This window comes from Phodopus roborovskii, unplaced genomic scaffold (assembly GCF_943737965.1).
Source record: "Phodopus roborovskii unplaced genomic scaffold, PHOROB, whole genome shotgun sequence".
Lineage (NCBI taxonomy): Eukaryota > Metazoa > Chordata > Mammalia > Rodentia > Cricetidae > Phodopus > Phodopus roborovskii.
The window spans coordinates 23,986,559-24,126,315 of record NW_026126540.1 but is presented as its reverse complement, the minus strand read 5'-3'; the positions used below and the strand labels follow the sequence as shown (position 1 = coordinate 24,126,315).

Sequence of the window (139,757 nt, the reverse complement as noted above, 5' to 3'; positions counted from 1 at the left end):
GCAGACCTCTGTGCTGTGGTCACTGCCTCACACCAGCCTGTCCTGGGAGAAAATCCTCCTAGTGGCTGGATTTTCTCTGGCATTCCAGTCTCTCCATTCTCCAGCCATTCCAATCAGAATTGTCCATTCTGTCATTCACTTGCTTAGGAGCCGTCTGGGTCTTCCTATCAACTTCAGCATGATTTAAGCCCTGAAGTGTGTCTCTCAAGGATATAATTTTTGTTACGAGTAGTTTTCCCACAAGTCTAGTCCCACAGTCCCACCAGCCCCAAATAACACACAGAGACACAGTATTAGATATAAAGCTGTTGGCCTGTTAGCATTTCTTATTGGCTAGCTCTGTCTTAAATATTAACCCATTTCTACCAAAGTATTTCCATGTAGTCTTATCTTACCGGAGATAGAGTCTGGACCTCTACTCTCTTGATCCTACATTTTGAATCTCCTCCTACCTCTCCATGAATCCTCCTTGTCTCCTAATCCTGCCTATCTTGCTTTCCTATTTGCCAACAGTGCTTTATTCATTAACCAATACAAGAAACATAATTATTTACAGAATGACATCTCCCATCATTTTAAAACATTCTGTAAAACATATTTATAGAATGACATCCCATATTGAGGTTGGACTAGTCTTGAACTTCTGGGACCAATTCACCTTCTGGGACTATAAGTGTGCACCATTATGCCTAGGTCTAATTCACTCTTTATTTATGTGCTCAACAGATGCTTGTAAGTACTGACACTATATATAAACTGATGACTAAATAAAAAACATGCATTCTCTTTGTTAGTGAAACATTCACTCACAAAAAAGACAAGAAATAAACATTCAATAACAAATTATAACAAGTGCTATAAACTGAGGCTGAGGTGTCCTTTATTGGTCTTCCCTGGCTCACTCAGGGCCTGGGTTCAGTCCCCAGCACTGCAGAACAAGGACTGTGAATGATGGCAGCCACCAGGCACCATGGCCAGGAAAGGACTCACTTAGGTCTATACAGTGGCTTGCATTAGAAGTGGAGCACAAGAACATTCCTAGCAGTGACCCAGAGATGAGAGTTGCAGGTATAAAGAGGTCAAGAACGGTAATGGGAAGAATGGCGGGTGTGGGACTTAAGGTCAACATGAACAAAACAGAGCCTTTGAAACAATACAGACAGAGCACAGAATATGGGAGGGAAGGAGGAAAGGAAGGAAGAAACAAGCAATCTCCAGCCCATATCTGTGATCCCAGTGCATACCAGGAGACTGAGGCAGAAGGAGTGATAGTTTCAGGCCAGCCTGGGCTACCTAGTTCTCTAGACCCTGCCGCCAAAAAGAAAAAGAAATCAAACATGTAATTGATATCCCTGAGCACAGATCATAAAGGTAATAATCTAAAATGAACACTTCATTATTCAGAGTTAATGGGTACACCATATTCCAGAAAAAGGAAATTATCCAGATTACTATGACAAGAAAATAAAGTTAAGAGCTAGAGCAATAACAGCATAGTTAAGAGTAGGTACTGCTCTTGCAGAGGACCTGAGTTCAGCTCCCAGCACCCGCAGCAGGCAGATCACAACTCCAGCTCCAGGGAGACCCAGTGCCATCTTCTGGCCTCTAAGGACCCCCGTACACCCATGCACATACCGACACACAGTCACATGTTTATACCCATGATGAAAAACAGAACCTTTAAAATAAAGAAAAGGGAAAATAAAACTTACCCAGCAGAGGAGAAACCATTATCAGGAAGGTAGTTTTCCCAGGATGAGGCTCATCCTGTGCTGACCTCTGCAGTGCTGTGGAACATTAGTTAAAGATGTGCTACATTCATTTATGCTGTGGAACATTTGTTTAACAATGCAAAGATGTGTTGCATTTTCTTATGTTGCAGTTGTTTAACTGTATACAATGTGTTACTTTGCCTGTTTAAAACACCTGATTGGTCTAATAAAGTGCTGAATAGCCAATAGCTAGGCAGAAGAGAGGGGTAGGCAGAAGAATAATAGTGAAGAGGGAGGAATGAATAAAGGACACCAGGGATCAGCCACCCAGCCACACTACTGACCACAGAATAAGAAGGAAAGAACGGAATAGAGAATAGAGAAAGATAAAAGCCCACAGGCAAAAGGTAGATGCGATAATTTAAGTTAAGGAAAGCTGGCTAGAAATCATTTCAAGCCAAGCTAAGGCCAGGCATTCATAAGTAAGAACAAGTAGCTGTGTATTAATTTGGGAACTGGGTGGTAGGCCCCCAAAGAGCAAAGAGTAAAAAAAAAAACAACTACACTGCAACTTTCCCAAATGTAGGGAGATTCAACTGCATAATCGTGTAGAGGGGGGACATTGGTCTCATTCTCCCCTGCAATAAAAGAAAAAAATAAATTTCCATTACCATCTGGTTAAAATATAACAGTGATGCCATTCTTTAGTCAGTAGCTAAATTCAGATGAAAGTCAAGAGGGAGCTATAAAGCACAACATTGTGAGTGTATGCGCAAACACTACAGCTGCACTTGGGGAGGCGTGGCTCTAGCTTTAGGAGACAGAGGGCTTCAGTTATGTCTTCAAGCAGCTGGGAAATGGAAAGCCCTCTGCATGATAAGGGAATCCTCAAAGAGGGGCTAAAGAGATGGCTCAGGGGTTGAGAGCCCTGGCTGCTCTTGCTGAGGACCTGAATTCAATCCCCAGCTCCCATATGGCAGCTCACAAATGTCTACAATTCCTGTTCCAGGGGATCTGGCATCCTTACACAGACCTACATGCAAACAAGCCACCAATGTACATACAATAAAAATAAACTAATAAAAAAAAAAAGAATCCTCGAAGGACTGTCCCTGTGTGAGAGACTGGGCTAAAAGAAATCAACAGCGAGGAAGTCTGTACACCAGTAGAAAAATAGTTTTTCTAGAGAAAGTTAAACCTTGACCCACCTTCCAAGGTATCTGAAGTTTTGCTTGCATGGCTTATGTGGTTCAGAAAAGCCAAGAACCCAGTGTAGAAGTGGCTCAGTGATGGGGTACTTACCTGGCATGCCCTAGGTTTAGTTATGTGCACATGTAATGCCTGTACCCAAGTACTGGGGAGGTGAGGGCAGAGGATCAAGAGTTCAAATCCAGCCTCAACTACATAGAAAGTTTGAGGCCAGTCCCAGCTACCTGAGACCCTATCTTAAAATAAAATTTTTAAAATACTAAAGTTAGTTGTGTTAAGAGATGCCAAACTGGTTTCCCATACCCACGTGGCAGCTAAAGACTGTCTGTAATTTCAGTTCCAGGTGATGGATCTGATGCCCTCTTTTCTCCAGAGGCACCAGGCATGAATGTGCACAGACATTCGTGCAGACAAAACACTTATACACATAAATAAGTAAAAGACAGACATTGAAATTAGCAAAGCCTGGTTACACAGGGCTGTAGTCTGAGCACTTGGATGGCATCCTGGAATTATCTATTCAGCTTTCATTTCAAAAGCAGCTTGGGAGAGGATGATGCCTCAGTGTCACCCTCCCACTCTGAGAATTTGCAGGAAGATGCTTGGCTGCCAGGCCAGCCCCCTCCTCTGTTCTCAGCTTCTTATCCCGGGAGGTCTTGTATCCAGTTCTTTTTGTTTTTATTACAGAGGTGAAAAGAGCTTCTTTCAAATTTTACCAGTCACTAGGATGCCACCCGTCAAAGTGGGAGCAAACAGGCTAGACACGGGTTCTTGATGCCTTTGGCCATCTATTACCAAATTTAGTCGACGATAATGTCTCCAATGCCAAGTCCTAACACACCTGTTCACCAGTCAAAATAACAGCCTGAGATGTGCAGCAATGTCATTGGAATATGTTTAAGACTGTTATAAATTATGTGGAGCAGGATTATAGACACAGTTGAACCTCAAAAGATGAAGGAGAAACTAGCGACGTCATGAAAGAGAGTGAAATGAGGACAGGGGAGATGGCTCGGTGTGTAAAAGTCCATGCCACCAAGCCTGAGGATCTAAGCTCAGTACTGAGGAAAGAGAGAGCCAACTTCTGCAAGCTGTTCTCTGATCTCCACATGCAATTGCAGCATGCTCATGTGTGCATGAACACACACATGCACACTAGTGTTGTGAGTATCCCACCATAGAAGTCTGCTCAGACAAAATAATAAAATTACAGCTGGCATAAAGAACACAACTGGAAAGAATATAAGGGACTATACACTGAGAACAAATGAGTAAACAAGGATACTCCAGAAGGCAGAAGGAAATTGTAAGGAGGTTAATTTTTTTTTTTTTTTTTTTTTTTTTTTTTTTTTAAGAAGGGTTCTCATATTGCTCAGGCGGGCTTTGAACTTTCTGAGCAGCAGAGAATGACTCTGAACTCCTGCTCTTCTGCCTCTGCCTCTCAGTTGATAAGAAGACAGATGGGGGATACTATGCCTGTCCAGACTGAATTCTTTATTTGTCTTGTTTTGTTTTCCAGGACAGGGTTTCTCTGCGTAGCCCTGGCTGTCCTATAACTCACTCTGTAGACCAGGCTAGCCTTGAACTCACAGAGATCCACCTGTCTCTGCCTCCTAAGAGCTGAGATTAAAGGCGTATGCCACCAACACCTGGCTAGACCCATTATATTTAAACTGAAGAAGAAAGTCAGATAAAACTCTAAAACAACAAATGTCCTACAAAGGCACGATGAAGCAGGTTCACTGTGCTTCAGCTTGTCTGAGTGAGATGGAACACTCAAACCCAGGCAGCATAGATGATGGATTAGAGAGAACACGGATGGCAAAGCCTGAAATTCGTGGTAAGCCTGTTCCCCACAGCTCCAGAGGTTGCTGAGTAACTCCAGCTGAGAAACCCCAGAAAGTATCCAGGTTTGGTCTTATGCATCATCTTGGCACTTAACAGAGTTTCCCTCTTGTGGGCGCTGAGCCACAGAGCATTTACAATGCATGTGGAAGCTAAAGTCACACTTCCTGCAGAGCTATACCCAAACCAGCAGCAGCTGTTGCAGTTTGGTGGTCCATACCTCTGTGAGATCAAACAGATTTGGGAGTGTGACCATACACATTACACTCTGAGAGGAGCTAAGACAGGACAGACTTGCAAGTGCATTTGTCTAATTGAGTTCAAGTTAAAGACATAGAAAATGGGATCTCATGATTCAATGATGTCAGCATTTAACAGTGAAAGTACCAATTCTAAAGCCACCAGTGAGCTAGCTCCTGTCAGCCATTGCTTTCTTGCTTCCCAGTAGCCATGGGACAGGGTAGTCCCACCACACAGGAGTACATTGAGATGGTATAAAATTTGAGACTGGGAGAACATCCCAGTCTATCCTCAAACTCACTGTGTAGCTTAGGATGGCCTTGAACATCTGATTCCCCCTGTCTCCACCTCCCAAGTGCTGGAGTTGCAAGCATGCACCACCATACTGGTTTACTAATACCATTCATAAAGAGTATAAAAACATGCATTGTAAAATAATGTGTTGCTTAGGAATATGTATGTGTGTGATCCAATCATTTTTTTTTCTTAGAGATAAATGCACTTGCCTTAGGTTTTCAAGACCCTGGGTTCTAATTCCGGTACTATAAACATTTTTTTTCAGTAATGGAATCATACACACATTATGTTTGAGGACAATAATCATAGATGTAGGAATCATGAATACAATATGTAGTTGTATACACAAAAGCTTTTAGCTGGATCTGTGAGCTTTAGTTATTTAAGTGGTTTGAAGCAAATACAGAAAAGCATTGAAATTCAACAAAATTTGTCTGAATATTGTATTTTTGTTTTACTTTTCTATACAACTAAAATATTTGATCACTAACATCGTAGAAAAAGGTGAGGAGGGGATTTAAGAAGAGAGGATCAGTGGAAAGAAAGACAGCTGCATATAGGAAGAGAAATCCAGTTAGTGTGAGCCTTTCCCAGGAAATGCCTGAGGGCCACAGACAGTGCAGCAGTGTCTACAGGGAGTAGAGAAAAATGAATGACCAAGAGCTGCCTTCCTGCCAAGCAGCAACAGTCCCAAGCTCAAAGAACGCTGAGCCAAGAGCCTTTGAAATCCAACCAACTAAATAATGAATCAAATAAAGGATGCTGGGATGAAGAAGCCAAGCTAAAAGGTCTGCCTCTGAACGCTGAATTCAGAGAACTGAGGTTCAACATATGAGCACACCATGGTGGCAAACAGGACATGAGAGGTGTATGCACCAATATTTTAATCTTAACGAGCACAGTCATCAGAATGTGGCAGATTGAGTCAGGGGGGACAGGAGTAAAAGTAAATTTACTATTTCCCCTGCTTCCTGGAAGAGTCCATATACAACTGTCTAAAAGGAAGCATGCTAAAGAGTTTTCTCTGCTAGGTTTTTGAGGAATTAATGTTTCTCAGTATCTGAAGTTCAGATATTTGTTCACTTTTCTCTCCAGGTAAAGTACAGATAAAATTTAAACGGAGCTCTTAAAAATGAATAGTGTGCCCCACAATCCTATGTTTGTACCTTCCGTTGTGTAAATGTATCTCATAGCATATTTGATCATACTCTTGTACTCTTTGGTACCCTCAAAGAACTGGTTCTTAGACCCTTGAAGAACACCAAAACCCACAGTTGTTCGAGTCCTTTATGTGAAATGATGTAGTGTTTGCATATAACACACATGTAGATTCACATGTGCTATAGGTTAACACAAGAGTCCTTACAATAGTACATGTAAATTCCACATAAATAGCCATTATACAGTATTATTTGGGGAATAATAATAAGGAAAACTTTTATATTCAATCGAGGAAAATGCTTAACATGTCAACCTACATTTGGTTGCATCTGAGAATGCAGAGCCCTCTGTTATGGGGGCCAAATGTCCACTCAGAAAGAAACTCAAATGATGGTTGCTTCTGGGGGCTGGAACAGTGAGTCAGGTGTCTTAGCCAGTGTTCTGTTTCTGTGAAGAGACATCATGACCACAGTAACTCTTATAAAGGAAACCATTTAATTGGATCTGGCTTGGTTTCAGAGGTTTAGTCCATTATCCTCTGTAGGAGGAACAGAGACTGACGGCCTGATTGGCTGTGGCCGCCCTTGCATAGTCTGCTCTGTGTGAACTCGCACACTAATGACTTCCCCTTGGGCCAACCTGGAGTCTTTTACCATGCTTGGAGACTGCTGATGTATGGTTGCCTGATCCACAGAACCAATAGAAGGAGGCCAGCACCATGACTCATTCACTAAAGCCGATGGGACGCAGGGCAGAGGGTATATAGACGAGACTGATTTCCGCAATGAACAAGTCTGCAGCTACTTGTTTTAGGACTCACCTGCCTCCCATTGTGTGTCATTGACTCTGAGCCTTCTCACCCCCTCCTGCTTTCTCACTCCCTCCAGCAAGGGGTGTCCAACAGGGTCTCCTGCAACAATCCTCAAGACAGGGAACATGGTGGTACACAGGCAGATACGGTGCTGGAAAAGCAGCAAGAGTTCTACACCCTGACCTGCAGGCAACAGAAAGAGAAAAAAAGCCACTGGGCCTGGCTTGGGCTCCTGAATCCTCAAAGTCCACCCCCAGTAACACTTCCTCCAACAAGTCCACACCTACCCCAACAAGGATCTTCTAATAGTGTCACTCCTTGATGACCAAGAATTCATATCTATGAGCCTACTGGGGGGGGGGTCTTCAAACCACCATATTCCACTTCCTGGCCCCCAAAGGCTTGTAGCCATATCAAAATGCAAAAATGTTATATCAGGTATGGGTTCTCTTTGGTTCATGGAAGGAAGACACAGAAACACTCTAAGAATGATTTTTAGCCTTTTCAGCTGCAGTGGGATCAGCCTCTGGCAGACTGACAGATTGACTCGCTGTCACTTAGCAAAGGGTTTTTTTAAATTATTATACAATTCACAACTTTAGCAAGTCAGTTTCCGTATCTAAGCTTCCCAAAGAGACAATGCCAATCCAAACTCTCAGTTAAGGGTCTGCACAAGCTTTGAACCATAGGAAACTCTCAGATAAGATTTACATACTTCAAACAAAAAGTACCAGAACCCAAAAGGTGGCACTCACCAAAGGCTAACACTCAGAATCAAATCAACTGCACTCTGCAGGAGCTTGCCCTATACAAAGATGCATTCAGTCCAACTTCAAAGGTCCCCATAGTCTACAACAGTTTCAATAGGGTTTTAAAGTCCAAAGTCTCTTCTGAGACTCAAGGCAGTTTCTTAACTGTAACTGATTAGTGTTGTTCCACCCCAACATCCACCCCATCTGTGACCTACTGGAGTACAATGGTGGTAGTAATGTGTGTGTGTGTGTGTGTGTGTGTGTGTTTCTTCAGACTCAGGGCCACAGGATCTTCATGACACAGGGCAGCAATGGGATATCTAGAAAAATGTCCCAGTGAGAGCCTAGTATCAATAGTGTAGCAGAGACCAAGGGCTTTGAACCAAACCAATGGTTCTTTTCAATAACTGCTGCATGTAAAAAGATACGGATAAAAGGACTTACTGCATGATTGTCACACTGAAATGCGATGACATTTTCCCTTCCTTTTTGTCTTTCTTTATTTCTCTTTATTTTGTTTTATATTGAGGGGAAGTTACAGAAGCAGAGGCAGATGCAAGGAAACAAGAAATGGATGGGATCGGGATGCATGATGTGATTTACTAAATTATTATCAATAACATAAAAAATAAATAAAGGTGTGTGTACCACACCCAGCCCTGAGTTTTGTTTTTTGGGGGGAGTTTGTTTATTTGTTTGTTTTCGAGACAAAGTTTCTCTATGTAGCTCTGACTGTCCTGGAACTTGCTCTATAGACCAGGCTGGCCTTGAACTCAGCCGTCTACCTACTACTGCCTCCTAAGTGCTGAGACTGAAGACATGTGTCACCACCACCCAGCTCCTTAAGCTTTTCTTTAATTCCTTTTCACAAGCTGGAAGCTGAGCTGGGTGGAGTCTTGCCCTGAGGTACACCACTCCCTTTATTCCATTAGCATCAGTCTTTTCTTTAAACTTTTTATCTCCCTGAGCACTGGACTTAGCTCCATTATTTTTCTTGGTGTCTATTTCCTCCTCAAACTGTACATTTTGTATTTTTCCTTGCTCAGCTTGCTCCTTCTCATTATAGATCTGCATAAAACTGGCCAAGCAACACAGTCCATAGGAGGCTGTTTTGAAATCTCCTCTGCCAACACCATTAATCCAAAATCCTTCAATTCTGCCTCAGGCAGACTTTTCAGACTAGGGCAAAAAGCAGTCACATTCTTCTCCAAGATAACATAAAAATAATCTATAGGGTACTTAACAACGTTTTTTCCACTCTAAAACACCTTGAGCCATGCCATCATAATCTACAGAACTGTCTGAACCACTGCATTCCACGTCCCTACTAGTATGGCCCATTAAGCCCCAGTTAAAGTGTTCAACTGCTTTCCTAATCCAAAGTTCCAAAACTCCGCAGTCCAGCAATAAGAAACATGGTCAGGCCTGTCACAGCTACCAACTTCTGTCTTAGTCACTCCTGCTGTGAAGAGACACCACAACCATGGCAACTTTTATAAAGAAAAGCATTTAATTGGAGCTGGCTTACAGTAGTTCAGATGTTCAGTCCATCATCCTTAAAGCAGGGAGCATGGTGGCATAACTACCCTCCCCCAAGTGACACACTTCCTCCAACAAGGCCACATCTCCAACAGTGCCACTCCATGGTGACCAAGGAATTCAAATCTATGAGCCTTTTGCTGGGGGTGGGGGAGGACATTCTTGTTTAAACCACCTTAGTAGGGTTCTTATTTAGTTGTTTGGGTGGGGTTGGTTGGTTGGCTGAGGGGTTTTTTTGGTTTTGTTTCTTTTCTTTTTAAGTGTCTTATTTTTGTTTCTGTGCTTTGCTCCATTTGTGGCTGCTGATACTAATGGCATGGCCCTGAGTGTTGCACAAAAAAAACAGAAAAAGTGGTACATGCCTTCAATCCCAGCATAGTAGAAAGGCAAAATCAGGCACACATCTGTAAATTCAAGATCAGCCTATTCTATTCTACATGTGAATTCCAGGACAGACTGAGCTACACAGTGAGATGCACTCACTGTGTAGCTCAGGCTAGCCTTGATTTTTTTATCCTCCTGCTTCAGCCTTTCTAGTGCTGAGTTAACAGCATGCATCACCACACTCAGCCTGTCAGTTACTTCTACAAGAGTGAAGTGAGGCTGGAAAGATGTCTCAGTGGTTAAGAGTACTTGTTGCTCTTGCAGAGGACCAAGATTCAGTTCCCAGCACCCATATGGTGAGTCACGACCATCTGTAACTCTAGTTCCAGAGCATTCAACTCTCTCCTCTGGCCTCCATAGGTAGCAGGCATGTATGTGGTGCACAGACAGACATACATGCAAACAAAACACTCAGACATATAAAATAAATCTAAAGAAAAACTTAAGAGATCTAAGTACACTATGTTGGCAACAATGAAGCTGTCTTCTGCGACTATAGTGTTCTGAATAAAGTGCTTTAAGATGGAGTTAGAGGGGCAGTAGAGATGGAAAAATGCAGACATTTGTAGCCCTGGCTAGCCTCAACTCATGGCAATCCTCTTGTCCTGCCTCCCAAGTCCTTGAATTATAAGCATGTGTCACCACATCTGGTCGAGTTTTATTTTTTTGTTGGGTCCCAGAGACGAGCAAATAATGGGGAACAGACCACTGAAGTCTATCAACCAGAAGCAAACTTTATTCCAGACACCGAGGAGCAAAAAGACTTCCAGCTAGCTGGGGTCATGGTGAGAACTTCCAGCTTCTGACACTGATAATGGGAGCAGGCTTCGAGCCTCTTTTTATAGTGAAAACCAAGCACCAGATTGTGAGCCAAGGAGATTTTACAATCTTGAGGTTAGACTCTGAAGAGAATTAAAGAAATTTTTACAGTCTTGAGTTTAGTCACGTTACATTTTAATATTTGCAGTTTTTGATTACAGGGTATTAGTTCAAGATACTTGCAAAAGCCTGTGGTTGTTTTGACACAGATGCTTTCCCTGTAGCTGGAAAGACTGCAAGGCAGAGAGTCACGTAGAGGGAAGGGTTAAGGTTAAAGGTTAGAGGAATGTAAAGTGGAAGGTCATGTAGAGGCAACTGTTAAAGGTTAACCTTTGTCAGCAGTAGCTGCTGGCTGTAAGGCAAGGAGCAATTGTTAAAAGTTAACCTTTGTCCACAGTAGCTGTCAACTCCAATTCCACCAGAATAGGTGTATAGGCTTACAATTTTTGTATTACTGGGCTCTTCACTTTTGAGATAAAAGCAGAAGATCTTGTTAATCAACCGGACATGAGAAGTAAGGGCTAAGGAAGAACTCAGGATGACTCCTGAGACTTGTGATGGCTAGGTTTATGGCAACTTGACATGAACTAGAGTTATGCTGGAAGAGGGAACCTCAACTGAGAAAATGTTCCCCACAAGACTGGCCTGTGTGCGTTTTCTTGTTTGATGGTTGATGTGGCAAGGTCCAGATTATTGTAGGTGGTGCCACCCTGGGCTGGTAGTCCTGAGCTTTATAAGAAAGCAGGCTGAGCAAGCCATGAAAAACAAGCCAGTAAACAGCAGCCCTCCATGGCTTCTGCATCAGCTCCTACCTCCAGGTTACTTCAGGGATGGATTATGATGTGGGAGTGTAAGAGAAATTTAACCCTTTCCTCCCCTTGTTGCTTGTGTTCATAGTGTTTCATTACAGCAATAGACACCCTAAGAGAGATGTAGACACCTGAATGAGACAGCAAAGAACATGGAGAGAGAAAGGATGGATTTGGGATGTAGTAAAATTCAGATACTTCCATGTGGGAGTCCATTTATCCTTCAAATATTGAGCATTGACTATATGCCAGGTACTGGGAACAACACAGTAAACAAGACAGGAGAAAAATATTCCCTAGTGGAGATTGTGCTGTAATAAAGAAAAGCAATGAACAAGTAAAACACACAACATTTTAGAGATTTATAAGTGCTGTGTCAAAAAAAAAAAAAAAAAAAAAAACAAAGCAGATTGGTGGCACAGGCCTGTGATCCCAGCTATCGAGGAGGCTGAAGCTGGAGCATCATGCTCAAGGCCCTCCTGGGACCCTTCAAAAGAGCCTCCTCAAAGTAAAACTTAAGACAGAGAGTGAGAGTGCAGCTCAGTGGGAAGGTACTTGCTTGGCATTTGTACAGCCCAAACATAAAGAAAAACAGACAGCCAGGCCTAATGGCATATGCTCTACCAGTGATGCTCCAAATGAGAAAACACACCTGACAGGACAAGTGGGGACTTCTCAGGTGAGTCACCATTGTGCTCCTGAACAGATGGTGTTTATGGGATCTTGGTGGCCCTCAAGGTACATCTCTAAAGCTTGCTAAGAAACCACTTCCTTTCTTTCTGACTTTGCCTAAGGAGTGTAATTTGTATGGAGGTTAAAAGTTAAACGGTTTTCTTAGTAAACAAAGTGGTAAGGTGGGTTGATGAAGAGCAGCAAGTAAGTCTAGGAGGAAGCAGTACCAGGATAATAATGTCATACGTCATTTTAGCCCTAAGTAAGCCTAGTTACTGTCACTGATGTCCTGGATGGTGGGATCTCTGCAGAGGCATCATCTGGCCCTAAACAGGAGCAACTTATTTATTGCCTCTGACAGGATGCCTTTTGGAAAACACCGACTGTCTGCTGCCATTAGGCCTTCAGTGGAGTCTGAAGTCCCTGCCTTTCTCAGCAGTAAAAACAGATGAGGAGCCTGCTTCCTCTCCCAGCCCTTTCTCTGTGTGTCACCATCATTCCCTGTCTTTCTCTCCTGCCTCAGCTTCTCCCTAGGTAAACTGGGAAGCACTAAGGTTTTGAGCAGAGTATGCATGTGATCTAATGTACTCAGATCTGGGTGTAAGAGAACACACTTGTAATCCCTGTGCTTGGGACTGCTGCAGATCCAAGGTCCAGGCCAGTGAGAACTGCACATCTACCTATCTACAAGTCAGGCTCACTCCTGCTGCTGTGTGGATATAAAGAGAGTGTGTAGCATCTGACCACCCTAAAGGGACAACAAGGGCTAATGCTTGCTTTTCTGAGAAGTGACTGTGATTCTGACTGGTGTGATAATAATTGAGGTGGTGAAATAAGGGACTGACTGACTCTGATGCATGTGAGGGCTAACTGGAGAGACCTGAAAACAGACTCTCAGGGGATGTGAGATAGGAAAAAGAGCCGGAGGCAGCTCCAGACCTCCAAGGTCAGCATTAGGGAGAATGGAGTTGGTACAGAGGCAGGGGGACATTTGGAGCTTGGATTTACACATGTTCATTTTGAAATGCCTTTATACAAGAACCTCTATGCTTCTTGCTATGTTCTAGTCCCTTGGCAAATCCATCCATGTTCAACACTTAGGTTGCCATCTTTCTTGGTTGTCCACTTAATTGAACACATGGGTGAGGCTGAGGGTAATTCCTAGAGTAATTAACTGAGAAGGGAAGGTCCTCAGCAGAGTAAGCAACACCTTCCAGTAGTAACCCAGATACAAAGAGATCCAAAGGAGAAATAGTGCTTTACCTCCTGGCCTTCACTCCTTGCTGGTGAGTGCATCAACTCTGTAGCTGCTGCTGCTGCTACTACTGCTATCCTTCCCTGACATCAGAACCCATCTTCTGGGTCTGGAGAAATAACTCAGAGGTTAAGAGCACTGGCTGCTCTTCCAGAGGATCTAGGTTCGATTGATTACCAGCATCCACATGGTGGCTCATACTTCAGGAGTAGGGGGGCTGTGGTAGTTTGAATGTAAAAGGCCCTCATAAGCTTATAGGGAGTAGCACTACTGGTAGGTGTGCCCTTGTTAAAGTAGTTGTGGTCTTGGTGAAGGAAGTGTGTCTTTATGGGGACAGGCATTGAGGTCTCTTGCATAAGCTTCATTCAGTGTCACAGTCCATTTCCTGTTGCCTTCTGATCAAGATGTAGTCAGCACCGTGTCTGCCTGCATGAAGCCATGCTCCCAGCCATGATGATAATGGACTGAACCTCTGCACTGTAAGCTGCCGCTACAATTAAATGTTTTCCTTATAAGAGTTGCCATGGCCAATGGTGTCTCTCTTCACACCAACAAAAATCCTAAGACAAAGACTGACACCATCTTCTTGCCTCCCAGGACATTGCATACAGGTTGTGTACCGACATACATATAGGAAAAATACCTATACACATAAAATGTTTAAAAAGTAAAATAAATTCAGCTTCCAGCTCCTTTGGGTAGGGGAGCTGACACAAGCTATATAGTTGGATGTTCTAGAGCTTGCTATGTAAATGATGCTGGCCTTGACCTCATAGAGCTCTGCCTTACTTTGCCTCCCAAGTGTTGGATTTAAAGGTATGGGCCACCATCCCACTGTTCCAGATTCTTTAAAGGGAAGGAAGGAAGGAAGGAAGGAAGAAAGGAAGGAAGGAAGGAAGGAAAGAAGGAAGGGTGTGAGTGTTTGTATGTGTCTGTATTCTGCTAAGTCATATGCACTCAAGTGCCTGAGGAAACTAGATGTGCTAAAGGCCCTGGAGCTGGAATTACAAGCAATTGTAAGTCACCCAATGTGGGTGATTATGAACAAAAGTCAAATGATGGGAGATGTCATTCTGTAAATATGTTTCTTTTATTGGTTAATGAATAAAGCACTGTTGGGAAATAGAAAAGCAAGATAGGCAGGACTAGGAGACAAGAAGGATTCTGGGAGATGTAGAAGATTCAAGATGTAGAGACTGGAGGGAAGAGGTCCGGACTCTCTCTCCGGTAAGAGAAGATCATGCAGAAATACTTAGATTAATAGAAATGGGTTAATATTTAAGACAGAGCTAGCCAATACGAAATTCTAGTAACTGGCCAACAAATTTATATCTAATACAGTGTCTCTGTGTGTTATTTGGGGCTGATGTGGCTCTGGGACCAGGTTGGTGGGAAAGCTGCTCATAATAGTCAAGTTCTCTGGAAGAGCAAGAAGTACACGCTGTCAACCACTGAGCCACCTTTCCAGCCCACAGTCCAGTCTCCAGCCTACAGCCCCATCTCCAACCTACAGTCCAGTCCCTAGCCTACAGCCCAGTCTCCAGACTACAGTCCAGCTTCTTCAAGCTTCCAGGGTGGACTGAAGACCAGCAGCTCTCCAGTAATGCTCTGGTCCTTCTGCACCAGAATGGAACTGCAGAGACAACAGCCTTGTGGACTGCGCAAAAACTGGGTTCTAAGCCTGTCCAGCATGCAGACAACCACTGCTGGACAACCCAGCCCATATCAGATAACATATCTAGTAAGTCCTCTTTGTAATAAATGTTCATTCTATCAGTTCTGTTCCTCTGCAGAACCCTAATACACCATCTAAACATTTTTGACTCCCAAACTACCAATACAGGTGTAAATATACCACATGTCCAAACTAGACTTCTAATATTCACATACCTCCACCAAAGGAAAATATCACCAAATCAACTGGACAGCCTGGACGGCAAGTCCTAGGCATCCTGCTATCTGCTTCCCCAGCATTGAGATTGCATGTACACACCACCATACCTGTTTGTTTGCTTGTTTGCTTGCTCTTAAATACATGGTTAATTCCCATTCTCCTGCTCATGCAGCAAACACTGAGCTATCTCCTCAGCTCCTCAAGGTTACCAATTCTCATCACCATGCAGAGCTTGTAGAGAACACTCTTGGCTCTCCATTGTATTGGTATCAACTATAGACAAGTGTTCCCAGCCTCTGCTCAATGCACAGAGAGTTAGTTCTTTTGGCCATAAGCAACACATCTTTGGATAAATCACATCATGTCCTGAGCCTCAGGGTCTTCTACTATGAAGTGTGAGCACTGATTCCTGCCTCCCCGGGCTGCCAGAAGGAACAAGTAAGCTTAGACTCGAAAAACAAACTTTTAATGCTGGACAACAGAAAGGGTTGTAGTTTTCAAAAGGGATTTCACTACGAATCTAAATGGAAAACAAAAGCTGATGTAAGGGGCTGGGGAGATGGCTTGGCTGTTAAGCATACTCATTATCTTGTAGAGGATTCAGGTTAGGTTGCCAGCACCAGGTACTAACTCACAACATTCTGTAACTCCAGCTCCAGGGAATCCAACATCATCTTCTGGCATCTACAGCACTAGACACACATATGGGGCACAAACACAGAGGCAGGCAAAACACTTATATACATCAAAGTAAATGAATAAATAATTTTTAGATGCTGGCATAAGGTTTTTGGGTATTTTTTCCCTCATGCCACACAATATTCCAGGTTTTATAGAATGACTAATCAAGCCACTGATGGTTTCAACAGACATAATTGGTTGGGCAGCCACCAACCTCAGTTCTAAGTTGTATGGACACTGAGAAAGGGCAGTGTGAAACCACAGCTTGCCCAGGCTCACAACTGGTCCTCTGGCCTGCTCAGTTTACACTACCAACCCTTTTCTCACCCCACATTTCCCAAGGAGCCCTAAGTCCTGCCAAGCGGCTTGACCTTGTCTTAGCTGTCTTTACCCCTCTGGGACCTTTCTGGTTCAGGCCCTAAGGCAAAACCCAGACTGCCACTGAAGTTTATGACCTCTACAAAAATTCAGCATCCTCTCCATAACTCTAGGTTTGAACTTAGATCCTCTAACAACCGGTTTCTAAAGTCTTAGTAATTGTGAGTATGGTGACTCACACTTCCAGTCCGAGCCCTCAAGAGGCTGAGAGTTTAAGGCCAGCTTGAACTGGATTGAGATCCAGGATTGACATCGGAACAGGGGTGGAGGAGGGCATGATGCCACAAAAATTAAAAGGATTATAAGAGATGTCTGTGAATAATTATATGCCCAAAATGGGCTGGTGTGGCCAAAATGGCTGGGTTACATAGGAATCAGAGAAATGGGGGGGGGCAGCCCAATTCCTGGGCTGGAGTTTAGAGTAGGGTGCAGGTACTGGGGGATGCTGGGAGAGCCTGGTGAATAGTGTCGGTTTTGATAATTTACTAGGCATCTCAGCCATTTGTCCTGGGTTTGAGACCTAATATTAACAAACTAAATGTCCTTCAAGAAATAGATAAATTTCTAGAAACATATAAAGCACAATGAAGACTGAATCATAAAGAAATAGAAAATTTGCTCCTGGGTGGTTCCCACACCTGTAATCCATGCACTTGAGAGATGGAGGCAGAAAACTCAGGAGTTCAAGGTCACCCTCAGCTTCATAGTAAGTTTGAAGCTAATCTCACATACTTGAAACTCTAACCAGAGAAAGGGAGGGAGAGAGAAAGGGAAGAAGAGAGAGGAGAGGAGAGGGGAGAGAAGGGGAGGGGAGGGAAGGGAAGGGGAAGGGAGGGGAGGGAAGAGGAGAGGGGAGGGGAGGGAAGAGGAGAGGGGAGGGAAAGGGGGAAGAGAAAGGGGGCAGAAGAGAGAGGGGGGAGGGGAGAGGAGAGGGGAGGGGAGGGAAGAGGAGAGGGGAGGGAAAGGGGGAAGAGAAAGGGGGCAGAAGAGAGAGGGGGGAGGGGAGAGGAGAGGAGAGGAAGGGAGGGGAGGAGAGAGGGAGGGCAATATACACTTAGATACCTAGCACTTGGGAGGTAGAGACAAGAAGACCAGGAGTTCAAGCCAGACTTGCAAAGAAAGATCCTACCTCAAGAAAAAACAAATAAAACAACTGATATTTTTCAAGAGCTTTCTAAAAACTGAAGTAAAGGGAAAAGCTCTGGCTCCATTTTATGAAGGCATCATCGTCTCTGATCCATAGCCAGAAAAAGACACTGCAAGACAACAAGAGACTAAAATCCCTAATGAGCACTAATGCAAAAATAATCAACAAAACCCTAGCAAATTAAATTCAACAATACATCAAGACAGTTATAAACCATAACTAAGTAGATTCATCCCTGGAATGCAAGAATTCAACATATGAAAATTGATAAGTGAAATGGAACATATAAGCAGATTGAAGAACAAAAACCACATTATCGTCTCATATTGAATAAAAAGCATTCAATATAAATTCAATGCCTTTTCATGATAAAAAAGAAATCACAACACTCAAAACTGGGGACAGAAAAAAACAACTTCAACATAATATAGGCTCATAAATGCAAAGCCCACAACTGTCATTCTACAATGAAAGCCTTCACTTTCCTCTAAGATCTGGCACAAGGCAGGAAAGCTTTCTCTCACCATTCCTTTTTTGTTTTGTTTTGTTTTGTTTTGTTTTGTTTTGTTTTGTTTTTGTTTTTCGAGACAGGGTTTCTCTGTGTAACAGCCTTAGCTGTCCTGGAACTCACTCCTGGTCACTCTGTAGACCAGGCTGGCCTTAAACTCACAGAGATCTGCAAGCTTCTGCCTCCAGAGTGCTGGGACTGAAGGCGTATGCCACCACCATCCTGTTATTCTAACCATTTCTGTTCAGCATAGTACTGGAAGTCTTACTCAGAGAAACGAGAGTAGCTAAAAATAAATGATAAAAAAAGAGCATTCCATTGAAAAGGAAAAAGTAAAATTAGCTGGGGGTAGTGGCCCACTCCTGTAATGCCAACAGTTGGGGAGCTGAGGTGGGAGGATCAGGGTGTTGACCAGTGGCTAACATGTGGGACACCCTAGAGTCAATGCCCAGGGGATATATATACTGTTCAAACAAAAGACACAGACCTATGGCTTCTTCCTGTGAATCGAGGACACTGATAGCCACCTGGCTCTGGTGATTCAGAAGTGGGGAGCCCATTAGAGAAAGCGAGGCTCCTGGATAGAGACAGGCTTGTCAACCTTCACATATGTAAGTGTGCTATGAACTTCCTGACGCCTGTGGAGGCCAGAAGAAAACACTGCATCCCCAGAGATGGTTACAAGCCTGGGAACAGAACTCAGGACCTTTATGAGATCAGCCAGTGCTCTTAACCGCTAAGCCATCTCTAGCCCCAGCAAATCATTTTGGGGTTTTTGTTTGTTTGTTTGTTTTGTGATGCAGATGTCAGAGACTTTTTATGAGAAAATAAATCTGCATAGACATTTCTCTAAAGAGTGAACACAATTGGTCAATAAGCACCTGGGAAGACTCTCAACCTCATTGTTCATCAGGGAAATGGAATCAGATGTATTAGGAAAGATAGGGTCATGGTCAGACAGAAGGTCTCCCTTGTGAATTCCAAAATACACTTAAACAGGAGGATAAAGTACTAGTATTCTTAATGTATTTCAAAATGTCTTAGGGCTGTACTTGCTTCAGCAACACAATACTTAAATTTGAAAAATACAGAGAAGATCATCATGACCCCTGCCAAGGATGGTATGCAAATTCATGGAATGGTCAGTATTTTTTAATGTCTTGATTTTTGAGACAGTCTTGTATGTAACCTTATCTGACCTGGCTCTTGATATATGGTTTGGATGACCTCTCAGACTCACAGCAATCCTCCAACTTCCAAACTTCCTGCCTCAGTCTTAGGAATTCTGAGATTATGAATGAGCATCGCCACATGCAGATGCTGCTGCTGTTACTTCCTCTTCCTCCTTATCTTTCTTCTTCGTCTTCTTTTCATTGCTTTGAGACAGGGTCTCATTATTACTCCAGGCTGACTTCAAACTCATAGCATCTCCCAAATACTGGGGTTATACAAGCCATTAAATGTAACTTCAAAATATACAGTAGAGATTTTTTTTAATATTTCTAACAGGAAAGTGATAAGGGAATATTGGGTGTCTTTGAGAATAATGCAGCTTTTCTCTGCTTGAAGAACTAGGGCTATCAAAGACACCCCAACCATTAACATCCGAGTTCTTGTCTTGCAAACTCACAGACCACAGAGGGTAAAATTTAGAAAGAAACATTTATAGGTAGAAGTTCAAAAGGAAGATGCTGTAGGATTATTCTTCTGTACACTGTGAATAAATTTTATTCTCATTGGTTAATAAAAAAATTTGATTTGGCCTATAGCAAGGCACAATATGGCTAGGCGGGGAAGCCAAACTAAAATTACAAAGAAGGGTGGAGGGGTGTAGAGAGATGGCTCAGCTGTTAAGAGCACTGTCTGCTCATCCAGAGGACTCAGGTTCAATTCCCTGTATCCATATGGCAGCTCACAACTGTTTGTAATTCCAGCTCCAGGAGATTGACATACACAGATACACATATAGGCAAACACCAAAGAACATAAAAAATGATTTTAAAAGAGGAAGTAGAATAAATTTAAAAACAAAAACAAAAGAAACAAAGAAGGGTGGAGTCAGGAGAGTCAGGAGATGCAAGCCAGCCACCAGAGGAACAAGACCTGCTAGAGGACAGGTAAAGCCACAAGCCATGTGGCAAAATATAGATTAATGGAGTAATTTCAGTTGTAAGAGCTACTTAGTAATAAGCCTGAACTATAGGCCCAGCATTTTGTAATTAATATAAGCCTCTGTATGTTTATTTGAGACCAGGTAATGGGGTAAAAAAAAAAAATTCCTCCTCCTTTTACAGGAAGAGAGCAAGACAGAGACAGATAGACAGAAATGGGGGTGCATGTAGCATGAGGGGTCTCAGGAAACAGGACACCATCAAAATTCTAGTCTGGGGCTTTATTTATTCATTCATTCATTTATATGTTTGTGTACATTTGTGCACGTGAGTGCAGGTGCCTGTTGAGGCCAGAAGAGTATGAGATCCTCCAGAAAGCCATAGCCACTCAATGTCGGTGCTGAGAACTGAACTTGGTCCTAGCAAAGGCAGTATGTACAAAACACACACACAACAACAACAACAACAAAACAGGGTCTCAATATATGGTAGTGATTGGCTTGCTATGTAGACCAGGCTGACCTCAAAATCAATGAAATCCACCTGTCTCTATCTCCTCAGTCCTGGGATTAAAAGTGTGTGCCACCTTTAATCCCAGTGCTTGGGAGGCTCAGGCAGATAGATCTCTGTGAGTTCAAAGCCAAATTGGTCTACAGAGTGAGTTCCAGGACAGCCAGAGCTACACCAAGAAACCCTGTCATGAAAAAAACAGGAAAAAATGTGCATATCATTAGTAATAATATATTGTGTCTTGTATACTAAAAAGTAAAGAATGTTGATTAAAAACAATGTTAAACACATCTTCAATACTATCACTTGGGAGGTAGAGGCAGATGGGTCATTGTGAGTTGGAGGTCAGCCTGGTTTACATAGTGAGTTCTAGACCAGCCAGAAATACATACAGAAACCATATATATGCATTATGCTGTTTTCTGACAGTCAATGGTAGGTGGATAGACTGTGGAGGATTGGAACACAAGTGTGAGCAAGTTCTTTACCATTCAGTTAGACAGAGAATTACCTCTGAAGGAGGCAAATGTGTTGCCTCTTCCCTTGCTTTTGATTGGAAAAGGGTTATTGTGGCTCTCTGTTACCCTAACCCAATCCCTCAGACCACAAAACATCAGCTGCAGCCTCCCTTCCCCCATGTCCATGCCTCTATGGATCACACAAACCATCCCTTCATAACTTCCTCCCTGACTCATTGCTGCATCCCAGCCTCCAACATTAGTGGGCATTCCCTGTGAGCAAGGCAGTAACACAGACAAAACACAACCATAGACTCTCTGAAAATCCAGAGAGGAAACAGAAATCAAGGAACAGAAACCCACCCACCCAACAAAGACAAACCCAGGAATCAGCACCTACACCGATAATTCCCCAGTCTCAAATGCCTAGATGCCAGAGCCAAGAACACAAGATGAAGATGATAGGGGTTCCTAAAGAGAAAATAAACCCCTCAAGGAAAGCCAGGAAAACACAAGCAATTGGAGGAAATAAATGCATCCCTTAAAGAAAGCCAAGAAGCATGGCAGTGCTAGAGAAGCAGAGGCAGGCAGATCTCTGTGAATTCGAGGACAGCCTGGTCTACATAGAGAAACCCTGTCTCGAAAAAAAGAAAGAGAGAGAGAAAGAAAGCCAAGAAAAAACAAACAGTTGAAGGAAATAAATAAAACTGTTCAAGACCTGAAAATGAAAATAAAAACAATAAAGGAAACACAAACCAAGGGAATTCTGGAAATGAAAAATTAAGAAATTAAAACAGGAATAAAGAAGCAAGCTTCACCAACAGAATACAAAAGATGAAAGAGAGAATCTCAGCTATTGAAGATAGGATAGAACAAATGGATACATAGTCAAGGAAAATGTTAAACCTAAAAAATTCCTGACACAAAACATCCAGGAAATCTGGGACACTATGAAAAGATCAAACCTAGGAATAATGGGAATAGAGGAAGGAGAAGAATCACAGTTTAAAAACACAGAATATATTTTCAACAAAATCATAGAAGAAAATTTTCCTAACCTAAAGAAGGAGATGCCTATAAAAATACAATAAGCATAGAGAACACCAAAACAAATTGACCAGAAAAGAAAGTTCCCCTCACCACACAACAATCAAAACACTTGACATACAGAACAAAGAATATTAAAAGCTGCAAGGGAAAAGACAAAGTAACAAATAAAAATATATAAACCTATTAGAATTACACCTGACTTCTCGACAGAGACTCTAAAAGCCAGAAGGGCCTCTACAGACGTGATGAAAACTTTCAATTTCCATAAATGGAGAAAATAGGCTATCCTGTGATAAAGTCAAATTTAAACAATATCTATCTACAAATCCAGCCATACAGAAGGTGATAGGAGGAAAACTCCAACCTAAGGAGGTTAACTACCCCCATGAAACCACAGGAAACAAAATCTCACATCAGCATAACCAAATAAAGAAAAACACAGACACACACCAACAACAGCAACAATAAAATAACAGGAATCAACAGCCATTGGACATTGATATCTCTCAATATCAGTGGTCTCAAATCCCCAATAAAAAGACACAGATTAACAGAATGGATGTGAAAATAAGACCCATCCTTCTGTTGCATGCAAGAAACACAACTCAACATCAAAGATAGATACTACCTCAGAATAAAGGGCTAGAAAAAGGTATTCCAAGCAAATGTACATAAGAAGCAAGCTGGTGTAGCCATTTGAATAGCTAACAGAAACAACAGAAAGCTTATAAACTCATGGAAACTGAACAATTCTCTATTGAATGAAAAATTGGTCAAGACAAAAAATAAAGAAATTAAGGACTTTCTAGAATTTAATGAAAATTAACACACAGCATACCCAAAATATGGGACACAATGAAAGCAGTGCTAAGAGGAAAGTTTATAGCTCTAAGTGCCTACATTAAAACAAAAACAAAAACCTGGAGAGATCTCATACTAGCAAATTGACAGCATATCTGCAAGCTTTGAACAAAAAGAAACAAGCACACTAAAGAGGAGTAGATGGCAAGAAATAATCAAACTGAGAGCTGAAATCAATAAAATAGAAACAAAGAAAACAATATAAAAAAATCAATGAAACAGAGAGTTGGTTCTTTGAGAAAATCAACAAAATAGACAAACCCTTATCCAAACTAACTAAAGGATGGAGAAAGAATATCCAAACTAACAAATCATAAATTTAAAAGGGTATATAACAATAAACACTTAAATTCAGAGAAAACTAAGTATCTTGGTGTTTCTATTGCTGTGAAAAAGCACCATGACTCTTAAAAGGGAAAACATTTCATTGTGGCGGCTTGCTCACAGTTCAGAGGTTTTAGTCATTATTATCATGGTAAGACATAGCAGTGTGCAGGCAGACATGATACTGGAGAAGCAGCTTAGAGTTCTACATCTTACAGGCAACAGGAAGTAGTCTCAGACATTGGGTGGTATCTTGAGCATATATGAGACCTCAAAGCCCCCCCCCAACAGTTTCTCCAGTGAGACCACATCTACTCCAACAAGGTCACACCTCCCAATAGTGCTACTCCCTTCGGGGACCATTTTCTTTCAAACCACCACATAAAGACATACTTCAAAAACCTGTATACCACCAAATTGGAAAATCTAAAAGAAATGGATCATTTTCTTGATAGGTACCACTTACTAAAGTTAAATTAAGATCAGGTAAACAATTTAAATATACCTATAAGCCCTCATGAAATAGAAGTAGTCATTAAAAGTCTCCCAATCAAAAAAAAAAAAAAAAAAAAAAAAAAAAAAAAAAAAACAACCCAGGACCAGTCAGTGTTAGTGCAGAATTCTCTCTCCCAGAGTTTCAAAGAAGAGTAATTAATGCAATACTCCTCAAATTTTACACAAAATAGGAACAGAAAGAACAATTGCCCAGTTCATTTTATGAGGTCCCAGTTATCCTGATTTCCAAACCACATAAAGACTCAACAATGAGAATTACAAACCAATTTCCCTTATGAACATGACGCAAAAATACTTTTTTCTTACTTGTTTTTTATGATAGGGTTTCTCCGTGTAGCCCTGGCTATCCAGGATCTCACTTTGTAGACCAGACTAGCCTCAAACTCACAGAGAAACGCCTGCCTCTGTCTCATGAGAGCTGGGACTAAAGGTGTGGACCACCACAGCCTAGCTTAAGGAAGAATATCTGTTCTACAGTCTTTTCTTCTCTTTGATACAGGGTTTCTCTGTGTAGCTTTGGAGCCCGACCTGGAACTAGCTTTATAGACCAGGCTGACCTTGAGATCCACTTGCCTTTGCCTCCCAATTGCTGGGGTTAAAGATGTGTGCCACCACTGCCCAGCAAAAATACTAAATAAAGGCTCTCCACTCCTCCTTGTTCTAGAGACAGCCCCATCTTTCCATGCACTGCAGCCTCATTCCTGAGACACAATGGTGAAAGTCGGAGTGAACGGAATTGGCCGTATTGGACACCTGGTTACCAGGGCTGCCTTCATTTCTGGCAACGTGGAAATTGTTGCCATTAGTGACCTCTTCATTGACCTTAACTACATGGTCTATATGGTCCAGTATGACTCTACCCATGGCAAGTTCAAAGGCACAATCAAGGCTGAGAATGGGAAGCTTGTCATCTTCATCAGTGGGAAGGCTATCACCATCTTCCAGGAGCGAGGTCCCACCAACATCAATGGGGTGATGCTGGCACCGAGTATGTTGTGGAGTCTACTGGCATCTTCACCACCATGGAGAAGGCTGGGGCCCACTTGAAGTGTGGCATAGAGGGTCATCATCTCTGCTTCTTCTGCTGATGCCCCATATTTGTGATGTGTGTGAACATCAAAATTGTCAGCAATACTTCCTGCACTACCAACTGCTTAGCCCCTCGGCCAAGGTCATCCATGGCAACTTTTGCATTGTGAAAGGACTCATGACCACAATCCATGCCATCATTGTCACCCAGAAGACTGTGGATGGCCTTTCCGGGAAGCTGTGGCATGATGGCCTTGGGGCTGCTCAGAACATCATCCCTGCCTCCACTCGGGCTGCCAAGACTGTGGGCAAGGTTATCCCAGAGCTGAATGGGAAGCTCACTGGCATAGCCTTCTATGTTCCTACCCCAATGTGTCCACTGTGGATCTGACATGCCGCCTGGAAAAAGCTGCTAAGTATGAAGCCATCAAAAAGGTGATGAAGGCTCACTGAAGGGCATCCTGGGCTACACCGAAGACCATATTGTCTCCTGAGACTTCAATAGTGACTCCCACTCTTCTCCCTCTGATGCTGGGGCTGGCATTGCTCTCAATGACAACTTCGTAAAGCTCATTTCCTGGTATGACAATGAATTTGGCTACAGCAACAGGGTGGTGGACCTCACAGCCTACATGGCCTACATGGCCTCCAAGGAGTAAGAAGCCCACCCTGGACCATCTACCCCCAGCAAGGACATGAGCAAGAGAGAAGTCCTGGCTGCTGAGCAGTCCCTGCCCAACAACCCCCAACACTAAACTCCCTCACAGTTTCCATCCCAGACCCCCAGAATTAAGGGGCTTAGGGAACCCTACTCTCTTGAGTACCATAAATAAAGTTCACTGTACCTGTCCAAAAATAAAAACTCAATAAAATACTTACAAACTGAATCCAAAAATACATCAAAAAGATCATCCACCATGACCAAATTAGATTTCATCTCAGAGATTCGGGGATGGTTCAACATACAAAAATCATTAAATGCAATCCACCATATAAACAATCTAAAAGAAAAACTTCATGATAATCTCATTAGATGCAGAAAAGCCCTTTGACAAAAATGTAACATCCCTTCATGATAAAATTTCTGGAGAGATCAGGGATACAAGCAAGCCTACAGTCGACATCAAATTAAATGGAGAGAAACTCAAAGTAATTCCATTAAAATCAGGAACAAAACAAGGTTGTTCTCTCTCTCCCTATCTATTCAATATAGTACTTGATGTTTTAGCTGCAGAAATAAAACAACTAAAGGAAATCAAGGCGATACAAATTAGAAAGGAAGAAGTCAAAATATCATTTGCAAATATCATAAGCAATCCTAAAAAGCCTTCCAGGTAACTCCTACAGCTGATAAACTCAGAAAAGTGACTAGATACAAAATTAACTTTAAAAAGTCAGTAGCCCTCCTATATACAAATGACAAATGGGCTAAGAAAGAAATTGGAGAAACAACACCTTTCACAATAGCCACAAATAATGTAAAATATTGTGGGGTAACTCTAACCAAGCAAATGAAAGGCAATAACTTCAAGTCATTGAAGAAAGAAAGTGAAGAAGTTGGAAAGATCTCCCATGTTCATTGGTAGAGTTGGCAGGGAAGGACAGCTGGAATTGGGCCGCACTTGAGGGATGGTGTGGAACCTCGTGCAGTAGAAACTTCCTGGTAACTATGAAAATTATCCTTGAAGGACTCCTAGTAATGGGGAATACAGAGTCTGAACTGGCCATCTCTGGTAGCCAGCTAAGGCTCCCAGTGGCAGGACTAGCTTGCATTCAGTTGAATTGTTGGCCAAGGGAGTCTAACAGAGATTCCCCCCCTCAAACAGCTGAGGCTCATGCTAGGACAAAGGGATGCTGCCTACAAACTGCCAGCAGGGCCCCATTGCCAAAGATAACATCCACAGGTCATTGAACGTGGAGAGCTGGTACTTGCATGGAGCCTTCATGCCACATTCTAGTCTCTTTGGTGTAGGAAGATACTCTACAGGCACCAGAATACTTTCTCACCAAAAGAGAAACATGGACACCAATCCAACCATGAAACCTTTGTCCTTCATCCTGCCTACAAGATGTTCTGGAGAGAAGATGCCACAGAACTTGTAGACGTAGCCAATCAATGTCTGATTTAATTTGAGGCCCACTCATCGAGAGGGAGTCCATACCAGACATTGGTTGGCTGGCCAGAAACCAGAGACTTGGTGTCCCAGGGACCTAGAATAGAGCTAAACAGTTTTTAAAAACTCAGTTAAATAATTCAGTGACATCCTGCTATACTCATAGATTGGAGCTTTGTCCAGTGGCCATAAGAAAGGCTTCCTCTGGCAGCAGATAGAATACAGAGACCCACGGGTAGACATTATGTGGAGAGAGTCTATATTTGAGGCCTCCATTGGGTCCATCCCCTCAGAGCTCAGGGAATCACTAAGAGAGGAGGAAAGGCTGTAGGAGTCGGAGGGGATGGAGGACACCAGAAGAATATGGCCTAAGCAGGGCTCACATGGGCTCACAGAGACTGAGGTGGCAAGCTTGGGAGCTGCAGCAGGTCCTCTGTGTATGTTGGGCTGTCAGCTTGGTGATTTTGAGGGGCTCCTAACTGTGGGAGCAGGTGTGTCTCTGACTCTTTTTGTCTGTTCTTGGGACTCTTTTCCTCCTATTGGGTTGTCTTGTCCAGCCCAGGTATAAAGCTTTTGCCTTGTCTTATTGTATTTTGTTTTGTATTCTTAGAGGCCTGCTCTTTTCTAAGGGAGACTGAGGCAGAGTGGATTCAGGGGAGAGGAGAGGAGTGGGGAGGAATGGAAAGAGGGGAACTGTGGTATGGATGCATTGTATGAGAAGAATCTATTTTCAATAAAAAATAAATAGATATATAAATAAGAATTAAAAATATGTTCAAAAAGTAGAGTGCTATTGTGCAGCTGTGCAGGGAAAGGAAGGCCAGCAGGGCCTTGACACCAGCTTATCTGAGGCATACCAGTTTCACAAAGTTGAAAACCCTTAAGTGGACTCCAATAAAAGTCTCTGCACCTGGGCCTGGTGGTGGCACAAGCCCTTAATCCCAGTACTTAGGAGGCAAAGGCACTTGGATGTCTGTGAGTTCAAAGCCAGCCAGGTTTACATAGTGAGATCCAGGCCAGCCCTGGCTATAGACTGAAACCCTGTCTTAAAAGAAAAGAAAAGAAAAACACTATCTGCACCCGTGCTTCTCAGACACAATCTTAAACCGGGTTTCCTGCCGTGTGCCCAGTGAGGGCTCCTCCGTGCAGCAGCACAGGGAGCTGGGAAAGCTGGCATTGTTCCCAGCAGCTGAAATCTGTGGCTCTCTTTCTCTCTGTCTCTGGCTTCTCACATGTCTTCCCCTTTACACCCTGTGTCCACATCACACATCATCACTGCACACTAGAATTGTGCTCTGAAGAGGATCTAAGCCCTCCATGCTACTCATGGCGCAAGACTGAGGGTCATAGGCCTTGTTATTTAACTGTAGTGAGAACTAAATGACACCTATTATGCACCTAGAAGTTGAATTTGAGTCTGAGCCTAGGTTATGAGGGCTTTGGGGGATTGCAGGCAGACAACACCAAGCTGAGCTACGTATCCCAGGCTGTCCTCAAACTCCAAACCCTTGTGTTTCAGCCTTCAGCCTAGGATTTCACATGTAGGCCATTAACCCAGTTTAACTTCTGGCTTTTTTTTTTTTTTTTTGGCCCCTAGCTTTGTTTGCATATGAGGTTTGTTTGTAAGATTCCCTAGTGCCTCAGAGTCCAGATCAAAGACCAACAACATGGGATAAACGGCCAGGGAGTGTGGCAGAATTAAAGAACATCACAAAGGAGCCAGCCAGGGGTTACAAATTCCAAATCCAGCCTTTATTTCAGTGGCGGAGCAGAGAGGAGGCTCAACCTAGGTTAGGTCATTCCCAGACAGAGACGGCTGGACAGGAGCCCTGGGAATGCCTCTCCACCCAGCTAGGAGGTCGGGAGGGAAAGAAGAAGACAATACTGGTGCTGCCACTTCCACAGCTGCCACAGCCAGGAGCTGGGCGACCTCAAGCAGCCAGCTGACCTCCAGAGGTCAGGACAGACCCAGACTCAGGCAAGGCTCGGACAGGCACAGCAGCCATTTTGAGAGTGTACAGACTCAACAAATGAGGAAACTCAACAAATGGGGGCCCCCAAACAGCATCGATATTTCACAAAGGGGTCCCCCAGGGCCTGCAGACTGAATGCCCAGGGAAGCACAACCACAGTGAGACACTCAAAGAGGCCTCCATAGCCCCCACCCCCACCCCTTGTGCTGTGCAGCAAGGGTAGGAGCAGGTCTGGAGGGCAAAGAGAGGAGAAGGTCAATGAAAAGCATAGGAGAACACTGGCAGGACATGCATGGGTGAGGACGTGAAAAACGGCCGAGGGCCTCTAGCTGCTGGCCTGTGGCTCCTGCTGGCACTCCTGCTGGCGAATGAGGTTGGCCATGGGACTGGTGATACCGCCTATCATGGTCCAGTATTCATCAAAGCTGATGCGCCCGTCGTGATTGGCATCCAGGTTCTGGATGAGCTTGTCGGCTGCCTTTCGGTTCCCTGTGTCCTGCAGAAGAACCAGAGTCAGTAAGGCTTGGGGTGAGCCAGGCAGGACCCGGAATCAGCCCTGAGAGCTGCTGCCTTGGCCACGGGGGGAGGGGGAGGTAGCCGGGGGGTGGGGGGGTGGGAGAGGCCACTGAGCAGGGCGTGGAGGTGGGACGGGTGTTACTGTGAGGAGCAGAGTAGACAGGGAGAGCAGAAGTAGGGCTACCGTCAGCATGTGGTTCAGCTCTCTCTGGAGCATCTTGCGGAAGCTGCTCTTGCTGATCTTGTTCTTGACCAGGCTGTGCTTGGATACATATTTATAGAAGTTTTCCACCAGGACGACAACGGCCTTCTCCAGCTCTGTATAGCAGTCAGCCATCTCACTGCCTCAGTCCTGTCTGGGCCTAGGAACCATAGAGAGGAGATGAGAGAGGCATCCACACACACAGCCCCCAGCACCCCACAGGCTTGTCTTCTGGAGCAGGATGGGGAGCAGGCCTGGCACAGCAGAGTGTGGGGGTGGCCCCAAAGGGAGAGCTATGTGGCTCCTCTAATCCAGGTGTTCCCCAGCCAGACTGCCAACTGCCAAAACAGGTTCTCCAGGTCCTCTGCATGCCCTGGGCAGCCATGCTGCCTGTCAGAGCCCTCTGCGAGCAGGAGGCTCCTGTGGGAAGAGCAGGCAGGTAACTGTCCCCCCCAAGCACACCCAGGCCTCCTATTCTAAGGAACCATAGTGGGAAGAATAGAGACAGAGAAGTCCAGGGCTTTTATCTTCTATCCCAAACTGGCTGAGACCCCATCCCTAGGCCACAAACCAGGAAAATAGCCCCTGGCTCACCTCAACCCCTTGCAAAGACTCTAAGGCAGTGAGTTCTGGGGCCCAGGCCACCATTGCCCCTGTCTAGGAAAGAGCAAGGTCCAGCTCCATCAGTCCATCAGATTAGATTTCGTGTGGGTCCTCTCCTGGCCACACCCTGTCAGCCTTTCCTGAAACCATTCCTAAGTATACACCATGGCCCAACGACACCCTTCACCCCATTACCTAAGAAGATGCAGGCCCAGTTCTGCCCCAGCTGGAGACAGACTGGCCTCTGGACGCAGCAGCTGGCAGAGGCCAGACGCATCACCCCCTCACCCCAGAACAAAAGGCACTCACACTCCAAGCGGATATGGCCTTCTGAATAACAGGATATGAGAGGAGCAGGCGGGTCTACTCTGTGAGTGGCCGCCCATGCCCAGAGCCCCTCCATACCAGCCTGGCAAATTAAACTCCCCGCCCACCCTCAAGCACAAGAATGAAGTCCTGCTGCCCTCGCCCAGCTTGTCCTTGGAAGGGGAGGTGGACACGAAAGGACACAGCCACTTGGGCAGGCCTATCCACCCAGGTCTCCTGTCCTCAGCAGCTGCTCTCCATCCTTTGCTTAGTCGCCTTCTCCCATGCCCGTGCCATCCCAACAGCCTGCACACTCCCTTCAGCTGAGGGCCTGTCACTCTGGCCCTTCCCAACTGTGCCTGCAGGAAAACTTGCCTTGATCTCTGTCATCTCTATACTCTCCTAGGACTCCCACAGCCATGTCTGTCTTCACCACATCAACACCAGCGGGGGCCATTAGTTGGTTTGGTAAGTCCCCGGCTCTTAGCTCTCCATCTATTGAGCCAGCATTGCGTTTCTTACATTCAGTTGCTGCTTTCTGATCCAAATAGCAGAATATGTAGATTTGAGGGCAACGTTTTTTTTAATCCTGAATATACCACTACCCTCTTTTTAATCTCTGTAACTTGCCTGACCTGCAATGCCTGGCCAAGTGTCCTGCTCAAGGGACATGTTCCAATATTCCCAACTCCTTCCAGCCCTAATGCCCGGCAGCCAAGGCCCCTCCCACCCTTCTACACTTCTATGCATCTTTTTCTTAAGGAATGATCAGAACAGGAAGAATGAAGGACAGCTGAGGGGGAGTGGGGTCAGGCTGGGGCGTCTATGGTGGGAAATCCTTCCCTCCTAACCCTCCTGACCACTGTGGCCTGTGGCTGGAAGGATGACACACAGTGCCAGACCCACAGGAAACTATATTCTTCCCTATACTCTGTTTGTTAAGGGTGGAACAGTGTGGTTTAATGTTTGAAAGACATTCAGACAAATTCTCTAACATACACAAATAAGGAAGAAAAACGATTTTTTAACTCATGGTCTGTCTGCCCCGATGCCCTCGGGTGGGGTGAGGATGGCCTGTGGCCAGCGTTCTTGGGGATTCTGGAACCTGCACCAGGATCAGGAAGAGTGGCACTCAGGTTTCTCCCACCCTAGCTATGAGAGCAAGAAAGGAATTGGAGAACCCCACCAACCCCCACCCCTTACCATCCCATAGCCGTTCCAAGGGAGGAGTTCTGCAGGAAACAAAGAGAAGACAGGAAAGGAGTAGATAATTGGGGTGGTGTGCCTCTTTGGCCCTCCCCAAAGGCCAGTCCAGCTCTCCCTCTATCTGCCTTCAACCTTGTTCTCCCACCAGGGCAGCCTCCTCCTGCCCCTTAGTGCTGTACCCAGTCCCTACCTGGCCTCTTGCAGCAGCCAAGCAAACAACTGACAGAGAAACACCCAACAGATGATGCAGACACCTGCCCCAGGAGCACTGGGCTGACAGGAGATGCAGCTTCTGTGTCCTGACTCCTTCCCAGGCCTTCTTCCCAGGGATCTGCCTCCTCCCCACGTCCTTATAAGATGGACAGCTCTGAGATAACCATCAGGACAAGTGATTTTTCTGAAGCTTTTTCTGAAGACAGTATCAGAGTGAGGCAGTCAGGTGTCATTACTCTCCTTCTCCACCCTCCCCTGGGGGGCAGAAGACAAGCTCAGCTGCCCTACCCATTTCATAGCCACCTGCTCCTGCAGCTGTCCCATCCTTCAACCAGTCAGGCCTGGGGACCTCCAGGCATGGGGAGAGGGAAATGGTACTGTTCCCTTCCTAGGCAGACCTATCCAGGAGGTAATTTCTTCTCAGAGAAATCTTGGAAAGAGAGTTGGGGGTCATGAGAGCATGCAGGTATGCCAGTGTATACTGAAGTTTTCCCAAAAAGAATTAAAAAAAAAAAAAAAGTAGAATAGGATAACCACTTGCCCTCCAAAGGGCCCTCCCCTAAAGGGGCCATTCACCTTGGGTCCCACCCTTCCCCCAATGTTCTCTTAGTCTCCTGGACTGATTCATCATTGAGCAACCAGGAGGCTCCCACCCCCCACCCCCGCCCACCTGAGTCCAGCTTGCTGACTTTTCCAAAAGCCCAAATTGCCCTGACACCATGCCCCTGGATCTCAGCCACTCTAGCCCCACCCTCCCACCCCCAAGTTCTGGTCCCCACCCCTTTGGAAGTGCCTGCTCACAAATCCCTTAGTCCACCCTGGTCTGGAGCTCTGAATGTCCATCATACCCTTCAAGGTTCACCTCATATACACTTACACTGTAACTTATTTCCAAACACTGAATACGGCCCTACTCTTACCTCTCCAAGCCTACAAGATCTTCAGTTTTAACTCTGGCAGGCTCTGTGTCCCTCTCAGCTGCCTCTCATTCACTCATGATGCTCATTCACCAATAGCTTCATTTTACAGACTTTCATTCATTCTCTTATACAAATTCAGCAATGCATTCCTGCTGTCATTCATCCCATCAGTCCCTTCGTAATTTCCTCCCAACTGCTATCAACCTGCAGGGAGAGTAAAATAACTGAACTGGGCTAGGAATTTCTACTTTCAAGGCTCTTTGGTGATTCTCTCCAGCTTTCCAGGCCCAGTCTCTGTTCCCTCGTGCTTTTCCCAGTGTTGAAGGCTAATGGTTCACAGAGATGCTCCTACCTCTGCATCCTCACAGGACTCATGCCATCACACCCGTATATAAACATCCATGAGCTGAGCAGAGAACTCTGCCAGTTCCGATCTGCTTGGGTACCCCATTTGTCCTCAGCCAACTTCTGCTGAAGCAAGAAGTCCTTTGAATTTTTTCCCCAATTCGTTAAAGTTGTAAGTGGGTGACATGTGCGTGCATGAGCACACACCTCTACCCCAGGCCTCCCCAACATTCATAGGGTTCTCTGCTGGAGAGAGGCCGAGCCCACCTTGCCACCACCCCTGCTCTTGCCCCCACCTCAACTGGGCTGGGCAGGCAAATACTCCTACAGTGCAGGTGGCTCTGCCAGGCAAAGTCAGTCAAGCTGGGACCTGCCTAGGTCCTGGAATGGAGAAGCTGCCAGTTTGAAGCTCCACTCCTTCCTTTCTCTTTCCCTCTCCCCATCCAGGGGACCTCCCAGGCTTCCCCAGGCCCCTCCCAACGAACACCACCCAGAGCAAACCAAGGCCTGCACCTGGACCTTGCCTGTGCCTCAGGTGGAGAAGCCACCTTAGCCCCTGCCTCCCTTTCCTGGCTTCTCGTGAGCTCTGGGCCCTCTCCAGTTCCTCCTGGTCCCCATTATTTTTCCCAGGTCACAACTACCATAGCCTAGTGAGGCCTGTGGCAAGATTCGGGCCCCCAACATCCAACCAAGAAACACAATTCCTGTTCCCGGTTAGAGACAACGCAACAGCTGTGCGCAAGGCCCTGGAATGTTCTGCCCAGTGTCCCAGCCCCTGGAGATGAGCCAGGTCCGCTGCTTGGCCAAGGAGAGGGGCTTACTACCCTGCCTCTAAAGATTTCGCAAAGCCACTAGGGCTCCTCACTCCCTAACTAGCCTTTGGGGAGAATTAATTAACAAAACCTTCGGCCCTGTGTCTGGCTGGCACCTCTCCCCCAGTTCCCTCCCTTGACCCTTCTGCTGTCCCCCCAGCAACCCCAGACCTCCCCAGCTGGCCTGTAGTGCTCACCTGCCTCCACGTTGTCCACCTCCTCCAGCAGGGCTCTGAGGCCTGGGCTCTGTCACTGACAGCCAGGCAGCTCCTGCTCAGCAGAGCCAGGACTCCTCCCCACTGCACTCCCAGAATCTGTCCCACTCCCAGTCGGCTTTGCCTGGCTGAGCTGGCTGTGGGAAGGTAGTGACTGAACTCTTGACTTGGCCCTGGGGTTGGGCCCTTGTTAAAGGGGTACACACCTTTTTTTTTTTTTTTTAACACCCCTCTACCCTCACCCTAAAGGGAGTGGTAGAAGCTGGCACTCCCCCAACCCCACCCTCCTAAGCCCACAGGCTCTGAGCAGAGCTCAACAAGGTAGAGTAAAGAAAGGGAAGGCTCATCGCCTGCCCTTCTCACCCAGGTCACTGAAAGCCAGGTTTCAGGGCAGCCTACACCAAAGACAGACGAGTTCAGTTAGATTCCCAGGCAGTGTATCTGGCCACGGGAACTTCTTTGCTGTTGGGATTTCAGGAATCTAACACCTGATTTCTGTTGGCTGGAGTAAGAGGACAGACACAGTAGCTCTTTCTGGTCTTGCCTCTCCAGTTCAGCCACCCTGAGCTCAGAAATCCATTTTTAAGACCCTCCTCCACCTCCTCTGCTTACGCCTGACCCTGTACCCACCTTCCTGCAGGTACCTGGGGAAACTGGCCAGCTTGACCTCCTTCTGAGGGCAGCAGCCAAAACAGAGAGGACACGTTGGCCCACTCTCACGATGACTTCTGTCAGGTCCCAAAGAGTGCCCCCTCCAAAAAAAAAAAAAAAAAAAAAAAAAAAGTGGCTAACAGCACCTATTGTGGAGTCCTGGTTCCTCTCAGCACTTCTCACCCCACCCCTATCCTCTTCCCTTCCCTTCCCTTCTTCTCTTTCCTTCCCTTCCCTTCCCTTCTCTCCCCTTCCCTTCCCTCCCCTCCCCTTCCCTCTCCTCCCTTTCCTTCCCTTCCCTTCCCTTCTTCTCTTTCCTTCCCTTCCCTTCCCTTCTCTCCCCTCCCCTTTCCTTCTCTTCCTTTCCCTTCTTCCCTTCTCCCCTTCCCTTTCCCTCCCTCCCCTTCCCTCCCCTCCCCTTCCCTCTCCTCCCCTTTCCCTCCCTTCCCTTCCCTTCTTCTCTTCCCTTCCCTTCCCTTCTCTCCCCTCCCCTCCCCTTCTCTCCCCTTCCCTTCCTTTCTTCCCTTCCCTTCCCTCCCCTTCCCTCCCCTCCCCTTCCCTCTCCTCACTTTCCCTTCCTTCCCTTCCCTTCTTCTCTTCCCTTCCCTTCCCTTCCCTTCTCTCCCCTCCCCTTTCCTTCTCTTCCCTTCCCTTCTTCCCTTCTCCCCTTCCCTTTCCCTCCCTCCCCTCCCCTTCCCTCTCCTCCCTTTCCTTCCCTTCCCTTCTTCTCTTCCCTTCCCTTCTCTTCCCTTCTTCTCTTCCCTTCCCTTCCCTTCCCTTCTCTCCCCTCCCCTTTCCTTCTCTTCTCTTCCCTTCTTCCCTTCTCCCCTTCCCTTCCCCTCCCTCCCCTTCCCTCTCCTCCCCTTTCCCTCCCTTCCCTTCCCTCAGCTTCGGATTCCTATATAAGCCATCCATTTATCCATTTTGGTCGCGTGCACTCTTGGTCGTCTTCCTTTGGCTTCTCTTTTGGTCCTCCACTCTTGGCTCCTGGTCTTCTCTAGATAACCCTCCTCTCATGGCGGGGTCTATCTACTGCCATGTTCATTCTGGACTCTTCCCGTTGCTTCTGGCTGTACTGTCCCTCATATCTACAATAAAACCCTCTCCTCAACCTTACTTTACCTAGGAGCAGTCAATGTTCTCATTTTCATTCATCTGATGCTCGAAATCCAGGAGGGGCACTTAGGAGCCTCCTTCCAAAGGGCTCAGCCTCTCTCTCTCTCTTTATTTTTTATCTTTTTAAAAATTTATTAAGTTTTTTGTTTCAATCCCAGTTCCCCCTTCCTCCTCTCCTCCTGCTCCCCTCTCTTCCCCCTCCACCCCTCTTCCCATCTTCTCTACGGAGAGGGTAAGTCCTCCTCTATGAAGTCTACTAAGTCTTATCTCATTGAGGGACATCTCTCCATCCCCACACCCTTGTGTCTAGGCTGAGCAAGATATCTCTCATATAGAATGGTCTCCACTAAGTCAGTCTGTGCATTAGAGTTAGATCATGGATCCACTGCCAGTGTCCTCATATATTGTCCCAATCGCACCATACTCACCTATATTGAGAGAGTCTAATTTGGTCTTATGCAGGTCCCCCATTTGTCAGACCAGAGTCAGCGATCTCTCACTAGCTCAGGTCAGCGGATTTGTGGGTTTCCCCATTACGGTCTTGGACTCCTTTGTTCATATTACCACTCCTCCCTCACTTTGATTGTACTCCAGGAGCTTGGCCCAATGTTAGGTGTGCATTTCTGCATCTGATTCCATTTGTTTCTGGAAGAAGGTTCTAGTTTCTCTGGGGTTTTGGATTGTAGGCTGGGTATCTTTTGCTTTATGTCTGGTATCCACTTATGAGTGAGTACATACTATATTTATCTTTATGGGTCTGTGTTACCTCACTCAGGATGGTTTTTTCTAGTTCTGTCCATTTACCTGCAAATTTTAGGATGTCATTGTTTCTTACTGCTGAGTAGTACTCCATTGTGTGAATGTACCACATTTCTTTATCCATTCTTTGGCTGAGGGGCATCTAGGTGGTTTTCAAGGTCTGGCTATTAGGAATAACATTTCTGTGAACATAGTTGAGCAAATATTCTTGTAGTGTGTGTGTGCCTTCTTTGAGTATATGCCCAAAAGTGGCATTGCAAGGTCCTGACATAGGTTGATTCCTAATTTTCTGAGAAATTAACAAGTTTGCACTCCCACCAGCAATGGAAGCAATGGAAGAGTATTATTCCCCTTGCTCCACATCCTCTCCAGCACAAGCTGTCATCCGTGTTTTTGATCTTAGCCATTCTGATCAGTGTAAGATGGTATCTCAGAGTTGTTTTGATTTGCATTTCCCTGATGACTAAGGATGTTGAGAATTTCCTTAAGTGTCTTCCCACCATATGAGATTGTTCTGTTGAGAATTCTGTTTAGATCTATACTCTTTTTTTTTTTTTTTTTTTTTTTTTGGATCAGCCTCTCTCTTAACAGAACCAGTCTGCCAATTTGACTCTACTAAAGTATGTACAGATCATTTGTTTCTGATGGCTTCTGCAACCCACCAAATTTGACTACAAATTCTACAGTCTGCTTCTTCATCCTTTTCTTCCCTCTGCCTGTTCTAACCATTCATCTCTCATCAGTAAGTGTGTGTGTGTGGCTTCTGGAGCCCTCTATACCCTTGAGGGCAACCACCACATGGACATCTCTCTACTACTTACTCCTCTCCCTCTATTGTAGTGGTTCTCAACTTGTGGGTCACAGCCCTTCTGGGGGTCAAAACAACCCTTTCACAGGGGTTGCCTAAGACCATCAGAAAACACAGACATTTACATTATGATTCATTACAATAACAAAATTACAGTTATAAAGTAGCAATTAAATAATTTTATGGTTGGGGGTCACCACAACATGAGGAATTGTATTCTATATTAAAGGGTCACAGCATTGGGAAATTTGGGAACCTTCCCTTCTCCCAAAAGCCTCTCCCAGTTCACCTCCAGCTGTTTTCTCCTCTATCTGGCCTAACCCTGTGTCTCTTCTCTGCTGAGTGTCACCCTGGAGCTACCTAATTTGTCTACCTACAAAAGACACACTGGTAGGCCAGAAAGCGCCTCTCATCCTACTGAGCCCCTATCACGTGGGAAACGGTGTCTCTGCTCTGTGATTTGAGACATTTCTCTCTGACAAGGCTCTCGGTTCCCTTGGGGATGCCCCAGGTTGAAATCCTTATCACTGTGACACCTCCTCTGCTTCCTTTGCTCTCAACTGCTCCTGGAACTTGTCACCTCTCCATAGGAATTGCAGTCCCATGGCTTCCTTTCACCCACCTGGGCCTCTGTAGTATTAGAGTCCTCCCTCAGGCAGAGTTCCTGTCTGTGACCCTTGTTGCTTCTGTCTCTCAGCTCCCTCCCTCCTGGAAGTCCCACTGCTTCCTTATGCCCTCCTGGGCCTTAGATGACCCTTTTTCCTCTTCTTCCTCAGAGTCAGATTTCATTAAAGCTTCCTGTCTCACTGCAAATGGCTTGGTCTCAGTGCAGCTCAATAAACCTCCAAAACTTAACAATGTCATGGTTTTTCAAATACTCTCATATGGTAACAACCTCTGCCACTGCACAAACAAATGATCCCCCAAATCTCTTATATCTAAACTTTCTCTGCTCTATGCTTCCAAAAAAAAGTCTCATCTCTAAGGTTTTTCTATTTTCCACTCTTACTCAGCCAGTGGAGGACACACCTTTAATCCCAGCACTAGGAAGGCAGAGACAGGAGAATCTCTGAGTTTGAGGCCAGCCTGGTCTACAGAGTGAGTTCCTGAGCTACACAGATAAACCCTGTCTGGGAAAAAAAAAAGTCTCTTAAGACTATGCCGTAAACTACCTCAGAATTTGTAAATTCATTGGGTATGTTTTTAAAATCTGTAACAAAATTTAACATAAAACTCAAAACAAATCTATACATAGGTAATTTTAATTTGCTACAACTTGTTGCATACGCTTCAATTCTCTCTCTCTCTCTTTTTTTTTTTTTTTTTTTTTTTTTTTTTTTTTCCCCCAAGACAGGGTTTCTCTGTGTAGCTTTGGAGCCTGTCCTGGAACTCACTGTGCAGACCAGGCTGGTCTTGAACTCACAGAGATCTAGCTGCCTCTGCCTCTCAAATGCTGGGATTAAAAGCATGTACCACCAGAGACTGGCAATGACTCTATTCTTGTTTAGAATATACTGTAAGACCTGCAGAGCATGGACCTTCACACTCCCACTCAGGAAAGGCGACACCCCAAATCACTCACGAGAATCGGTCTTGATACAAATAGCATGAGGAGTGCACTGGGGTCCACAGTCATACGCCACGCAGGGGTAGTGGACTGAGGGCAGAATTGAGATAGCTTTTATAGGATTTACATCAAAGCCAACAAGGCCTGTTTCAAAGCTAGCCTGTTATTTTCACTAGGCCTAAAAGCAAGGCCATGGGATAGTTCAAAACTTGGAATGGTTAGTAAGGTTTCCTAGGTTACAGAGATTTAGCACACGGGCAAGGTTAGGGGGTTTTCTTTCTCAAGAACCAGCGGGCTCAGTGGCCTTGTCCTTGAGCGGCTGGGAGAATGTACTCTCCAGTCAGGGAGTTATCTATATCTTATTGGCAGAAGCTCTTGTTTTCTCTGTCTTTCCTTTTTTTGCTATGAGTCCCGTCTTTAGTTATTAATTTTCTTTGTGGACAGAATGGCCCATAACAGTTCCCAGACTGTTGTTGTGGATAACAACATTCTTCAGAAACTAGGTGGTTATGAATAATAATAATAATTTCCAGAAGCCTGTCATCGTGACCAAGCTATTTCATGTGTTTTTCTTTTTTCCTGAGCTTTGCATGCAGCTAGGGTGATTTTTAAATACATGCTGATATATTTTTTCTAAATTTCTAACTTTTAGTGGTCATTAGAGAGTTAAGCTGTATTTTCATCCTTTCAATACTATATATATAAAACTTTGATTCAACTCATGTTTAAAAAAATAATAGATCTACTAAAAAAAAAAAAATAGATGTTTTCAACAGCAGCCATGCGGCTCACCTTCACCTTGGCTGATTACCTCATCTGGATGGAAGGAACCATGTGTCTGGCAGCCATTTTTACCATGGTTAAAAGAGAGCACAAGCCTTTAATCCCAGCACTCAGGAAGCAGAGGCAGGCCGATCTCTGAGTTCGAGGCCAACCTGTTCTACAGAACTAGTTCAGGACAGGCTCCAAAGCAATAAAGAGAAACCCTGTCTCGGAATAAAAAAAGAAAAGAGGAAAGCACACGTGATGTAACTTCACCACCATCTTGATTAGGGTGACCACATGGTATAAACCAACTAAGGCAGATATAAAACTTCTTTGTCTACTGAGCCCTCTGCTTATCATTCTATCTCCTTTTTAGACTAAGGAGGCAACATCAGGTCTCCAGAATATTTTGGATTAGGATGGATTTTTATGTGATAATAAATTCCTGAGGTCATAAAGGTCGACCCAGGTTAACAGAAACTGACTTTAGAGACATAAGTCTAACCACTTATGTCTTTGCTAACTGTTCGATGGCAGACTTCCTAAGACATTTTAAATAATAAACAACATGTTTGATAAGTAATGTGTACTTGATAAATAAGGTTTATAAATTCCTAAGATTTACTCAGGCTAACAGTAGCTGACTTGCAGATGTCTGTCTCACCTCTTTGTCTTTGCTAACTTTTCTAAGCTTTATCTTCTGGAATAAACTGATTCATACAAGAAACTGATTCTGTAATCATTTGCTATAAAGGATCAAAAAGCCAGGATTAAGCATACTGTTAAACCCAGTTCTCAAGAGGCAGAAGCAGGCAGATGGCAGATCTCTGTGAGTTCAAGGACAGCCTTGTCTACAGAGTGAGTTCCAGCCAAAACTACACAGAAAAACCCCATCTCAAAAAAAAAAAAAAAAAAAAAAACCAACAACAACAACAAAAGAATGAAGAAAATAAGATTGCCAATCCCCCTTAAACTATATTTATGGTTTTGTAAAGTTCCCTTTACAGATTTTACAGTTCCCTCTGCAGATTTTATTTACAGTTTAAAGTTTTATTTTGATGCTAGAGTTTCTTAATCTCCAACTTTTAAGGCTCAAACTTAACAGGGATAAAATGGTAAAAATCCTGATCTTATAGAAAGTACTAACTTGTTGTACACTGTTAAATTAAGACATTCAAGTTAATGGTCAGCCACCTTATAAATGATCAAATTCTATAGTGTACTCAAAACTATGCTCATAAGCCATGTTAAGTACAAACATAATTTTACAGGGACAAGCTTTACTTAGCCTCCTGTAAATGATTTTCAAGGCTAAGCCTAAAGCAAATAACTAAAAACAAGTTTTCTTAACTCAGATATACTTAATAGATGATGGTCCTCAAACTCCTCAGAGATCTGCTGAATATGGCACTTAAAATGTTTAATGGAAAAAACTTCCTATGATAAGACAGTTGTAACACTAACCACTGGGCAAAGAACTGACCCATGCCTCACCCACCACCAGGGCTCTGCCGAAACTGTGGACAGTTTTCCCAGTTCCTCCTCCACAGGAAAATCTCTCAGGTCTCTGGGTCTAGCAGTCAAAGGCCAGTGCTGTCCTGTGTGGTAGCTGAAGATTTAATGCTGCCCTGTGTGACAGCCAAAGACCAAATACTTCTGTCCCCAACAAAGCCATCAAGACCACCATGGAGCATCTAGGCTAACCATCTAGGTAGCCAATAAGTCTATCATTTTAACTTGTACAGGGCCATCTGGATTAACTTCCTGCTGTAATTTATCCCTCTCAAGTCTCTGATACTGTTGATGACTAACTGTAGCTTTATGTTAACAGCAGCAAGCAAACTAGCTCCTTCCCTACAGCTACAGCTGCCTGGTCAGTCCATTTCATATGAAATGAGCTACTAGGTCTCCTACTGAGAAAAGTAGGCACAGACTTTACCTTCCTGGCTGACTTCACACTGAAAACAGGTTTCAGTGTAACTTTTTACTATTCCTTTATTTAAAGGAGCTTGCTTTGCAATGACTGCTCTCAGGAACCAACCATGTGTGTCTGTCTCATAGTAAATGACTGGGTGGAAAGAAAGGTTTGAAGTTTGTGTACATTGTGAGGGTCTGGGAAAGTGATTGAAGGCTATGCAAGCACAAATTGTAAAGGTCTGAGGATGTGAAAGCTTAAGTTAGTTGTGAGGGTCTAAGATGGTGTTTTGTTTTGATTCTGTTTGGCTTGGGTTTTGGTTTTTCAAGACAGGGAGAGTGTCTCTAGATAACATTCCTGGCTGTCCTGGAATTCCCTTTGTAGACCAGACTAGCCTCAAACTCATGAAGATCCACCTGCCTCTACCTCTGGAGTGCTGGGATTAAAGGCTTGTACCACCACCACCTGGCTGGTTGTTTTCTAAGTATGGATTTAAAAGTGCTTCTAACTGTGTTAAAACCATCTGTCCAATCTCTATACACCCAGTCTTCTGGATAGAGGAAGCATGTTTGTGCTTTTAACTCAGAATCATTTTTAGGGACTTCCCAAGCTTTTACTGTAACTTGAAGGCGAGAGTCAACTGCTTTTTCTACAATGTGTATTTTAGTACAGATTACAAAGACTGATAATGCTAATATATATAAAACTTTTATCTATAAACTTAAAATGTTCTTGTAAGCTTCAGGGAGTCGTGAGACTTGGATCCACTTCTCACAGGTCAAACAGACTCCAGATAAGTAGTTCTGTCAATCAACAGCCTAAGTTTCTCTACCTGCCTATTCCTAAGGGTGGGATTTCTCTCTCTCAACTGCTCTTGGTACCTACCCCTCCCTACCCCCCACCCCCACCCCCACCTCTCCCTCTACTACCACTGCAACTACCAGCATCATGGGCCTGGAAGTTTCAAATGTACACCCAAGATAAAATGTCCCCTAAGCTCCTTAACTTCACCTTCTGTCCCTAGTCTATACCTGCCCCAGACGATTTCCAATCAAGCTGAAGAGTGCAGGCTGCTCCAAAACTGCCTGCAACGCTCCAGCCCCAGGTGGCCCCTCAGAACCTGAGCTCTAAGCAAAACAGACAGTCCTCCAGCTTGTACTCTTCTCTTCCCAGCCTTCAGCCAACCTTCCAGCCTTCCAGGGCCCCCAACACCAATGCCCCAATTTCAACTAAGAAGCAGTTACAGAAGAGATTACATTGCCCCTTATCATCAACAAAAAGACTGAAATGTCAGATCTCAAAGAAACCCCCAGACACATGGCTAACTGTAGCCTATTTAGCCTACCAAAGCCAGGCTCTCTCATCGCAAGTACTTGATAGAGCCCTGGCTCCTCTCAGTACTTCTCACCCCCCATGTCACACCCTAAACCTCTCCAGCCCCTGAGCTTTGCTTTCCTTCCCCCACTTATGATTCCTATATAACCTGCCATATTTGCCTCAGGCTCACTCTCTTGGTCCTTCTTTGTCCTCTTGATCCTCACCTTTCCTGGTCCCCTCCCTTGCCCCTCTCTCTCCTTTCATGGCCGGGTCTATTCTGCTGGCCCTGTTCAGTCTGGACTCTTCCAGATGCCTCTGGCTGCTCTCTCCCTCATATCTACAATAAAAACCTTCGCCACCATATCAATGTCCTCATTTTTATTACTCTCTACTCACGGATTCTGGCTTTCCAGTAAGTACTTCACGTGTCACATCCTTCTCCTGTGAGAGGACTATTCACATCCCCATGAGGAAACACACTATAAGAGAGTACCCAGAATTCAAAGTCATAAGTGGCAGAGTTGAGATCCAAACTCCAGCCAGGCAACCTGTTTCTCGGTGCCTATTTCCCTTGACATTAGTCAGCTGTGCCCCAGGACACATGGTTCATCCCTTTCCCTAGGTATGCCTACATGCTTTCATCTCTTATCAGAGGACCAGCCCAGGCAAGAAGGAGCCGTTCTCTCTGAGAGGAATACCTTCTCTAACTTTTAAGACTGGGACCACCCTCAACCCAAGTCCAAGGAGAGAAGTGAGCTCCTAATCTCTTCCACTGCCAACCACTCCATCGTCACATCTCCCACCCACAAATGACTCTGCCATTTGCTCCAAAGAACCCCTCATCCCTGGACCCTGAATATTGGGCAGAGGAGATGAACAGTCAAGACAACATATTTTACTTTTTTCCAATATTTTTATTAATCAAATATTATAAAATAGCTATCATCCAGAAATGCCCAAGCACCTAGCTGGTCCTCTCACCCCAAAGTCCTGAAGTAACATCCTGCTCAGCCTCTTTTGCAACTCAGCTCCTGCTTTCCCTGCTCCTACTCAGAGACAGACCCTGGAAGGAGGGTGGGGCAGAGCTGAAAGCAGCAAGGATGGCACAAGGCAGAGAGTTTCAGTTTAAGTTGGACAAGATTAGAAGGGGTAGGTTCTCAGACACCCTTTCCAGAATCAAGTATCCAGCCAGCTTCCCAGCCCCATTCTTCAGATCACTTCCCACAGCCCAGTTCCTTACTGCCCTTCCCCTACTACCAAGGGCTTGGCCCTTACCCCACCAGGATCCCTGCATATCTTCTCCAGCCCCAACCCACCCCCTGAGCTCCCCTGGGATGAGAACTTCCTGACCCGGGAGCTCCATAGAGCATCCCAGATGAGTTCACAGAGCCCACAGGGAAGGCTGTCCTGAGCCTAGACCCTACAGATATGAGAAGAGGTGCAGGTTGGGGAATGGGGTGGTAGGGGTAGAGAGAAGTTTTATTTCCAGGCCCAGGGCCTCTAAAATCCCCTGCCCCCAACACCCACAACAAGTTCCAAGAAGAGGTCCTCAGCTCCGAGCGACAGGACTCTCCATCTTCACACTCCTGGCTGCTTCTCCAATCAGCTCCCAGAAGCTTCCAAACTCCAGCTTCGAGTCATTACAGTTGCCCAGGCTGGCAATTTTCTCTTCTAGCCCACAGTTGCTCTGAAGACAGGAAAGACACAACAACTCAGCAAGACAGTACCTCTAGATCTTCCTGCCCCACCCTGGCCTGGGGCGAGTAGGAGGACAGGAGCCTACCAGGTGTTGGCAAGAGGGAAAGGCAGGGTTACCAGTGCCAGCTCCAATGAACCCTGGAGCACTAGCTTGGGAAGTCAGGGGTCTGGATGGGGTGGGGTCCACTCCCTCAGTACCGGCATGAGGTGTGGCAGCTGCTGGGTAACCAGATCTCGTAGTTCAGCAGGGGTCAGTGTTTCCTTTCCACCCTCCACAGAGTACTGATGGAAGTTCTTGATGAGGGTCTCAATGGCCCTCTCTACATCACTGAATTCTTGAGCATCCTGAAGATAGCAGACACAACCCATGTCATGAAGGCCCACCCATCCTACAAAATCCTTCTCAGGAGCCTTGGAAAATCAACAAGATAGAAAGCAGCTAGAAGACACTCCAGAGCCCAGAATCCTGCCCCTTTTCCCTCTCCCCTAGCCCATCCTCCAGGCCACAGTGGCCTCTGCCCTAAGCCACAGATTAGGTAACCACCCCAAATCCCAGGCAGGGCAGGCCCCAGCATGTGCCCAGACATCCTATTTCCAGAAGAACCCCATTTGCATCACTCTGTGTAGGAATAAGGGAGGGAGGGGATTTGGGACTTTCTGGCAGTAGTTACAGGGCAAGGCCTAGAAAAGAAGCAGAAGTCATTGGGGGCATGAACCCTCATAATGAGAAGAGAAGAGTATAAGAACAGAAAGACCAGCCAGATAAATGGGCCCACCTCGGCATTGGCTGACCGACACTGTCCCATGGTGCCTTCTGTGAGTTAGTTTTGTCGTCTGTCCTATAGCCTGCCCCACAGGAGCTGATGGCTCATGATCTGCCTAGAGAAGGGAGAGGCTTGAGGTGAGGGGAGAGCTCATCTTTCTTTTCTTCATGGCCGCTTTTGGCTGTACCCAACATACACCTTCACCTAAGCAGTTGGAGTCTACTTCACACAGATCCCATCCGTCCCTGCCCTGCTAAAGTCATAGCTCCTAGGCCAACCCACTCAGAGGGAATCCCCCTGGGCCCCGCCTGCGCTTCATTCTTCCCACCTCCTCCAGCCACCCCTGTGAGACTCGGGCATGAGAGGCTTGGGGTACTCCCTGAAGAGAGATGCCCACCTCGGTTGAAGGCGCTGGACTTTCTTACCTGCTGGCAGCTGCAGAGACGGGATGGAGGAGCCAGCTCACCTGCGCTGGCTCAGCTCTTATACCTGGGGGAAGGGAGGAGAAGCCAGGGGCAGGGCCAGGGCCTTATCCCTCAGCCACCCCAGCTATTGCAGCCTCCTGGGCTGGGAGCCAGCTTTGTGAGCCCCACCCTCTACACTTCTAGAGTCAGTCCCCACCCCTACGGTGAGGAGGAAGCCATGGAGGGCTGGGTATGGGATACCCCTGGCACAAGATCACCTTCCAGAGTCCCAGGGGGAGAAGAGAAGGAAGGCAAGGAGATGCAGAAGGAATTTCACCTAGGAGAGTAGGAACCTGTTGCAGCTATGAGGCAGGGAAGCAGAGAGAGTCTGCACGAGAAGCAAAGGCTGATCAAGGTGGGGTTGTGGGATGAGGGGCTTGAAAGAGACCCCCAGGGTCTCTGGGCTTTGACTTTCCTATCTCCTCTCCCTCCTAACCAGAGCTGATTTGGCTAGTAACGCTCAGGCCTGATGAAACCCAGAGCCAGGCCTTTCCCAGTCCTGAAGCATGGAGGTGAAAAGGTAGAAGGGAAGGTCAGAGCTGTGCACCCTGACGCTGGGAACGCACTGAGCCTTCCCTGATGCCCTGCCAGCACCTTGCAGCAGCCCAGGGCACCCATGTGCAAGGCTCAAAGGAGTTGCCTGGCAGGTAACAACCTCTCCAAACTGGTTGGGCTGCCACCTCCTCCCTCCCTCCAACCCCTTAATAACATGTCAATACCAGCCCTCCAATCTACTACCCAGGAACCCCAGGGGGGAGCCTAAACCAAACTCCTGGCACTGTGACCAACCCAACTAGCCCTCCTCACCTGCCCAGGACCTAGGACCTAAACTCATGGGCAAGGACAGACCATGGTGGAAGGGCTGAGAGGTCAGTAGAAGGATTGCATGGGCCTAGAGTCAGAATTGCCTTCCTAACTCTGAAATCAGAGCATCTATCCAAATGGTCTTCCTGCTGGAGGTGCCCTGTATTTCAGGTCTCAATTGGGGACTCTTCCACAACAGTCTCATTTGGAGAGCTCCTCTGAAGGGCTTCTGTATGGAGACCCTTCAAAGGTCTCACCATCAGAGGGCTTCTCAGCGTCTCTCAGCCGGGAGTTCCCACTGAGGAGTCTGGAAGCCTCTCAAATGCCTCTGCCAACGTCAGAGAGCCCAGCGATCCCTTTGAGGTACCTCTGGAGCCTCTTTCCTGGCCTGAGATGGGGAATCTGTCTCTGCTGATTTTCCTCTGGTTGACTAGCTGCCCCAAGTGGACACTCACAGTTACAGCAGTGACAGCCCAAGAGGCTTACATCATTGCCACACCCCTACTCTCTCTAGTGGTGAGTTGTACAAACCACTTGCCCCTCAAGTCGGAGAATGCAGAGTGAGAACAACTCTGTCCCTAAGCTCCCTGTACTACCACAGCTCCCTCTCCCTGTCATATTTGAGCAGCACTTCTCCAGGCCAGTTCTAGCAATTCTTGTCTTTGTAACCTAACCTCCCTAAAAATGTTTCCTCAAAGCCAGGAGCAGTAGTGCACCTGTTACCCCGGCACCTGCAAAGTTGACTCTATCTTCAAACAATAACAAGGGGGCTGGAGAGACAGCTCAGCAGTTAAGAGCACTGACTGCTCTTCCAGAGGACCCACATGGCAGCTCACAACTGTCTGGAACTCTAAGATCTGACACCCTTACACAGAGATACATGCAGACAAAACACCAATGCATATAAAATAAAAATAAATAAATTATTAAAACACAACACAAAAAGAAAAAAAAAGCTAAAGGAGGGCTGGGGGGGTGACTCCTCTCAATTGTCTAACATGCAAGATCTTAGGTCAATCCTCAACACTGCAAACATTAATTGAATTAATTAACCTTAACTGCTGTGACAGTTAACTAGAGGAATATGGGTAAAATGTTAAGTAGGCATTCATTATGATCATTACCAGCCAAAGAACAAACTCCAGGAGTTTTATGGGGGAAGCTAGGAGCTCGAGCCATGGAGTTGAGCCCCAGGAGCTGCCTGCCTCAACTCTCCATATTTTTCACTCATCACTATGTATTGAGCACCTATTTAATGCAAGACCTATTGCTAAGCCAGGCGTTGATGGTGCACACCTTTAGTCCCAGCACTCTGGAGGCAGAGGCAGGCAGATCTCTGTGAGTTCGAGTCCAAGCCTGGTCTACAGAGATAGTTTCAGGACAGGCTCTAAAGCAATACAGAGAAACCCTGTCTCAAAAAAGAAAGAAAGAAAGAAAGAAAGAAAGAAAGAAAGAAAGAAAGAAAGAAAAGACCTATTGATATGCCACATGTGCTCAAGGCCCAGAGTTCTGTCCTCAACACCAGAGGAAATGAGAAAGGAAAAAAAAAAAAATCACATAGTTAGTAAGATGCTAGATGCTGTGGGATATTTGAAGATCAATCACATCCCTTGCCTTCAAAGTGCTTACAATTTTCATTTTTTCAACTCAGGTAAAAACAGAGCTTTCCCCATTCCCTAGTCTCAAAAAAAAGAAATCTGAATAGAAATCTGTGTTTCAAGAAGAAAGCTTTATTAAGGGGAGTGGAGTTCTGCCTGGCTCTGCCCAGCAGGCCATGCTGGGTCCCCATCCCAACAAGCAGGCTTTACTTCTTCTGGATTTCCAAGGCTTTCTCCTTCCTGATTTCCTTCGCCACTTCTCCAATCAGTCTCCAGTACTCGTTGAACTTCAGCTCCGAGTCCTGGTTCACATCCAAGCTCTTCATCTTCTCATCTAGAGAGCCCACATCCTACAAAGATGTAAAAGGCTTAGAAACTAGGGCTCTTGAGGCAGGGAAAGCGGGAAGAACCATCAGGTGCTTCTCTCAGATAGCAACACCTGCCCAAAGGATGAGGCTATAGATCCGAGACTGCACTGCCTGAGGTCCCATATCCAAGGGACACCAGCAGACACTACGGCGGAGCATAAACTGCCTTCCTCCTTTACATTACTGCCACTACTGCTCATTTGCAACATCCTAGCATCTCGATTTAGTCACCACAGGGTAGGTCAGAGGAATAGCAAAAACACAGTTTTTCTAGGGTGCTCTTGACAAAGTATCTCACGGCTACAAAACCAATCAATCGATTCTGTAAGCCTGCCTTCATGATGAAAGGATCTGTTGCCAGAGAAACAATTACAGCCTTAAGTGTCATTGTTGAGTAAATGGTGGGTGTCAGAATGAAGCATGTCTCATGTGGAGCTTGATTCTCAACACTGAGGGGTTTCTTGGCAGGGAGTGAGGGTAGAGTCACTCATTTTATTTTATGCGTGTGTGAGTATTTTGCCAACATATGGTATGCATGTGTACCACATACACGTCTGGTGCCCACAGAAGTCACAAAAGGATTGTCTTAGTTAGGGTCTCTAACACTGTTAAGAGACACCATGACCATAGCAACTCTTATAAAGAAAAACATTTAATTGAGGTAGTGGCTTACAGTTCAGAGGTTTAGTCCATTATCTTCATGGCAGGTGGCATGCAGGCTGGCATGATGCTGGCTACATATTGATCAGAAGGCAACAGGAAGTGGACTGTCTCCCTGGACATGGCTTGAGCATATATGAACCCTCAAAGCCTGCCTCTGCAATGGCACACTTCTTCCAACAAGACCACACCTCCTAATAGTGCCATTCCCTGTGGGGGCCATTTTCTTTCAGAGCACCATAAGGTTACTATCTGAACAGAAGTTACGGATGGATTTGAGCTACCATGTGGGTGCTGAGTACTGAGCCTGGGTCCTTTGCAAGAGCAGTGTGTCTACCCACTGAACTACCTCTTCAGCCTCCGTGCTCAACATTTGGGTAAACATCTGGACAAAGGCAAAGATCTACCAAACAAATCTCTGGATGATGTGAAGCAAATTCACAGAGGGGTTTTTGGGTTTTGTTTGTTTTGTTTCTAGCAGAGTTTTAAGCTCATTCACTGTACAGCACTTCCACTACCAGTGGCAGGAAAGGGTAACAGGGCAGCCCCTTACAACCTTGACTCCAGTCATTGTGGTATTACAATGTTTTATTTCCACTGATCCTCATGATCCACTAGAACGACGCTTCCATGGCACAAGGGCCTTGTCTATCTTGTCCAACACTATACTTTCACTGCCAAGTACACAGCTGAAGTTTGTTCACCAAGACAGGAAAAGACAGAGTAGATCTTCAATAAGTACAGGTTGAAGTACATCACCAATCCAACAAGAAAGGCATGATAAGTCCACCTAGCAAATGAGAAACTTAAACCTCAGAAAGGCCAGGTAGTGGCACCTAGCACAGATGAACAACTAGGACCTGTACTTGAGTCCAGGTTGCTTGTTCCCTTTTAGTTTATCTTATATGTATGTGGATTTTGTACCATGAATGTGCCTGGTGCCTGCTGAAGCCAAAAGGGGGTGTGGAGAATGGACAGTGATGAGCCATCATGCTGGTAATGGAACAGAAGCCAGATCCTCTGGAAGGGCAGCCAGTGCTCTTAACCATTAAGCCACTGCTGAAGCTCAAACCCAGACTTTCTAAATCAGGGCTTCCAGTCTTAGCTACTGCCTTGTGTCTTTCTCCCCTGCCTGTACCTGCCCCCACCACACACATACACAAAAAAAAAAAATTAGAAATAAACCAGGCCTGGTGGTGCAGACAGTTATCTCAGATACCCTGGAGACTGAGGCTGGAGGATCCTGAGTTCAAGGCCCTCCTGAGCTAATTAATGAGAGTCTGATTCAAAAAAAGTGGGAGCAGCTAAGGATATAACACAGGCCTTGGGAGTTTACCTAACATACTTGAATACCATACACACAAAATTATCACTAATAGGTAAACGTGGCTAGTGGCACATGCTTATAATTTCAGAACTTGGGAGGTGGAGGGAGGAAGATTAGAAATTCAAAATGATTTGTAGCCACATAACAAGTTTGAGGATAGCCTGGGCTACATATTTAGACCTATGTTCAATTCTCAGCACCCACATGGCAACTCACAACTGACTATAACTCAGGTTTCAGGGGATCTAGCATCCTCACACAGACATCCATTCAGGCAAAACACCAATGCACATAAAATAAAAAAATAAATAATTAAAAAAAGGAGAACGTTAACCAGTTAGAAAATATAAAGAGAGACTGGGAGGTGGTGGCACATGCCTTTAATCTCAGCACTCATGAAGCAGAGACAGGTGGATCTCTGTGAGTTCCAGGCTAGCCTGATCTACAAAGCCACACAGAGAAACCCTGTCTTGAAAATAAAAAAAGAAAAAGAAAATTTTGAGACATAGTCTTAATATGTAGTCCAGGCTATCCTCAAACTTGCTATGTGGAAGAGGCAGGTGGATCTCTGTGAGTTCAAGGCCAGCCTGGTCTGCAGAGCAAGTTCCAGGACAGCCAGCCAGGGCTACACAAACAAACCCTATCTCAAAAAAACAAAATAAAACAAAAAAGAAGAAAAAGAAAAAAAAGAAAGAAAGAAAATATAAAGAAAAATCCTATTTCATATATAGTTTTTGTTTTTAAAGTGAAGCAGCATGTATACATCAATGTCACAATTAGGCCTCCTCTAAGAAAACTGAACTAAGGAATTGGAAAATAAAGCCAAAATACTCTCTCTTCACACTAAGCATAGAAAGTTAATTTGGTTGTTTTGAGACAAATTCTCACTATATTAAACAAATTCTCAAGCTAGCCTTGAATTCTAGCTCCTCCAACCTCTTTCTCCCATGTGGGAGTGTACAGGGCTAACAGATTAGAATGCTGTGATTTCAAAAAGTTGGAATGTTGCAGATACAGGGCTAAGATCATCTTGGGCTATTTTTAGCCCCTTAGTCTTTTAGTCAATTAGCATCCACCTCCTATATCCCATTTAATATCAGGTAAAACCTTTGGAAAGTATTAACTTGCTGTTAGCTTTCACCAAGCTAAAGCTAACCATGTCATCAGATAGCATCTACAGCAGCAACCTAGTCTACAGAGCAAGCTCCAGGATGGGCTCCAAAGCTACAGTGAAACCCTTTCTCAAAAAACCAAAACAAAACAAAACAAACAAACAAAAAAAAAAAAACCAAAAAGAAAACAGAAAGCATCTACAGCAGTGACTTCCCAGCTTTGCTATGCTGTGAAACCTGCCTGACCTGATATCCACACAAATACAATCAAAAAATGCCCTGATCTAGTACTTTCCTCTGTCCTGGGACTCTAGAAACTTCATGGGGCTGCTGTAGGACAATCTTTGTACACTGTAAATATATATTATTCTCATTGGTTAATAAAAGAGCTGACTGGCCTATTGCTGGGCAGGAAGTGATTGGGCAGGAGATCCAAACTAGGAGGATGCTGGGAAAAAGGAGGGTAGAGTCTGAGGAGATGCCAGGAGACGCAGAGTGAGCAGGATGGGAAGTACACACATGAGGCAAACAAGCCTTGGGACAAAACATAGATGAATAGAAATAGGTTAATTTAAACTGTTAATTAGTACCAAGTCTAGCTATTGACCAAACATTTACAATCAATAAGAAGTCTCCGTGTGGTTATTTGGGAACTGGATGGCAGGAAAGAAAAGTCTGCCTTCGGGCTGGGAAGACAGCTCAGTTGGCAGAGTGTTGGCTTGCATGCACAAAGCCCTGGGTTCTGTCCACAGCACCACATAAACCAGGTGTGATGGCACAGGCCTGTGATCCCAGCACACAGGAGGCAGACACAGTTCCTCCTCTTATTGGACTCTTTAACATTAAAAAAAAAAAAAATGCTATGAGCCGGATATAGTGTCAAATGCCTGTAATCCCCATCAGGTGGGAGGATAAGACAAGAGGACTACTGTAAATTCAAGGCCAGCTTGGTATAGTGAGTTCCAGATCAGCCAAAGCTACATAATTATACCCTATCGTTGAAGATCCAGAAATCAAATAAATTAACATAATGCCTTGAAACTTCTTCTTGAAAAATAAATGTGAGACTCACCAATAAAAGTTTGAAAAGGAAGAATTTAAGGCAGACAGTGGTGGATCCCAGCACTGGGGAGGCAGAAGCAGGTGGATCTCTGTGAGTTCGAGTCCAACATGGTTTACAGATCAAGTTTCAGGACAGACAGAGCTACACAGACACAGAGAAACCCTGTCTCAGGAAGAAAAAAAAAAAAAAAGAATTTAAGTAAATCCAAATAGGTTGTAGTGCTCTTGTAATCCCAGCACTTAGGAAGCTGAGGCAAGAAGATTGCTGTGAGTTGGATATCAGTCTGCTTTAAGAGTGGGAGAAGAAAACCAGTTTGAGAATGCACAGTAAGGGAAGAAAAAAAAATGTGTCTCAATGTTTTTTTTTAAGGGGAATACTGAAACGGGAGATATTCATCACATTCCCAGACAACTAGAGCTTCATAAATAGACCCTGTATCAAAAAATAAAAAGGAGAAAAGAGAAAGGGGGGGAAAAAAAGGTAGACTGGGTGGCACACGCCTTTAATCCCAGCACTTGGGAGGCAGGTGGATCTCAAGTTCAAGACCAGCCTGCGACAAACAGAGGGACTCTGTCTCAAAAATAAATAAACAAACAAACAAACAGGGCTGGAGAGAGGGCTCAGTGGTTAAGAGCACTGGCTACTCTTACAGGGGCCTGGGTTCAATCCTTAGCACCCACATGACTGATAACAACAGTCTATAACTCTAGTTCCAGGGGGTCTGATGCTCTGTTCCAGCCCCCACCAACACTGTACACACAGACAAAACACCTATACACATCAAATAAATACAATAAGTATTAAAAATAAATAAGCAAAAGATTCCTGTGTCGATGGCACCCCCAAGAACATCTTGAACTTTCTAAGACATGCCTGACTTTCCGCAAGAAATGTGGCTAACATGAACCCTACTATTGTGGGATATTTTGAACACCCTCTTACACTTCCAAGACTGCCCAGTAAAGTTATACCTTGAATCAGAGGGCAGAGCCAGTGACTAGCTGACCAGAATTGGCCATAGAGAAGCCAGACATAAAGAGGAAACAGGAGATGCAAGATGGAAGAGAGATAACGCCAAGTAGCATAACATAGATTAATATAAATGGGTTAATTTAAGTTATAAAAGCTAGTGGAACCAGCCTAAGCTAATGCCCAAGCTCTTATAATTAAGAAGTCTCCATGTCAGTATTTGGGAGCTGGCTGGCAGGATAGAAAAGACTCATTACACCCCACAAAATGACACAATACTGAAGAGCAAGGCTTTTCTGTGTGCCTGGGAAAAGTGGCCCAATGACAGACTAAGTCTATTTTCCTCAAAAAGGCTAAAACTACCAAGAAGATCTCACTAAGGCTTGAGTGTTGAGCCTGCTGCGGATCTGAGAGGATCCTGGCTCTTAAGAGATAAAAGTGCTTTGAACTGGGAGGTGAAAAGAACAGAAAGGACCAAGTAGTCGAGCTCTAAGCAGATCTTATTGTGAGTCCCAGCACATTGTAAACTAATACAAATGATGCAGAAAAAAAAGGAAAATGTGAGCTGCAGAGGGAAAGGGGAGTTACTGCAGGAGCAAGAATTCTAAGTAGGTGAGAGGGGATGGAATCCAGGACACCAGCAGAGAGCTGGCCTTGGAGGCACCGACAGATCACTTGTGAGGGAGGAATGGAAGGAAGGCACGGTGTATGCTGACACAGTAAAAGATCTAGGGATAGGGAGCCCCCCTTGATTGCTTATTTTCCAAGGGAGTTAATTTCTCAGTGACAAAGAGAATATGGAAAGAGGTATTGGAATCTGAGGAAGGAAAAGTTGTGTCCCAACCATTCAAAGGGAAATACAGACTTGGAGTTTGTGAAACAAGTCAACCTGGCTGTGTGTTCCTCTAGGTAGATTAGCTCTCCAAGTGCAGACACAGGTGGTGGATTTAGGCAGAAATGTAGGTCTGAGGGGGTCCTGACTGACACAGAGAGACAGAATCAAGGGGTTTGTAAGCATTATAATGACTCATCTCAGAACATGAACTAAACAACAAGAACCATGAGGAGATGAAGTTGATGGATGGAAATGAAAACTGGAGCAGTCGCATGGTGGTGGTGGTGAACACCTTTATTCCCAGCACTCAGGAGGCAGAAGCAGGTGGATCTCTGTGAGTTCAAGGCCAGCCTGGTCTACAGTAGCTCCAGGACAGCCAGGGCTACACAAAGAAACACTGTCTGGAAAAAAACAAAAAGAAAAAAAGAAACACACACACACAAATAAATGTGTGGCTTCAAAAGGTGGTGCATTCCTATAATCCTAGCACTCACTGTAATTTCAGTCCCAGGGGATCTGATGCCCTTCTCTAACCTCTGCAGGCACCAGAATATGTGCTGCATGTGCACACAAAATAATAAATGTGTTTAAAAAACACACACACAAAAACAAGAAGTTGAATAACAGGGTGATCAGGCAAAGGGAGGCTTGAGGAGGTTTTGAAAGCCTCCAGGAGCTGGGTGGTTAGCACATTTTTGGCTAATGAAACACATACAGTTAAATCAAATACTGAGACAGCTATTGAAATATGGACTGATGAACAGAACAATGAGGTGTAACATGACAGATCTTTAGAAGAGAGATATAAGGAATTCATCTTGTTTTGTTTTGGTTAGGGTTTCTCTGGGTATCCCTGTTGTTTGTGGAACTTGTGCTATAGACCAGACTGACCTTGAACTCAGAAATCTGCCTGCCTCTGAGTGCTAGGATTAAAGGTGAGTGCCACTACACCCAGCAGGTCTCTATTTCAGTTCCCAGAACCCACATGGCAGTTCACAACCACCTGTAACTCCAGTTTCAGATGACCTGATGATGCTCTCTTCTGGTTTCTGTGGGTACCAAGCACACAGACATACATGCAGGCAAAACACCCATACACATAAAGTGAAAATGGAACAAAATGTCAATCCATACTCATATTGGGACTGATGGAACGCACCTATAATTTCAGCACTTGTGAAGTAGAGACAGGAGAATCGGGACTTTGACAACACCCTTAGCTACATGAGGCTGTCTTTAAAAAAAAAAAAAAAAAACAAGAAACAAGAGCTGGGCATGGTAGCAGAATCCCAGAACTCGAAAAGCTGAGGCAGGCTAGGCCAGCCTGGACTACATAACAAGTTCCAGGTCAGCCAGGACTATACAGTGAGACACTACCTAAAAGAAAAAGAAAAAAAAATCCATATTCACACACTCTTTTTTGTTGTTGGTGTTTGAGATAGGGTTTCTCCGTGTAGCCATGGCTGTTCTTGAACTCCATCTGTAGACCAGGCTGGCTTCAAACTCAGATATCCGACTACCTCTTCCTTCCAAGTGCAAGGACTAAAGGTATGAGCTACCACGCCCGGCCATATTCACACACTCTAATGTGGCTATGAATTTTCATAAAGGATTAAAATAAATGGTTAACAGACTAGAATAGCATACAGGCTCAGAGTCAATTAGAACCCCCAATCACATCTGTAGAATGAGCTCCCTTACTGAGGGGATGCTCATAGGTAGTGGGAAGTAATCACAAATGCTCTTCACAAACCTGGGCACACTAAGAGTATAGGTCACTGTGACTTTAGGTGGTGCTTGGTGAGAAAGGGTCTCCCCATGCTGGCTTCAAATTCCTGATCCTTCTGGCTCAGCCTCCTGAGTGCCAGGTTTACTGATGTACAGGCAGGCAACACTGGGTGTATTTTTATTTTTGTTAAGCCTCCTTCTAGTTCTTACTATCTGTAAATCTCTGGGAATCTACCCTGGGTCCAGTAATATGTTGAGAAAATGAGACTAGAGAGACACAGACAGACTCAAGTACTCAACAATATTGTTTGACAGCAGGACAGAGCCCAATAATACATTCCCATTTGCACCAACAAAGCATCTTTACTCATCTAGGTTTTATACACACACACACACACACACACACACACACACACACACACACGCACGCACGCGCGCTTGCGGAAAACACAGATGTCACTATCACCAGCATACATAGACAGTCTCAGTCCCAGAGACCTCTACCAACCTTTAGCAGATGAGGCAACTGCTCAGTGACCAGTTCCTTAAACTCATTGATGTTTAGGCTGCCTTTTCGTCCTTCCCGCCCTGCAAAATCGAAGAAAGTGGTGACCACAGTCTCAATGGCTGTCTCCAGTTCGGTCAGCGGCTCCGCTGCCATTAGTACCACGAAGTAGAGGCTGATGTCCTCGCTGACTGACCTGACCAGAAGAGACCAAGAGTGTTAGGGATCCAAAATGGGTAAGGTGGCTTGCCTAAAAGGGTCAGAAGAAAAGGGTCCAAAATAAACAACAGTTCTTCAGTTGAGGTTCACTTCCAGAAATTATTTTTCTGACTCTCATGTCTGTGTGTCCTTTTTAAGTGCCTGTCTTAGGGATGCCTCTGCATCGGTCTCTCCATGTGGCAAACACTCTACCTCCGAGGGTTTTTCTTTGGAGTCTTCTATGGTAACATCCCGGGTGGGGTCTCTGTTCTAATGGTCCTTTCTTGTTGTCACCCCCGTCTTAGGGTCAGGAAGTTGTTTGTCTCCAGTGCTTATTTATGTTGAGACCAGAGTCTCTCCTAGTAAAGAAGCCTAGGGTAGGTGAAGGTCCATTTGAGGTCAGGTTTGGCTCAATCCGGCCAGACCCATCTTCTCTGCCTCTTCTAAGGGGGTCTCAGCACCAGACCCCACCCACCTTACCCACTCCATGGTTGACAAGGTCCAGAAAGGGACTCTTCAAACTCCTCAAGCCCACAGCCCACAAGGCGTTTGGCATGGACACCCAGTGCCATCAGGGCTCCAGGAAAGGAAGAAACATGCCTACTCGCCCCCTCATTTCTGTACACCCACCCACATGCTCCTGCAAGGACCTTTGCCTGCTTTCCTAAAGCCACTTCCTGAATCTCTGCCTGAACCCGCTTGGAAAGAGGAACCTGGGAGATGATCCAGAGACGCAAGTCTCCAGGCTCTCTGCAGAGTCAGGGAGAGTAACTCACCCAGGAAAGGAGATGGGATGGATGCAGCAAGCCGAGATAGAGCCTCAAGGCTGAAGTTTTTAAGCACCAGAGACTGAGAGAGCCACTCCCAAGTCCGAAGTGTCAAGTTTCCGCCTCCGCTGATTCGGAAAAGAGAGGACCGCCCCTGCTGTCATTAGCCATCCCAACCCTGCGCCACGCGACCAGGACAGAGCCTCAGGGGGGACCTTAGGGTCCCATCCCTCCCAATTATGGAAGATAATCAGGAGTCTGTCAAGAGAGCTGCTCCTGCTGTTTGGAAAAATTAAAATAAAAACACTTGGGAAATTCAGAACTGGAAAGCCCCGTCTGAGAAACCAGAGACCCTGCAAAAGACCCTTCAGTCCAAGGGCACTCGGAAAGCCCCAGGCTAAGGCCCCTATAATGGAACCCCAACTGAAATTCTTCACTGAGTTCCGAGACAGAAGCCCCTCACGGAGGCACATAGACAAAGCACACCTGGACAGAATCCTCCCCTTCCCCTGCTCAGCCCGCACCACAACCCCCTTCCCAGGACTTCTCTTCCACCTCCTTCCTACTGGGCTTAGGGGAGTTGCAATGGGAAGAAACATAGGGCAGCCCGTTCCCGCCGGGGAGACAGAGGGCGCCTCTGTCCACTTCTGGCCCCTTGCCCTTCGCGGTGTCGTTTGTGAAGGGGTGGAGCCGGTGGGGAGGAGGGTCGCTCAGGAAGGACGGCTTAAGACAGGTCTCCCCACATCGCTCCAGGTGCCACATTTGCAGCCTGCCTGTCTGTCGAGAATCCTGCTCCCACTTCAGGCCAGGCCAACCGTGAGTACCTTACCCTGACTAGAATAGGTCCCTGGCTTAGCCAGCCTGGAGGGAAGGGGGTCTTGGGAAGACCCCAAGAGCCCTGGAAAAGGATACGGTGGTGCCGCGAGGGACTGGGAGGAAATCAGTCAAGGGAAAGGGAGTTTGGGATCTAGGAGAGATAAAGTTTGGAAAGTAGTGAGAGAAGGTGGGTGAAGGTCAAAGATCTAAGAGCTTGGTGAGTAAGGATGCCACCCAGCTTCCAGGCCACCAGACCTTCCTACACAGAACCCTGCATCTCCTGCCAGATACCCCAGTCTGTAGGTGTCCAAAAGGAGGAGAGATAGTCCTGCTCCGTTAGGGTAAGAATTAGAAAAGCTGTTCCTGCCCCCTCTCCAGCCTTGCCAAGCACCAGATCCCAGGTCAGTTTAGGAGCAGCAGCTCATAGGCCATGTGATATCATAAAGAAGGAAGCCTGTGGCACTGTGCCCTGTCCTATCTCTGCCTTCACAAGAACCCCTGCTTATCCCTTTCTTTCAGTCCTGAACCCCCCCCAGCCCCCGCCCCTTCTCTCTACCCAATTTTTTTTCTTCTTTGTTTTCCCACCGTTGCACCCCTCAGACCTCCCCTTCAATTCCGAGCTGCTGGAGGGCTCCAGGCAAACCTCCAGGTGCCCCTCATAAATGAGGATGGTAACTGAGCCACCCAAATTCCTCTCTTGAGCACCCTTTTATCCCTTTCATCAGCAGGGCTTAGGTTCTATCTCCCCCTGTCTCTGTGACAACTGCTTCTTGTGACTAGAGTTCAGGTGACAGTCACAAGAGCTCCATTGAAGTGCTGGGATGTCATCTAATCGGGACCTATTGTCCAGTATCCCCAGTGGTGAGGAAGGATGAGGACACCTGAGCTGAGACACCTGAGCTGCTGTCCCTGAGACTATGGAAAGCATGACCCTCCTGGAGCCAAAGGGCTGAGGCCCCCTTGCATGCAGTCCCTTCTCAATGGACGGCCCCATTCTGCACTCTTGCCCAGCCCCTTGAGCTCCGATGACCCAATGCACTCAGTCCTTTATCTAACCCAAACCAGCCCTATTCTGCTCCCAGTGTAGTCACAGAAACAGAGCTGGCCTGAGGCAGGAATGGACAGCATCAGGGACAATGCCTTCAGGTTAGCTCCCTTGTTAGAAGCTGTCTCCAAGGAAAAACCTCAGACATTTCCCTCTCCCTTCCTTCTGCCTACCTGATGGACAGGGGTGGTTTTTGCAAAGGAGGTGAGAACAGGAGATAATGGGAAGCATATCCCAGAGAAGCTAAAATGACATACTGAGGAGAGAGGGGAGCCAGACATGGTAGCTCAGACCAGTAACTCCAGCACATGGAGACAGACAAGACTGCCCACAAGTTGAGGGCCAGCCTGAGCTAGTTCCAGGAGAGCATAGGCTATAGAATGTGACCCCGTTATAAATAAATAAATTCCAAGCACAAAAAGATGGCCTGGGCTTAACCCTCAATGCTTAAAGAGGAAGAGCCACACTGCTGACAGGAACCACCAAAACAGTGAGACGCCCCTCCCCAACAACTCTTGGGTCTCCCACTCTGACTGCCTACCCCACATCAGCTCACCAAAGGTACCAGACTTCTTCCTGGGGTGGGCAGTGGAGACCTCAGCTCACTTACTACTAAGAGCGAAGTTTGACTGTGACAGGCCTAGAAAGTAAAAATAGAGCTAGAAGGCTGCCTGGTCCACCCATGCCTGCCCCACCCAACCCTGTCTCTGCCCAGGCGGCTAGGAGTCAGCCACTGCAGATGTCTGTGGCAGGCTTAAGACCGTCCAGTTCCTATTGCTCAATTTCCATGCCCATCCCTGACTCCCTCTGGAGAGACCTAGAATGCTGGACTGGATTTAAGTATGCTAGGGTTTCTCCTACATTGCAAAATCTCATGAAAGACAAAGTACAAGGGGGTGGGGGGGGGCATCTTATAGCTATTTGAGCTATGAAACGAGGATCAAGTCTGAGGATTCCCCTTACCCAGACCCCTGAACCTGGTTTACAATTTACTTCCTTCATTGTGTGGGTGGGTAGGTGTGCTGCTGAAATGGGCTCTGAGCTGGAGACTGCCATGGAGACCCTCATCAACGTGTTCCATGCCCATTCGGGCAAGGAGGGGGACAAATATAAGCTGAGCAAGAAGGAGCTGAAAGACCTGCTACAAACTGAACTCTCCGGCTTTCTGGATGTGAGCAAAGGGTTGAGGTGCAGGGTGGAGGAAGGGGATGGGCGCCCCTGCTATATCCCCACCTCACCTGGAGCTCAGTCTAGCCATCTTCCTCTGCCATTCTTTTGTTTTTGTTTTTCAAGACAGGGTTTCTCTGTGTAACAGCCCTAGCTGCCCTGGATCCTCCTCCACTCTTAACTACGTTTTTCCAGGCTTCCTTAATGCCCTAGTCAAAGTGCCCTAGTTTACTGACCACCTGTCAATGCTAGGCTCTGAAGATTTATCAATAGCACTATCCACAGCATTGAAGGAGTCATGGCACGCCTTTAATCCCAGCATTCAAGAGGCAGAGGCAGGTAGGTCTCTGTGAGTTTGAGGCTAGCCTAGTCTACAGAGTTTCAGGACAGCCAGAGCTAAACAGAGGAACACTGTCTCAAAAAAACCCAAAAAAGCAAAGCCATGAACTCAAAGAAATACAGAGCCTTAGAATTGTGGAGATAAGTACTCTGGAGTCACATAGCTTCTTTCTCTACGGAGGTGGCACTTGAGCCTTAGGTTTCCACTGGAAGATTGTAGGTAAATTAAGACATTGTAGGAGGTGTCCACATGAAAAGAAGCATGGGAGGAAGGATGAGAAGTATGCTCAGTGGCTTCCTTTGGCTGGAGGATGCAGAGAAGCAGGAAACAGATGCCGCCACATACAAACTATCAGCTTTGTTAGGCTTCCCTGAAGCTGTGGCCCTGCTGTTTTGTTGCTGCATAACTTTTGTTCATAACCCAACTGTCAGCTTGTTTCTTCTCTATGTTAGCAGTGGAAATGCCTCCCACATTATTTGCTTTAAAGACTGGCTTGGTAGCACATATCTGTGATACTGGCACTAACAAGGCAGACTGAGGGAAGACCTCAGGTTCCAGGTCAGGCCAGCCTGGGTCAAGTGGCAAAACCTGGCTGGAGAGGAGGATTGTTTTGTTGTTTTTGAGACAGGATCTCACTGTTTAGCTCTGGCTGTGAAGCTCCAGCTGGCAAGAACCCTAAACTCAAATAGATCCATCAGCTTCTTTCTGCACTGTGTGCTGGGGTTAAAGACATCTGCCGCTGTGCCCTAAAATCATCCAAGACAGGGTTGCTCTGTGTAGCACTGGCTGTCCTGGAATTCACTCTGTAGACCAGGCTGGTGTCAAACTCCCTGAGACCTGCCTGCCTCTGCCTGCCAAGTGCTGGGATTAAAGGCATTGCCACCACCTCCTGGCTCTGTGTGTGTTTTCTTTTTATTAAAAAAAAAAAAAAAAAAAAAGTCTGTCAGGTTCCTAGCTCTTGTCACATTGTAGCACTTGTCACATTGTAGACAATCATGTATGACAACTGATGTTAGCATTAACTCTGCTAGGTTCTGCACCCAAAAGGAGCTCACCAGTCTTTAGTGCTGTAGAGGACTCCCATAAATATTATTCTCTAACTTGCTCGTTTCTGCCTCCTCAACCACTGTGTAGGCTCTAACAGCGATATAAATTTCCATCTTCTTCCACAGGTCCAGAAGGATGCAGATGCTGTGGACAAGGTAATGAAGGAACTGGATGAAAATGGAGATGGGGAGGTGGACTTCCAGGAGTATGTCGTGCTGGTGGCTGCTCTCACAGTGGCTTGTAACAACTTCTTCTGGGAGAACAGTTGAGCACATGGCCCTAACCCACAGCGCCCTTCCACTTGACCTTACCAGACTTCCCCTTTATCCTTATCCCACCTACACCTCCTGTCCCCATCCTTGCTCAACCTCCTATCAAGGGCACAAGAGTGGCAGTCCAGGTCTGCCATTCAATCTAATAAAGGTTTCCCTCACCAACTGTCAATGTCTGTTTCCTCTGGGTCTGGATATGTGTGACGTAAGGGGTGCTCACTCCTGACACTCCTTGTCTCGGAGAGTTTATGTGCATTAGATCTTATTTAAGGAACACTCAACACCCAAAAATGTAGGTGTCCAAAGTTTTAACTGAAATTGAAGTGCCACTGGCTTCTCAGGGACTTGTATAAGTTAATTGGTAATCCCACCACTTAAAGGAAGAAGCAGGAAGATTTTGAGTTCCAAGCCGGCCCATACCACATAGCCAGATCCTGTCTCCAAAAAAACAAAAACAAGTAAGCCATCAAAAAAACTGAAAAAATTGCAGGGCAGTGGTAGGGCATGCCTTTGATCCCAGCACTCAGGAGTCAGAGGCAGGCAGATCTCGTGAGTTCAAGACCAGCCTGGTCTACAAGAGCTAGTTCCAGGACAGCCTCCAAAGCTGCAGAGAGACCCTATCCTGGGAGGGGGGGGGGGAGCTGAAGAAAAGGCAAGGTGGTGGTGGCCACGCCTTTAATCCCAGGACTAAGGAGGCAGAGGCAGGCAGATCTCTGTAAATTCAAGGCTAGCCTGGTACAAAGAGTTTATTTCAAGACGGTCAGGGCTACACAGAGGATCCCTTACTGAAGGGGGGGGGGAGGGAGGAAGAGGAGACAGCATACAAAACAAAAGAAACAAGTTAAAAAAAAAAAGAAAGAAAAACAGAAAACACATCAAAGTCAGGTTTTAGAGCCATTTGCAGTTCTGAGCACAGGGACTGGGTGGGGGGAGGGAGGATTTAGCTCAACAAGTTCAACACCCAGCATAGTGTGTGTGTGTGTGTGTGTGTGTGTGTATGTGAGAGAGAGAGGGGGGGGTCTAACTAGGCATAGTGAGGTATGTCTTTCATTCCAGCCCTCTGACAGAGGCAGCAGCAGAGGCAAGAAGGAGTATCTCTGAAAGTTCAAGACCAACCAGGGCTCCATAGTAAGACATCCTGTGTAACGGCTAATCCTAGTTGTCAACCTAACTACATCTGGAATCAGCTAAAACCTAAGGGGCTGAGCACCCCTGTGATTTATATGCTTTATTGGATTAACTGAGGTAAGAAGACCCACCCTAAAACTAGCCACATCTTCTAGTGGCAGCCCACATAAAAGGACACGGGAGTCCTGGACATAGTGATGCACACCAATAATCCTAGCACTCGGAAGGCAGAGACAGGAGGATCTGTTTGAGGTCAGCTTGGTTTACAGAGAGAGCTAGTTCCAGGACAGCCAAGACTATACGAAGAAACTGTCTCAAAAAACAAAACCAAACAAAAAGCCATCTGCTGGGCAGTGGTGGCACTCTTTAATCCTAGCACTCATAGCTGGGTGGTGGTGGCGCATGCCTTTAGTGCCACTCAGGAGGCAGAAACAGGTGGATCTCTGTGAGTTCGAGGCTAACCTGGTCTATAGATGGGTTCTAGTACAGGCTCCAAAGCTACAGAGAAACCATGTCTTAGAAAAAAAAAAAAAAAAAATTCTAGCACTCTGGAGGCAAAGGCAGGTGGATCTTTGTGAGTTCAAAGACAGCCTGGTCAACACAGAGAAATTCTGTTTCGAAAAAACAGACAAAAAAAAAAGAAAGAAAGAAAGAAGGAAAGAAAGAAAGAAAGAAAGAAAGAAAGAAAGAAAAAGAAAAAAGAAGTGGAGGAAAAGAAAAAGAAAGAAGAGAAAAACCCATACACTGCAAATAGGGATAAGGCCAGAGCAAATCACCCCAGGCAGGCTCCGAGGTCCAAATAAAAACATGTTAGAGTTGTCTTAGGCTTAGTGATGAGGGAATAACAGAATGCAAACATTGCTTTCAATGAAACCTAAGCCGCTCTTGGCAAACCAGAAAACCCTCTCAAAATGGGGCATAAACTCGTCCATTAGTTAGTCTAGAAAGTACCCGAGCGATTAAGGCCACTGGCCGCGCCCCAATGCGGAGCACTACACCTAACTGAAGGGACCTTGGCAAAGTCCCTGCGGATCCGCCCGCGATTCCTGCGCCGGCCAAAGCACCCACTTGCCACGCCCCGAGTTGCGCGCGCAATGACGCAAGTTCACCGGCGCCATTTTAGCCGGTCACGCTGCACTGGTGGGCCCGGCAGCCATTTTGTTTTGGACACCAAGCGGGAGTTGGCGCGCCGGCTGTGGTGGCACAGACGAAAGGCAGGAAAGGGCAGGCCTGACGAGCGGGAGGATCGGCGGGCTAGACACCCCAGCCCACAACGAGTGAGCTTCGCATCATACCGTTTAAGCATCTAACCCAACCGCCCAGCTAGTTAACCCGAGCGGTCCCCCGTCAGCTCAGGTTCGGCCGGCCACCGGCCCGCCCGCCGCAGCCGTGGTGGCAGCCCCGGGAGGAGCGCTGGCGTCCGTCTCCTTCGGTGAGTTTCTGCGGTGAAAGCGGAGGCGGGGCGCCGTGGGGGCAGGGGGCAGGGCGGCGCGGGCAGCAGGTGTGGATGGACCTGAGGTGCGCGTAGGCCGGGGAGGGGGCGGAGCCGGGAGGCGGGGGCTGGACCGGAACCGCGGCCAGCAAGCGAGCCGGCGGGGTTGTTGGTGCTGGTTTGGGGTGGCTTGTGCGTGTGGTGGTTTGGTCTGGGCTTTTCGCTACTGGGCCTTGAATCTGGTGCCTTGAACAAGCAAGTGCCCTACACTCGAGCCCCAGCACCCCCCAGAGTGGTGTTTGATGGGGACAGCAACGGAAATAAGCAGCCGACCGAAGTGGTGGGGGTCTTGAGGCTTTGAGGATGGGCTGGAAAGTTAAATGAATAAACGCTACAGAATATAGCGGCAGCTCTAGGTACTTGTTTTCACGACACCGAAATTGAACCCAGAATGCTGATGTGGCTAGACAAGCGCTCCGAGTTAACATCCCCAATTTTTTTTTTTTTTTTTAAAGCTTGAGACAGAACCTCGCAGGTAACCTAGGCTCGCCTTGATCTTGTGCCATCAAGTCTGGCTACGGTTAAATTTTTTTGGAGTGCTCTTGAGAGAACTCTCAGAATACCCATTTGGAAAACCTGTTCTGCTTTTACCCTGCCATATCTTACTAGAACTCCACTTGGATTTGGAGTTGAGTATCGATTTTGAAACTAGGCATTTCTTTCATTTGATGTGTGATGGGGGGGAGGAAAGGGGGGAGTAACATGCCATGGCCTCAGTCTGTTATACCATTTTGTAGCAGGAGAACCTAGGGCTTCATTAGTGCTAAATAATTACTCTATCACTGAGCTCTATCCCCAGCTCCTGTATTTCTCCTGATCCATGGCTTTCAATTTTCTGTAGACATCCAAGATTCACCTAGGTAGCAGCCCTAACCCCAGTTGCTGTTCCCCAATCTTCGTGGCCATATTGTAGTTTAATTGCTCTGGGTCCAGACATCAAGGTAAAATTTAACATTCCTTGGCTAAATCAGTCTAGGTTGAAAGGACTGTTCTAGATTGAAAACTCCCTAGGCTTTGCCTACATCTGATTCTATCATTTTGGAGACCTTAGCAAACATTCTCCAGACTGGGGCTCTGACATTTTAATAGAGATAACTGTGATATAAACATTCTTTTTCTTTCAAGAAAGGGTTTCTCTGTGCCTTTGGTTTGGAGGCTGTCCTGGAACTAGCGCTTATAGAGCAAGCTGACCTCAAACTCACAGAGATCTGCCTGCTTCTGCCTACCAAGTGCTGGGATTAAAGGCGTGCACTACCAACGCCCAGTGATATAAACATTTTTAAAATGAACTTTAATATGGTCAGCAATTTGTAAGATAGGCCTTTTATTGGTTTATGCTTTGCTTCATGTGAAAATGCAATCTTCAGCTGGTAATTGTGGTACAAGTCTTTAATCCCAGCACCCTGAGGCAGATTTGAGTTCCAGGCCAGCCAGGTCTACACAGAGGAATGGGTCTCAAAAAAAGGAAAGAAAATGCAATCTTGATGATTCGGATTTGCTTTACTCATTATGCATATTGTCCTTTGTAGATTCTCGGGATTTGAAGATGGCTGCACAATCAGCGCCGAAAGTTGTGCTAAAAAGCACCACCAAGATGTCTCTAAATGAGCGGTGAGGCAGCCAACAGCAACTTCAGCTCCTTCCTAAGAAAACATTACTTAAGTTGGCCCTGGGGTCCAATACACAAAAAGCAGTTGTAAGCTAAATAACAGAAGGCTACAGACCTCTGTTCTTAATAGCATCTAATGTGGTACAGAAAACAAATTGGGCGGTTGTTTCAAAACCCCTTGTCAGTAGATTTTTATATAAGCTATCTGAAATATTTACCTGGTGGGATATATTTTTTTGAAAGACTCCTCACACCCTCCTTTTTTTAAAACATTGATACAGGGGTGGTGCAGCATGATGGTATGGTATATCCTGGCTGCAATAGGCTTGCTGCCTAGTCCAAGGCCAGCAGTGTTGTGTCTGGCCTGTAAGAGGCAGGTAGCAAGCTGTGACTATGTCCAAAGGCCCCTGAATGTCATTCTTGGGCCTTGTAAGAGGCACTTGCTTTGCTCCATTTCACTTTCTTCCCATTCTGCTTTTTAGTTTGTTTCGCTTTGAATTCTTTTGACATCTGTGTGTTTTCTTCCATTTAACTTAAATCATAACAGAAATGATAGAATGTCTTTGTAGGCTCTTGAGTGTCTGAACTAATTTAACTTTCTCAGAAGTACTGAGTTAGAAAAAGTGATTATTTGAGACAGAAAAATTAAGTTATTGAAAGGCAGTTTTGTTTCTGATAGTTTCATTTATGTGGTGTCTTTTACCATTTATCATGTTACTGCTAGAATACTTATGGCATTTATTGTCTGTTTTTGCTTCTAAAGCAGATACACTTCTCTGTTCATATCTTAAGATGTGATGCATTACCTGTATTTGTGTGTGTTACTAAGTAGTGTGTTAGATTCTAATAAATTTCCATAACTTACTTGTCTGTATTATTTCAGTGACTTTGAAGGTGTTCTGGTCCTTCCTCTGTTTGTCCTTAGAATGAACCTTCACTCTTCAAAGATGTAGGCATTTTTGTTTGTCTTTGTAACTGCATCTCTGTCTCTTGTCATCATATTTGCTTAATGCGTGTTTTTCATGCTTTCCACTTCTCTAAGAGCTGTTACCTGAGCCCTTGTTATCACTTTTAATTGTGCTGCACTTGGCTGCGTTTCTGAGTTTCTGGTTCTTGCAAGTTTGTGGAAACAGAGGAGTCTTTAACCCACATCAACCTTGATCCAAATGTACCACTTTAAAGTTCGTGGGATCTGGAGCTCCTGGTCTAGCAAGCCATGAAAATGCCAATAAGTGTTTTATAATAAAGCTTTTATTTAAACACCCATTTTGTTCGACCTTGAAGCTTTACTAATATGCTGAAGAACAAACAGCCGATGCCAGTGAATATTCGGGCTTCGATGCAGCAGCAGCAGCAGCTAGCCAGTGCCAGAAACAGAAGACTGGCCCAGCAGATGGAGAATAGACCCTCTGTCCAGGCAGCATTAAAACTTAAGCAGGTGAGAGAATAGGTGTTGGCAGTCTATGTCAGACAATCCACCAAGGCTGTCAGGATATAATAGATGATTACAAGATGGCTCAGGGCAAAAGCTGAAACTTAACTGAACAAATGTTCAAAGAATTCCGGTTTGGGGAAGTACCAATTAAGTAACTTTCTTTGTTTTTAAAAAGTTTTTTGTTTTGTTTTTTTCAGAACTGGGTTTCTCTCTGTATCCCTGGCTATTGTAGTACTCAACAATGTAGACCAGGCTGGCCATGAACTCAGAGATCTGCCTGCCTCAGCTTCACAAATGCTGAGATTAAAGGTCTATGACACTACCACCAGGTTTAAGTAACTGTTTATTATCTTTCTCTTTTAAGGTGTTTGACACTTCTGTAGCCTGTTTGTTATCAGTGAGGATTGATTGCTTATTTTCTGATCCTTGCTCTTAAAATAAGAAAATTTTAAACTTTTTTCTACAAAGAACCTCTGTTTAGTCTAGGAGCACTGTTTGGTGGTAGAGTATTTGCCTAGCAAGCCCCTGGGTTCATTTCTTGCCTCTTCCCAAAAATCAGGAGAGTGACTTTGTTTTAGTTGCTTTTCTCTCTATAAAAATGATTTATAAGCTGGGCATTGGTGGTGCACGCCTTTAATCCCAGCACTCGGGAGGCAGAGGTGCAGAAGTAGGCGGATCTCTGAGTTCAAGACCAGCCTGGTATACAAGAGCTAGTTCTAGGACAACCTCCAAAGCCACAGAGAAACCCTGTCTCAGCACCTAGAACAAGCATACAGGATAATTAGATGGTAGTTCTTTCACATTTCCAGTAAGAGGTAACCCTGTTTAGGCCTGAAATAAAACCTGCTCTTTATCATTCGTAGACTTTATATGCAAGTCCGGACAGTGGCTGTGGAAGGATATGTCCAAGCTGTGGCTGGGTGTCCAGAGGGCGGTGCCATGCAACTGTAAGGATTTTAACTGGTAGCACTGCATGGCTGTGCATAGAGTCAGCACTTATAACACCCACCCCCACTCTGAATCTTTGGGCTCACTGACTGAAAATAAGCAAGGCTTTCTGCTTTGTCTACCTTTCAGCCTTGGAGTGGTTAAGTTCATTTGTGACTCAAGAGAGCAATAAGTCATAGGCCCACCATTTTCCAAAAGTAAATGAAAATCATGACACTTCTGATAATACTGTGTGAGGTCCTTTGAAGGAACTACCCTCTGCGGCGGCAGCATCCATTCTGCATTGGTGGGATGTTCTAAATCTGTTCAGTAGCCATATGTCCTGATAGGAGCTTCCAGTGTGGCTAATATCATGGAGGGACTAAGGCCAGATGAAGGGCATATGGTGGTTATCTCAGCATGTAGAGGCATTATAGCTCAAGGCCAACCCAAATTTTGTTTAGTTTTTGGTTTTATCTATTGTGTGGTTTTATGATCAGGATCTCACTATGTAGCTACTGCTAGCCTGGATGGAACTCTGTATGTAAATCAGAATGGCCTCACATTCATGGGAATGTACCTACTAGTGCCTCCAGTGGGTATATGCCACTACAGCCAGATCAAAAACTAATTTTTTTTTTCCAATATAAGTAGACTCGTGGTTAGTGGCTACTTTTATTATACAACACAGTTCTAGAGTGAAAACTGAGTAGTATTATCAGTTTAAAGTGTCCAGGATGGGTAGAAACTAAAGGTGGAAATGGACTTCACACTGTACAGTTCAGGAGAATGAGTATACTCAGTAATTGAGCATGGGAGTGCAGTCATGACTTCATAATTGTGTGCTAGGATCTGGAGGTACTGTTCAGTGGTAAAGTATTTGCCTACCATGGGCATGAGTTTCATGCCCAGCACTACAAAAAAATAATTACGTGCTAATTGGGGGAGTGACAAGACAAGCTCTTGGGATTGGTTTCGCCTGCCTGTGTTAAATGTCTGTTAAGAGCCTTTCTCTTCTAATTGGAAGCATTTTAAGATTTTATGCCAGAAAATTAATCATAATGCCTCAACAGCTTTTTCAGAGCTCTTAATTTAGGAAAAGTATATGTGCAACAGGCATTTGTATATGCCTATGCTGTTAGTGTATGATGGGAGTGGATTGTCTGTAAGAACACCATTTTCATTCATATTGACTGGCTTTATGGAAGAACAGAATTGCTAGGGCCCTGGTTGTGTTCAAGTGTATATTGTCTCCTTTTCTTTGAAGAAATCTAACTCTCTAAGATGTGATCTTCAGAGTCTTTTGAAGAAACAAATTATTGAAAATTGATATCCTTGTTCTCTGTGTGGCCCTTTGTGGTTAATAGTTTACTTGTTTCCATTTTAACATGAATTTGGCTGACTTTCTGAAAATACATTTGAATTGTGTGTTTAAGGCCATTTCTTCTGGCTTAAAGAAACTGTTGGCAAGGAGAAATGTGGAATTTGCAGATTTTTAAGAAATGTAAGGAAAGGAATGTTGATTTTTTTGTTTGTTTGTTTATTTGCATCTTAAGGTAAAAAATAAAAATAAAAAGGACCGACTGGAGATAGATACTCAAAGGGAAACTGGAGCACACTGGCCTCTTTGACTGAGAAGCCAATCTTGTCTAAGTCTCAAGAATTCAAGTGAACTTGTAATTTAAGTTTACCCAGAATGTGATGCCCTTCCAATGGTGTGTGAGTAAGCCTTTGAAAACAGTGTAGTCTCTTGGGCAGGTATGGATGAAGGCATGTCATTGTCAACCTGTAGCTAAGAAGCAGCAAGTTTACAGCTACTACTGTGACTTGAGTAGCCACAATAGTAAGGTTATCTGCCAGTGCCAATGTTGTGGACCATATTGAAGCTTCTCAGAGCTTTTGTTCTGGGTCAGAATTCTGCTTTTGTCCATATTTTGAGGTAAATAAAGTCTTCGTTTGGGATCTTTATGTTACCCACAACAGGCTTATACCCTCCACACCAAGTGTCTCACTTGCCTCTTTTATCCTATACTTTAAATTGCCAAGTCCCACTGAATTGCTTTTTTTGATCTCAATCCTCTAACACCTTTTCTTCCAGAAGAGCTTAAAGCAGCGCCTGGGTAAGAGTAACATCCAGGCACGTTTAGGCCGACCCATAGGTACCCTGGCCAGGGGAGCGATTGGAGGAAGAGGCCTACCCATAATCCAGAGAGGCTTGCCCCGAGGAGGACTACGTGGGGGACGTGCCACCAGAACCCTGCTTAGGGGCGGGATGTCACTCCGAGGTCAGTGTTTGTGTGTAGCTGATAGTGGTTGGGCTCTATCCTCTTCCCCTTTCACTTGGGCTGCTTATGGTCATATTTGTTTAGCATCTTTTAATCCTAAATTTGTATTAATCTAATTAATAACTTTTGAAATCACATTTTTAGTACTGCTGCATGTATTTTATTGGTATCATTCCTTTTCTGGTAATATGCAATGGTAAGAGGCTATGGCCTACATAACAACAGGTAATCCATGTCATCTCCATTCCATTTGAAAACACCAGCTGCTGCTTGAATCAAAGCACATTCACGTTCTGGAGTAAGTCTAAGAAATGTGTGGTTAGCATGTGCAAGGCCCTGGGTTGAATATCCTCAATACCAAGAAAAAAAAATTATGGGTCTTTTGGCCTGTGTCATGACTAACTGTCTTCCTTCCTGAAGTGAAAAACTGTTAATCTGAAAGAGAATGGACAGTTTGATCCATAGTGCCTACCTATCTGTATCATAACTCTTTGGACACTGTTACCTGTTCCTTTTATAAAGTTCTTATCCCTTCAAGAATGTATTGAAAATAGAAATCGTAGTAGCATTTATTTTTAAATCTACCATAATGTCAGGCATCTGATTATTAGCTTATTAATGTATGAACTTACTAACTAAAGTCCCAGCTTTTTCCAAAGATGGCTATGGTCAGAATTACTGAATTGAATAAGCTGTTTAATCTGTTCACACACACTGCAGTTTGCCCCACCCAGACTAAACATTAACTAATTATCTTATTTAAACCGCCTTCCTTTGGTTAGAATCTACTTTGTCTCTCTTGGATTTACCTGCATATACATTGTATGCCTCCTCTCCAAGGTCAAAACCTGCTCCGAGGTGGACGAGCCGTAGCTCCCCGAATGGGCTTAAGAAGAGGTGGTGTTCGAGGTCGTGGAGGTCCTGGGAGAGGGGGCCTAGGGCGTGGAGCTATGGGTCGTGGCGGAATCGGTGGTAGAGGTTAGTCAGCTACCAACTTCAGAGAGTAGCTCCCCTTATTTTCCTCCCTTCAAAACTTAGAGCCACCTTTCTGCACAGCTTCAAGTCATAGGCAGGCTTGTTTGTTTGTCTTGTTTGTTTTTAGAAACCCTGGCTTGTTTACATGCTGATAATTCAAAGTCTATTAGGATTAAGGGTCAGATACATTTGCCAGAGCCATGTTTTAGGCATTCTTCTTGGGTTTTTAGAAATTGTTCTATTAAAAGGATGCAATGATCAGTTTGGGATTTTCCCTTTTTTCTGTATCTACCTGCTGTTGTCACCACCACCACCACCATTACACACCCATTCCATAGCCTAAGCCAGATTAACTTATATAAGAGAAGTAGAACTGAGATGAAGTGCAGTGTAGAATATTTAGCTAGCTAGCATATATGAGGCATTGGGTTCAGTTTTTTACACCATAGTAACAAAATAAGAGGGAGATAAAGGTGAAGGATGTAGCTCAGCGGTACAATACATGCTTAGCTTGCAGGAGACTCTTGATCCAGTCCAGCAGCACTCTGAGGTAGTGGCATGAGACCTGGCACCTGTTGTTGACTCTGAAACCAAGTAAATTAAACAGAGAATTTGTGAAGAGCCAAGATCAAGGTTGAAAGTAAGATGTGTTACTATCAATTAGCCAGCTGACTGTTAGTAATCTTACCTTGGTGCCTTGATTCTTGTCTTGTGATCTCAAGGGTCAGATTAGAAAAGAGTTTAATGATGGTGGTGTCAGTACCAAATTTCATGGGAGCTTTTCTGGCGTAGAGCTTAGTAAGAAACTCCCAACACCTGTTGATAAGTTGAGCATCTCACTCTTGTAAGCTCTATGGATAATTGTTCTTGTTTTTTCTAAAGTGTAGGACAGGTCTTTGTAATCCACCACATTGATAGTGCTGAAGAGTAACTTAGAAAAGAACATGTGATAACAACGAAGGTGTATTTTCTTCTCTGCCATTATGTCACTCTGCTTATTGAATGAATGCAGTACAAGTTTGATGGGTTCAGGATTTCCATATTTCCAAGACAATTTCCAGGTTGTCTTGACATGGTTTCTGAGAGAGGCTTCAGAGGTTGGAAAGGCTGAATTTTGGTTAGTGGATTTCTCAGATGATAGTTGTCCTAAGGTGACCATCCAGTCAGAGAAATAGCAGCTAAGTTTTCTCTCTGGAACAACTTTTCAGTCTTTGGATATATGGAATCACTTCATTAGACTTATTAAATTTAGAACAGTTGAGATAACAATCCAGAAGGTTAATTAATATAAATATCCTTGATTCTCTGTGCCCTTTTTACTGCCTCCTAACTAACTAGGATTATACATACATAATGTGTTTTAATTATAAACTTACAGTAAGTCCCAAATTTCAGGTGATGCCTTTGTCTTGGGAATCTTTGTTAATCTTTATTAATATTGTTTAATATTTTTCAGCTAATAATACACACCTATAATCCCAGCAACTGGGAGGCTCTTATTTTATTTTTGAGACCGGGTCTCCTGTAGCCCTGGCTGGCCTTGAATTTCTGGTTCTCCTGCTTTTGCCTCCCAGATGCTAGAATTACAGGTGTTTATTATGTGGTGCTGAGGATTGAACCCAGGGCTTCGTCCATACTAGACAAGCACCCTATCAACTGAGCTACACTCCTGCCCAGGAGTATAAGTTTAAGGCTAGCTGGTCTGCATGGCAAGACCCTGTCTCAAAGTGGGAGGGGGCAGATTTTTTTCTTTTAGTAGCATTTAGAGATGAATACTTAAGAGGGATTCATTGTGTGTGCTTTACATGTATTGCTTCCTACCCAGTGTGTTTCTTGTTTTTCCAGATTTCTCTTTGCCCTGTCCTTGAGCTTATCTCAGCTAGGCTCCCAAATGGAGCACTTTTTCAAGGATCCATCAAACCTATGTCTAACTGTATTCTTTCTTTCTTTTTTTTTTCATTTGGCCAGGTCGGGGTATGATAGGTCGGGGAAGAGGGGGCTTTGGAGGCAGAGGCCGAGGTCGTGGCCGAGGGAGAGGTGCCCTCACTCGCCCTGTATTGACCAAGGAGCAGCTGGACAACCAATTGGATGCATACATGTCGAAAACTAAAGGACACCTGGATGCTGAGTTGGATGCCTACATGGCACAGACAGATCCTGAAACCAATGATTGAAGCCTGCCTGTCTGCCGCCTGTTAGACTCTTGTTAAAGTCACCACACCTATAAAAAGAAAAAAAAACCTTGAGAAAACATGAGAAGAAACCTGATTGATGCTGGAAGGACCTATCACAATAGGCTATGGACTTACCTGCCACTAGTTGGCACATTAGTCTGTTCCGTCTACTTTTTGATACTGTGTTATACAAAACCCTATTTTCCTTTGATTTGGTTGAGTTTGTTTTATTGTTTATCCAGTCACCCAGACTTCTGTTTGAACAGGAATGCGTTGGCCTTGTGAGTGAACATTTTTCCAGCCTCTGCTTCACCTGACATTTTAATATTTTCTCTGTTCATCTTTATGATCCCAAAAAAGGTTCCCAGAAGGAGCCTGTGTTGTCAATGTGTGGTCTCTGGGATAGAGTTCTATATCTTCCTTAAAAACTTCCTGTTAGTAACTAAAACTAAAGGTGTGATGGTGAAGGTAGTAAATTGGAAATGCTGGTATTGCTACTGCGCTAGAAATGGTTTATACATGGTAGCAAACTTTGATTTGGTCAAGTTGATGTGCTGCCTATTTAACATAAATGGTAGCTGACATGCTGAGTTAGATACGTACAATTCCCACCCTAAAATAAGATTTTCTTTGGTTTTGTGTCATGTCCAAGAGGCTTGTACACATCCTGTATAGAAGGAGCCATTTGGTCTGGCATATGTGGCAGAAGAAACAAGGGTGGGAGACTGTTTACAAACTGACTGCTGGGAAGGGGTCATATGCTGCTCATGCTGAAATGCAGTTACCTGTGTTTGTCCGAACCAATCTTGGTCTAAACCACATAACTGGCTTTATTTGACCCTCTTGAAGGCTTAAGTTCAACCATATTTTGTCAGCTGTTCAGTTTCAGTGGAATCTTATATTTCTGGTTCATTATAACAAATTGTTCTCTCAAATTCAACCCAAGTTTTCTGTTTATTTTTTGGGCTCCTTAAAATACTATATAACCTTTTTTTTTTTTTTTTTTTTTTTTTTTGTGGTGTTTTACTATGTCCCTTTTATGGTTGAAAGTTCCCATATTAAAATTCTGGGTGTAGCACACGCCTTTAATCCCAACACTCGGGAGGCAGAGGCAAGCAGATTTCTCCTGAGTTCTAGGACAGCGAGGGCTACACAAAGAATCCCTGTCTCAAAAAAAACAAACAATCCTGGGGTGGGCATATATGGCTTTGTAGAAAGTAAAACTTTTCCTCTCTTTTGATTAAGCTCTTGGGAAGAATTACCCACCTAGAAAGTACTGGTATATTGGCCCAAGGTACTGTTTCTTTTTTCTTTTTAAAAGATCACAGCCTGCTAACTGGTGTGCATTAAGAGTCAGGAAGGAAATATTGGACACAATCATCTGAATGGAAATCCTTGCTTGAGGTGGAGAGTCTGAAAGACCCAAGGGAGATAAACTTTGGGGTGGAGGAGACTGGTGCTTGTGTAGATCTCAGCAAAAGAGAATGACTCTACCCACCTACCTCATGGAAAAGTTCAATTCCTTACCAGCCTTGGGCCCTTCAGCCTCACCTGCTGCATACAGTTCTGTGTCTCTCCTAAAGCCTGTTTCCACCTCTGCTGTCCTCATTTCTTGGTAATGCCCCAGGTGGACCAGAGAGCAAACCTGACTCCTAATCAGCCTTTGAAACCCACTCAGTTGCCAGAATCAAACAAGGCCTCATTGTGTCACTAATGCATAGGTGTCTAGAGAGAGTTGACCAGCTGAAGCTTGACTGAAATTTGAAGAAGCTGAGGAAAATTTAAAGATAGGTGGGAAGAGCCAAAACAAAGGCAAAAGGGTTGTTCGTAATCCAAGCACTCTGGAGACTGAGGTGGGAAGATTACATACAAGTTGAGGCTAGCCTGGGCTACACGTCAAACAAGCAGAAATATGTTAAGTATCTTGGAGCCATATGTGTGTGAGAGATTTCTGTGTATGTGTCCATGTATGTCTGCTGAAGGTCAGAAGAAGCTATCAAATCCCCAGTAGAGTTGCAGATGGCTGTTAGCCACACTTAACTGCCAAAGCACTGCAAGTGTGCGCACACGCGCGCGCGCGCACACACACACACACATATTCGTAATCCTGGTGGGAAATGAGACAACGGACAAAATCCTAGCTACCCAGTTGCTATGGCAAGAGCCCTAAGGCAGCACCCTTGAATGTCTTGGTGCTTTTAGCACTAATGCCTATTTTACTGGCAAATAAGCCTCATTCAGACTGGCTCAGTATAAGGCAGGCCTAAGGAGGCAAGGGCTCTAAAATGTCTGAGGGCCTCACCTGACCACTTACCTCCTCTCTTCCTGCCCAACTTAAGCCCCAGTTTTTCCACTATCCAAGAGTATTTGAGCCTTATTTTCATTGCCTTAACCTCATGTGCAAACATTTTCATCATGAGAATACTATTCTCTGAACTCTGGTCCTGTACCCATACCCAGCACCACTCTATTAACTAGCAATCCACATCTAGATGTGTGAGGTTCTGCTTCCTGTTTTGTATTTTGAGGCTAATTTTTGTTTTGTTTTTCAAGATGAGGTTTCACTCTGCATCCCTGGCTATCCTGGAACTCACCTAGACCAGACTGGCCTTGAACCCAGAGATCTGCCTGCCTCTACCTCCTGGGATAAAGGATTAAAGGGGTGTACCACCACCCCCTGGTTCTTAATGATTAGTTCTTAATGATATAGCATAAACTGACCTCAAACTCATGGTCCTGCCTCACCCTCCTGAATGTTGGGATTACAGGCACATGCCACCATGCCTTTCTTGTTTCTACAGTTCTTTAGGTTGGTATGCTGATGAGGAGTGGCCCTGGTACCCTCTTGCTCACTATAGATGGCAGAGTGGGTAGGGGTAGGGATGGAGGTCCCCACTCCTTGGGTAGGCTCCAACCTCCTTCACAATCTGGCTAGTGAGTCAACCAAGCATGCTGGGGATCCAGGCTGACCACATAGCTCAGGGTATTGTAAGAATATAGGGATATGATAAAGCAGACCAAATGACAGCTGTGGGCTCTGTGCTGATGGCACAAAAACCCCTTAGGCCCACACTGGGATTCACTTCATTATCTTTGACTTGTGTTTACCTTTTTAATCCTATCAGCCCAAGACAACATCCATGGGAAGGTGATGCAATAGAAAAGCTTCCTGGAAGGCATCACCCTCCTTGTAGAGTGGGGGGGGGGTGATGGGAGAGAGGGAGAGGGAACTGGGATCGATATGTAAAATAAAAAAATAAATAAATATAAAAAGAAAGAAAAGCTTCCTGGAAGTATGATGAGAAGGGGTCCCAAAATGCCCTGTGACCTTAAATTCACTAGAACATTCTCTAAAGGGATGGGGAGGGGAGCTGAGAACAGATCAGGGAAGGAGGGAAGACAAGGCCAGGACCACAGCCTCATTCTTATCCTTTGTGATTAGCAAGAGACCTGGCATTACCCAAGATTTCACCCAAGCAGATGGTTGCTCTCCAGGAATAACTCAGCAAGTAAGCAACTAGAGCCACAAGCTGCCTGACTGGCTATGCTTAACCTTTTCCAGCACTCACCCTACAACTCTTGCAGCTCCTCCACTGAAACATAGGGTACCTTAAAGCTCTGGCCTCCTGGAAGAGCAAGCCCAGACTATCCCCAACCTTGTTCTTTGGATTGGACAATAGGCCAAAGGTGTCTGATGCTGAAGTCCTTGGGTAAAGTTAGGAGGCATCGTTCTCGTGCACCTACCCTTACACAAGTGCACAGTGTCTCACCCAGGAGAAGTATGGGGTGCAGGTGGCTTCCAGATCGGGGCACTTTGTGCTACCTGAGCCAACACAAGTATTTTTACAAAGCTTCCTTATGCACCTACCTTGGGGCAACCAAGACAGAAAGCTAGTCAGCCTAACCACTGTTGAAGGGGTGGGGAAGTGAAGTCAGAAGAGGGAGCTTGAAGTGAGCTGGAAGCATTGGAATCCAATAGCACCAACCCAGCTGGTTAGAAATCTAGGCAGAAGGGAGGGTTGACCATGAGAGCACAGCTAATCAGCAGGGTACACTGTGCACCAGCCTGCTTACAGAAATTTCTGTGTGTCAGCTGAACTATTGTCATAGCTGCAAATACAACTTATACACTGTCGTGGTGGTCTATACCTCTAGGCCTGACTTCAGGAGTCATCCCTGCTATGATTGGGGAGAGGCACTGGATTTAGGTTGCTAGGGAGCAGTGGGGTTACCTAGTAGACAGTGAAAATTAAGTGACTTCTCCTTGGAAAGAGTAGGGAGTATCTGTCCAGGCTGAAGGTGGCTTCCCTGGGTAGGTCTAATACAGAGGATTCTTGAGTCAAAAGTTAAGAAGAAAATGAAATGTGACATCAAAGAACTGAGGCCCAAGTCGGAGGCTAAGAAGTCAAAGTCACCCAGGATCCAGCCCCTCCACCACTTAGGACTGTAAGAAGCTGCTGGCATTGTGATAGTTGATGAACAGTACCTAAGAGCCCTCTGCCTAAGTCTCATGAATGCGTAGCAACCACACTGATGGTATCCCACCATCACTGACATCCAGTCTGGGCACATGCAGTCATACCAGGTACGATTGCTTTCACAGGTGTTGAACACCTTGCTCAAGCTCACCCCATCAACCAGCACCCTGCAGTCTACACGAACCATGAAGATTTCAAAAGTGAAAAGGCTGATAAACCACAAACGGCCCATGCTGGACCACCATGGAGAAAACAAAAATCAAAGACGGACCCACAGAAAAGTGAGTTTGCGGAGGACCACAGGGTTATCAGGATGTTAGACAATCATGGTCTCTGCATTTTCTTGTACAACTCGCCACTAACTCTGCCCTTTCCTCCCTTCCTCTCTCCTGATTTCAGGTACTCTTTTCATACTTTGTAAACATGTTGATACAGTTCTAAGAAAACTAAATAGTTCAGATGAGGTGGTGCAGGCCTTTCATCTCAGCACTTGGAAGGGAGGGGCAGGTGGATCTCTGTGAGTTCAAGGCCCACCTGGTCTACAAAGGGAGTTCCAGACCAGCCAGGAATACACAGTGAAACAATGAAAGGCACCCTCACAATGTTGCACTAACTCTTTTTGTCTTCTCAGTAAAAATAGTTCTGGAACTCTTGAATGTTTCCTTTGCCCTCTGACAGAGAAGGCTGGAAAAACATTCAGAAGGAAATGTTGCTTTCTAGCTCTGGTGGCTTCTCCCACATTCAAGGTCCTGGGATGTAGAACAGTCAGTGGCACCCAGTGTCCACAAGCTGCTTTACAGCAGTATGCTGAGGGCCATCTCCCATAAACCACTCTAGCAGAACTCCAGAGGGCAGGATCCAGCACTGTCCACCAACATGGCATTACAGTGAGCTTGATCTGTGTCCTCTTCAACAATATCTGTACCTCAGACAAGGGGTACAGGACTTTGTATCTGCTTATCTATTTTTTCCCTGTATGCTTGATCTCTGTGAGTTCCAGGTCAACCAAGGCCACAGAGTGAGACCTGCCTCAACAAAACGAAGTGTATATGACAGGATTCACTTTAAGTATGTTTAAATATACAGTTCACTAGCAGCAAGTGCGTAACATTGTATCTTCCCAAGATGGGATACTTTACCCATCAAGCAATCCCATTCATCACTCCTCCCAATCCAGTTCTACTTTTGTTGTTTCTCAGTTGATAACCAGGAGCCTTGGGCATACTATACAAGTGCCTTCACATGGAGCTACACCTTCAGCCCCATCCTACATTTTTATCTCTTATGAATTTGGCCATCCATATAAGTGAAACTATGTGATATTTATCCTTTGGAGGTCGGATTATTTTGTATAGCAGAAGTGTTCTTAAGGAACTGAGTGGTGGTGGCACACACTTTTGATCCCAGCACTCAGGAGGCAGAGGCAGGCAGATCTCTGTGAGTTTGAGGCCAGCCTGAGTTCCAGTGCAGGCTCCAAAGCTACACAGAAAAACCTTGTCTCAAAAAAAAAAAAAAAAAAGTCATTAAGGGCCATCCATGGCGAGCCTGTATCAGGATTTCATTCTTAATTCCATTCCTTTTTAAGGTATATACCATTAAAAATATTCTTGGGTGGAGGGAGGTTAGTGAGATTCTCAGTGGTTAAGAGTTCTTTTTTTTTTTTTTTTTTTTTTTTTTTTTTTTTGATAGGTTTGGAGACTGTCCTGGAACTCTCTTTGAAGACCAGGCTGACCCCAAACTCACAGAGATCCATCTGCCTCTGCCTCCAAAATGCTGGGATTAAAAAGGCATGCGCCACCACTGTCTGGCTAAGAGTTCTTATCTTACTGCTCTTGCAGAAGTCCCCAGAGGGGTTCCTACATCAGGACGCTCATAACCATCTGTTAACTCTAGCTCTAGGGAATCCAACACTTCTAGCCTCAAAGCTCCCAGGGATCTCATGCCTCTGACCTCGAAGTGCACCTGCAGTCATGTGTACCCATATACACACATGCACACACACATACACAGTTTTAAAGTAATAATAATAATAAACACCAATTGGGCTAGAGGGTGGCTTGGCAGTTAAGAGCACATAATGCTTTTCCAGGGAACTGGTGTTTGGGTCCTCGTACCCTTGTCAAGCAGCTTACAACTGCCTGTAACTCCAACATTAGGCACCTGCCCTCATTGCAATCATGTATACACATAAACACATCCAAAGCAGGGCCAACAAAATGGTTCCAAGAAAGTTAAGGTGCCAGATCTGCAATGCCAGGAATTCACATGCTGACCTCTACACATATGCCATGCATGGCACAGATATCTACATACACTACACATGAACACACAGGAAACAAAACTGAAAATTAAATTGGAAATGTCCTTAGGAGCCCAACCTGGTACTAGCCTGTATCTGAATCAGGAGGATCACATATTCAAGTCCTGCATGTAACTACAAAGCAAATTCAAGTCCACTCTGGTAATTTAGTGAAACCGTATCTCAAAATAAAAAGGGAGTGGGGGAAAAGGTATTATGGGGATATAGCTCAGCAGCACATTTGTCTAGCAATCATGAGGACCTGGGTTCAAACCCCAGGAGATCCTGCCCTGCCCATAACTCCCCCCAGCTTAAAAAAAAAAAAAAAAAAAAAAAAAAAAAAGAGCACAAAAATTTTAAAGCTTGTTATGATGGCACAGGCCTGTAACTCCAGTCCTAAAAAGACTGCAATAGAAAGATTGTGGGCTCAAGGCTAGCCTGAGCTACATAACATAAATAATACAATCTTTAGAAATATAAAATCCTCCAGGTGGTGGTGGAGCAAACCTTTGATCCCAGCACTCAGGAAGCAGAAGCAGGGGAAACTGTAAGTTCAAGGCCAGCTTTATCTCAGTAAGTTCGAGGCCAGCCTGGTCTACATAGAACCAAATCAGCCAGTGCAATGTACAGAGACACTATCTCTAAAAATAAAATAATTTTTTTTTCCCCAAAAACATGGTTCCTGCGGGCTCCTGGCTTCTAGATCCTGCCCACGAAAGAACTACAATTTCCAGGGGGCTCTAGACCCGGCCATGCTCGCGCCGGGCTCTCTGAGGACTCCATTTCCCAGCTATCCCACTGCCGCACTGACTGTATACCTAAGCGCCCCCTCGCGGCGCACAGCGGCACGCCGTAGTTCCCAGCGGCCCTCGCGGCAGGCTGCGGGCGTCAGGGCAGTTCGTGATGGCCGCGGCCGGTTCCGCTGCCGTGTCAGGGGCAGGGACGCCAGTGGCTGGGCCCACGGGCCGCGACCTCTTTGCCGAGGGGCTTCTGGAGTTCCTGAGACCAGCTGTGCAACAGCTCGACTCTCATGTGCACGCGGTCAGGTGCTGGACCGGGACGACTGGGGGCGGGGCCTTTGGAACTGGCTTTGTATGGGCGGGGCCACGAAAGGAAGATACCAGATAAATTCTTGAGAATGAGAGACTCTTCTGGGAAACTGATGTTGATGCTGGGTAAAAGAGGCCCAAGGGCGTAGATGAGCCCTTTAAGTTGAGATTGGCTTGTCCCAGTCCTGGAGGAGTAGGTAGAATTAGTTTCCCGCTTTCCATTCACTGACCGTTGCAGGCCTTTGTACCTCTTTGCAGAGAAAGCCAGGTAGAGCTCCGGGAACAAATTGACAACCTAGCTACAGGTGAGTGAGCACCGGAATACCTAGAACCCTTGAACTCACTTTTACAAGCTTTGGTTTCCCAGTCTTTAGGCTAGGTTTCCTCAGTATCAGAACTACCCACAGACTCTTTTCTGGGACTATCTTAGGACAGAGTCTATCTTAGACTATCTTAGAAGGGAAGGTGTCTATGGTCACACAAGACTGCAAGACTATTTTTCATCCCATTCCTCTTTTACATTCTCTAAGAACAAAAAATGAGCCATTAGATGTTGGTTGCCCATTTCCTCTTCCCAGAACTTTGCCGGATCAATGAGGATCAGAAGGTGGCCCTGGATCTGGACCCCTATGTTAAGAAGCTGCTTAATGCCAGGCGACGAGTTGTCTTGGTCAACAATATTTTACAGAATGCTCAGGTAATGAAAAAGAAAAAAAGGAAGATTTCCTAGCACATAATGAAATTTCAGTGTTTGGTGGGCTAAGGCAAGAAGGATGACTGGGACTTGGAGCAGAGCCTGAACTACACAGGGACTATCAGATCAGCTAGGGCTACATAGCAAGACCCTGGGTCAAAAAAAAAAAAAAAAAAAAATTTCTAACAGTTCTTTATCCTGTTGGAGGCAGAGGCAGGTGGGTCTCTGTGAGTTCAAGGCCTGGTTTACAGAGCTAGTTCCAGGACAGCCAGGGCTGGTACGAGAAACCCTGTCTCTAAAACACCAAAAGGAGTCCAAGCCTAAGATATCTTTCAGAGCCTAACTGACTCAAGTAAAACCTTTTACAGAAGTCCTTAGATTCCCTATTTTCCTGTTTTGTAGGAACGGCTAAGGCGGTTAAACCACAGTGTTGCCAAGGAAACAGCTCGAAGGAGAGCAATGCTGGATTCAGGAGTTTACCCTCCTGGTTCTCCAAGCAAATAATAAGCTGGGCCTATGACCTGAGTGTACAAGTACTGTTCTCCACTGCCTTGCTTTGGTAGACATGAGAAGATTCCAGGAAAGTTTCTGTAGACCTTTGGTTTGTTTGAACTGTGTACTTATTCATGTAGCAGCCTCAAGAAACATTCATACTGCAGGACTATTGCCTACAGAACCTCCATTACAGCTTGTGCTTCCAAGAATAAGCCTCTACCTTTTGGGTTTTGTTTGAGATAAGGTCTCAGTATGTAGCCCAGGCTGGCCTCAAGCAGGTTGTCTTGCCTCCTGAATGCTGGGATTATAGGCATGTGCCAGGGTTCCTGGCTCAAGACTATACATTTTCCCCCCCAGAGAATGTTAAGTAGGTTTGGCATCATGTAGGAAATTCAAAACACACTAGAGATCTAGTGCAGAAAGTATACTTCCACTCCTCCCTCTGTGCTACACCAGTTTCATGGTTATGACCTTTCCAGATTCATCAAAACATAACAAAAGACGTGAGAATTCAAGGGTCAAGGGCAGAGGGCCTTCACAGCTGGGAGTCCATAAGCTTTTGTGATTTTTTTTTTTTTTAAAAGCTGTATATTTTAAGGGCTGGAGAGATGGTTCAGTGATTTAAGAACACTGGCTGTTCTTCCAGATGATGGAGTTCAGTTCCCAGCACCCACATGGTGACTCAGCAATCTAGAACTCCAGGTCCAGAGGATTCACTGACCTCTTCTGGGTTTTTTAAGCAGTGCATACATAAGACAAAGACATTGATAAGTCAAAACATCTGTCTTTGTAAGACAAAAAAATTAAAAGAAAGCTAATGAGTTCCATCCTTCCCAGGCCTAAAGTTTTGACCTTCGTATTACTGTCTTCTTGGACCCAGGCAAGATTTTTTGACCTGTGTCTTTACTTGCTTTGTTTACAGTTGGGGACTTAGGCAAGTGAAGGTTAAAAAAAAAAAAAAAAAAAAAAAAAAAAAAAATCCTCTTGACTACCCTGGCTCTACTATGTTAATAGCATTGTTCAGCATTATTAAATAAATGCTCGCATTGGTTATTTAAACAAATGAACAAAAAAAGGTTTTATTTTTGCTTCATGGTTTCAACGGGTTCAGGTCATGGTCATAGTTTCTGAGCCTGTTGTCTGACATGATCAATGTGTGGTAATCAAGCTTCTCCATCTCATGCTGGCCGAGACAGGACTGCTGTGATTCTGCCTGCCTTCTCTTTTATCCCTTTATTCTGTCCAGGCATCTAGCTCGTAGAATGGTTTCACACACATTTAGGATGGTCTTGTTGCTCAGTTAATCCTCTGCAGAAAACCAGGGGTCTTACCAGTCTCCCAGGCCACGCTTACATGAAAATTAACCTTAAATGTATTGTGAGTTTGCTCTCAAAAATACAAAGTTTCCAGGAGTCCATTATTTTTAATTCACAGTTTGAAATTGAAATCTCAACTTCAATTCTAAATGAAGTGTATAGAAGGCAGTGGTGGCACAAGCTTTTAATCCCAGCACTTCGGAAGCAGAAGCAGGCAGATCTCTGTGTGTTTGAGACCAACCTGGTCTACAGAGTGAATTCTAGGACAGGCTCCAAAGCTACAGAGAAACCCTGTCTCTTAAAAAAAAAAAATCTGGTTGCTACAGATTGGAAAAATAAAACCAAAAGCCTTGCTAGTAAGTACTTTAATTATTTTTCTTAGAAAAAAAAAAATTCCCAGACACTTGACAGTTTACAACATTTCAACAGAGAGTACTGGTTGGGAGTGGTTAGGTTTAAATATTGGGAAAGTGGCTTCATTCAGATGGACGGATGGCATATGCAGTCACAAATGGGAGACTTCTAGCTGCTTAGCCGCTCTCAAAACAGTGGAATGACATACTTTTCTTTACAGTTTGTTTTCCTTCCTTTCCTTATGCCACAGAAATGCCACCATATAAAGCCCCATGGCGACTGGCTTAGGTTCATTTTCCCTTGGGCAGAAAAGAGTAAAAGAAGTTCACTCCTGAGTCTCCATACTTTCTTCTTCTTCTCCTTGGGGTGGCTCTTCTGTGTTCTCCTCCTCCTCTTCTCCTTCCTTCTTCTCAGGTGGCTTCTCATAAGCCTTTTCTGAAGGTGTCACAATCACCCCATCCCAGGTAGATATTTCAGAAGCAAGATCTAGGAGAGATAAAACCCACTTCATATAAATAGGCCCATAAAGAAAGATATATCCAGAAATATTAGGGCACCTGAAGATACAGCCTCTCTATAGACCAGAACCCCTGGACCACACCAGAGGATATCACAGAAGAACTTACAGCTGGCATCTCCCTCCTGACCAAGAATCTTCCTAAAGCCTCCATGGGAGAGAATTCGAACCAGAGTCTGAGCTGTGTAGCAGACCATATCCTGAAGAACAAGAGGGTAAAATTAGCCAAAATAAAAAGGTACTATACGTCCCTTAAACCATGTCAAAGAGATGAAGACAATTTTTAACCTCAAGGTCATCCAGTCTTTGAAAATCCCCATTCCCACTTTGTGTAACTCCTGGCCAGAATCCCACTCACTACATGGCTGTCTTAATACCTGCTGTTCTAGGGTCATCACTGTGTGTACCCTGAAGTTGCCACTCTCACAGGGGTCAGTAATGCCCACTGACCCTGGCAGAAACAGTCCTGCAGCCAGAATCTGCAAGCAGCGCCTAGAACACAAAGACACTTAGAAAGCACGCAAAACAGCTTACAACCCAAACCCAAAGAAGTATGCTCTACCTACCTGTATGCCACATTCAGGGCCAAAGGCTGTCTGGTGGGGTTATTCATCACAGCATAGTGTCCCTGGAAGAGAATTAAGTCTAATAGGTGTGCTACCAACTGGCAATTCTATGTTCAGACAAACTAAAACCTCAGGTAATAAGGAAAACTAGCTACAATGATGAGCTGACAGCAGTAATGAAAGCACAAAGCACTTTCACTGAGTACTAGAACCTAAACGAAGAGTAAACTTCCCATCTTCTTAGACTGTTCCCACTAAACTGTGCTGTGTCTTTAAGACAGGGTCTCCCTAAGTCACAGACTACTCCTGAATTCCAAATGAACCTGCTGCAGCCTGCCGAGCCTCATTGTTCCTAATGTTGGTGGGTTTAAGAATAAAACCAAGGTATGGAGGCACATCCTTTTAATCCAAGTACTCTGGAGGCAGAGGCAGGCAAATCTGAGTTCAAAGCCATCCTGGTCTATAGACTTCGTTCCTCGACAGCAAGAGCTACACAGACAACTACTGTCTTAAAACTAAATAGGCTCCAGGCAGTGGTAGCACATGCCTTTAATCCCAGCACTTGGGAGGCAGAGGCACGCAAATCTGAGTTCAAGGCCAGCCTGATCTACAGAGCTAGTTCAATAACATCCAGAGCTATTTATTATATAGATAAACCCTGTCTCAAAAAACAAAACAATAAATATATAGAGTGACTCCAATTGTACCCTGTTCCTTTTTGCAGTACTGGTGATTGCACCAGGGACCTATCACATACTAGACACTCTACTACCCTGCTACATCCTTAGCTGCTCTTTTTTTTTTTTCAAACTTACAAGAAGGTCAAGGATCCAGGGTGTGAGAGGCTCAAAGCCAGGAAAACGAATCCTCAAGTCCTTCAGCAATCTGATGAGAACTTTAACTCTGAATGTAAGAAACCCATAGGTTAGAGGTAATAACACCATACTGGTATTTCCACACTTATAAGTCAAAGATACTATTTAGAGAACTACATACACAGTGCCCACCAGCTGGCTCAGCAGAGAAAGGCATTTGTTCTTAAGTCTGACAAACCTGAGTTCAATCCCTGAGAATCACATGACAGGAGAGAACTCCTTAAAGTTGTCCTGAGACCACACATGACTGACCTGTGTATGGTCTGTGTACACATGCATACACACACACACACACACACACACACACACACACACACACTAAAATATTAACATGTTCTCCTTCAGTCTTGTTAGGTAAAAATCAAAACCCAGACATCACATCTGAAACTTCTGTCAGAGGAAGCTGGGGCATGTACTGTTATTCAAGATGGCTAGATCAAAGGCCAGAACCACTACACTCCTCAGGAAATGTTACCTTGTGCGAATATATAACCAGGGAGACTCACGTGGACTGAGAAGCATTTTCTTCAAACCAGCGGGCATGCCGGATGGCTGCTAAGGCGCTCTGCAACACCTTGATGTCCACTGAAGACAAGTACAACAGGCTAAGAAATGTTTCTAAGTGCAATAAATTCAATCCCAATACACGTCCAGGAGTGTCCAAACACTGTTGTTCCTCCCAAGCCAAATCTTTCCCAATAATCTATTTCTCTTCACAAGTATTTATACTTTTCATTTTTTATCTTTTTCAAGTTTTTTCTTCTACAATATTTTTTAAGGCTTTGAAAATCTCACTAGGAAGCTAGTAAAACTATTTGCAAATTAGGGAGAAAGTACAATTCCTTCATAATTAATACTAAAATTTCCAGAGAGCATCAAAGCTTTGGCTGTCCTCTACCACAAATGGGGAAAGGAGAAGACTTACAATGGAGTTCTGGATCCAGTTTTCGGAGATTGGGTGGCACTGTTGTAATAAGAATTTTCACTGTGGCATCAGAAGAGCTAATTTCAAAGCCAGTTTCATTAGTCAGCATAGTCAAAACTAAAAGAACAAAATAATCAAAATATGTAACACATATCTGCACTGTTTTGCTTTTATTATTATATTTACTTAAAGGGTGTGTGAGTGGGCACTCTCACGCACTTGTAGAGGCCAAAGAACAACCTTCAGGGATCAGTTCTTTACTTTTGGCATGTAGGCCCAGGGAACAAGCTCAGGTCATCAGGCTTGTTGGCAAGTACCTTCACCCACTATGCCACCTTGCTGACCCGTTTTGGTTTTGAGATTTCATTTGGCTCAGGCTGTCTTCCAACTTACTATGTAGCCAAGGATGACTTTGAACTGCTGATTCTCCTTCTTCTACCTCACTAGTCTAAGCACGTGTAAGCATGTGCCACCAAATCTGATGCATGTAATGCTGAGTACTGATCTCAGAACTTCACACATGCTAAACATGTACCCTACCAACTATATACTTATTACTGTGTATACAGTTCAGGTTGGCTTTAAATTAACAATCCTCCTGCCCTGGCTTCTCAAATGATGGGGTTATAGGTGTGCCACACCTGGTTTAACAGGTAGGCTTTCTGACAATGGGTTATTTAATTTTGGGGACAAAATGTATAGGTATGTATGTGTAGTAAAGGCTGGTCTCAAACTCCAAATACTCTGCTTATGCCTCCCAGGTGCTGGGATTACAAGCACCAAAAGAAAATCAATAAAAGCTTATAGCATGATTGGAAGGTTGCAGCAAGATCATCAGGAGTACGAGACCAACTGAGATGATAACCAATCTCAAAAGGTAGGGGAGGGAGAGGCACAGAACAATGTGAAGAGACGAGGCATGGAGATGAAGCTCAGTGGCTGACTGATCACCTAAGCGTATATGAGGCACTATGTTCAACCTCAACACCACACACACATATATGCAAATTCACGCTAAGGGTTATTTCTGAATTACAGAGTTTTAAAACAGAAATCAGAATTCAGTGGTGTATGCTTGGAAGGCTGAGGCAGGAGAAATGTAATTCAAGGCCAGCCTGGGCAATGTAAGTCTCTGTCTCATAACCCACCCTTCATAATAAAAGAAAATAAACTGAATACCTAAGACTCCCGCTAAACTCTGACTTATATGGACCTGACTGTTTATAAGCCCAGCTGCTATTGATACTGCATAGATATTCAGGGCAAACTCAAACCTTCTGAGGGGTCCTGCGCTCGCAGGCTTTCCACGACTTTGTTCCCCAGGGCAGCAACAGCTTCCACTAGATTTGGGAAAAAAAAAGACAGAGTGACTGTTATAGTAAAGTATTTTGTGTAGATTTCTTCTATCAGTAAACAAATTAGTATTTCCATTTCTACCCCACAGACTGAAGATTATTCAACTAGAATGAACACTCTTGCCTAGAAGTCTCAGCAACAAGAATCCCCAGGTATGTATGTATGTATGTATATGTGTATATATATATATATCTTTTTACTTTCTTGCTTTTTACTCTTTTTTTATTTTTTTGTTTCCCTGTGTAGCCTTGGCTGTCCTGGAACTCACTATGTAGACCAAACTCAAGAGGTCTGGCTGCCTCTGCCTCCCAAATACTGGGATTAAAGTTGTATACCACCACTGCCCAGTTTACATGTCTTCTTTCTACAGCAGAGTATACAGGTCAGTGCAGGTCACTGAGGACATGTGGGCTGGGTAATTCTCTTCGGTGAGGACAGAGTCTGTCTTAGGTTTTCTAGGTGTTCATGAGCATACCTGGCCCACTCCCTGGTTGAGATAATCAGATGTCTCTAGAAGACACAACCAATGTCTCACAGGGAGCAAAACTGATTCCAATTGATGAATGTGGACTCCAGTATTGGCCATAACTTCTAGACATGCACTGCAGTTTGTCCCTTTATCACTCCAATTGCATTTAAAAGTAAAAATTAAGAAAACCAAAGAGCCTGATGTAGTTGTAAACTACATTAATACCAACACTCAGAGGCAAAGGCAAGCAGATCTCTAAGTTGGAGGCCAGCCTAGTCTATAGTGAATTCCAGGATGACCAGAGCTATATATATAGTGAAACCCTGCCTCAAACAAATCAAAATAAATAATAAATTTACTATTTTCCTTCCTCACATACACATACACACAAGTGAATAAATAAATAAATAAATAAATAAATAAGTCTGGGCTTTAATTATTACTAGCCCTAAATCTAACCTCAATGTTTAGGAAAGTGGGCTGGAGGAGCTGGAGAGGTTTCAGAGTACTTGTTCCTCTTGTAGAAGACCTGGGTTCAGTTCCCAACACCCATTTGGGGCTCACAACCATGTATAATTCCAGTTCCAAGGGATCCAAAGCCCTCTTTTGACCTCTGTGAGCACCAGGCATGTACATAGTATGCATAACATTCATACAAGCATTAACACTAATAGAAATAAAATAAAGGGCTGGAGCACTAGCTGTTCTTCCAGAGGTTCTGAGTTCAATTCATAGCAACCACATGGTGGCTCACAACCATTTATAATGGGACCTGGTGCCCTCTTCTGGCCTGCAGGAAGAGTACTGTATCCGTAACAAATCAATCTATAAAAATCTTTAAAAAAAAGGGTGGGCTGAGACTCCTGCTAAACTGACTTATAAGGACATGACTTTATAAGCCCAGCTGCTGATGCCACTGTGGCTAATAAGAACTTCCACTTAAAATTTAACAAAAGCTTAAAAAAAAAGGTTTTATAAACAAAAAACAGAGACAAGCAAGGTTTCTTGGTAGCAGCATTTTTCTCGGTTGGACTCTGCTTTGCGAGAGACAAGCAGATATTTCCGTGGCTCCTTAAAGGGAAGGTTCCTGACTCAGCATAAGCGGCAAAAAACCTCAAGGCTTTTAAGAAGCACTGCTTCTTAAAAGTGTGTGTATGAGAGCTTGCAATGGCAATGACCACATCTCCAAGCAGGCAGCATGCAGACCAAGGCAGTGAGCATAACTCTCACTGCTGGCGGTAAAATAGCCGCCGCCATCTTTGATAAACCAAGGCAGAAACAACAATGACTTTCATTTCAGCAATGTTGTTGTTTGCCAGATAAAAGACGCGTGGCCAGAAAAAGATAAACATTTACAGTAAAGACAGACTCATATTTATTAAGAAAAACCTCTAAAGGTTTACATTGTGTTTTAAAATATATGTAGACATGGAAAAAAAAAAAAGATAAAATGGTTTTAAAAAGACAAAGGGGACTGGGTGTGGTGGCACACACCTTTAATCCCAGCACTCCAGAGACAGAGGCAAGTAGATCTCTGTGATTTGCAAAGTAAACCTGGTATGCAGAGTGAATTCCAGGACAGATAAGTTACACAGTGAAACCCTGTCTCAAAAAAAAAAATTAAGAAATAGAAAGAGAGTAATAATAAAGACACATAAAAATGAAAAGCTCAGAGAGAATCTGTATACTGTATGGCATTATATTGTCATTATATCGTTTGACTGCTGAGGAAACAACTGTTACTGGGGGGAAAGGATTTCTATTTTTGTTTCCACAGAAAATAAAAAGTTGTGGATTCCTTCCAGACTAATGTGGTTTGATCAAACCAGACCCCCTGAAACAGAGTCACTGGTGATCCAATGTTCAAAACAGCTTGGACAAAGTAGCCTTGCAGACTACAGCCAGGATTTCTGCGTCTTCTTAGGATCCCCAATGACAGCGCCCCTTACCAGCAAAAAGTAGTTTGGAAAGAATGACGCCCAAATTCCCAAATATTGTTTATAAATGTTTTCATTTAATGGGGTTGGTTATAAATGGTTAATGATCACAGCAAAATCTTTTTAAAGGTAAAAAAGGGATTATGGTATGGATATAAATACTTTGTTTTGGAATGGATTTTCATTTATTGATAAAAATTTATGGTCAATTTTGTGATATGTATACTTCTCTTGTTTAGGTATTGTGTTTATATAGCTCATTAAAAATGTAATGTAAAATTTAGCAGATTATAGATAGTTACCTATGATAGTCAAGTTAAGTTAGGTTTTCAAGATATACAGAGATATATTTGAGATGGATAAACATTCTTCAAACCTTTCAAAGACCTACAGAATATGGCTTAGTGTTTTTCATGACAATGAGGCACAACTGCTCCTGGCAACACCACCGGTGTCAGAAAGGAAGATGGACCTTGAAGAAACGTGTTGTGAAGTTTACTTCCAATATGGCAAGACTAGCCATTTGGACAAGATACTGCTCTTGCCTGGACTATTTGACTTTATGAGGTATAAACTGGACATGCAGGACCCACAGAAAAGTGACTGCTGATACAAGATGGACATTGCTACAGAGTTCCTGCTTCATGGAAGAGTCTGCCAGACATTCTGCAGGACACAGAGAAAAATGACTGACAAACTGCCAATACAAGAAGACAGTTTAAGTTTCCTACTTTGGTGAAGAGTCTGCTAGACACACTATGGCCTATGGGCTGAAGATGGAAGATTACAGAAGAACTTCAGGTGACTGACAAGGCAAGGTGTCTCTATCATTTCTAGAGTTTATATATTATCCTTCTGTGGTCTTTGAAGGAGTTGAAGACAGATGGTTATGGTTATAGTTTTCCTTAGTTAAGCTTAGAGATAAGTTACATATAGGACTTTAGACTCACAAATATAGGATAGATGATAGAATAGTTTCTTTTAATCTTGCTAAATGTTAATGGACTAAATATTGTTAACTGTGATTCTTACTTGATAACTGTTGTGTTATATATTTTGCTATGTTAAGGTTAAAACCATTCTTTTTATTTAGACAGAAAAGAGGAGATGATGGGATATGTCATTCTGTAAATGTTTCTCATGCTGGTTAATGAATAAAGCACTGTTGGCCAATAGAAAAGATAGGAGGGACTAGGAGACAAGGAGGAAAGAGGAAGTAGTAAGGAGGAGTCAAGATGGAGAGTCTGGAGAAGGCAGAACCGCCAGCCGGCTCTCACTGGAAAGACCACGTAGAAATACATAGAAATAGGTTAATAATTAAGACAGAGCTAGCCAATAAGAAACAAGTAATGGGCCAACAGCATAATATCAAATACAGAGTCTCTGTGCGTTATTTGGGGCTGGCACAGCGGCGGGACAAGACTGGCGGCAGGCGGAAAAACCTTACTCCTTACACCACTGCATAGATATTCAGAGCAAACTCAAACCTTCTGAGGGAACCAATCCTCTCATGAGTCCCAAAACAGGCTAACAGGGCTAACACCATGACCCATCCCCAACAGAAAAAGAGAAGAGATACACTCACATGTTGGCAGGATCTTTAGTATTACCACCAAGTCAGCTACATTGTGTCCTGTAGTCATTGTCCCCTTTTTATATGATCCAACCTGTCGGACTTCTTCAATTTGCTGTTGATAAAGGGATTTGAGGTTAGTTTAGAAAAACAAAGGTGTTAAGTCCCCACAAAACTATCTTCAGCAGCTTCTTACTACCCAGATGTAGAAGCAGCCATGACAAAAAAATTACATACCCCAGAGAACCACATATGACTAGATCAGTGACACAAATTTCGTCCTCAAGATCAAGAGTTCCAGAATACCTCTGTAATTTTCCATTTTAGGCTTTGAAGTGGATAACAGACAACTGAAAGATTGACAGGCAAAGGGCAAGAAAATTTCCATACCACCAAGGGTGCTCTTACTTAGGATTAATTCATCAAAAACTCACCACTTCAAATGTCCCTGGAGCCACAATCAAGTTGTCAATCACATTGTTTATTTTTGTCACCAAAGAAAGGATAGAAGCCTGAAAACATATCACAAAGCAAAAATACCCTAAGGCCAAAAATTACACAAAACAACATATATTTAATCTGTTTATAACATCACTAGACTCTTCACCTACAGTAAGAAGGTGATGAATAATTAACACAGGAAGAATTTGGGCTCTGAAAACACTCTTGATGGGAATGAAACCCAGACCCTCAAGTGTGCTAGGTAAGTGGTCTACCACTGGCTTACAATCCTAGGCAACAGCACAACACTTCTTTTTTTTTTTTAAATGTCACAGGCACAGTGGTGTTTTGCCTATATGTATATCTATGTGATGGTATTAGACCTTCTGGAACTAGACTTACAGACAGCTGTGAGCTTTCATGTGGGTGCTGGAACAGAACCCAGGTCCTCTGTAAGAACAGCAAGTGCTCTTAACCTCTGAGCCATCTCTCCAGTACAACTCTTAACTCTTGGGGCCTTAGCACAGACTCAGGAAAGAACATACCTGCTCTGCAGAATTGGGGGCAAGGTCCTGATTCCTCTTCAGCAAGGCTTCACTGAAGGACGTTTCATCAGGTGCGGGCTTGACCCGAGGAAAAGCCATTTCACACTAAACCAGAAATTAAACTTGTTATTTACCAAAAATAATATATAGATTTTTTTTTTCTGATTCTCAAAAGAGAAAAAAAAAAAAAAAAAAAAAAACACACACACACACACACACACATTATATACTTCCAGCATGTTCAAGATAGAGGCAGGAGAATCAACAGTTCAGCACCAGCCTGGGCTACCTGAGACCTGATCTCAAAAATATATAAACAAGACCCAGTGAGATGGCTTGACTTAAAGGCCCGGGGTTATCAATTTGTGGGTCCCACACAGAGAACCAAATCCTGCAAGTAGTCCTCTGATCTCCACACATGTGGTGTACATGTGATGACAAATGTAATAAAAACATTTACTATTACTACTACTTGGTTTTTTTAGACTGGATTTTTCTCTGTGTAGTCCTGGCTGGCCTTGAACTCAGAGATCTTCCTGCCTCTGTCTCCTGAGTGCTGGGATTAAAGGCACCATGCACCACCACTGCCCAGCTATAAAAACTATTTTTTGTTTTTGTTTTTCTGAGACAGGGCTTCTGTGTAGCTTTGGAGCCTGTCCTGGGACTAGGTTCAAAGGCGTGCACCACCACAACACAGCTATAAAAACAATATTTAAAAAATAAACAGGTGATAGTGGCCTGCTCACAACTTTAATCCCAGCACTTGAAAGGCAGAGGCAGGCAGATCTTTGTGAATTCAAGGCCAGCCTGGTCTACAGAACTAGTTCCAGGACAGCCAGAGCTGTTACACAGAGAAACCCTGTCTCAAAAAAATAAAATAAAATAAAAATAGGAGGGCCGAAGAGATGGCTCTGTGGTTAAGAGCACTGGCTGCTCTTCCAAAGGACCTGGGTCTAATTCCCAGCACATGGCACCTGACAATAACCTGCAATTCCAGAGGATCTGACACCCTTGCACAGATACGAATACAGGCAAAACACTAATGCCCTATATAAATAAAATCACTTTAATAATAATAATAAAAATAGGGACTAGGTCAGGTGTGGTGGTACATGCCTTTAATCCCTGCACTCTGGAGACAGATCTCTGTGAGATCAAGGTCGGCCTGATCCACAGAGAGCTCTAAGCAGGACAGCCAGGAAACAGGGCTACAGAGAAACCTTGCCCCACTACCACCACCAAAAAAGGGAGGAGGCCTGGAGAGATGGCTCAACAGTTAAGACCACTGGCTAGTCTTAAAGAGGGTCCAGGTTCAATTTGCAATACCCACATAAGGCTCACAACCACCTGTAACTTCAGTTCCAAGGAATCTGACTCCTTCTTCAGCCTCTACTGGTACCATGTATGGTGCACATATGCACACACATACATACACTCACACATAAATCTTTACAATAACCTCACCCCTCATCCCCCACACAAAATTGTAAATTTGATTCTGTTTTTCCATCTACTCCATTTCAGAGCTGTTACACCCAGCTTGCAACACTGGCTTTTAACTCCTTCAGATATTCAAGTCCAAATATAAATAGGAAGAAACTAATCCAAGTTCTCATTACCTTGTTCTGTTCTGTTTTGTTATTTATTTTTGATACAGGGTCTATTGTATCATTAGGCTCACCTGAACTTGCTATGTAGCTGATGTTGACATTAAACTTATCCTCCTCCCTCTGCCTCCTATATGCTTGGATTACAGGTGTGTACCACCATACTTGATATGTCGTCAGGGCTCTGTACATACTAGGCAAACACTCTATCAAATGAGCTACACCACCGGCCCATGTTCTCATTACCCTTTTATTAAAAAGAAATAACCCAGAGTCAGGAGATGACACAGCAGATAAGAATACTAGGTGACCTTGCAGAGGCCCAGGTTCCTAGCACACACATGGCAGCTCACAACATCTGACAACCTCTTCTAGCCTCCAAATGAACCTGGCATACAAGGGGGTTACACACATACACAGGAAATAAAAATAATCCACTGTGGCCAAGCAGTGTTGGTTCATACCTTTAATCCCAGCATTGGGGGGAGGAGGGGAAGCAAGGCAGAAAAAGGCAGATCTGTAGTTTGAGGCCAGCCTGATCTTCTGAGTGAGTTCCAGGACAGCCAAAGCTACACAGAGAGACCCTGGGGGGTGGGGAGGATCTACCATGTGTGATAGCACACACCCTCAGCAACTCAGGAGGCAGAGGCAGGGAGATTCCTGTACGTTCCAGGCCAGACACAGTTATATATGCAGGCACTGTCTCAAAATTAATTAAATTCTCGGTGGTACCAGCCTTTAGTCCCAGCATTTGGGAGGCAGAGGCAGAAGGATATCTGTAAATTTGAGACCAACCTGATCTACAAGAGCTAGCTAGTTCCAGGACAGGCTCCAAAGCTACACAGAGAAACCCTATCTCGAAAAACAAAATAACATTAAATCTTAAAATTATTTATATTATAATCAAATATTATCATCAAACTAAAGGAATTATCTTTCCCTGCCACGTTTATACTGTTTTCTTTTCGCTGAGACAGTATACTAGAGTAGCCCAAGTTGACCTTGAACCTTAAGCTTTCCATTCCTGGGGTTTCAGTCACTTTGAAGACTGGCTGACCAATTGTTTTGTTTTTCAATATTTATTTATTTATGGTGTATATGTGAGTGCTTTAGAGTATGTATGTGCACCTGTGTTTGGGAGCCTGTGAAAGTCAACAGAGACACAAGATCCTCTGGAACTAGAGTTACAGAGAGAGGTACACTGTGATATTAGTCCTGGGAATCAAACCTATGTCTACTAATAGAGCCATATTATATATCTATATGTGTGTAATAAATAAATATAGCAATAATAAAACTAGGCTAAAGGCCTAGGTTCAAATCCCTAGCACTCAAACTAAATAAATAAAAATTAAGCCAGATGTGACAGTGCATGACTATAGTCCCTGCATTCAGGAGGCTGAGGCAGGAGGATGGAACATTTGCAGTCAGCCAGGCATACAGAGAAAGACCCTGTCTCAAACAAAATACTACATCCATTCATGTATGAATCTACTCCAAACCTTGTGATTTCATTCACAAGGACATTCTGGGCTCCGTTTCTGTGCAGTGGGCAGAAAAGGTCAAAAAGTCACCCCAAAGCCAAATACTCACCAAATAGAAATCAAAAGGGATGTGGGGCACAAAGGGCCTGAACCTGAAACACGAAAACAATCCAAAATTATTCAAACAGAAAGCAAGTGAGAGGTACACAGTTCATCAACTTTATCTTTTAAGAATTAGAGAGCTTTAGAGCTGCATCAGTCTTAGCAAAAGGCCAAAGTTACTTAGCAGGACATTAGGAAAAGAAATGCTTCACATGACCTTCACAAATCAAGTACAACAATCCACTCCAAACCCTTATTTAGATGACTGAAACAAATCAGGGCAAAGATGCAAACAGCCACACTCACCCTCCTCCAGGGCCTCCTCTGGAACCAAAGCGCCCACCACGACCGCGTCCTCTGTCGCCCCTAAAAATACATACATTTTACTTTCACCTCGCTGAAAATCCTCTCCATCATACCAGCCATGTTATTTTAATTTGACTTACCTCAACCGATTCTAACTACTGAAGTCACTTTTCCCTAATTCCAAACGGTGCCCAGCCCCACCCCCTCGACGTCTTAATTCTGTATTTTTCCCCCTTTTGTTTTTGAGACAGGGTCTTATGTACTCCTGGCTGCCCTAGAACTCCCGGTCATGTTGCCTTACCTCCGAACTGCTGTGATTGCGGCGTGCGACAGTACACCCGCCTTCTAATTCTGGATTTTATCAAAGCTCACATCAGGAAAACACGAGATTAAGACCCTGACACACACACTCCTACTAACCCATGACCTGATGCACGCCAATCCTAACTGCCAGAATAAAGTGACTTCTCTTCCATTAACGCAGCGTTTAACAGTTACCAGGCATGTGCTATTGGTCAAACAGTAAGCACTAGGAAAATGCGCAGCGCTCCAGCCTTCTCACTGCACACCGAGGATGCTCTTTTAGGTCCGTGAAGAGACTCCTCTACAATATGCCCAGACCTAGGTGCTAAACCAGCTCCCATGCTGGGCCCAGCCCCCTCCAGGCCCGATTCCCCGCCTCCACCAGCCTCCTCCAACTCCACTCTCGCCGGCCTGTTTTCCGCCAGCCGCCCAGATACAAGCCCTTCGTCCTCCGCCTCCATTTCAGCCCGCCCTCCCGAGGTTTCTGGAGGAAACTTCCAGCACCTCAGTCCAATTACCTCATGGCCCGCTTAATCCTGAACAATGGAGGCCACTCAACCGCCTTTTCCCTGGAAAAATCAGGTCGGCAAAGAAGCGTCTGCCACAGGGAGTCCCAACAAACGCCGGCGCGATAGGCTCCCGCCTCGTTCCGTTCCTTGTGACTATTGGTTAATTCAGCAACCAATGAAAAACGCCCTATAAAGAGCCAACCAATAGAAAGAGAGAGCGGGATGAAGGCAATTTCCTCCCCTGACGATAGGGGGCGTTCAGAATTAGGACTGTGATCTGGTAAAGGTCTTCTATGGGAACAAGGACATGCTCTAGTAGTAGGTAGCAGAGTGGCGCAGCGGAAGCGTGCTGGGCCCATAACCCAGAGGTCGATGGATCGAAACCATCCTCTGCTATCGGAGACTACATTTTTTTTGTGCTATGAGCGTCGTTTTGATAAACTTAACTATTCCACAATAAGAGACATAATTACTTTTTCTTCTCCAGCTACCTTTGGTTTTACTTTTTCCATACAGGGCCTTGCTTGATCACCCCGGCTTGCCAAGCTGTCCTCTCAGCAACCTCCTCGTCTTCAGCCTCCCTCCCAAGTTCCCGCATTTCATTCGTGTGTCATCTCACCTGAAAACATAATTTTACCCCCATGAAAAATATCAGGGATAACTGAGTTTTATTTGCCACAATTATTCCTTAGATATTATTATTGATATATAGTTTTTTATTGAATATATTTTGATCATGTATTTCCCCTTCCCGATCCTCCCCAATTCCCTGTGTTATGCGATTCTGACAAGTACTGATGTATTGTTTACTTTTGTAGGCCTGTATTTCTTCCAAGTCACCTAACCCCATCTAGATTAAAATACGCAATATTTTATTGGGTCTGCAAGGTGGCTCAGCAGGTACAGACTGCTGAGACCCATGTAGAAGAGAGCGGCGACTTCTGCATATTGTCTTCCTACCTCATTATGTGTGCTCTGGGTGTGGTGACACTCATAAAAACAACATAAATAAATTCAACAGAAAAATTTTTCAAAAGGAATATTTTGGCGGAGTATGGTGGAACACGCTTTTAATTTCAGCACCTAGAAGGCAGCTGCAGGAGGATTTGTGAGTTCAATGTCAGCCTGGTCTACATATCCTGTCCCTGCAGGTAGTGAAATACTGAAAACAATAATTTATGACCTCAGAAAGGATTTCTGGATTTCTACTATCATGGATTAGGTTTGCCTTTAGTTTTTTTTTTTCTTTTTGTTGTTGTTGTTGTTTTGTTTTGTTTTTAATTAGGACTGGAAAGCTATCTCAGAGATGGCTTAGAAGTTAAAAGCATGCATTGCTCTTGCAGGGACTGGAGTTCAGCTGATCTCTTTTGGTCTCTGGGGCATTGCACACTCAGGCATATATACACACATACACATAATTTAAAATAAAATAAATCTTTAAGCCGGGTGTAGTGGCTCATGCCTTTACTTCTAGCAAAGGCAGGAGAATCTCTGAGTTCAAGACCAGCCTTTTCTACAGGGTGAGTTTCAAGATAGCCAGAGCATGTAGCCCTGAAAATAGTAATAATTAATAAAATAAACGTTTATTTATTTTGGGACTTAAGAGGTGGCTCAGCAGTTAAACGTGCATGTTACTCTTACAGAGGAGGAAAGTATGTCAATTCCCATCACTCATATAGTGGTTTACAATCGTCTGTATTCAAGTTCCAGGGGGTCCAATGTGTTCTTCTGACCTCTTCAGGAATTAGACATGTGTGTGGTACACAGACATATATGTGAGCCAAACACTCATATACATAAAATAAGTAAATCTAAAAAATATTTTTCTCTAAAAAATATTTTTAAGCTGTTGCCAAAAAAAAAAAAAAAAGTGTACTCATTATTGTGTGTGCATGAGGCAGGTAGTGAGGAGAAGAATGTGCCACAGCCATGTCCAGCTGAGTCTTCTACTTTTATACGTGTCGTTAGGACCTATTCCATAGTCTCTCTATGCACACCTGGGCCTGGAGCTTACTATGTAGACCAAATCAGCCTGATACTCATAACTCCTCCTGCTGCAGCCTGCCAAATGCTGAAACTACAACCCAGCTTGTGTCTTAATATTTTATTTTGTCTTGGTTTTTTGATTTTTCGAGACAGGGTTTCTCTGTGGCTTTGGAGGCTGTCCTGGAACTAGCTCTTGTAGACCAGGCTGGCCTTGAACTCACAGAGATGCGTCTGCCTCTGCCTCCCCAGTGCTGGGATTAAAGGCATGCGCCACCACAGGCCAGCTATGTCTTTTAATTTTTAAATTATTACATTTATTTTTCTATACTTATTTGTATGTGTGTGTACGTGTGCATACACGCATGCATATGTCAAGGCATGCAATTGGAGATCAGAGAACAACTTGCAGGAGTCGGTTCTCTGCTTCCATGCCATAGATCCTGGACACTGAATTCAAGCACTCATGCTTTTTTTTTTTTTTTTTTTTTTTTTTGCATTTGGATGACCCAGCTTTTGGCATGGGGTGGGGAGTGGAGGTGGGGCTGGGGGCGGGACTTCTGGCTTCTTTCCCTTGCTCCAAGGTGACATTCTTCTGAGTTTTTGGAGTTTGGTATTTTGTTTTGTTTGTCTTTTTTTTTTTTTTTTTTTTTTTTTTTTTAAGTGCATTAGTGTTTTGCCTTCATGTGTGAGCCAGCCATCTCTCCATCCCAGTTTTTTGGGGTCCTTTGTTTTTTCAAAATAGGATTTGTCTATGTTGCCCTGGCTGTCCTGAAACTCACTCTGTAGACCAGACAGACCTAGAACTCACAGAGATCCACCTGCCTCTGCCTCCTGAAAACTGGGGTTAAAGGCATGCGCCACCACTGCCTTGCCTTGGTTTTGTTTTTTGACACAGAGTTTCCTATGTAGCTTTGGCTGAGCCTGAAACTCACAGTGCTACCTCCTCTCCCTCCTCCGTGCTGGGAATTAAGGCATGTGCCACCATTCCCAGCATTCTGTGTTTTTCTTATTTCACGAGAAATCTGTTGTTTTGCTCAGTGCATTATTTACCTGATTCTTAGCTTGTGTGGGAGAGTGACCAGGACCTGGTGTCTCTTCCTGTTCACTTTGCCTCCTAAACTGTAGCATCTTGCAAGAGTACATCTCTGTTCACACTGGCCAGTCTGATGGCCAGATGCCAAGTGACAAGGCCATTTCAGGAGAAGATGACTTCCTCAGTATCTCATTTAGTGAGACAGATGTGACAAGTGTGTGCTGATGGCAGTTATTAAAGTTGGAACCTGGGCTGGAGAGACGGTTCAGCCGTTAAAGGCTAGCCTCAGAACCAAAACTATAAAGTTGGAACCCACAGTCATTGATGAAATTTGTACTGGCACCCTTCCAGGTTTTTCATTCTGAGCAGTTCATCCCAGGCAAAGGAGATGCTTCCAGTAACTATGCCCGAAGAACTACATGGAGAATGAGACCAATGACCTAGTCTTGGATGCAATTTACAAGCTAACTAGCTGGTGCTCAAGCTTTGTTTTTCCATACCTTTGGTAGGAATCTGGCTCTACATTCTCCTTGCTGCTGATGGAATGTGGCTCTGCTGATTACAGCTGGAGTTCTTTGAACCCAACAACTCTACTGTCATTACATTATCCTGCAGAACTCTCTTTGTGTCTTCATGGCTGACAACGAGATCATCTATGACATGTCCTTGAAACCTCAATAATGGGTGCACAATCTGCATTAATCTTATGGCCTTTTTAGCCAGATCGTGTCCTCCCTCCCATTGACAGCTTTCCATTTCCACCTCCCTGCAGTTTTGTGTATGCCCCCGTCTCCTCTGCAGAGCAGAGTTATCAGGAGCAGGCTTCTTTAGCAGAGGTCACCAGTCCTTACTTTGAGCTAGCCAATCAGATGGTAAAATGTGACCGACCTCACCACAGTCAACACATGGCTTTGATGCCTGGTATACCATGATGTGGGTCCTACAGAGGTCAATGCAACTGCTGCCACCGTTAAGACCGTGTAAGCATGGAGTTTGTGTTCTCATACTCTGATGGTCTCAAAGCTGGCATACACCTCTCCCAGTGTTATCTGATAGAGATCTGGACCAGCTACAGTGAGCTATGTGCAAGCTGAACAACACCATTGCCATTGCTGAGGCCTGGGATCGCCTAGACCACAAGACCTGATACATGCAAGGCACACCCTTGTTCACTGGCATGGGGATGAGCGGATGGAGGCAGGAGGGACTTTGAGGCCCATAAGGACACTTTGTCCCTAAAGAAATATTATGGGGAGGTCAGTGCGAATGCTGTGGAGGGGGAAGGGAGGAAGAAGAAAGGGGATACTAATTATCCATTCCTTTCACTGCAACTGCAGGCCTTATTCCTGGAACTCGACCTTCAACTTTAGCTGAAAGCTATTAAAAGCTTCCTGACTAGGTTATCTTCACTCATCTTAGAAAAATAATTCATCTGCTGGGCAGTGGTGGCCCACACCTTTAGTCCCAGCAGCTAGCTCCAGATTTCATCACTCACAAGAGTTCGATGACCTAATGATGTTTCTAGTGCAGTCATCTCCTCTGAGCTCCAGCTTCACTGGAAGCACGTGGGAACCTCTATTTGGGTATCTACAAGCACCTCAGACTCCATAAACTAGTTGCCATCCACCCAAATCTCTTGTTTTAGTTTCTCAACTAAAGAGGTCAATGTCCTTTAGATCCTTCTCTTTTCAGAGTCCAGCTGATTCTACTTAAAAACCAGTTTCCATCTCCCATGTATCCTACATGTGGACTCTCCTTCCACTACACAACAAAGCCTCATACCTGTCACATGAAAGCTTTCCTGGGCTCATTTCCTCTGCCCTATTTCCTGCTCAGTCATCCTCACTTCCCACATCAGAAGTGAAAACCCTTGAGTGAAATAAGGTGGGTAGAAACATGTGTTCCCAGTGGTTGTGCATAAAGGGCTGTAGAACTTATCGTTAGCTTTTTTCATATTTCAAAAATAGGGGGCAGGAGAAATGGCTCAGTGGTTAATAGTGCTTACTACTGTTACAGAGGACCCAGGTCCAGGTTAGGTTCCCAGAACCTGTGTGGGGTGGCTCACAACTGCTTATAACTCTAGCTCCAGGAGATCAAAAGCCCACATCCTGACTTTTGCGAGCACACGCGCACATGCGCGCGTGTGTGCACACACACACACACACACACACTAACTAAAGCACACAAAACTAAATAAATCCTTTAATAAATAAATAAGAGGTGCGACCTCAGGGAGCAGCGTCCTCTGTGCAATGGCGGTCCCTCTCCTGCTTTGGGGAGGATGAATCCCAGTGCTGAAGAGCACATGCTGGCTGGCCCCTGAGCCGACTGACGTTACCACCTACAAGAACCTGCAGCATCATGATTACAACACATACACCTTCCTAGACCTGGACCTGGACCTCTCCAAGTTCAGGATGCCGCAGCCCTCTTCAGGACGACAGTCTCCTCGCCACTGTCCTCGCCACCGAGCTCAGCTCACGATGGCTCCATCTCGATTCATTGCCTGTGAGAATAAAGAGTCACAAAGCAATAAACAAACAAACAAATATAAATCTTCTTTCTTTCTTTCTTTCTATCTTTCTTTACCATCAGGGAGTTGGAAAGAGTGCTCAGCAGTCAGAGGGTGTCCCTCCTACTGGCAGGCTGCAGTTCTGTCCCAGCACGTTGCACCCATGGCTGACAACTGACTAGAACTCCAGCTCCAGTGGATCCCATGCTTTCTAGCTCCCCAGGGCACCTGAACTTCACTCATATATGGATATTCGGATAGGCTCACACACACTTAAGACTTAAGAAAACTACAAAAAAGAAAAAAGAAAGAAAGGAAGAAAGAAAGAAAGAAAGAAAGAAAGAAAGGAAAAAGAAAAAACAGAAACACAAATAGTGTTTGTTTTTTTGAGACAGGGTTTCTCTGTGTGGCCCTTGCTGTCCTAGAACTCTGTAGACCAGGCTGGCCTTGAACTAAGAGATTTGCCTCTGAAGTTTTGTGCTTAAAGGAATGATCCCACCACCATCGGGCCACATGCTGTTTTTTAAGAATGGACAGTTAAATAATGGAAGGACTGAAAGCTTGCTTCCTTAAAAAAAAAAAAAAAAAAGGCCAGGTAGTGGTGATACAGCCTTTAATACCAGCACTCTTGAGGCAGAAACAAGCAGATCTTTGTGAATTCGAAGCCAGCCTGGTCTACAGGTTCCAGGACAGGCTCCAAAGCTACAGAGAAACCCTGTCTCAAAAAAAACGAACAAACAAAAATTCTCCTAACACTTCCTGTATAGAAAATAGAATTCAATATTTTTCTCTCTCCACATAACCTTTTCTTTCTTAATTAGATTTTAAATATCTAGCGTATGTGTTTGTATGGTGTGTGCGTGCACGCGCACGGTTCAGACCAGAGGTGTGGGACCGGTGGGCACTGGAATTAAAATTGTTTGTGAGCCACTTAATGTGGGTGCTGGGAATTGAACCCTGATCCTCTGGAATGGCAATGCACGGTCTTAACCATATGGTTAAGCCATATCTCCAAGCCCAAATACCCTTTTTCATCCTTTTGTCCTTACTGACAACCTCTTTGGAGGTTTTCCTGGGTCCTGTCCAGGTAGAATTAATAGCCCTCAGCTCGGTCTCTTAATATATCCCTGTATTTAAGGTATATTGTGTTACGGTTATTTGCCCTCAAAAGCATATACGAATCGTAATGCTGCCAGCATTTAACTAGGACTTGACAAAGACAGCCCTCTGGAAATGTTTGCTGACCTTAGATCCTGCTTAGGATGAAGGAAACGAAGTTGATGGCTCAATACGGTTAATGAATCCATATGACCATTAGAGGGCAGACTAACTCCATGGCGCTTCGGCCCAACGGCCTAGCAGTTTGGTGTCCCTAGACTCCTCGATCCTTCATTTATTATTCCCATGTTCATTTCCAACTACAACTTCACAGGTCCCATTTTAATAATCTTCCAAACAAAACAACTCACAATGAGATTACATCTCTAATCACCCACTCCCTCCTGCCCCCGTTTTCCATCATTACTTGGGAACTAAAGAGTTAACCCCACCCTCCCACCTGGTCATCTTCGCCTGCTAATCTGTGCGATCTGGGAGGCAGCGAAAAAGAAAGGGGAGGTACTCATTGATGGACTGGGTAACCCGGACTCTGGCTCGCCTCCACTTGATTGCCTTTTCCAGAAACCCTCCCAAACTCACAAGCCACACACACCTTTTCCGGCCAACAACCAAACAAGCCTCTGTTTCCCTCTTCCCCAGAAGGAGCCAGGTAGGAGAGGAGAGCCCAGGAGGGGCGCCAGGGGCGGGGAGCAGCTTCCTTACCACCCCCCCTTCTCAGCCTTGCTCTCCCCGCGGCCTGTGCGCCCCGCCCGCGGGTGCTGCCAGGGGAGGGAAACCTCGCTTAGCGGCGACGAGGCGGGAAGAAGGGTCAGCAATCACCGCGCGCACTCCGGGGTGGGGGCCAGCCCTAGGCTAGGCTGGGAGGAAGGAGTTAAAGAGCCGGGATTGGCTCCTGGGCTTTCTTGTCACCGAATCTGGGAGGGGAAGATTCGCTGCCTGGCTCGGGACCTTGTGGTCCCGTGTGTCGTCCCCCCCACCCCCCTCCCGCCTCCGGAACGGCGGAGACGAGCCAGCCGGACGCCCCTTCTGGCACACTCCTGGGGCAAGCGCGAGCGCACACTCCCCTTTCCTGGCTGGCGCTCCCTCTTGCCTCGCTCTCCCCGAATCACCCTCTCGCTCCCTCGCTATCCCCGGACTCCCTTCGGGTGCTGCGCTCGCTCCCACCTGCTCCGAGGCGCCCTCCGCTCCCGGACGCGCCCAGTTTAGCGCTCTCACTCGACGGCGGGATCAGCCGCAGCCCCGGTAGGCAGCGTGCCCTCGGGGCTGTGGCTGCGACCCACCCCTGCCCTCGCTCCTGCTCTGCTCCTGCTCTGGCGCTCTGGATGTCCGCGACTCGCCGCTGAGCCCGAGGACGGCAAGCAGAACATGGTGACAGCGCTGCCCCGTCGCTGCGCTCGCTGAGGCCATGCCTGGCTCCCGGCTTGTCCGTCCGCGCCTGCGGGCGCTGCTGCTGCTGCCGCCTCTGCTCCTGCTCCGGGGCGGGCACGCTAGCGACTTGACGGTGGCCGTGGTATTGCCGCTGGCCAACACTTCGTACCCGTGGTCGTGGGCGCGCGTGGGGCCGGCTGTGGAACTGGCTCTCGAGAAGGTGAAGGCGCGGCCGGACTTGTTGCCGGGCTGGACGGTCCGCATGGTGCTGGGCAGCAGCGAGAACGCGGCGGGCGTCTGCTCCGACACCGCTGCCCCGCTGGCCGCGGTGGACCTCAAGTGGGAGCACAGCCCCGCGATGTTCCTGGGCCCCGGATGCGTCTACTCCGCTGCCCCCGTGGGGCGCTTCACCGCGCATTGGCGGGTGCCTCTGCTCACCGCCGGCGCCCCGGCTCTGGGCATCGGGGTCAAGGACGAGTACGCGCTGACCACGCGCGCGGGGCCCAGCCACGTCAAGCTGGGCGATTTCGTGGCGGCGCTGCATCGACGGCTGGGCTGGGAGCACCAGGCGCTGGTGCTCTACGCAGATCGGCTTGGAGACGACCGGCCTTGCTTCTTCGTAGTGGAGGGGCTGTACATGCGGGTGCGTGAGCGCCTCAACATCACAGTGCATCATCAGGAGTTCGTCGAGGGCGACCCTGACCACTATACCAAGCTACTGCGGGCCGTGCGGCGCAAGGGCAGAGGTGAGGTGGCCACCCACCCGGACGCCTGGCCCGCGCGGCCTTCTCTCCGGCCTGTCCACGGCCTGGCAATCCTCCCTTCTTTGGGAGCCAGGCATCCTCCTGGCTGTTACTCTGAGAGTCTATCTAGCTCAACACGACTTTCCTACCTCCAAGTTTCTAGTCCCTCTCTTACAACCTTTGGCGCCCCGTTTGCATTCCTACCCTCTTCCCCCATCCCCCACCCCTTTCCTCTGGTCTCCCCGTGACCTTCCTGCTTCGGATTTTCCTGAGTTGAGCGCCGAAAGGCCTAGTTCTAGCGCAACCCGGATCTCCTTCCTCCATTCTACCCTACCACATTCTCCCTCTTGCAGTTTCTCTATTGCTCCCACACGAGCTCTCGGGTTCCCTCCTCCCGCCTCTCCCTCCCTCTCTACCCTGCACACCTTCTTCTCCCTTCTTTCATGTTCCCTTGCCAAGGCCCAGACTGAGCCAGAAGTTGGTGCCATTTATAGAGTACAAACTCAGAGTTCCCTCCTTTGCAATGCCTTGTGTGTTCATTCGTGTGCTCTCTCTGCTCCCCCTTCTCCCTGCCTTCCTCCTCCTTTTCCCTCTCCCCTCCTCTTTCTTCTCCTTTCTTTCTAGTTATCTATATCTGCAGCTCTCCAGATGCCTTCAGGAGCCTGATGCTTCTGGCCGTGGATGCTGGTCTAACTGGGGAGGACTATGTTTTCTTCCACCTGGATGTGTTTGGGCAAAGTCTTCAGAGTGCTCAAGGCCCAGCTCCCCCAAAGCCCTGGGAAAGAGGAGATGGGCAGGACAGCAGTGCACGACAGGCCTTTCAGGTGAGTGCTAGGGTTTGAGGCCCGGGTGTGGGACTCTGAGCTGTTGACACTTCATTTCCAGACACTATGCCCCTACATATCATGTCTGAAATGATTTCACAAAACAGGTTTTGGATAGTCAGAGAGTTGTACAATGAACTCCATGGAATTTGGGAGCTTCAGAGCCAGGAGGTGAATCAGATAATGGAATGGATCTGTAACAGCAGGGTATTAAAGATGTATGGACTAGAAAATTCTTGAATCTTTTGCTCAAGCACAGAGGCCACCTCATAAAGGACACAGGGTTCAATTTTATCTTTTTCTTATTTAATGTTTGTGGTTTTGTTTGTTTGCTTGTTTTGAACCAGAGTCTCCCTATGTATCCTTGATTGTTGCCCTAAAACTCACTATATAGACCAGGCTAGCCTCAAACTCAGAGATTCTCTTGCTTCTGCCTCCTGAGTGCTAGGTTTAAAGGTGTGTGTTACACTCAGCCATTCAATTTGATCTTGACCTAAACAGAGGGGCTGGTCTGGAAGGTGGGACCCCAGGGTACCGGGAGAGCTGGAGTCGGTCAGCTCTCAACTCTCCCTTTTCACTGATACCTTCCTCAGGCTGCCAAAATCATTACTTACAAAGAGCCAGATAACCCTGAGTACCTAGGATTTCTGAAGCAGCTGAAACTCTTGGCTGACAAGCAGTTCAACTTCACCATAGAAGATGGCCTGGTAGGAGGAGGTCCTAGAAACCTCCAGTGTGGATCTCCAGCCCCTGATTCATGGCCCTGCCACTCTGTCCTACGGTCTTGGGCATTCTATTTTTCCATCTCTCCTTCTTCCTACTATTTCTGTATGTCTCCTGATGATGGAGGGGGACAGTGGCAAATTCAACCCTTGAACCTAAAGTCCTCATCAGGGAAATGGGAATGGCATATCCTGCCCTATCTACCTTGCATGACTCTGAGTAGGGAGCAATGGTAGATGCTAAAGTGTCCTTTAAGTCACATCTCCGTGGAATATGGTTGCTGTTTTCTGTATCCTCTTCCAAGCTCCCAGTACCCCCAGTTCCCTACCCACAGCTCTACGCTTTGTCACTCTGTGCCATTTACCTGTCTGCCCTGCCTGAGCTCTGCTCGCTTTCACAGGAGAATATCATCCCAGCGTCCTTCCATGATGGGCTCCTACTCTATGTCCAGGCAGTGACAGAGACTCTGGGACAGGGGGGAACTGTCACTGATGGGGAAGATATCACTCAACGGATGTGGAACCGAAGCTTCCAAGGTCAGGGCCTAGAATTAACTGGAACGGGCTGCTTTTGGGGTGGAAATGAGAGTGAGCCCCTTGTGGCCCGCAGGTTATCCAGCCTGGTCTCCTAAATTCATTCTGAGGGCTGAATCTGCTATTCCCACTGCCAACACAGCTGTTCTTTTCAGCATTATGCATATATCCATATTTGTGTCTATGTCTCTGTCTCTAGAGAGAGGGAAGCTTGAGATGAAGTTAGGCATCTCTAAACCTCCATTCTTTCACAACACAGCTTTCCTCCTCTGTGTCCCTAGGTGTGATGGGATACCTTAAAATCGACAGCAATGGAGATCGGGAGACCGACTTCTCCCTCTGGGATATGGATCCAGAAACAGGCACCTTCAGGGTAAGTTCATGCATGCACCAAGAAGACAGAGCCAGACATGAATGGCCTCTCATCCTCCTACCTAGCCCCCAGCCCTGCCAGGTTTCTCCTTATATTCCTTGGACAGCTATGAAAGTACTGGATAAGGCAGGCTCAACTCCTCAATCTGGGAGCAACTAAAATGACCAGGATGCACAGGCTTCCCCCGCTCAGGGAACCCCAGGTCTAAAGAGGGAACATAGAGTCCTTCCCTTGGGTTGTTTGATAGTTGGGACCCTGTCCTAGCAGAGACAGATACTCAGGGCCCAGAAGAATACACATGTGCAGCTATGTAAATGCAGCAGGGACAGGAAGGCCTCTGCAGTTGATTTTTTTTTTTTTTTTTTTACTCATTGCTCTTTACTCTTTGTGGGGCCTGCCACACAGCTCCCAAATAAATCAAATGGATGCTTATTCTTTCTTATGAATGTCCTGTGTTAGCTTGGCTTGTTTCCAGCCAGCCTTTCATAAATTATCTCCTTTATCTTTTACCTCTGGGTTTTTATCTGTCTCTGTTTTATGTACCCTTCTTTCTTATACTGTTGCTAGTTGTGTAGGTGGGTGGCTGGCCCCTGATGTCCTCCTCTCCCTCTCTTTTTCTTTCTCCCCAGATTTCTCCCCCATTTATTCTCTCCACCTGCCAGGCCCACCTATCTTTTCTCCTGCCTTGCTACTGGACGTTCAGCTCTTTATTAGACCAATCAGGTGTTTTAGAGAGGCGAAGTAATACAGCTTCGTTGAGTTAAACAAATGCAACATAAACTGCCCGGCATGGTGGTGCATGCCTTTAATCCCAACACTTGGGAGGCAGAAGCAGCAGGCGGAGCTCTATGAATTTGAGGCCAGCTTGATCTACAAAGCAAGTTCCAGGACAGCTAGGGCTGTTACAGAGAAATCCTCTGTCGAAAAACAAAAGAAAAAAAAAAAAAAAAAGAAAGAAAGCAACATAAAAGAATGCAACACATCTTTGCATCATTAAACAAATGTTCCACAGCATAAACAAATGTAACACGTCTTAAAATAATATTCTACAACAGAATTCCTGGAGGAGGCATACAGAGATTAGGCTGGAAGTGTAGATTAAGGTGTTAGATCTGTCTTGCAACCAAATGCCAACTCCCTGAGTTATAGAGTTGGAGTTCCCAGCGGGATTTTCTATTGGCAATTCTCTACAAAGTTCAAGTTTTTGCCCCTTTTGCCTTGGGCATGGATTTGAGACTCTCTGGATAGTCACAGAAGGAACCTCATGAGTAGTTAGTAGCCCAAATCCAGGTCCTGGAAACAGAGAAAGGCAAGCCGGAGAGGCAAGATGACACAGGAGGCTCCAGGCACTCACTTCTGATCTCCCTCAGGTTGTTCTGAACTATAATGGGACTTCCCAGGAGCTGATGGCTGTGTCAGATCGCAAATTATACTGGCCTCTGGGGTACCCACCTCCTGACATCCCTAAGTGTGGCTTTGACAATGAGGACCCAGCCTGCAACCAAGGTGACTGGCTGACCCATGCTTCCTGTTGTAGAACCACTGCCCCTCCCAGGGGAGTTAGAGGCCTCTTTCTGCCTGCTTACACCTCCCTTCACTTATCATCACAGTTGACTATTAGATAAACTCTCCTTCCTATTGTCTAACTCCAGTCTCTCTTCTACAACTTGGACCCTCCCACAGACCACTTTTCCACACTGGAGGTTCTGGCTTTGGTGGGCAGCCTGTCTCTGATTAGCTTTCTGATTGTGTCCTTCTTCATATACAGGTAAGTTATGGACTGGTGCTAAGTGAGGCCGGGGAGACTTGGGAGCACAGAGAATGGAGCAGGAGGAGAGTAGGCCTTGGAGGCAGCCTCATGTGGGGGGAAAACATACTTAATTCATTCCCTCAGGGAGGAGGCAGAAGCTCCAGGTTGGAGTCTGGAGAGCATGGAACAGTCAGGTTAGTTCAGGCTGGGTTATAGCTACAAAGTTGTATCTAGGAAACTCAGAGGGAACAGAGAAGTTGGGGGTAACATCACAGCAGAGGATGTTGATACGGAACTGGCATCTTTTGCTGAGGCCAGATGGAAAGCAGTAGCTCAAAACCTCCAGCTACTGGCCCAAAGTAGTTGGCCCTGGATGGTGAACCCTGCTGTGGGCCAGTTGCTGATCCTAGACTGGAAAATCGGGGTGAGAGGGCCTGCTCCTGCCCTCCAGTGCAACTGGAAATGAACGTCCAGGGCAGGCTAAGGAAACGGGAAGAGAGCGGTGCTGATTGAGCACACACCGTGTGCCTGGTGCTTCCACACTCTGGACACACTTCATCCTTGTAGTAGCTGAGACTGGAATAGCTGGGCAGTGCTGGCACACTCTTTAATCTCAGCACACACACGGGAGGCAGAGACAGGGGGATCTCTGTGAGTTCGAGGGCAGTCCGGTCTACAGAGTGAGTTCTAGGACAGCCTTCAAAACCACAGAGAAACCCTGTCTCAAAAAAAAAAAAAAAAAAAAAAAAAGAGCCCCCTAGTCTCAAAGAAGAGAAGAAACATAAGTGACTACCCTGGATCTCCTTCCTGTGAGGTAGAATTCCCCTCAAGCCCCAGGCCTCCCAACTCTCAGCTCAGAGAACAGGACTCCCTCCCTCATCTCTTAGCACATGGAATGTCCCAGAGCTCTGAGGGGCTGCTGAGCACCCCACAGGGCCAGGGGCTCAGGTGCAGACTTCACATCCCAGGAAGATGCAGCTGGAGAAGGAGCTCTCCTCAGAGTTGTGGCGGGTGCGCTGGGAGGACCTGCAGCCCAGCAGCCTGGAGAGACACCTTCGGAGTGCTGGCAGCCGGCTGACCCTGAGTGGGGTGAGAACACATTGTCTCGGGGGGGGGGGGGGGGGGGGACATCTGAGAACCATGGGCAATGCCTTATGAGCTCTAAGCTAGATGAGGTGACTCATAGCCGGAGCCCGGACTTGGGAAGTTAAGGAAGATTGCTGCAAGTCTAAAGCTAGCCTGGGCTAAAGAATGACCTGTTTAGAAAAGCAAAACCGAGCCAGGTGGTGGTGGTGCAGGAGGCAGAGGCACGTGGATCTCTGTGAGTTCAAGGCCCAGCCTGGTCTATAGAGCTAGTTCCAGGACAGGCTCCAAAGCAGTACAGAGGAACCCTGTCTCAATAAATAAATAAAATCTTAAAAATATATATAATATTAAAGGCAAAACCACACCAAAGAGCAGGTCTACTGCCAGCTCTGCCTTCACTTGCTCATTCTGACACTGTCTCAGATGAAGGGTGCAGTTACAGCCATTTCAAACGGTCTAAGTTAATACACAGCTATGAGCCTAATATACTACGGCAAGGAAGGTGAAAGCCAGCCTTGGTGGCTCACACCTGTAATCCTAGCTTGGGAAGCTGAGGCAGTAGCATTGCTAGGAGTTTCAGCGCAGCCTGGACTAAAGAGCGATACCCTGTCTCGAGAGGGTGACACAGATAAGGGGCAGTGTGCTAGAACTTCCAGGATGCAGACTGTTGTTCACCCCCTCAGCGAGGCTCCAATTATGGCTCCCTGCTGACCACAGAAGGCCAGTTCCAAGTCTTTGCCAAGACAGCATACTATAAGGTAAGTCTGGGGAAAGATTGGTGATCCTTGGGACACATGTAGATCCCAGGTATGCTCTGAGGACTAAGAGACAGTTCTGAAATGGGCCACCAGGGGACAGGGGTGGTCCCAGGGGCAGGGCTGAGCTTTCAGAAGCATTTGGGGTCTCAGGCCATGCCCTGTACTACAAGTCTCCATTTCTCGCTCAGGGCAATCTCGTGGCTGTGAAACGTGTGAACCGGAAACGAATTGAGCTGACACGAAAAGTCCTGTTTGAACTTAAACATGTAATGTAGGGGAGTGAGGTTGTGGCCTGGGAAGGGACCCATGGGTTCTCCAAGAGAGTTGGCTAACCGCACTATTTTTGAGGGATCTGTAGATCTGGGGCAGGCCCTTAAGTCTTGAGAATAGGGAGAGGGAGATGGGTCATAAGATGAGAGATCACTGAGTCTTTCAGGGGTCAGAGGTGTCATCCCCTCAGGTAGACAGCCTAGAGGATAAGCAGTTAGGGAGCACACTCCGAGGAAGGACATATTAGCAAGCATGTGACTTAGTGAGGTGTGAAGCCTCTGCCAGGGCCTTGATGCCGCCCCAACCTGCAGATGCGAGATGTACAGAATGAACACTTGACCAGGTTTGTGGGTGCCTGTACCGACCCCCCCAACATCTGTATCCTCACAGAGTACTGTCCCCGTGGGAGCCTACAGGTGAGTGGAACAAGGAGTATGTGTGCCAGGAATCCTGGTTCTAATCCTACTGACATATGAGCCCAGACAAGCCTCCCTCTTTCTGGTTTTTCTTGGCCCTCTCTGTAAATGGGAGTTGGGGGGCGGGCATGGTGATGGCACTAGAGTAAATCCAAGTGTCCTGTTATACCGGTTTGTGCCAGTAGCTCCCTTGTGCCCTCCTCCTACGCCCAGGGGGTCTGACTCTTGCCGCCCCAGCAGGACATTCTAGAGAATGAGAGTATAACTCTGGACTGGATGTTTCGGTACTCACTCACCAATGACATTGTCAAGGTGAGTCCGGAGGAGCTCACTGGATGCCAGGCAAGGGCTGGGCGTGGTTGGAGTCACACATGCCCAAGACCTCTGCCTTCCTAAATTTCCCAGGGAATGCTCTTTCTACACAATGGGGCCATTTGTTCCCATGGGAACCTCAAGTCGTCCAACTGCGTGGTAGACGGGCGCTTTGTGTTAAAGATCACGGACTATGGGCTTGAGAGCTTCAGAGACCCGGAGCCAGAGCAAGGACACACCCTCTTTGCCAGTGAGCCTGACTCTTGACCCCTAGGCCTTTGCTGCCAGCACAGCTGAGAAGGGTAACTGAGGCCTAGCCTCCATTTGACTTGGGTGCATCTCTCCAGGCTCAAACTTCATTGGTTAAAGAGGTCAGACTAAGTGGTCGCTTGTCCTCTAGTTCTCAGCACTGTGGGATGTCCACTGGAGTCCTAGCCACAGCCTTGTTCCAAGCTAATCTTAAACTGTCTGATGCTTTCTTTTCTCAGTGTTCTTAGGTCATACTGTCTTGCTTTTATTATTGCAATTATTATCCGTGAGATATTAATTTGCTAGCTTTCCTTTTCCTATCAGAATGTAAAGTACCTTATCCCTCAGCTTTGGGGCTCCTCCTTCTGATCCACAGAAAAATTGTGGACGGCACCTGAGCTCCTGCGGATGGCTTCACCGCCTGCCCGTGGCTCCCAGGCTGGTGATGTATACAGCTTTGGCATCATCCTTCAGGAGATCGCCCTCAGGAGTGGGGTCTTCCATGTGGAAGGCTTGGATCTCAGCCCAAAAGGTAAGGATCGTGTGGCCTATACACCAACCAATCTGGACCAATCCACCCCCAGAGAGGGAAACTCTGCAAACAACCCTTCCCTTCCTTCTGGAGTGGGGCATCAGCCACATCCTTTTGCTCTACGACTGCCAGTGACCAGTCAGCTCTGTGCTGGACTGGATTTGTCCCACCTACCCCTGCTGGTTGCCCTTGGTGATGCCATTCTTCAGTTCATACCCTTCCCACACAGAGATCATTGAGCGTGTGACTCGTGGTGAGCAGCCCCCATTCCGACCCTCCATGGCTCCGCAGAGCCACCTAGAGGAACTGGGGCAGCTGATGCAGCGGTGCTGGGCAGAGGACCCGCAGGAGCGGCCTCCCTTTCAGCAGATTCGCCTGGCGCTACGCAAGTTAAACAAGTTAGTGGTCTCTTCCCACAACTGCTACCATAAATCTCATACGTAAATCTGCAGCCCTTTACTGACCTAAGAGTACATGGGCCAGATGCCCCAGCCTCTTTCCACCTCCCTCCTTAGTCTCAAGCCTATTCAAAAGTCCCCACCCCAGCCTCTCTGTCTCCCTCTCCACCCACTAAGGCCTAGTTCTCCCAGACATGTTTCTCTGCTGCCTGTGTGCCCATCACTGTCCTCAGTGATCATCCTGTCTCACTTCCTCTCCACCTCCTTCCAACTCACTTGAGTTCCATGAGAATAAATAAGACACCCAGCTGGGCTCAGAGGCAGGTGGATGTCTGTGGGTTCGAGGCCAGCCTAGTCTATATAGAAAGTTCCAGGACAGCTAGGACTATTTAGAGAGACCCTGTCTCAAAGGGAGAACAGAGTGGTGATTGTGGGCACTGCCAGGCAGGACCAGTCATCTCATCTGTGCCTCCATGTGCCCCACGGCCCTCAGGGAGAATAGCAGCAACATCCTGGACAACCTGCTGTCACGCATGGAGCAGTATGCCAACAACCTGGAGGAGTTGGTAGAGGAGAGAACACAGGCTTATCTGGAGGAGAAGCGCAAAGCTGAGGCCTTGCTCTACCAGATCCTGCCTCAGTGAGTGCTTAACTGTGGACACAAGCATCCCCGGGCACGCTCGCACACATGCACATGCACACAGTCCCATAGCCCAGTCCTCCCCCACCTCACCTTCTGGTCTCTACCTGCCCTCACCCCTCAGCTCTGTGGCTGAGCAGTTGAAGAGAGGCGAGACAGTCCAGGCTGAGGCCTTTGATAGTGTTACCATCTACTTCAGTGATATTGTGGGCTTTACAGCTCTTTCGGCAGAGAGCACACCCATGCAGGTAAGCGGAGTTCAGCCACAGCAACAGGCTGGGTAGGTCAGCTTGGCCTTCTGGTTAGCGCTCCCCATTTGTCCCTGGTGGGAGCCCACATTCCCCTTTTTTTTTTTTTTTTTTTTGGCTTCCCTTGCCTTCCAGGTGGTGACCCTGCTCAATGATCTGTACACCTGTTTTGATGCTGTCATAGACAACTTTGATGTGTACAAGGTGAGGTTGTGAGTTGGTATGTATAGGAAGGAAGGACAGGCAGATGTGGACAGTCAGAAAAATGTTCAGAAGGGTACACTGGATGAAAAAAAAAGGCCAGGAAGTGGTCATGCCTTTAATCCCAGCATTCAGAGGGCAGAAGCAGGCATGTCTCTGAGTTCAAGGCCAACCTGGTCTACAATGAGTTCCAAGACAGCCAGAGCTACACAAAGAAGCCCTGTCTCGAAAACCCAAAAGAAAAAAGAAAACAAAGACCAAGGACATAGTTGAAGAGACACGGGGACCCAGGAACAGACAGAGAAACTGGGGATGGAGGATGAGTACAATGACAGGAGGGCTGATAGGGGCAGAATGACAGACGGTGAACATGGTTCGACAGGCTCACCAGCACAGGGAAAGCTCCAGTCCTCCGGTCCTTCATTCTCATGCCAACCCCACAGGTGGAGACCATTGGTGACGCTTACATGGTGGTGTCAGGGCTCCCAGTACGGAATGGGCAGCTCCACGCCCGAGAAGTGGCCCGAATGGCTCTCGCACTGCTGGATGCCGTGCGCTCCTTCCGCATCCGCCATAGGCCCCAGGAGCAGCTGCGCTTGCGCATTGGCATCCACACAGGTCAGACCACAGAAGGCACCCAGAGTCAGATCCAGGAGGCTAAAACTAGGGAACAAACAGTTGTCCCTAGGTCTAGTCCCCTTTCCCCCTGCCTCTCCTTACACATCCTGGGACCACACATTCCAGCTCCCATCTACCTCCTCTAACATCCTGGGCTCTGTTCCCTGCTTTTCCCCTCCCAGGTCCTGTGTGTGCTGGTGTTGTAGGGCTGAAGATGCCCAGATACTGCCTCTTTGGAGACACAGTCAATACCGCTTCAAGAATGGAGTCTAATGGGGAAGGTAGGATGGCTCTCCTAGAGGGAATGAGAAGGGCCGCTGGTCAAGGCATCCTACTGCTTATACCTACCTAGTTCCTCAGCTAGCTCCCTGCCTTCCCTCCTCCCACACTGCCTCTCATGTGCCCTACATTGTAAATCTAGACTATTGCTGTGTGTGTGTGTGTGTGTGTGTTGAAAATGCACTTAGCCCACCTTATCTGTGAACACTGTAGTTTAGTTAGGTACTTAAATTGTTTTCAGGACACTGTCATTAGGCTACAACTGGGCATCACTATCTAACACAATCTCCCTTTCCTCCTGTGTGTGGTATTAGAGATTTAACAAGTGCTCTAACACTGAGGTATGTGATATAAGATATTTATATTCTTTATTCTAATGCGGATCTCATTGCTCAGGCTGGTCTTGAACTTATAATTCTATTGCTGTAGTCTCCAAATAGCTGGGATAAGAGACCTAAGAAACCAGCCTGGAAAACGAAGTTTATTTTATGATAATAAGTGTTGAATGTGCTCATACACCCAGGGGTTTTGCTGGTGAGCTGGCTCAGTGGGTTAAGTAAGGTACTTGCTGACTAAGCCTAAGGACCTGAGGTTGATCCTTGAGACCCACATGGTACCAAAGGAGAATGGATTCCCACAAGTTGTCCTCTGATCTCCATATACTCATCACATACCCACATACATATGTACACATACAATAGACGGGTAAGGCCAGGCAATGATGGCACACACCTCTAATCCTAGCACTCAGGAGACAGAGGCAGGCAGATCTCTGTGAGTTTTGAGGCCAGCCTGGTCTACAGAGTGAGTTCAAGGACAGCCAAAATTTCACAGAGAAACCATGTCTTGAAAAACCAAATACATAAATAAATAATAGAAATAAAAACCACAATGTGCCAGAAGTGTTGGAGCACATCTTTAGTCCCAGGCGGGCAGATTTCTGAGTTAAAGGCCAGCCTATTCTACATAGTGAGTTCCAGGACAGCCAGAGCTACCCAGTAAGAGAGACCCTGTCTTGAAAACAAAACAAACACCCCCTGAAACACAATGTCCAAAATTGTCCTCTCCACCCACAATGCATAAATAAATGTAATAGAAATGTAAAGAGTTATGAGAGAATGCAGTGTAAAATGCCAAGCGTGTAATTGTCATCATCTCTTCTGGGCCTCAGCTGCTTCTCCATATAATATTAATATTACTGTTTGAGGGTTGTAAGAGATCTAGCACAACTCTGGGTAAGCAGTAGGCATCTAATAAACGCTTGTTTTTCCACTCCCCACAGCCTTGCCTCCTGTTTCCTCTATTTTTGTCTACTAGGTAGTTGTTATTTGAGGTCATATCTCAAGTTGCCACATTGGACTTGAATCCTAACCCTCCCAACTCTCACCTGAGTGCTGAGAGCACAGGACTGCACCACCTCGCCCTGTTTGTATTTGTTTTTGTTCTGTTATTTTGTCTTGAGACAGAGACTTACTATAAAGCCCAGGCTGAGCTGAATCCCTTCACTGCAGCCTCCCAAGCCCTGGAATTACAGACAGTTCCCTGCTATGTTTGAGATAGTTATCAACTGAGTAAATAGTTATCAAGCAACCACCTACCAACAGGCTGAGTGAGCTGAGAAGACCATGTGACCCTCACCCTAGCCTCATGGTAGGAAGCCTGCCCCCAAAGCCTAGAGAAGTCCTGCTCAGCTGATAGTCTTTGCACCTGTGTTTGGGGCTGAGGTAGGAAAGAACTCTCTCTGATCATCTTTCTCAGAGCACACTCTCAAAAATGGGTTAGCAACACAGGGTACCAAAAAGACACAGGTCAGAGTGCCTTCCAAAAGAAAATGGGAAAAGGTGGGTCTTCACTGACCTCCTGGACACCTTGAGCAGACCTCCTGCCGTGAAAAGAATACTGATTCCTGCAGGTGGTGCATTCCTACATTCCCTGCACTTGGGAAGCTGGGGCAGGAGGATCTCAAATTTCAGGTTAGCCTTTGCTACAGAGTGAAACTATGTTTCACCGTGCGTGCGTGCGTGCGTGCGTGCGTGCGTGCGTGTGTGTGTTGGCTCATTGGATAAAATGCTTGCTATTCAAGCACAAGGACTTGAGTTTGGATCCCCAGATGGGCACTAGAACATGTAACCCCAGCACTGCCAGGAGCGACAAAAACAGGCAGGACCCTGGAGCTCACTGGACAGCCAACTCTAGCCCAAACAGGGATTGCCACGGAGAGGCTCAGACTCAGTGAGAGCTTAGGTCACACAGTAAAGTGGAAAGTGGTAGGAAATTCAAAATTCACCTCTGCCTCCAGGTGTGTACACACCTATGCGTACTAGCATTGAGTCAAGTACTGATAACAACTAGCATAGTGTTTCCTGTGGGCCGCACTGTGTCCACATACTCTGTGAATGTTTTATTTGCTTATTTGAAGTGCTGGAAGTCTAAGCCAGGTGAATGAGAGTGGGGTTAACTCCCCATACAGCATCCACTCTTTGAAAGACGCACTGTCACAGGCCTTTTACAGACTAAGGAGACAAAACATGCTTATCTTAGTTACCTGAAGAGTGCAAGCTGAGCTCCATGCTGAGTTAGAGCAGCATCTGCAATGTGGGTTCCTCAGCAGTGCTGTGTGCCCCCTCGGGAGCTGGCTGAGACTTGGAAGCAGTGCCGTGGGTCAGTGTTTTCCACAGTCACAAAGACGCTGTGTAGTTCATAGGTACAGTATTGTAGCCTTGAGTCTTGTCTGGCAATTGATGGCTTAAGAGATGTCCAGGGAGCTGAAAGTATGACTAAGTCCTTAGAGTGCTGGCCTCCCAGCAGAAGGCTCTGGGCTCAATCCCTGGCACCACATAAACCAGATGTGATGTTTGCCTGTCATCCCAGCTCATGGGAGGAGGCAGGAAGATCAAGAGGTGAAACTTAGTTTAAGGCAGCCTTATCTCAAAAGAGAGGTGAAGAGGACTTGGAAGGGCCCGAGTGATGGCTCAGCAGTTAAGAGCACACACTGCTCTCGTGGAGAACCCGGGTTATGTCGTCACACTTTACAAGGACAGTCTAGGACTTTCTGAGCTAAAGGAAGCAATTGCTGTCCACCCCACGTTCCCAGTCTTATCTGCCTGTACCCTCCTGCTTCCACCCCTGGCATTCCTCAACTTCCTCCACCCCTGTCCTCTCCAGCCCTCAGGATCCACTTGTCTTCTGAGACCAAGGCCGTGCTGGAGGAGTTCGATGGTTTCGAGCTGGAGCTTCGAGGGGATGTGGAGATGAAGGTAGAAAAGGAATTGCCTTGGATCCCAGGCTGCTCCCACACTCCGCCTTCTCAAGTGACATGGGCAAGCGCTTGTGCCTTTCCCTACCCAGCCTCCTCTTTTTCATTTCTTCCAGGGCAAAGGCAAGGTTCGGACCTATTGGCTCCTAGGGGAGAGGGGATGTAGCATAAGAGGCTGACCTACTGCTCCTGCTGTCCCTCTCATCACCTCCCTTTCTTGTGCCGGAGACACCGGAGATAGCAGAGGCAGCTAGCTTCCACCTCTCCCACAGCAGCACAGCCACTGTGGAAAGACTGGGGACCTGAGCTGTCTTCCAGCAGTCACCAGATGTGACCTCAGAGGGGATGGAGATGCTAGGGACAGGAAGGGAATCCCTGGAGCTTATAGGGCTGACTAAGTTGGCAGTCATTCCTGGTGACACACTTGCAGCACACGCACCCACCCTTACTCAGCTGCCAAAAGCGGGAAGGGGATTTCTTCTCCTCCCTCAACTTTGCTCCACTGTAACTTTTATAGGAAGGGAAATTGCCACCTGTGGGGAATAGAAAAAGAAACTCTAGGAGTTTTCAGGAGAGCAGTCATGTGACACAAATACTCCCTCACTCCCACTTCACCCCCGCAGACCTTGGACACAGTGCACTAGGGAGAAGAAAGGCTGTGGATCCCCAAGCCTTGGTTCTCCTATGAGCAAAAACCATTAAAGTCTTTATTCCTGTGGACAGCCTCTTCTTGGGGGAGAGGGGATTGCTGGGAAACGGTCTTGTCCTTTCTCTAACCTCTGCTTCCAAAAGAGTTACCTTCAACTGTGTTTCCTTTTCGTTGTTATAAACTTTACATTTTTAATGGAAGAAACCACAGAATTTCCCAGCAGTGTTAAAATTTTTAAGAATCCCAACCAACTTTCGTTTATAAGCGTTGTGTCTATTGATGCTGGCCTTGTTAAAAATTAAAACAAAAAGAAGCAAGCCTCTAATCCCAGCTACTTACTGAGGCTGACATGGAAACATCAAAGGTTCAAGGCCAGACAAGGCTACAAAATTAGTTCTCAAGTCCAGCCTAGGCAACTTAATACGCTCATCGAAAAAAATAAATTAAAACTGCCCTACATATTAGCTCACAACTGTAATCTCAATACGTTGGAGGCTGAATCAGGATTGCTTGGAGGTTAAGGCCACCCTGGGCTATATTCCAAGCCAACCCCAAGACCTTGTCTCAAAAAACATCAAGTAAAGAGGTTGGGGATGTGGTTCAGTTGTTAGAGGGCTTCCCTAAGATGCATCAAACTCTGGATTCAGTCTTGGAGGTGGAGGCAGGAAGATGGTAAGTTCAAGGTCATCCTTGGTCACGTAGTGAGTTCAGCTTGGGCTACATGAGGCTGTCTTTAAAAAAAAATCCAAGTATAAAGTACTGAGGAAGGCTTGCCCAACATGTACAAAAGCCCTACAACCAATTCGCTAAATCACTAAATAAATAAATAAGAAAAAAGCAAAGCAAGTCCTTATTTATTCATATATTCAACTCCTTAATAAACCATTTCACTTTTTTTTTTTTTTTTTTTTTTTTTTTTTTTTTGGTTTTTCAAGACGGGGTTTCTCTGTATTGCTTTAAAGCCTGTCCTGAAACTAGCACTATAGACCAGGCTGGACTCGAACTAATGGAGATCCACCTGCCTCTGCCTCCTGAGTGCTGGGATTAAAGGTGTGCACCATCGATGCCCAGCCATTTTTTTTTTTAAACTATTTTACAAGGACATTGGTTTGGTTTGGTTTGGTTTTGGCTCATTCAGGACAGGGCCTCTGCTTAGCCCTGGCTGTCCTTTGTAGACCAGGCTGGCCTCTCACTCTTGAGCTCCTGGAAATTTTCCTCCTTAAACCTCAAGTATATCAATTAGAGATGTGAGTCCGATGTGTGGCTTTCACAAGAATGTTCATGTTGCTTTTTAAGTAAATGTATGCAGAGGCCCAAAAACCATCTCTATTGTCACCCTCAGAAACACCATCCATCTCTTAAATGGTTTTTTTAGATTTTATGTGTATCACGTGTTTTTGTCTGTATGTCTGCACATTCTTATGCCTGGTACAGAGGCCAGAAGAGGGCAATGGGTCTTCTGGAACCGGAGTTACAGGTGGTTGTGAGTCATCATGTGAGTGCTGGGAGCTGAAACTGGGTCCTCTGCAAGAGCAGCAAATGCTCTAACTGCTGGGATATCTCTGTCCCCTCCACTCCCTTCTTCTGAGATAGTCTCTTCTTAGCCTGGAGCTTAACAAGTAGGCTCCACAGACAGCCAGTGAGGAACTCCATCTCCCTCCACCTCCCTAGTGCTAGGCAAAGTGTGGGCTTAAGCCTTCAAGACAAACTGTTGACAGAATGGGCTATCTTCCCACACCAACAAGGACATTCTCAGTGGGTGACCTTAAGTAGCCAGTGCTCTTAACCACTGAGTCATCTTTCTGGCCCTTCATAGAGCCTTTTATTTTAGATGATACTTTGATGTTTACTGATATTGTGTGTGTTGGTAGGAGGCAGGCTCACATAATCCACAGTACTCATGTGGAGGTCAGAGGGCAGCTTTTAGGGTTCAGTTCTCTCCTTCCACCAAATGCCCTTACCTGTTGAACCATCAGATCAGCCCTTAGGGATCCCTTCAAAACTCAGATGTGGTCTGGAGGGATGGCTCAGAGCTTAAGAGCACTGACTATTCTTCCTAGAGATCCTGAGTTCAAGTCCCAGCAATCACATGGTAGCTCACAACCATCTGTAATGAGATCTGGTGCTGTCTTCTTTTTTATGCAGGCATACAATTTGGACAGAACACTGTGTACATAATAATTTTTTAAAAAAATCTTTAAAAATTAAAGTCATTTACGATGTGGGAATTGGGATCTTCATTTCTTTACACTTTATTCCCTGTGTTGGTGTAGGCAAATGTGACTTCACCCACTGCCCCTCAGGAGGACTAGAAATGCCAGGCAGTTGGTAGAATTCTTGCCTAGGATTCATGAAGCCCCAGGTTCCAGCTGACACTGATTTGGTCAAGTGTGATGATCTAGGCCTCTAATTCCACCATTCCAGAGGGATGAAGGTCACCCTTGGCTATCAAGTTGGAGGACAGTCTGGGCTCCATGATAACCTGTCAAAATTAATGAAGCCTGACCTGGATCCTGAGTCCTTCTTTCCCAGCTCCAGCCACCTAGCACTTTCCTAAGCAGTCGGGCAGGAATGTGGGGGAGAGGTGTAGCTTCACTTCCCCCACAGGGAAGGAAAGTGCCAGACATATCTTCATTACCATCCATCAAATGCAGACTGGCCTCTGCCCTGACCTCCCAGGCCTCTTCCTGGAGTCTGTGCCAAGTGTGGCCTGGTGGCAGGGGGGGAACACCAGGGCCTTAAAGGTCTGGCTTCCAGACAATCTTTGCTCTTTCGTATACCAAAGGTGGCTTTGGAGGTCTGATGAGATTTACTGAGAGGGAGGGTGCTTATACTCACCACCTAAGCTTCTGATGAAAAGCTAAAGGAAAGATGGTTGCCCTAGCAACCACTGCACTCTCAACTTTCTGTGGGCCCTGGTAGCCATTTTAACTCCCTTGCCCAATTCCTCCTCCCAGGAACTGTGTACAGTCCCCCCAAGAGAAGCTATAATTAACTATGGGGCCCTGTGAGATGATACACCGGGCCGAAGCCATCCAGAGAAACTGGCTTTGGGGAAGAGAGATCGAGATGAGGTGGGGAAGGGGGTGGGGAGCTGGGTGACTGAGGAGCTCCAGCAAGACAATTCTAGGAAATTGCCGGTCAGATCCTTCCGGGGCAGCCAGGCTCCAGCGGGCACTGGGAGGCGAGGGGGGTGGGAGGGGGCCCTGAGGAGACGCCAAAGGAGTAGATAATTTCTGCAACCCCAGAACTTTCACTGGAACTGAGATTTCCTTCCGCAGTTAGGCCCCTGAAGCCGGGAAGAACTGGGAAAGCCATTACCGGGCGGGGAGGTGGGGGGTGAGGGGGTGGGGGGGAAGGTGGCCCCTCCCCCAAGCAGGGGCTCCCGCCCATGTGGGAGGGGCTGTCTAGCCGCAGAGTTTCCTGGGCTGTCCAGCCTAGTGGGCTGGGACAAGGGGTGGAGAAGGGTAACAGGCTTTCCCTGGAGTGCGATTTGTGTAATAACAGCAACAATTGGCATTCATCTGTGCCTTACAGTTGACAAAGGCTTTCACATACATTATCTCATCAGCCCACGTGACAGCCCTGAAAGAGGAGGGCAGACCAAGTAGGCCACCCAACTTCGGGTAGGAAGGCCCAGCAGAGGTCCAGCTGTAGATCCACAGCTCCAGCAAGGCCAGGACCTGGAAAAAACAGAGCTGACATAAGCAGACAAATATCCTCCCCAATTCCCAGCGTCTGTTTTCTCTACGTCAAAGAGCGCTCCGGTAATTTATCATAGTGCTACATTTATTTGTTGCAAAATAACTTATATCTTTAAGGACAAATCTAGGAAGTCTAATTAATAGCAGAGACCAATTTTGCAGTCTGGAAGCCACTTTTTAAATTAAGTTGCAGAAACCATAAAAATATTTTTTTTAATCATTTTTTTAATGCCTTTCAAGAAGATTTAATCTCTCTGGGTTGGAATGCAAATAAGATGAATGATTAGGATGCTGATAAATTTAGTGTTGCACAAAATAGGGGTGAGGATGTTCATGAGGAGGGTAAGGCTGTATATTTGCTGGAGAACACAGCTCTGCACTGTCACCAGCACAGGGAGGAGTTCCCTTCCCTCTTAGGGGCATCCATTCTGTTATGCTGGGTCCTTGACTACTTGACTGAAAAGAATTTCAGGATAAGCCAAGGGGAAGTAAAGTTAATGAGATTATTAGAGTTATATAAGAAAAAGACCATATGCAATTCGAAAGCCCAAGACATAGGTGTTGTGGTTGCCATTGGCTGTCTTTACAATAGCTATATGGCCAGGTTGTGGGTGGTGGCAAAATCTTTTAATTCCAGCACTCAGGAGGTAGAGGCAGGAGGATCTCTGAGTTCGAGGCCAACCTGGTTTACAGAGTTCCAGGACCACACTGAGAAACTTTGTCTTAAAAAAACAAAAATAAAACAACATAACAATGGCTATGAGAATGTATACATGTATAGAGAGTATATATAGTGAATATATGTGTATATAAATAAATTAAACAATGGCTATGTGAATGTATATATCTAAAGTGTATAGATGTATATGTGTATAAAATATATGTATAGAATGTATATGTGATGGATATGTATATGTATATACATATATATACACAATGTTATACATGTATATAGAGTATATAGAGCAAATATGTTTGCGTATATACATACATACACACATTGTTCAAAGGATATACACAGTTTAAAGATTAGGTGAAGCAAAAGACTTAAAAAAAAAAAGGAGGGATGGAGGGAGGGAGAGGGAACTGGGATGGATATGTAAAATAAGAAAGAAAATAAATATTTTAAAAAGACTAAAAGAAGATTAGGTAAAGCTTAACATTTAAATTTAAAAGTTAAAAATGCATAAGCTATTTGATTTGGGTTAGAGACTGGGTCTCATGTAGCTCAAGCTTCCTTCAGCTTTAACAGGTAATCAGGGTGACCATCAACTTCTGATCTCCCAGCCTCAGTCCCTCTCAAATGCTAGGTTACAGGTGTAGGTGCACGACACTCACCATTCATACCATGTGGAGGGTAGAACCCAGGGCTTCGTGCATACTAGGTAAGCATCTTAGCAAATGAACCACAGTCTCAGGCCTACAATCTTTTTCCCTTTAGAGAGATGGCCCAGTGAGTAAAGTGCTTGGCTAAACAGGCACTGATTTCCCATAAAGCCTGGAGCAGCAGCACTATCTGTAACTACAGGGCTGGGGTGGAGGGGACCTACCTGGCCACATGATCCAGCCAAATCTGCAAGCTCAGGATGCAGTGAAGAGACCCTGCATCAATCAATGAGAGTGATAGAGGCAGACACCTTGATAGAAGAGGACCCACCCGCCAGAGGGACCTTGGCAAGGGTCCAGACCACAGTGGGTGAGGGACAAATACACATGCCTGCAGACAGAGCTTACATGGGAAGTTTTATTGGGGGAAGGGAAGGGAGTGGGAGAAGGAAAAGGAAAAAGGGGAGAGAGAAACAGAGAGAGAGAGAGAGGCAGAGAGAGCATGCTTGCAGGAATGACACACTGCCAGGTCCCCAAGGGGCTGGGCCAAGTTGTGCCTGGATGCTAACACACCTGAAGTTAACTTTTGTCCTCCATTTGCATTATACACGAGTGCCTGATTTCTCACACATACACCGCACACAAAGACCCACAAGAAAATTCTGGGCCTGAGGACATGGTTCTGTGCTAGAGTGGGGGCTTACCATATGGGAGAGCCTGAGGTAGACACAGGACTTAGGGAAAGTTTTTCTGTAGTAAAACTAATTGTGGTGGTGGTAGGCTCATACATTTGACTGCTTAGTCATCAGGGAGTGACACTGCTTGAGAAAGACTAGAAGGTGTGGCCTTGTTGGAGTAGGGGTAGAGGAAATGTGTGCCTGGGGATGGGCTTTGAGGTTCAAATGCTCAATCCAGACCCTGTGGCTTTCTTTCCTGCTGCCTGTGGATCCACATGTAGAACTCTCAGCTGCTGAGAGTTCTGCCTGCTTCCTGCCATATTGATAATGGACTGAACCTCTGACACTGTAAGCAAGTCCCAATTAAATGTTTCCTTTATAAGAGGTGCTGTGGTCACTGAGTCTCTTCACAGCAATAGAACACTAAGGCAGTGGTTTTTATGAGATTTAGGGATGGGAGACGAATGCTAACATAACAGGGCTCAGCTGACAAACTTTCTGGCCCTGAGAAAGCATAGTTTGCTGATCAAAGCATCCTTATTTGAGATTTCTTTAGAAGAAGGTATATTATCTCTTTGGTAGATTTGGCTTTACCAGCTATGGACCAGTTTTCTGTCGGTAAGCACAAAAGGCAATCTAGATGCCAGAGAGAGAGGCTTCATTGCCTTTGCACATCTCTTTTATTTTATCCGGTGCCTGGCTCCACCTGGCAAAGGGGAAAGGGCAGCAGGAAGGAGCTTGCCTGACAATTGCGCCAACTGACTGTTAGAGAAAATCACTTCTCACCTACTTTCATTCTTCCCACAGTGGCTCCAGTGAGAGAGACAGACACACCGTGTGGTTGTCCTTTGATAAACTTTGCAAAGAGTCTATAAGTGGAGACATGGCTCAGCAGTTAAGAGCAGTGGCTGCTTTTACAGAGGACCAAGTTCAGTTCCAAGCATCCACACAGCATCTCCCAACAGTTTGTAATTCCAGTTCCAGGCAATCTGATGCCCTCTTCTGGCCTCTAAAGGCAATACACACATGTGGTGCACAGACATGAAGGCATACAAACAAAATATATAATTTTTAATTCTATTATCAAGTATATCTTTTCAAAATTTTATTATTATTATTATTATTAGTAGTAGTAGTAGTAGTAATGGTTTTCCAGACAGGTTTTTCTGTGTAGTCCTTGTCTTAGAACTCACTCTGTAGACCAAACTCCAAGCTGGTCTCTACCTCTGCTGGGATTAAAGGTGTGTTCCACCACTGCCTGGTCAAGATTCATTTTATTTATTTGTGTTTTTGTTTTTGTTTTTTGAGACAGGATCCCTCCACATAGTCATGGCTGTACTGGAATTCACTTTGTAGACCAGGCTGGCATCAAATTGCCACCTGCCTCAGCCTCCAAAGTACTGGGATTAAAGGTGTGCACAACCAGTCCCCACAAGTTCAAGTACCAGAAGGGCCAGAAGATGTCAGATCCCCTGGAGTTGGAGTTACAAGTGGTCGTGAGCTGTTTGACATGGGTGTTGGAGTCTGGGAATTAAACTCAGGCCCTCTGCAAGAGCAGTATTCTTAAGACAGGATTTCCCTACATAGCTGTGGCTGTCCTAGAACCCACTATGTAGATGAACCTGGCCTCTAACTCACAGAGATCTTCTTGCCTCTGCCTCCTGAGTGCTGGGATTTAAAGGCATGTGCCATCATGCCTGGTCAGCATTCACTCTTAGCTTGTGAGCCACCTTTAGCCCTAAGTATATCTCCTAGTAACTGTAGCAAACATCGGAACTTGATGCTGCCACCCCAGTGTTACTGCTTTGACTTCCCATGGTCTAGTTTGGCTGTTGTTTGTCCTCTGAACAGATCCATTTGTTATGTCTCAGACCACCAATTCCCAGCAGACAAAATTAAATCAGAGTGCCATTTCACTGTGGATACACTGATCCTCCTCTTCCAATGTGCTTCAGAAACTGTCACTTAGAGACTTGTAGGGTGTGGTGGTGGTTTGCATAGGCTCATAGATTTGGGTGTTTAGTCACCAGGGAATGATATTCTAAGCGTGTGTGTGTGTATGTGTGTGTGTGTGTGTGTGTGTGTGTGTCTCACTGGGGATGGGCTTTGATGTTTCAAAAGCCCACATCAGGCCCAGTCTCTGTCTTTCTGCCAGTGGCTCAAGATGTAGTTCTCAGCCGTTAACAGCTCCAGCATCTGCCTGCCTACCGCCATGCTTTTCTGCCACGATGATAATAAACTAAACCTCTGAAACTGTAAACAAGCTGCCGTTAAATACTTTTTATAAAAGTTGCCATAGCCTTTTCTTAGACAGGATCTCTCTGTGTTGCCCTGGCTGTCCTGGAACTTGCTCTCCAGAGAACTGCCTGCCTCTGCCTCCCAAGTGCCGGGATTGAAGGTGTGCGCCATTTGTATCTTTTTAAGGACCGTTATAGTTTGGGTATGTATAGTATCTGATAATACTGTACTTGCTGGGGTGGCCCAGATCTTTGGCCCAAAAGTCACCTAACACACCAAGATGGATTAGCCACATGGGACTGAGCCCCTTCCAGGAAATGGAAACTGAACATTGTGCACTTCTCAGACTCTCAGCAGGACAGCTCCATGGCCTCCTGCTATGCTATCAGGCAGTCTCCCCTCCCCCCACCTAAGCAGAACAGCTTGGCCACAGCCTACTGCTATCCTATCAGCCACCCCCCACCTCATAAAAGTTGGCTTACTGCAGTCTCTTTTGCCTGAGACAGTTTCTTTTCCTTAACTGTTTCCCTTGTCTCTACTGACTAAAACCACCCTGAAAAACCTAAGCTCCCCCCCTTTGTTTTTAGAGGTTTGTTTATTCATGTATTTTACGTATACATAAGTTCTCTGTCTTCATGAACACTAAAAGGAATCTGATCCCATTACAGATGGTTGTAAGCTGCCATGTAGTTGCTGGGAATTGAACTCAGGACCACTGGTGGCACAGTCAAGTGCTCCTAACCACTGAGCAACTGCTCCAGCCCTCCATGTTCTTCTTTTTGACAGGGCTATCCTTCCTTCTCTTGGGAACAGCCCAGCCTGAGTCAAGCGTTGCCTTTCAGCCTCAGCTCAGCTCTTATGGTCTGCCTCTCTTATTAAACCACACAGTACTAAAACGAGTTTTCATAAAAATTCACCTTGGGCCAGGCAGTGATGATGCACATCTTTAATCTCAGCATTTGGGAGGCAGACGCAAGCAGATCTCAATGAGCTCAAGGCCAGCCTGGACTACATAGTGAGTTCCAGGACAGCTGGAGCTCTATAGTAAGACCCTGTCTCAGGGCCTGGAGAGATTGCCAAATGGTTAAGACTATTGACTGCTCTACCAAGGGTCATGGGTTCAATTCCCAGGACCCATATGACAACTCACAACTGTAACTCCATTTACAGAGGATCTGATATCCTCATACAGACATATATGCAGGCAAAAACACCAATACATGCAAAATAAAAATAAATAAATTATTTAAAAAAAAAACAACAACAGGCAAACAAACTCATGTCAGAGGGCAGTTGAAGAACCAATTCCCAAGGTTTTTGTTTTTTCAAGACAGGCTTTCTCAGTAGTTACAGAGCCAGTCCTGTAACCAGGCTGGCCTCAAACTCACAGAAATCTTCCTACCTTTGCCTTCTGAGTGCTGAGATTAAAGGCATACACCACCACCATCTGGCTTTTTTGTTTTTTAAAGATTTATTTATTATATAACCATTGTTCTGTCTACATGTTTGCCTACACACCAGAAGAGGACATTATATCTCATGATAGATGGTTGTGAGCCACTATGTGGCTACTGGGAATTGAACTCAAAACCTCTGGAAGAGTAGCCAATGCTCTCAACCTCTGAGCCCTCTCTCCCGCTCCAACACCCAAAGTTAAAGGAAAAATAAAAAGGCCCTCCCTGTCTCCAAAACCCCCCCAAAAAAAAACCCTCCAAAAATTATATATATATATATATATATATATATATATATATTTGTTTTGTTTTTCGAGACAGGGTTTCTCTGTATTGCTTTGGAGCCTATCCTGGAACTAGCTCTGTAGGCCAGGATGAACTCGAACTCACAAAGATCCACCTGCCTCTGCCTCCGAGTGCTGGGATTAAAGGTGTATGCTACCAACACCCTGCCAATTAAAAAAAAAATATTGTGGAGACAGTGTTTCTCTGTGTAGTCTGGCTATTCTGGAATTCACTCTGTAGAACAGGCTGACCTCAGACTCAGAGATCTGCTTACCTCTGCCTTCTGAGTGCTGGGGTTAAAGGCATGTGCCACCATTGACTAGTTTATTTTTATTATTTTTAATGTATAATGTGATCATTTGAATGAGAACAACCCTCATAGGCTCATATATTTGAATGCTTGATCCTCAGTTGGTGGAACTGTTTGGGAAGGGTTAGGAGGTGTGGCTTTGTTGGAGGAGGTATGCCACTGTGGGTGGGCTTTAAGGTTTCATGCTATCAAGCTCTCCACCATGATAATAGTCATGGATTCTAGCCCTCTGGAACTGTGATCCCCAAATTAAATGCTTTCTCTTACAAGTTTCCTTGTTCGTAGGCTGGAGGATAGAAGGGGTGCACACCTTTAATCCCAGCAGAGGCAGGCAGATCTCTGGGAGTTTGAGGCCAGCCTGATCTACAGAGGGAATTCCAGGACAGGCTCCAAAGCTACACAGAGAAACCCTGTCTTGAAAAACCAAACCAAATCAAACAAACAAAAAAGCTTTGTTCATGGCGTCTTACCACAGCAACAAAATAGTAACTAAGACATTGTTCATCTGTATGAGGGTATGTGCATATAAGTATAGATATGATTAGAAGCCAGAGGAACTGATTTTCCTGGAGCTAGAGTTATGTGCCCCACCATAATCAAACTGCTGCCCTCTGAAAGAGCAGAAAGCGCTTTTAACCACTTAGTTATCTTTCCAGGCCTAAGGTTTTTGTGTGTTTGTTTGTTTTTGTTTTTGTTTTTGTTTTTAAGACAGGAGTTCCTTAGCTGTCCTGGTACTCCCTCTATAGACTATACTGGCCATGAATTCAGAGAGATCTGCCATCCAAGTACTAAGATTAAAGGTGTGTGCTACCACGGCCCAGCTAAGAAGATTTTTTATTTTAGTATGTATATGCATAAGCCATTGAATGCTTGTAGAATTAGGGAAATTGATTCTCATCTTCTACCATATGGGTTCCAAGAATGGAAGCTAGGTTGTCAGGCTAGGCAGCAAGAGCCTCTATGGGCTTAGCCAATTCATTAGCCTCTCCTCCCTCTATTGTAAACATAAATAGTCTTAAATGTAGTGAGATATTCACCTTGTCTGCACCTGTGGCATAGACCACACCCATTGGGGGTGGAGACAGGGCCAGATGTGACCTGAGGGAACTAAGGCTGAGGAGGGGGCTCAGGGAACTCTCTTGCTGGCAGCTTGGGGACAGGAGTACATCCAGAGGCATCTTTGGGACCAGGAACCTGCTGATGTTCATCTGTCTATGTTGTGAGTTATTTCTCCCTGAATAAACATCTATTTGGCCTATTTGTTTCTCCTGATCCTTATTAAACATCAATACCTAAATATAGAGGTATTATGAATATTGGCACCATTTCTCACTCACTAGGACAGCATCTTACAGAAGTAAACATGTTGAGGCCCCAGGAGCTGGTTCAGTGTGTAAGAGCACTTGCTATACAATCCTGATCACACCTTTGATCTGCACAACACGCATAAAATGCTGAATGCAGGGGCGTAGGACATCATCCCAGAACTCCTACAGTGAGACTGAATGAGACAAGAGAACTGGCCGGAAACTGACAACCAGCTGACTTGGCATGTACAATACCACCAACAGAAACAGGAGAGACCTTCTTTGTCTTAAGGCAAGGTAGAAGAGGAATGACTTTGAAAAAGTCATCCTCTGAGAGGCAGGCCTTGTCACATGCCTTTAATCCCAGCACTCAGGAGGCAGAGACTAGCAGATCTCTAAGTTTAAGGCCAATATAGTCTACAGTGTGAGTTCTAGGACAGCCAGGCTACACAGAGAAACCATGTCTCAAAACACAAAAAACAAACAAACAAAAAACATCAACAAAAAAACATCAAAAATGTTGTCTTTTGATCTCTCGTCTCTCTCGTCTCTCTCTCTCTCTCTCTCTCTCTCTCTCTCTCTCTCTCTCTCTCTCTCTCTCTCTCTCTCTCTTCCTTTCTTTTTTGAGACAGGGTTCCTCTGTATTGTTTTGGAGCCTGTCCTGGAATTAGCTCTGTAGACCAGGCTGGCCTGGAACTCAGAGATCTGCCTGCCTCTGCCTCCTACTCCTACCCCCATCCCACAGTGCTGGGATTAAAGACCTGTACCACCAAAGGCCAGCTTGTCTTCTGATCTCTATTTGTGCATCACACACTCACATACACATACTCTAAACAATAAATAAAAATGTTAGCTGGATCTGATGGCACAGAACAATGGTCCCAGCACTTGGGAGCTGGAGGCAGGAAGAATAAAGTTCACTGTCAGTCATCTTTGGCAATGCATGGAGTTCAAAGCCAATCTGGGTACAAAGAGGAGGAAGGAGATGAGGAGAGAAAGAGCAGGGAGGGAAAGAAAGAAGGAAAACCTAGGAAGAAAAATAAAAAAGAAAGGGACACATAGTCATGGTTGTGACTTACAGTAAGAGTAATAAGGATGATCTAAAGATCTAGAATTGGGAGAAAAAGCAGACGTTGTGTAGTCTAATAATGCAATCGGATCTCAAACCCTTTTTAAAATGGCTATGAAAACTAGGTGTGGTGGAACACTCTAATCCTGGCACTTGGAGGGGGGTGGATAAGAAGTTCAAGGTCTAAGAAAACAAACTCAACGAAATAGTTGTGACATTCAAGATTATAATGGAAAATCCCAGGAGTTTGGAGTAATAGGATCACGGTTTGTTTGTTTGTGACAAAGGTCTCAAGCCTAAACTTGTTTGCAACTTTGTAGCAGAGGATGACCTTGAACTTCTGGTCCTCCCACCTCTACCTCCTGTGTGTTGCAGCTTACTGTATGTGTACCACCTGTTTTGTTTGTTTTTTCAGTGATGAGTGATGGGAATTCCTCTGTGAATGCTACAAGACACATCCCCATCCCAGATCTTGCTATTTTTAAACAGCTATAACTGGAATTTTCCTGAATTAAGGAGATACTGCAATCCTTGAAAGTTTCACTGGAAGGACTCTTTCTGTTTATAGAAGTCTTCCCTGGCTTTGGAGGCTGTCCTGGAATTAGCTCTTGTAGACCAGGCTGGTTGTGAATTCACAGAGATCCTGCTGTCTGTCTCCGAGTGCTGGGACTAAAGATGTGTGCCACCACTGCCTGGCTTGTTTATATAAGTCTTAACCAGGTGTGGTTGGTGCCACCCACCTTTAATCCGATTAGGGAGGGACAGAGCACTGGGTATTGAGTTTAGGGCCACCTCAGCCCACAATAAGTTTATAATTCTTGCTTTGCTAGTTGAATATCCTAACAAGTATTTTGTAATATCAAATTCTAAGAAGGAAAAGAAGACAGTGTAATGATTCCTATTTTTGTGCCCAAATTCTGAACCCCCAAATCACCAAGATACCCATTCCAATTCAAAAGCAAAGAGTCTTTTATTGTTTAACAAATTATTTGTCTTAACTCAGTTCCCTATCGTACAAGACCGGAAGAGGCCATGAGGCAGGGAATTAATTGGGGGGAGCAAGAGAGTGTCTAGGGGTATGCAAGTCTCAGGATTGGTGCACTTCTGGTCATGGGCGACCTGTCTTGTGTTGACTGGTTGTTATGGCCTCTGGGCCCTCCCAGGGCTGTTGCTATGTTCTGCAGACCCTTGTTATTCCACTTTTACCTTAAAGCAGGGCCAGAGCAGGCCAGCTAACTTCTGATTGGTTCCTTAGCGGGGTAGCTGACCTCCTAATAACTTCTGCAGATTCAGCAAGGTCGGATGTGCTGACTCAGAGGTCTACATCTTGCTGGGTCTTTTCTGCAGCCTGTCATGGCTGCTAAAGCAGGGGGCTGGGTGAGGGTCTGGTCCTTTCACTATCACAGCAGAGTTAAATGAAGTGAACTTGTTTGGAGCGGACTACTGGGAACTGAAGTTAGGATTTCACACAGGGTAGATAATCACTCTACCACTGAGCCCCATTCCCTGGTCCTTACTTCACTTTCATTTTGAGACAGGGCCTCATTAATTTGCCTAACTTGGCCTTGACCTGACCTCAACTAACTCCATAGCTAAGGCAGGCCTACAAACACCAAATGTTAGAGGAACAAAATACAGGAAAATTTAAAAAATAAAATAATAAATGAAGTGAAATGGCAAACCCCAGGTATGGTGTAATAACCCAAATAGTCCCCACATTTAGGAGGCTGAAGAAGAGAGATCTTGAAGGCTAGCACAGGCTACAGAGCAACCCTGTTCTCAAAAAGAAAAAAAAAATATTTATAATGACACACACCATATTCCTGGTAGACAACAACTAGTCATCACTGACTGATGAAAAATTCCTCTATATACTAGTTTCTATGTATATTTCAAACCCTATTTGTTCTCTCCTCACCATGTGCTTGGTTGATAGTGTGATACTTTTTGATCTGGGCCTGTCCTCATGCTAGATTAAGTCTTTTTACTCAGTGGTGGAATATTCCTGAAAACTTTTTTAGTGCTTTTACTTTCATGTATGTCTGTGTGAGGGTGCCAGGTCCCCTAGAAATGAGTTACAGTTGTGAGCTACTATGTTTGTGCTGGGGATTGAACCCTGCTATCTAGAAGGGCAGCCAGTGCTCTTAACCACTGAGCTATCTCTCCAGGACATCCTGTAAACAGAAATTCATAGAAGAAACTGTGATAACTGTGATCTTGACTAGTGAGGAGGTTCAAGGAATAAAATCATTTGTTTGCTGCCAAGCCTGAGGAACTTAAAACCACAGAGTGAAAAGAGAGAACCAACTCCTGCAAATAGCCCTCTGACATCCACAAATATGCACCTCTCACCTCTTTGCACAATAAATAAATGTAAAGAAAATAATAAGGGTCAGGGATGGTGGCACACCCCTTTGATCCCAGCACTTGGGAGGCAAAGACAGGTGATCTAAGTTTGAGGCCAGCCTGGTCTACAGAGTGAAAAAAAGACAGAGAAACCCTGTCTCAAAGAGCTGGATAAAAGACAGACAGATAGACACAAAAGGGTAAGAGAAATGGATATGCAGATATATGTTTATATATATTTGGAAAAGCATAAAAGGAAACTTAGCCTGGTAGCACAAGTCTGTTATGCTACTTAGGAAGCTGAGCAGGAAGATTACAAGTTCAAGCCTTGCCTGAGCAATTTAGTGAGACCTTATCTCAAAATAACACACCTTTTTACTAGGAAAAGGCTGGAGTGTATCTTAGTGATATGGTTCTTGCCTAATATGCATGGAGTCCAAGGTTCATTATCCTGTACTGCAAAGAAACCAAAATACATGCAAGCAAAACATTCATACACATAAAATAAAAATAAATCTTATTGGAAGGTTGGGATTTTTTTTTTTCAAGACTGGGTTTCTCTGTGGCTTTGAAGCTGTCCTAGAAGTCACTCTGAAGACCAGGCTGGCCTTGAACTTCCAGAGATCCTCCTGTCTCTGCCTCCAAAGTGCTAGGATTAAAGGCATGTGCCACCACTGCCCAGTGGAAGATTGGGATTTTAAGGCCAACCTTGGCTGCAAAGTAAGACCATCTAAAAAGAGTGAGGGGTTCAGAATTTTTGCCAAGTATTAAAAAGTAAAAATAAACAGGGTGAGGGGGAGCTGGATGGAAGTCTGGCTCAAAAGTTAAAAGCATATGCTACTCTCACAGAGAGGCTGAGTTTAATTCCCAGCATCTTACCACTCACAAGTGCCTACAACTCCAGGTCCAGGGGGATCAGAAGTCTGGTCTTCTCAGGCACTACAATTATATATGTGTACACACACACACACACACACACACAGTCACACACTCAACCAAAAATAAAAATAAGAGAAAATCTTTCTTTTGAAAAAGGTCAAGAGGTCAATCATTCATTGAATCTGGGAAGAAAGAAAGGACAAATGTCAGGCCTAATGTTGTGCAACTGTGCTTGTAAGGAAGTTTCAATTTTTCTCTTTCTGTTCTGGCATTTCAATAATTTTATTCTGTGAGATAAATCAGCAACAAACAAATTAGCAGGGGCAGGGCACACATTTATTTTCATTAAAAGCACCAAGCAGAGCTGGTAGGGCATGAGAGTTCATGTTGTAATCCAAGTATTTAGGAGGCTAAGGCAGGAGGATTGCCATGTGTTCAAGGTCAGTCAGGGCTACAGAGTGAGACTCTATCAAAACAAAACAACAACAAAAACTCAATCAATAAATGAACAAATGGTGGGAGGGAGAGCTCAGCTGACTGCTATGGCTATGCATGAGTGAGTGTCCGACTGTGTTCCCTAGTACCATGTTAAACCCAGGCATGGTAACAAGCTTGTAATGCCAGTGCCAGAGAGGGAGAGGCAGATAAGACCCTGGGGCCTGCTGGTCAGCCATCCTAGCCTAATCAGCAAGTCCTGGGTCCCAACAAAACAAAAACCCAAGATAAAAAACAAAACAAGGAACAACAATGATAAATACACATGGCTATCCCCAAGGTTGACTGCAACACATGCTCAGGCATTCACACACACACACACACACACACACACAAAACCCCATATATATATAAAACTAAAAAGGGCACTAATAACCATTCAATTTGTGTCTGTTTGTTTGGCTTTTTTATTTTTATTTTACTTTAAAAAAAAAAAATATATATATATATATATATATATATATATACATATATATATATATATATATATTTGTGAGACAGGGTTTCTCTGTGTAGCCCTGGCTGTCCTGGAACTTGATATAGAGACCAAGTTGGCTTTGAACTCACAGAGCTACACCTGCCTTTGCCTCCTGTGTGCTGGGGTTACAGATGGCCAGCACTCTTCTACCTGGCTTTTACATGGGCTCTGGAGACCCAAAGTCCTATTTTCGCATTTCCAGTACAAGCAATTTTTCCACTGAGCCACCTCTCCAGCATCCCCCCCAACCTTTAATTTTTATTGTTTTATGAGACAAGGTCACTTGAGTCACCACTGTCTGGCTCCAACATGGATTTAAGTCAGTAGAAAGTCTTTATCAGTCATCAGGCAACTACATAGGTGTTCAACATCCCAGCATAGCATTGAGCATTTCTTAGGGTGAGCTTTTTAAGCACAAAAATCATGACCTGGGCTGACACACTTCAGTTAACAAGAACAATTAGCCAGAGGCAGAACTACAGAAACCAAGAAGCAAGGCTAGTACATTTGGAGACTTTCCCATAACTCTATGGACTTTGATGGGTTAGATCTTTGTTTTCATTTTGATTTTCAGCTTGCTAAATTTACAGCCTGGATGGCACTTCCATCATGGAGTCAGTTGTGCTAAGGACAGAGGGCCCTGTTACAGCTCAGGCTATTCTATAATTTACTCAGTAAGCCTTTGACAATGTCAGTTGTTTTAATTAATATGTATATAAGAATTATAGTTTATTTCCTTACCCAAGCATAGAGAAGGGGAATTCCAATAAAAATCTTTAAAAATTTTTTTATTTATTTTTTCTTATTTACATATGGATCCCAGTTTCCTCTCCCTCCCTCTCTCCCTTCTTCCCATTCCCCCTCCAACCACTCTCCCATCCCATCCCCCCTTCCCCACTCCACAAGGAGGGTGATACCTTCCAGGAGGGATCAACAAAATCTGTCAAGTCATTTGGAGTAGGAACTAGGCCCTCCCTTCTGCCTCTAGGTTAAGGGAGTATCCCTCCATGGGGAATGTGCTCCCAAAGTCCTTTTGTGCACCAGGGATACATCCTGGTTCTACTGTCAGAGGTCCCTTAGACTGCCCAGGCCTTCTAACAGAGACCCACATTCAGGGCAATCTCACTATCAGAGAAGGGCATTTAAGGTAGATTTTCCACTGTTGCTTAGATTGTTATTTGGGGTCATCCTTGTAGGTCTCTGGACCGATAAGTCTTTTTAAGGGTTGGAAAGATGGCTTAGCAGT

At 45.3% G+C, this 139,757-nt stretch overlaps 9 protein-coding genes and 2 non-coding genes across 17 annotated transcripts; 7 read left to right on the top strand and 4 right to left on the bottom strand.

The window, feature by feature from the left end:
- The first annotated feature begins 19,163 nt into the window (after positions 1–19,163).
- LOC127233150 (U6 spliceosomal RNA) lies at positions 19,164–19,266 on the top strand. The gene has a single exon (XR_007835454.1). It is a non-coding gene; the product is annotated as a U6 spliceosomal RNA (small nuclear RNA).
- A 5,388-nt stretch (positions 19,267–24,654) lies between these two features.
- Positions 24,655–25,631, top strand: LOC127232928 (glyceraldehyde-3-phosphate dehydrogenase-like). The gene is made up of 3 exons (XM_051199252.1): positions 24,655–24,915; positions 25,073–25,344; positions 25,478–25,631. Exons 1-3 carry the CDS (start codon positions 24,655–24,657, stop codon positions 25,629–25,631), a joined length of 687 nt encoding a protein of 228 aa, XP_051055209.1.
- Positions 25,632–28,816: 3,185 nt separating this feature from the next.
- Positions 28,817–34,547, bottom strand: S100a16 (S100 calcium binding protein A16). Of its 3 annotated transcripts, XM_051199155.1 has the most exons (4): positions 34,380–34,547; positions 32,083–32,301; positions 29,760–29,937; positions 28,817–29,555 (listed from the first exon to the last, which is right to left on the bottom strand). In XM_051199155.1, the coding sequence occupies exons 3-4, from the start codon at positions 29,910–29,912 to the stop codon at positions 29,385–29,387; spliced, it is 324 nt and encodes a 107-aa protein (XP_051055112.1). In that variant the 5' UTR covers positions 29,913–29,937; positions 32,083–32,301; positions 34,380–34,547; the 3' UTR covers positions 28,817–29,384. The 3 variants fall into 3 exon arrangements, with proteins under 3 accessions (XP_051055112.1, XP_051055111.1, XP_051055113.1); XM_051199154.1 differs by lacking the exon at positions 32,083–32,301; XM_051199156.1 differs by lacking the exons at positions 32,083–32,301; positions 34,380–34,547 and adding an exon at positions 30,576–30,714.
- Positions 34,548–44,748: 10,201 nt separating this feature from the next.
- Positions 44,749–46,308, bottom strand: S100a14 (S100 calcium binding protein A14). Of its 2 annotated transcripts, XM_051199079.1 has the most exons (4): positions 46,183–46,308; positions 45,770–45,872; positions 45,192–45,338; positions 44,749–44,982 (listed from the first exon to the last, which is right to left on the bottom strand). In XM_051199079.1, the coding sequence occupies exons 2-4, from the start codon at positions 45,797–45,799 to the stop codon at positions 44,845–44,847; spliced, it is 315 nt and encodes a 104-aa protein (XP_051055036.1). In that variant the 5' UTR covers positions 45,800–45,872; positions 46,183–46,308; the 3' UTR covers positions 44,749–44,844. The 2 variants fall into 2 exon arrangements, with proteins under 2 accessions (XP_051055036.1, XP_051055037.1); XM_051199080.1 differs by lacking the exon at positions 46,183–46,308 and having other exon boundaries at positions 45,770–45,888.
- A 2,427-nt stretch (positions 46,309–48,735) lies between these two features.
- On the bottom strand, positions 48,736–58,608 carry S100a13 (S100 calcium binding protein A13). The gene is made up of 3 exons (XM_051198902.1): positions 58,165–58,608; positions 57,194–57,386; positions 48,736–48,973 (listed from the first exon to the last, which is right to left on the bottom strand). Exons 2-3 carry the CDS (start codon positions 57,344–57,346, stop codon positions 48,830–48,832), a joined length of 297 nt encoding a protein of 98 aa, XP_051054859.1. The 5' UTR covers positions 57,347–57,386; positions 58,165–58,608; the 3' UTR covers positions 48,736–48,829.
- Positions 58,609–58,859: 251 nt separating this feature from the next.
- Positions 58,860–63,008, top strand: S100a1 (S100 calcium binding protein A1). Its single transcript, XM_051198903.1, has 3 exons — positions 58,860–58,971; positions 61,034–61,187; positions 62,696–63,008. The coding sequence occupies exons 2-3, from the start codon at positions 61,047–61,049 to the stop codon at positions 62,837–62,839; spliced, it is 285 nt and encodes a 94-aa protein (XP_051054860.1). The 5' UTR covers positions 58,860–58,971; positions 61,034–61,046; the 3' UTR covers positions 62,840–63,008.
- A 2,076-nt stretch (positions 63,009–65,084) lies between these two features.
- Chtop (chromatin target of PRMT1) lies at positions 65,085–75,807 on the top strand. 4 transcript variants are annotated; one of them, XM_051199398.1, is made up of 7 exons: positions 65,088–65,402; positions 66,992–67,073; positions 68,356–68,509; positions 69,370–69,453; positions 71,532–71,718; positions 72,559–72,696; positions 74,662–75,807. In XM_051199398.1, the coding sequence occupies exons 2-7, from the start codon at positions 67,009–67,011 to the stop codon at positions 74,865–74,867; spliced, it is 834 nt and encodes a 277-aa protein (XP_051055355.1). In that variant the 5' UTR covers positions 65,088–65,402; positions 66,992–67,008; the 3' UTR covers positions 74,868–75,807. The 4 variants fall into 4 exon arrangements, with proteins under 4 accessions (XP_051055358.1, XP_051055355.1, XP_051055357.1 ...); XM_051199401.1 differs by lacking the exon at positions 72,559–72,696 and having other exon boundaries at positions 65,085–65,402; XM_051199400.1 differs by lacking the exon at positions 69,370–69,453 and having other exon boundaries at positions 65,091–65,402; positions 71,535–71,718.
- Positions 75,808–82,499: 6,692 nt separating this feature from the next.
- On the top strand, positions 82,500–84,094 carry Snapin (SNAP associated protein). The gene is made up of 4 exons (XM_051199502.1): positions 82,500–82,690; positions 82,952–82,998; positions 83,272–83,390; positions 83,790–84,094. The coding sequence occupies exons 1-4, from the start codon at positions 82,548–82,550 to the stop codon at positions 83,889–83,891; spliced, it is 411 nt and encodes a 136-aa protein (XP_051055459.1). The 5' UTR covers positions 82,500–82,547; the 3' UTR covers positions 83,892–84,094.
- Positions 84,095–85,546: 1,452 nt separating this feature from the next.
- On the bottom strand, positions 85,547–99,205 carry Ilf2 (interleukin enhancer binding factor 2). The gene is made up of 14 exons (XM_051199501.1): positions 99,077–99,205; positions 98,256–98,315; positions 97,957–97,999; positions 94,757–94,861; positions 94,205–94,282; positions 93,783–93,885; positions 89,710–89,775; positions 88,436–88,552; positions 88,017–88,095; positions 87,451–87,538; positions 86,636–86,697; positions 86,447–86,561; positions 86,179–86,269; positions 85,547–86,038 (listed from the first exon to the last, which is right to left on the bottom strand). Exons 1-14 carry the CDS (start codon positions 99,079–99,081, stop codon positions 85,878–85,880), a joined length of 1,173 nt encoding a protein of 390 aa, XP_051055458.1. The 5' UTR covers positions 99,082–99,205; the 3' UTR covers positions 85,547–85,877.
- Positions 99,206–99,391: 186 nt separating this feature from the next.
- On the top strand, positions 99,392–99,463 carry Trnam-cau (transfer RNA methionine (anticodon CAU)). The gene has a single exon. It is a non-coding gene; the product is annotated as a tRNA-Met (tRNA).
- Positions 99,464–107,024: 7,561 nt separating this feature from the next.
- Npr1 (natriuretic peptide receptor 1) lies at positions 107,025–122,011 on the top strand. The gene is made up of 22 exons (XM_051199520.1): positions 107,025–107,831; positions 108,453–108,652; positions 109,246–109,359; positions 109,776–109,911; positions 110,190–110,281; positions 111,652–111,787; positions 111,965–112,049; positions 113,000–113,120; positions 113,801–113,875; positions 114,064–114,141; positions 114,457–114,561; positions 114,802–114,873; positions 114,967–115,123; positions 115,499–115,654; positions 115,884–116,052; positions 116,546–116,692; positions 116,817–116,940; positions 117,076–117,144; positions 117,585–117,759; positions 117,942–118,040; positions 121,204–121,295; positions 121,411–122,011. The coding sequence occupies exons 1-22, from the start codon at positions 107,123–107,125 to the stop codon at positions 121,471–121,473; spliced, it is 3,174 nt and encodes a 1,057-aa protein (XP_051055477.1). The 5' UTR covers positions 107,025–107,122; the 3' UTR covers positions 121,474–122,011.
- The last annotated feature ends 17,746 nt before the right edge of the window (positions 122,012–139,757 follow it).

Bases quoted from the DNA above. Each gene is read 5' to 3' on its own strand.
- S100a14 (XM_051199079.1), bottom strand. From the start codon at position 45,799: ATGGGACAGTGTCGGTCAGCCAATGCCGAG. The intron at 45,339-45,769 runs GTGGGCCCATTT...TGCTATCTTCAG, and splicing joins GTCGGTCAGCCAATGCCGAG to GATGCTCAAGAATTCAGTGA. The intron at 44,983-45,191 runs GTACTGAGGGAG...TCCTGTCTTCAG, and splicing joins AGCTGCCACACCTCATGCCG to AGCAACTGTGGGCTAGAAGA.
- Npr1 (XM_051199520.1), top strand. From the start codon at position 107,123: ATGCCTGGCTCCCGGCTTGTCCGTCCGCGCCTGCGGGCGCTGCTGCTG. The intron at 112,050-112,999 runs GTAAGTTATGGA...TTCACATCCCAG, and splicing joins GTGTCCTTCTTCATATACAG to GAAGATGCAGCTGGAGAAGG. The intron at 118,041-121,203 runs GTAGGATGGCTC...TGTCCTCTCCAG, and splicing joins AATGGAGTCTAATGGGGAAG to CCCTCAGGATCCACTTGTCT.
- Chtop (XM_051199398.1), top strand. From the start codon at position 67,009: ATGGCTGCACAATCAGCGCCGAAAGTTGTGCTAAAAAGCACCACCAAG. The intron at 67,074-68,355 runs GTGAGGCAGCCA...TCGACCTTGAAG, and splicing joins AAGATGTCTCTAAATGAGCG to CTTTACTAATATGCTGAAGA. The intron at 68,510-69,369 runs GTGAGAGAATAG...TATCATTCGTAG, and splicing joins CAGCATTAAAACTTAAGCAG to ACTTTATATGCAAGTCCGGA.
- LOC127232928 (XM_051199252.1), top strand. From the start codon at position 24,655: ATGGTGAAAGTCGGAGTGAACGGAATTGGCCGTATTGGACACCTGGTT. The intron at 24,916-25,072 runs GTGATGCTGGCA...CAAAATTGTCAG, and splicing joins GTCCCACCAACATCAATGGG to CAATACTTCCTGCACTACCA. The intron at 25,345-25,477 runs GTGTCCACTGTG...AGACTTCAATAG, and splicing joins TTCTATGTTCCTACCCCAAT to TGACTCCCACTCTTCTCCCT.
- S100a16 (XM_051199155.1), bottom strand. From the start codon at position 29,912: ATGGCTGACTGCTATACAGAGCTGGAGAAGGCCGTTGTCGTCCTGGTG. The intron at 29,556-29,759 runs GTAGCCCTACTT...GTTCTTCTGCAG, and splicing joins AGCTGAACCACATGCTGACG to GACACAGGGAACCGAAAGGC.
- S100a1 (XM_051198903.1), top strand. From the start codon at position 61,047: ATGGGCTCTGAGCTGGAGACTGCCATGGAGACCCTCATCAACGTGTTC. The intron at 61,188-62,695 runs GTGAGCAAAGGG...CTTCTTCCACAG, and splicing joins AACTCTCCGGCTTTCTGGAT to GTCCAGAAGGATGCAGATGC.
- Ilf2 (XM_051199501.1), bottom strand. The intron at 94,283-94,756 runs GTATGTTCTTTC...ATATGTTTTCAG, and splicing joins CCCCCAATTCTGCAGAGCAG to GCTTCTATCCTTTCTTTGGT. The intron at 86,562-86,635 runs GTAGGTAGAGCA...TTTGTGTTCTAG, and splicing joins GCCCTGAATGTGGCATACAG to GCGCTGCTTGCAGATTCTGG.
- S100a13 (XM_051198902.1), bottom strand. From the start codon at position 57,346: ATGGCAGCGGAGCCGCTGACCGAACTGGAGACAGCCATTGAGACTGTG. The intron at 48,974-57,193 runs GTTGGTAGAGGT...ACATCTTTGTAG, and splicing joins AGTTGCCTCATCTGCTAAAG to GATGTGGGCTCTCTAGATGA.
- Snapin (XM_051199502.1), top strand. From the start codon at position 82,548: ATGGCCGCGGCCGGTTCCGCTGCCGTGTCAGGGGCAGGGACGCCAGTG. The intron at 82,691-82,951 runs GTGCTGGACCGG...ACCTCTTTGCAG, and splicing joins TCTCATGTGCACGCGGTCAG to AGAAAGCCAGGTAGAGCTCC. The intron at 83,391-83,789 runs GTAATGAAAAAG...CCTGTTTTGTAG, and splicing joins ATATTTTACAGAATGCTCAG to GAACGGCTAAGGCGGTTAAA.